Here is a 125,153-nt window from a genome sequence, read left to right on the forward strand (position 1 = left end):
CGGCATTTGTGATTCTCACCAAGCGCATGCAGTGGTCTCTAAATGGCAATGTTAAGTTTAGCAGTTTTATTTTCTGAACTGGCTGTGGTACCAGGAGTAGGAGACAAGACCACAGAGCCATACAAAGCCCAGATTAGAACTTTTTACAGATTAGAACACTGAACAGTATTCAGTCACATAGAGTAGTAAATTCATTATACAGTTTATCAGCACCATTTCAGTTCAGCCACTTCAGAAGAACTCATCTGCATGAAATCACTGAAATCTGCAAATGGGTTTAGGTGCTAGAAGCTGAGATCATATTGAAATTCATGAAATAACCATATACAGCCTTCTCTCATAAATGTGAAAATATGTACTGGTATAAATAAATAAACAAACAAAGAAGGTTATGTAACATTGAAGGCCATCTTGCATCCAGCAGAGTTTTATAACACCTTATAGAATAGTATAGCATTAAGTGTATAAACAGTCATTCTCAGCTCTATACATTCTGCTTGAAGGCCAGAAGTTATAGCACAACAGCGCATTGAACATTTACTCTTAAACCAGGAGTATTCACAGGGAAAACGTTCAGCTCTTCTGGAATGTTTTACACTAGCTGTTGAAACATTGTTGTGAGGATTTGATGGCAAATCGCTTTAAAAATGCCAGTCTGAAATAATAAAGGCAAATTAATTCAAGGGTCCAGTGCTGGGGGGTTGTTATTGCCAACACATGTCTTTGGCTGTGGTAAATATACACTCATGTGCAGCTTCTCCAAAGTGCCTCAGTTTGTTTTTCTACAGAGATTTTACAAGCTGTGTGCACCCAAGTAATCTCTGTAGGATTTTTGCACATTTTATAAATACGGAATTTCTATATTTTATGTACATCTAGGACTACAGCAGTGGCTCTCAAATTTTCTATCATTCCCCACCTCAGACGGAATTTCCGCACCCCACCTGTCCCGTATCACCCTAACATCCTTAACATTATAACACCAGATACAACATTAACATCAATGTTCAAAAATACAGAAAATTGTCCTAATTAAACTGTGCTCCAGGCTCTCACTTTTCAATCTGTGCAAAAATGAGGAAAGGCAGGTGCAGGGCGTAGGATTGAGTTTAATATTTGGGGGGTGGGGGACATATTTGCTGAATCAAAGCCCACCCCATATTCAAAATATTAGATCATTTTAAGCTGAATCCTATGTAGATCAGGCAGTAAAATACTGCATTTATAATTATGTGGAACAGCCTTTCATTAACATTAACGTTAGAGAGTGAGACTGTCCCAAACAACACACTACTGGAACTTTACATACTACACTACAGAAACACTGCTAAGGGTGGTATATATGTATTTTCATACTATTCAGTGCAGCAGTGTGCAGTTTGGGACACTGCCAGAGAATAACGTTAACTTGCTCCATATTTACAGCGCTTTCTCACAGCTTCAACACAGCTAATATTAATGTTAACCAACTCGCAGATCCTTCTGTGTTTCCCTAACAGTTGTATACAAGCCACTTTTATAACAGTAGCAGTCATACTGTGGTTTTACGTTTGGAAGTCACACGTGAGGATAGCTAATATTCCTCCTCTCCCCAAACTAGCATTGCCCATGCATTTCAACCTATACTGCTGTTACTTGTGTGGAGTCCCTAATTTTTATTGTTTGTGCCAGGTAAATAAATCCACTGCATGGTCCCATGTCTCCTTGATCTTTGAGTGAAGACCACAGAACAGTCACACATGAGGGGTTTCACACTGCGAGCCTGTGGTAGCAAATTTTCAACTCCACTTACTTGCTTTTGATTCAAAAAAAATCTTCCCCTGCCTTTTTCTTTTGTAGATCCTAATATTGCATGACAAAAAGAGAATGACTCTTTCAAAACACAACCCCAGGGCCATCACTATAGATTAATGATTAGGGGGGCTAAGCTTTAACTAGGGGGTTCTGGGGTAATTGCCTTATAGCAGCAAATTTCTTTGATGAGGTACAGATTAAGTAAAGTCAAAAGGAGCTGCTGCCTTTACAAAATAAAACATTTCAAATATCCATCTACAGGTAGAAAAACAAAACTGAGTGGTGAACAACTATTAACTGATTATATACATCTAAAATACAAAGTCATAATGTCAGGATATAACATAAACGTTAATTCAGTCTGCCCAAACTACTGCAATGTTTAAAGCATGAACATTTTAATTGGCTTTTGCATCTGGGTTATTTTACATTCATCAATAATCAGGCTTTCTCTGCTGCATAATGCTATTTCAAACAGTGCATCATTTCAATGTGATTAATTAAAGATTGTAACAGGCATTCAATTCATGTTTTTTCTTTATGTTTGTCTTGAAATGACACTCGGTGTCAGGAAACTCACTACACCTTCTCATGTGTGTAAGGCTGCCAACTTTCTGAAATCAATATAAGGACCGCAGAGGCCGGGGGACCAGTATGCACTTGTACATCCTTTTTGACTGTAGTCAATCAGAAAAAAACGTATTTGGTTTCAAACATTAATTAAGGCAACTGTGCCTGTCCGTAGCCTTTTAGAAAAATGGAAAAGCAGAATCTGTCCATGTATTTTGTACACGGTGGCGCAGCAGGTAGTGTCGCAGTCACACAGCTCCAGGGGCCTGGAGGTTGTGGGTTCGATTCCCGCTCCGGGTGACTGTCTGTGAGGAGTTGGTGTGTTCTCCCCGTGTCCGCGTGGGTTTCCTCCGGGTGCCCACAGTCCAAAAAGACACGTTGGTAGGTGGATTGGCGACTCAAAAGTGTCCATAGGTGTGTGTGTGTGTGTGTCTGTGTTGCCCTGTGAAGGACTGGCGCCCCCTCCAGGGTGTATTCCCGCCTTGCGGCCAATGATACCAGGTAGGCTCTGGACCCACCGTGACCCTGACCTGGATAAGTGGTTACAGATAATAAATGAATGAATGAATGTATTACCAGTTTAAAATAACTGTATTATTTTTAAATTGTTCATTAATTACAGTAAGATCTGAAGTTAAATAATCTTATTGGTCTAAGAGTCTCGAAGACAGTCTCATCCTCATTACATTATCAGATGTCCAGTCAAAATGTCATAGAATTATTATTCATTCTTTTATTCAATTATTATTTCTTACTCATATTTGGCTTATACTTTTATTATTCATTCATTGTCTGTAACCGCTTGTCCATGTCAGGGTCACGGTGTGTCCAGAGCCTACCCTGAATCACTGGGCGCAAGGCAGAAAAACACCTTAGAGGGGGCAGTAGTCCTTCACATGGCGACACACACACACTCACATATTCACACCTACAGGTACTTTTTTTGAGTCACCAGTCCCCCTACCAACGTGTGTTGTTTGACTGTTGGAGGAAACCGGAGCACCCGGTCCCTAGGGTTGCTGACCCCTGCGTAGCATATTTTTAGTATCGTTTTAATCTGAAAATACTGGGGGGATGGAATTCTGTTTCAGCAAAAGTGGGGGTGTTGCTACTCCCCTGAGTGGAGCTGAGAAAATGTACAGTTAAAGTAGAAACATAGGTTTTGCTGTGCATTAACATACATGTTTACTTGAATAAAATTTTAAACACCAGAATATAGGCCCCTCTCCCCGCAACTCATGATTACTTTTGTAATAAATGATAAATCTTGTTTAAATCTATTTCCTCAAAATATCTAAATGGGTTAGGCTGCACCAGCTCCTCCCTATGTTACATAATCCTGTATGTCATTTATTATTTAATTATGTAATACATACGAGTAATTATGTAAGGGAAATGGAGCGTACGACAACTGCAGTGTGAAAGCAGATGAGCTCTGTAAGAGCTCCAGGTAGTGATCAAACAGATGTGAAAGCAGGCTATAATCTGAGGCACTGAGGATATAAGCAACGCATAGTGGGCTTCCTTTGTTCTTCTGAAGTGCACTATCCCTCTGACAGTAATTTTAAATCTTTAAAGATACCCCTCTTACTTAGGTTCAGTATATATTTTTTTATCCCTGCTTATAGCACATTTTAAACATTTAACCATTTTTTTTTACTGAAATAACAGTTTCCCTTATACTTCATATTAAATAAATGCATAATAAAAATGAGTCTTATGTTAACCTTTAACGTCTAATCTTAAAATGTTGGTAAATCTCATATTCATATTGTTTTGTAAATGCATTTTTGATGCTTTATATGGCTATAATGTTTAAAAAAAATTATCAACCATTGTTATAATGCATTATATTATTATATCTTATATTTTTTTAATGAATTGATAATAATACTACTAATAAGAAGAAATGTTTAATAATCAATCATTGCCCAAATTACAGTTTTGAGTAAATGGGAAAACATCTATTTCAGCAGCTGTGTAAAAATTGCATGACGAATGGGCTTATAGAAATGCTCCTAAATAATAACTTGGAATAAAATTATTTTTTACATTTACATTTACATGGATAGTTATGAAAGTTTGTTACTTCTCCTGTAAAATTACTGTTTTGGAGATACATGTTACATGCATGATACATGCATTTTTCCTCATATCTGCAAAAAAGCATTTTCCAGATTTAAAGACATATGCTGTAATAAAAATTGAGAGCATTGCTGCGTTAGGACAAAGAGAGCATCTGCACACCATTCTCAGCAGTGCTGAAGTAGGGCAGATGCCTTGCCAGACAGTGTGTCTCATGTATTGACAACACAAACCCACACAGAGTCATAGACAAATGTGTATGTTTATGTGCGTACAGTGACAGAATGCTGGGGCAATACATATGTCATACATGTAAACAGACACACACATATGTCATAATATAATGCCAAGATTCTATATTTGTCTTTACATATATGTAATAAGGGTATAATAATTCTCTAAGCCTTGCCAAAGCTTGATTCAAATCACATACTTAAAAACAACAAAAAATAATAATAAAATTTAGTTCAGGATGGTGATTTTTAGTTTTAAACACAACTTTTCTAAAACAAAGCCTGTGACTTGATTCATTCCTTGGCATTGTACTCTGACCCTGTGTATTACTGATTTATTTTCCCACAAAATCAATATATATGTTCACTCCAGCAGCACTGCTGTGTCTGATCCACTCATACCAGCCCAACACACTTTAACACACCACCAAAACCGCAAGGTCACTTCAGTACTGAAAATGAGCCATCACCCAAATCATACCTGCTCTGTCGTGGCCCTGTGGGGATCTTGATCATAGAAGAGCAGGGTGAAAAGGGCAAACTAATTATGCACAGCAACAACTGGATTGCCATCTGTAATTGTAGAATTTCAAAGTGCTTCTGTGTGGTCAGTGGAGCTGAGAGAATGGACAGTGTGTGTAGAAACAGTGAATGTTATGATGTATATGATGGGGGATGGAATTTTTTTTCCATATTCTACCACAAGAGGGAGACAGCAATGCAGAGAGGATACAATACAAAGGTTTGTATGACTTTATGATGCTCCCATTGTGAACACTGATGTGCAGTTGCATATGCACATCTGTAATCTCCACTGAAAAGCATGAAAATGGGACACTGTGGAACAGCATTAAACAAGCTTATGGTTATGGCTGGAGGGGTATAAAGCAGATTAAAATATCACTAGGTAAATTGTTAAACTTCAAATTACAGCTAAATTATTTCGGTGCTCCACTGAACTGTAGCAGGGAGAATAAATCCTCTGTCAAAGCTACTCTGGGCTCAGAACTGCAGAACATGCACTTTGTAAGTTTTGGAGGAGAGTAGGAAACCACACCACCTTGAGCAATCCCCAAAAATCTATCCTGGTGTTCTTATAAAGATGGGTATGTGGGTTGTGGAACATTGGAACTGTGATTAACTTAATTTAATTCTCGTCTTTTTAGAAAGGTGCCCTGCTGGTGGCATGTAAAGGCACTAGGTGTTACAACAGTAATTTTATAGCTGTTGATGCTATGATTATGAATATTCGTAAATATTACATTGACATAAGCTGGTTAGGAAGATAATATTCATGTTCTTAGCATTCATTTTAGCTTATGCAGAACAAGTTTTGGTTTTTGTGATATTTTCACACTCGCCAGAGAGAAATATATGGGCTTATCCAATTCAGGGTTGGGGTGGGTCCAGAGCCTACTTGGAATCACAGGGTGCAAAGCAGGAACACAACCTGAAGGGTGCGCCAGAACTTCACAGGGCAACACATACACTCACACATTCACACCTCAGACACATTTGAGTCGCCAATCCACCTACCAATGTGTGTTTTTGGACCGTGTGAGGAAACTGGAGCACCCTGAGGAAACCCACACGGACACAGGGAGAACACACCAAACTCCTCACAGACAGTCACCCAGAGTGGGACTCTAACCTACAACCGCCGGGTCCCTGGAGCTGTGTGACTGCGACATTACCTGCTGTGCCACTGTGCCGCCATAAATTCTTATTATTATTATTAAAAAATGTTTTGGAGCAGCTAAAAATGGTGCTAAAGTGTTGCAGTCAAACAGCTCTTGGTTCCTGGATTTGTGGCTTTGAGAAATGCCTCCAGTGACTCTCTGTAAGGTGTTTGATGGGTTTTCCCTGTGTCTGCATGTGTTTCCTCCAGGTGCTTTAGTTTCCTCTCACAGTCCAAAAAACAATTTTAACTGGGTTGCTATCATGGCTGAAACGTGCCTATGCTACTAAAAGACCACGGCATCTAAAACGTACATTTAACTATGTTAAACTTATATTGGAAAACGGCATGCTGAACCAAAGCATTCAAGTAGAAGATTATTCAACATTTTTAGTGGAAAAATGTGTTTAGAAAATTTTTGCAATCAACTGATATGCCACGTGTATATAAACACAAATAAATGCAGTATACAAACACACACACACACACACACATGTATGTATATATATATATATATATATATATATATATATTATATATAGAGAGTGAGGTCTTGGTGTCAAGCAAAATAAAATATCCTACACAGACAGATGTGACTGCCTGTGAGGAGTTGCGCCCAATGATTCCAGATAGGCTCTGGACCCACCGCAACCCTGAATTGGATAAGCGGTTACTGATAATGAATGAATATATATATATATATATCAGTGGCGGATGCTGGTCTTTCAAGGAGGGGAAGCTCAATTTCGGCCTACATCATAAAATGTGTCGGTTTATTTATACGTGAATTCTACCCTCCTTTCCTTTTTAAGAAAATGATCTGTGACCCTGTCGTACCAACAAGGCGTCTTTTCCAGGGACTTGACTAGTGTCCTCTCAATGGCCAGCAGAGCTAGGCTGCTTAAACGGCCCTGGCCCATGTGAAGTGTGTCCACCTGTGCTCCCACGGATCTTTACACCAAAGGATCGCTGATTCGCTCATTTCGCTGTCAATCAAAAAGGGATTCAGCCTCAGACAGATCATCCAATCATCATGCAGAAGCTGAGCGTCCGGGCCAGCCGAGGCCAGCCCACTGCCCCATAGACCCCCAGAGACGCTGAGCGTCCGATGGGCGGGACAAAGCCCAGCATTTATCCAATGACTCGTCTCGTTTCGCTGCACTTCGCTGCTTCGCTAGCGTCCACACTGTTTAAAGCACTGTGAGAATGATTGAGAGGAAAGCCGCGTCTTTACCAGCGATAAGAAGCTGATTCTGAACAAAAGTTGAGCACATTGTAGTGCATATTTATTCAATGACATGTACACACAACAATATATATTTGATCCCTTATTTTTTTAGATTTTAAGGGAAGCTGAGCTTCCCTTGCAGTCTTAGAGCAATCGCCACTGATATATATATATATATATATATATATCTCAGAGGCGATTGCTCTAAGACTGCAATTTTTTCTAATTTTTGTTCAGTTATTGTATATGAATATATATTAGAAACACCTTGTTTGTTGGGTAGTTGGTTTTTATTAACATGTTTATCCACTTGGTGTGCACCCTCTCAGAGGGCACCACTGAACTAGAAGTGTGGTATCTGATTGAAAGTAGTTTATTGTATTTCTACTGAATCAAATTGCAACAAATGATTCATATTGAAGATTCACAAACGTGTTCCGAAGTCTTTTTGGAACCAAGCTCGACTGGACAGTCTGTGCCCTATGCTCTGTGCTCTGCGGGCTGAGGTAGTTGGTTGTATGGTTTTGAATCATAATCAGCCTGGAGTTAACTGTACAACCTTCTAGCTTTCCTCGCGGTGACACCATCTCAACCTCAACTCAGAAAGAAAATAGAATACCTCATCATTCTCCAGTACTCTGAGAAGCAGGGGCAGTGTAGCTTAGTGAAATCAGTGTTCAAGGTTCTGAGTATTGGAAGATTCTCTAATGAGTTTCATTGAATGTGAAAACAGATAGAGACTCTATTTATACATTTTTTTATATTTGTGTGCTTTTTTCAGTGTCTAGGGAGAACATGCTTCCATAAGAGGAGAGAAAGCGGAAAATATAAAGTGAGAGAGCATAAAAGAATGGGAGAGAAAGAGAGAGACCGAGACAAAGAGCATTAGGTTGTGCAGCGGTGTTTCTGACTCAGTATTAAGAATCAATACCTGACTTCATGAACAGTTTTTGTTGCTGAATGCAATCAAATCCTGACAGCAATATTCCAACATTAATCTAAAGGAGCACTCAGACAGATGTGTATGTGCTTCTGCAACTAAAGAGAGACAAACCCTAAACACTAAAAAGAGTACTTATATTGCAAAAAGCCAGACTTCGTAACAATATTAGAACCCTTTTTGGTGCTCATCAGAGAAGGAACCATTTCAGAATGGAAATAGTTCTATATAGAACACATGGTTCTAACTAGAACCATTAACTTAACTAAATGATCTTACAAGAACCATTTTTTAGAGTGTATACTTTGAGGTGTATATTCTACACTGATTTAAAATAAATAAACAAATAAATAAAAAAAACACAAAAGGCAGTTTGAAAGTACTTTTTTTTTTTTTTTTACATCAAAGATTTCATGAAATTAAATCTACATCCAGAGGTATAATTTGGGTAACGTACTCATTCTCAAATTGTATATTTAGATATTAATATTATAATTTAATAGAACCCTATGATGTAAAAAAGGAAATTTGAAGAGACATTTTTTATTGTCCAACATTAATATATATATATATATATATATATATATATATATATATATATATATATATATATATAAAACAAAGGTAACTGAGGTTTTCCATAAACAATATGGCGACTTAAAATAAAATAAAATCAAATTTTTTGTATAGCGCTTTTCACAACTGATGTTGTCACAAAGCAGCTTCACAGAATTCCAGTAAGACAAAGATTTGACATGAAAAAGATGTAAAACCCTCAAGTGAGCAAGCCAGGGGCGACAGTGGCAAGGATAAACTCCCTCAGCTGAGGAAGAAACCTTGGGAGGAACCAAGGCTCACAAGGAGTGACCCATCCTCCTCTAGTCAATCTACTGGTAACTACTTGTACTTAGCAAAGTATTGTTTCTTAGCATTTGTTGTCTCCATATCATGTTAATTTACCTTTCCATTAGACAGAAATGAGTAGTTGGCGGTGGGAGCTGGGAGCCACCCAACTTTCAATAAATGGGATAAGAGTAATGACCTGTCTCTCTCTCTCTCTCTCTCTCTCTCTCTCTCTCTCTCTTTCTCACTCTCTCACTCTCTCTCTCTTACTCTCTCTCTCTCTCTCTCTCTCTCTCTCTCTCACTCTTTCTCACTCACACACACACACAGTCTCATAGCCTGCTGTGATCCGCATTGCGTTGCGAGGGGGTAAAAAGAGCAGATATCAGCAGTCTGCACTTCCCATCAATGCTTATTTATTTATTTACACACCCATGAAAACCCATGCATTTAGACACACTGATGAAATCTCCTTAAAATATCCAGGCAAGAGATACTTTTTATAAGCAGACTAGAACTCAGAACTCCTCCCCCTAGCTGCCTTTCTTTCTCTCAGACACATAAAAACCCTGGCAGGCTTCCTGCAACAAAGACAGACCTTACTGACCTCCGCACACTGCTCCTCTGCCATTTTTTCCACTGTTTACGCATTCACTTCTTCAAGCTGCTTTGCTATTTTGCTATACACAACAAGAAAACCATTCACAAAAAAAAAGACCCTTGAGAATAAAATATGCATGTACACAGAGCGATTACAGGATTACCTACCTTGTATCTAAACTCATTGTCCATTTTGTCAGCTCCATTGACCAGAGGAGCACTTTGTAGTTTTACAATTACTGACTGAAGTTCATCTGTTACTCTGCATACCTTTTTATCCCCATTTCACCCGGCTTTTCAATGGTCTGGACACCCACAGAGTAGGTATGATTTAGGTGGTGGATCATTCTCACTGCTGCAATAACATTGACATGGTGATGGTGAGTTATTGTGTACTCTGCTGATATGTGTGGATGAGACACAGCAGAGCTGCTAGAGTTTGTAAAGCCCTCAGTGTCACTGCTGGACTGAGACTAGTCCCCCAACCAAACATATCCAGCCAACATTGTCCTGTGTCCACAGATGAAGGACTAGACAATGACCAACACAAACAGTGCAGTACTCCTACCATCACAACACATAATAACACACCACCACAACGTCAGCAGTGCTTTTGTTTGTTTGTTTGTTTGTTTCCTATTAACAAGCTGAGTATTTACTCCTAATAATTATCAAACACACAGAACACAGCATCTTTTTCATCATGACTCTATCCATTTATCTCTGGCGCTGAATTTAACCACAGTGATACTTGTTTTAACAGTCCTTTCAAAAGAAGGGTGTTACTGCGCTGCTATTGGGCCGACTCTAGTGGGTAGAAATTGAACTCCAAATAAAATTTATGGCACATTTTATCTTTTTTTTTCTCCCACAGTATATTAAGCTAAGCAAAGAAATAGGCCATATTTAGTTTATAGAAGACATACTGACAGTGTGCCATTTGACCAAAGGTGTTCAAATTTTTGCACTAGCATGTGTAGGACTGAGAATGGATAATACATTTACTAACTTAGATTCTCATACTCATTGGCTGTGACAATCAATGTATGTCTAACTTACTATGAGTCTCTCTCTCTCTCTCTCTCTCTCTCTCTCTCTCGCTCTCTTTCTCTCTCTCTATCTCTCTCTCTCTCTAGTTTGTAGTGAAATCATGTTCATTTTTTATATGCTGTGGGAAAGAAAAATTTTCTTGGTGTCGACAGAAAGCAAAGGAGTGCAGGGGAGAAAGGAAGGGTCTGAAAGAGGAGAAGGGAGGTGAAGAAAGACAGAGAGGAGGAGAGCGAGAGAGAGTGAGAGGGGGAGGTAGGGAGATAGTTTGGAGGAGAATGAAATCAATGCAGTGCTCGGAGCATACCTGTCTCATCTACTGCTGAACACCCATAGAGCACCAGACAACAGTAAGTACAGAGAGAGAGAGAGAGAGAGAGAGAGAGAGAGGAAAAATGGAATGAAAGAGGGAATAGAATGAGAGAAGACGAGAGGTTATAAGCTCCATTTATCTATCATGCAGTGGTGAATTGTAGTACTCTGCTATAAGGACATTTGATAATAGCTCATATAGTAAGCCCAACAGATTCACTAGCATTTATTTGTGAGATTAACAGGGATGGGTTTTGTGTGTGTGTGTGTGTGTTTGCTTTTCCAGACTCTATTATAGGTCTATATAATATAGGTCTAGTGGCATTTTGGTTGTATTTATTCTATTAATTTATGCACCTAAATAATATAGATACATACATTTATTAATACTCTACAAATGTTTTGTAATCATTATTCATGCTTTTCTTTACTGTATGTCCCATTTATTTAGCCCTTGCATCATCTATTTTCATCATCTGTATTATTATAGTATAGCCAAGATAGGGGGCTGGGCTTTTCTGTAGTTTTTCCTTTTAGAAAAGTTTATTTTCCTTAATTTCATCTATTTCCTTTAAGTTATTTTGATCTTTGTGACATTACTGTGCATGCTGCTCTCCTTTCTGAAAGCAGCTTCTAAAACTGGAGCATGAGAGAGAGAGAGAGAGAGAGAGAGAGAGAGAGATGCAGAGAGAAAAAGACAGCCTGGAGATCTGTTTTTTCTCTGAGTCTGTTTGGAAAAGGAGGGCAGCCAGAGTGTGAGGGCAGCTTGTGCATCTCTTTCTCTGAGTTCACTCGGTTCATGAGGCGTGCTGGGGGTCTGCCGCTAGGGGCAGCCAAACTAAACACAGCACAGAACATCTGCATCTGCAGTCCACACGATGAGCCGAATATATCAGGACACTCAGCACATCCAAATTAAAGCACAAAGTTCACTTTCACACTCATTTACTGAAGACAAAGGCCTCGATCAGTCAATATCGCAGTTTGTATTCAGATGTATGCCTTTGAAACATAAGAATGCAGAGCAACATTTCAAGGTATACTTTATTAGGTGAAAAGATCTGATAACTGGTGAATCTGTCTTCTTTGTAAACACAGAACATCAATTATGCAAATACAGCTTTTATGATTTCTATAGAAAAGCACGAAACAAAATGGGACGATCTTGAGCAGCATCTCAACAGCTTAAAGTCACCATGCTCAGTGCTAACTGTCAGCTGTAAGAGTATAAAACCCCCCAGCATTGGGTTATGGAGCAGCAAAACTGTATTCTCTACACTCTTAAAAATTATGGTTCTGTAAGGGTTCTTTGGTAGAGAAAATTATACGATATATAACCATGAACACTTAAAGAGACTTTTGCCTTCTTCATAATTATAGAAAATGTGCTTAACTGTTCTATATTGTCTATATTGCCTTCAGAAGTGTTTGAGAATCAATATTATCACCCACTTCTAAAAGCCTCAGCATACTTCCCTCGAAATGAAATTCGTAAGGGCTGTGCAAACTGAGAGCGCCTTTGTGATCTTTGCAAGGTTGCATACTTTCTGCGGTTTTGTTTTGCGTGTCGTGTACTCTCATCTACTGTAGATGCTCTGAGAATTGCTCCTCAAGGTCTCCATGTTTGTGCTGTGACACGCCTCTTTTGTACTGACCAATGAAAAGGTTTGGTGCAAAACCTCTGTGCACCTGTGACATTGAAATTTGTAGTTGTAGAAAATAGTGTATCAATAAATTTGAAGTCACAGAGAAAATCTCTTCAGGAGTTGCAAACCCTTTTTTGATAAAAATCATTTCCTGTTTTCCATTCCATTTTCTACACAGACCCTCTGTCCTCCATGTTTGTTTTCTGGAGGATTTTCGTAGGAGGTTCTTAGTCACAGAACCAGGAGGCCTCAGCCAATAGCATTTCACACATAACGAGTCCTTTGAACAGTACACACCTGTTCACCACTGCAACTAGAGCAAAACTGTGAGCGTATGATATTTTTGTACTTTTTTTTTACTTATTTTTGTGTGTGTAGTATTTGATTTATGCATCTGTAATAAAAAATTTGTAAAGGTGTAACTGTTAAGTTGTATTTGTGAGAGGGGAAAAAACTCTACAGGTTTGCAACTGCTGAAGAGATTTTCTCTGTGACTTCAAATTTATTGATACACATTTGTGACTATTTTCTACAACTACACATTTCACAGTCACAGTCACAGGTGCTCAGGGGTTTTGCAACAAATATACATCCATAGGGTTTGCCCAGTTTCAGTGTGCAGGTCATGGTGAGTGAAGCTTCCGCACAAGGTATGCGGTTGTTAGTTTTCTCCTAAATTATGTCATATTTTTTTGCCAAAGCCAGGCAAACGTCATCTCTGCAAGAAGTATGCTGAGGCCTTAACTCTATTGTGATATGAAACTGAATTCGGCTATTTTTAGAACCTAATAATAAAGTAATTGTTTCACCATTTAATGTGGAACTGGAAATTAACTAGCTACCTACCAAGACTCAGCATACTACTAGTTATGTACTAGTTATGCTTGTTATGAAAAACAAGTGACATAATATATTAAAACTATATTAAATTAAGATAATACAGTCTATTTCCCAACAAGAACTGAGACCCCCCTCACCCCAAGGCTAAACGAAGAAATGGGATTCACCCTAAATAAGAATTTTTTTACTAGTGGTGTGGAGAAACCAATAGGCCAATGGCTGTTATATTTATTATATAATGTAGTAAACATTCAGAGTTTGTGTTGCCTAAGTCAGGCTATGAATAAAAAAGCCCTGCTTTACACTATCCAATAGGCACTGTCCAATACATTTGGAATGACTTAGACTTGGAATGACTGTGATCCAGAACGAATCACTCGACAGCAGCACTTAACCTCACTAATGTTCTTGTGGTTAAACGGCATTAAAACCTTACAGAAATACTGCAGCATTTAGGGTAAAGCCTTCCCAGAAACTAGAACCTGCTGCAAAGGAAGATAAAATACATACTTCTGATTTCAGGAGAAATGTTGGCTGTTTTCCCAGGTGGTGTTTGATCTTTTGTATGCACTCTCACGCCGAGGGAAAGCATAAAATATTACAAAATGTATGTGAAAGGTATTAATACTTTTAATTCTAATCAGAGCAAGAAAGATATTCTGGAGAAGGAACTTTCTTCGGATTTACAAGCCACCAAGACTGTCACAGAGGTAAGTAATGAATAGGTAAAGATTTTGTATTCTTTATGGTAAGCTTTGAAATTTGAAAATAAACCTAGTGTAGAATTATTTCTAGATTTTTCAGCCTTTACACTTTTAATTGAATTACAAACTGGATTCCAAAAAATTTGGGACACTAAACAAATTGTGAATAAAAACGGAATGCAATGATGTGGAGATGGCAAATGTCAATATTTTATTTGTAACAGAACATAGATGACAGATCAAAAGTTTAATCTGCGTAAATGTAACATTTTAAAGGAAAAATATGTTGATTCAAAATTTCACAGTGTCAACAAATCCCAAACAAGTTGGGACAAGTAGCAATAAGTGGCTGGAAAAAAGAAATTGAGCATATAACGAAAAGCTGGAAGACCAATTAACACTAATTAGGTCAATTGACAACATGATTGGGTATAAAAAGAGCTTCTCAGAGTGTCAGTGTCTCTCTGAAGCCAAGATGGTAAGAGGATCACTAATTCCACCATTGTTGTGCAGAAAGATAGTGCAGCAATACCAGAATGGTGTTACCCAGTGTAAAATAGCAAAGACTTTTAAGTTATCATCATCAACTGTGCATAACATCATCAAAAGATTCAGAGAATCTGTAACAATTGCTGTGCGTAAGGGTCAAGGCCATAAAACTCTACTGGATGCTCGTGATCTCCGGGCCCTTAAACATCACTGCACCTCAAACAGGAATGCCACTGTCAAGGAAATAACATAATGGGCTCAGGAATACTTCGAGAAAGCATTTTCAGTGAACACAATCCACTGTGCCATCCGCCTTTGCCAGCTGAAACTCTACAGTGCAAAGAGGAAGCCATTTCTAAGCAAGCTCCACAAGCTCAGACGTTTGCACTGGGCCAGGGGTCTTTTAAAATGGAATGTGGCTAAATGGAAGACTGTTCTGTGGTCAGATCAGTCACGATTTGAAGTTCTTTATGGAACACTGGGACGCCATGTCATCCGGACCAGAGAGGACAAGGATAACCCAAGTTGTTATCAACGCTCCGTTCAGAAGCCTACATCACTAATGGTATGGGGTTGCATGAATGCTTGTGGCATGGGAAGCTTGCATGTCTGGAAAGGCACCATTAATGCAGAGAACTATATTCAGGTTCTAGAACAACATATGCTCCCATCTAGACATCATCTCTTTCAAGGAAGACCCTGCATTTTTCAACAAGATAATGCCAGACCACATTCTGCAGCAATCACAATATCATGGCTACGTAGGAGAAGGATCCGGGTACTGAAATGGCCAGTCTGCAGTCCAGATCTTTCACCTATAGAGAACATTTGGCACATCATAAAGAGGAAGGTGCAACAAAGAAGGCCCAAGACGATTGAACAGTTAGAGGCCTGTATTAGACATGAATGGGAGAGCATTCCTATTTCTAAACTTGAGAAACTGGTCTCCTCTGGCCCCAGACATCTGTTGAGTGTTGTAAGAAGGGGAGATGCCACATAGTGGTAAAAAATGGCCTTGTCCCAACTTTTTTGGGATTTGTTGACGCCATGAAATATTGAAACAACATATTTTTCCCTTAAAATGATACATTCTCTCAGTTTAAACTTTTGATCTGTGATTTGTGTTCTATTCTGAATATAATACTAGATGTTGGCACCTTCACATCATTGCATTCAGTTTTTATTCACAATTTGTATAGTGTCCCAACTTTTTTGGAATCCGGTTTGTATATTTGGTCCAAAGTTTGCATGAATTAAGTGGTGCTAACGACATACTACCTGGTGCTCACTACATACTAAGTGGTGCTCATGACATAATAAGTAGTGTTTATGACTTAATAAGTGGTGAGCACAAGATTTTTAGCAAAACATATTTCTCAACACACCCCTTCAGGGGCTCTGTAGCTAATAAAGTGAAATGCATCTTGTTCTTCTTTTAATATAATTACAGCCCAGGGGGACAATAAATGTTAATGAAACAAATAAAGACAGTGTTTTGCAGTATGACTCTTTGTCCCTGAGACCCTTAACCTGTGATATTTTTTAAGGTCACAGGTGAGGTCCTTGGGAACATGGAGTATGCAGTCAGCATCACCAAGCCTGTTTCATCTACACAAGCAAGAGTTACACTGTGACTGTGTAATCCACTGGAATCAAGCTACTCATAAATCAAGATATTTTTAAGAGAAGGGAGTCTTAATTACTAGTTGTTATTCAAAACAACAGGAAATATTATGCTTATGATGCATCTGGTACATCTTGAACAGACATACGTCCATCTAAATGTACAATAACAAACAATCTTAGTGGCATATACACTGATCAACCACAATATTATGACCACCTTCTTGTTTCTACACTCACTGTCCATTCCGTCAGCTCCACTGATCATACAGGAGCATTTTTAGTTCTACAATTACAGACTGTAGTCGACTTGTTGCTCTATTTGTTGGTCTACATACATTGTTTGCCTAGATTCACCTTGTTCTTCAGTGGTCAGGACCACCAAAGAACAGGTATGATTTGCGTGGTGGATCATTCTCAGTGATGCAGTGACGTGTTAATGTGTGTTGTGCTGGTACGAGTGGATCAAACACAGCAGTGCTGCTGGAGTTCTTAAACACTCACTTTTATTCACACCTACCTTGTTGGTCCACCTTGTAAATGTAAAGTCAGAGACAGTAGCTTATCTTTTACTGCACAGTTTGTGTTTGTTGTTCTCTAGTCATTCGTCAGTGTACACAGGACGAAGTTAACTGGATATTTTTGTTTGGTGGACTATTCCATTCAGCAGTGACATTTAGGGGATTAACAACTCCAGTAGCACTGCTGTGTCTGATCCACTTTTACCAGCACAACACACAGTAACACGCCACCATCACATCAGTATCACTGTAGCACTGAGAATGATCCACCTCCCAAATCATTCCTTCTCTGTGGTGGTCCTTTTGGGGTACTGACCATTGAAGAAGAGGGTGAAAGTGGGGAAACAAAGTGTGCAGAGCAACAAATAGACTACACTCTGTAATTATAGAACTACGAAGTGCTCCTGTATAGTCAGTGGAGCTGAGAGAATGGACAGTGAGTGTAGAAACAAGGACATAAGATTAAGAGGTCATAATTCTATGCCATATTTGCAGGGGACAGTCCCTGTTTGCTGGCTTTGTTACCTGATTATGCAGGATGTAAAATCAGAAGCCATCTCAGGGTCCTGACCCCTATATATTTCAGACGCTTGTATTTCGTTCTTTTGGTCATTACCTAAAGCTCCTGATCATAGGTGAGGGTTGGGACGTAGATTGAACGGTAAATCGAGAGCTTTGCTTTTCTGCTCAGCTCTCTCTTCACCACAACGGACTGGTACAGAGCCCGCATTACTGCTGACGCTGCACCGATCCACCTGTCACGCTCCATCAAAAGCCTCCCTTGCCCAGAGTAGGGTTACCGGGGCCTCACCCTGGAGCCAGGCCTGGGAGAGGGGCTCCTTGGTGAGCGCCTGGTGGCCGGACTTTCATTCATGGCGTCCAGCCGGACTTAGCCCGAAGGAGTTACATGGGTCCACTCTCCCATGGGCCCACCCCCTGTGGGAGAGGTAGTAATCCCGGTCTGGTGCATTGTGGATTGGGTGGCAGCCGGGGTCGAGGACCCTGGCGTTCTGATCCTCAGTTACTGAAACTGGCTTTTGAAAAACAGTAGTTTTACCCCAATATTCCAAAAAGCTTTTACCCCATATCCTGGACAAATGTTTGGTCCCTGTTGAAAAGTATTTTGAAAAAGCCTTTTTCAGTGGTGTCGCAGAGATGAGAAAAATGTTTTGTTTTTTTTGTGGACATCACACAGCATGCCTGTTTCTGAAGTTGTTAAAATTACTCACTCCCTATTTAGTGAATTACATTTGTTACAAAACTACAACGCAGGGCGGCACGGTGGCGCAGCAGGTAGTGTCGCAGTCACTCCTGGAGGTTGTGGGTTCGATTCCCGCTCCGGGTGACTGTCTGTGAGGTGAGGAGTTGGTGTGTTCTCCCCGTGTCCGCGTGGGTCTCCGGGTGCTCCGGTTTCCTCCCACAGTCCAAAAACACACGTTACAGGTGGATTGGCGACTCGAAAGTGTCCGTGAGTGAATGTGTGTGTGTCTGTGTTGCCCTGTGAAGGACTGGCGTCTCCCTCCAGGGTGTATTCCCGCCTTGCGCCCAATGATTCCAGGTAGGCTCTGGACCCCCCGCGACCCTAAAATTGGATAAGCGGTTACAGATAATGGATGGATGGAAAACTACAACGTATGTGTTCAAATAGCACTTGATTTCAGATTCCCACATATGAAAACATACAAATGATGTTGTATTAGAAATATATAATGCACTGTTAAGGTCTAGATTCAGTAATTTCATGATTTGCGTAGTGCTACATAGGGAGTATGGAGTGATTTGGGGTTAAACCTCTGTTTCTCTTCTTCATAGTCTTAAAGAGGTCCTATGGCCCCCTACTGGACTGGCATGATAATACATCTGTTTTCGTATTCGTCTGGACAGGGATATTTTCAAAAAAGAGGGAGAAATGTTTTTAAAGGCAGCATTCACTTTTTTATACAATTCTGAAGAGGGTACCTCACCATTCGGTAGCTCTCCAGTCTGTTTACAGGCTTGAAACTGGTCTTATGTGTTTACGAAGCGCCGGTGTCAATAAACAAGTAAATAAACAAACGGTCTCAGCCCAGCATGCTAGGTTTTCTCTCTCTCTGCTCAAGGAAAAGAGAAGACATTTGTCATTCTTTTAGACAATGAAGAGAACAAATAACAGTAGTTTTTCTACTGTTTCCACATTAAAAGATGCAGAGCTTTGGAAGGTAAACAAACTATGTTTCCCCATAATCGTAGAAATATTCAGATCCTTGTGGACAAAGCCTTAGTCTTTCATTTTTCTCTCAGCTATTTACTTTGTGCAAAAATGTTCTGATTGTTGAACAAATATAAATTGTCCAAATTTACATAGATAAAAATACTGTTTAATTCATTCCCACTTATGTTTATATTTGTATTATTATGAATTATGTATCTATGTATTATATGAGTGTTTAACCATCACTTTCTTTTTCCAAAATATTACCCATCTTGTCTGTGTGTATATGGTGTCTGAGGAAGTGTGGAAAAAAAGATTGTGAGGTGGCTCAGTAAGAGTGCGAGAACAGGTTCTGTAATTATTTAAGTGCAGAGAACTTGATAATTGGGACCTGTACAGCACAAACACAACACAATAATATTTCCACCATAATATTTTACAAAACTCTGTCAAATTATTAAAAAAATATACCTTAAATGTATTCATTTTCAAGGCAGGATCAATGGGATTGTTGAGCTTGCCTATGAGGCCTGTGAATATCCATAATTGGTGGGAAGAGACAAGGACTCTTAAAGCAGGATCCAGAGTTGACTCGGCTGTGGCAACAACAGCTGCAGATGCACAAATATGTGTTGTTATAATTGGCAAAATAAGCTTCATGGCTTTCAAAGGAAAGAAAGGTGGAGGTAAAGAGGGCTTCCAACTAAAAAGAGGCTAAAGAGGAAGCCAGAGTAAACAACTGTGTAGCTTTTGATTTTCTTACATGTGAATGAGACATTAGGTAAGTGGATGGTATTTGAAGGCAATTTATTGCACACCTCTCTCTATGTTACTTATCAAGCTGTAAAACATTCCTATGTTTTATGGGAGTAGCATTGGGACAAGAGCTTAATTTAGAAAGTGGTAGTTTTGGTTCAGTTTTTCAAAAACTGGCTTATGTTTACTTTCTTTTCAAAATCACTTACTCCAGCTTTAAAGGAGCAAGCTGTAATATTTACACCAAGCATTTAAAATCAGAACTATAATATAGTTTCAAAACAGTGGAGAGGGCTGTCTGCCTCCTCCCCTCCTCCCCAGACATGAAGCTCGAGCAGGTTGTCAGTTTGAGGAAAACTGAACGAACAAGCAAGTAACGAGTTTAAGAAACTTGGGCCGTATTAGATTAGAAGAATGTGCCATAATCAACATATTTACCCAGAAAAGTGTTCTTCATTTCACTAAATCATCTACCTACGCAAAAAAGGTTAACATGCAGTCGCCATTTCCCTGCATTTACAAGCCTTTACTGTCCAAATCCACCTGAAATATTTTGACTAGACAAGGCTGGTGTTGATTATCGATTGTCCCTCCCACCATAAATGTCATTTAGGAGGCAGACCTTATCCACAATTTTCATAGTACATGTCTAAGTACAGTAAATATCCTACATATTGCTCATTTAAGTACTCGTAGTAGGCTCACATCAACACTCCCTCCAGGGTGTGTTCCTGCCTTGCGGCCAATGATTCCGGGTAGGCTCCAGACCCACCGTGACACTGAACTGGATAAGCAGTTACAGACAATGAATGAATGAAGGAATTAATCAATTTATTATTAACTTAATTACTTTATCTTTCCCCTCATACAGGGATTTAGACTGTGAATATCTCCTGCTTATACTTCGATTGAAAGCATTTTCTGATATGCTTCTTTTAGCCTATCCTAATATACTACCTACTGTTTTATTTAGTACACTAAAAAAGTACACTATGGTAGCACATTTCAAGAAGGTAGCACAGCTTTACAGAATACCAGATTATAGTGTGACTCTCACCTGTGTTGTAATTTGTAATCCACAAATTACCATCCACAAATGTTGGCCCAGAATGGGTTTATATGGGTAATAGCTTTATATGTCCCATCTTACGAATCACTAAGGATACAGAATGACCCTGCTATAGAAACTTACAGTGAAAACTGAAGCAGTTATGATTTGTCACAATCGACTTGCATGTTCCTGGAGATTGTCCTTAGTGAACCTGTCTATTGCGATGCCATACAAAGGTACAAAGAAATACGAAAGAGTTATGTGTAACAAAAATGCATTTTGTAATCACATTACAGTTACTAACTTAATAAATACTATGTTATTTACATTTCTCACATTTGTCTATAAAATATAATTTTAATAACATTATGATTTCCTAAGTCTTGTGTGTAATTTCTGCATTCTACCTGCAGTGCCTTGTCACAGCTTAATGCACACCATGTCATTCATTCATTCATTCATTCATTATCTGTAACCGCTTATCCAGTTCAGGGTCGCGGTGGGTCCAGAGCCTACCTGGAATCATTGGACGCAAGGCAGGAATACACACCATGTCATGTGACTGTGAATGTGAGTAGTGCACCACAATCACAGTTAATATACAATGACAAAGGAGAAGAATGCATATTTCCACAAATGTGTGTGTGTGTAAAACCAAATATATATTATCACTATTAAAGAAGTGAATCACCAAATGGCTTTTTCTTCAGCATTGGACTATGTGGAGGTTTTTTCTCAGCATAAATTTACGCAACTCCATATAACTTTAAAAAGATCTCCTTGAAGATTTTGTAACTTATATTTTATGAAGACTTTGCTTTTGTTAATACAGTTATAGTACTTGGGCGCATGCTTTATATATATATATAATATTATTTTTTTGCTTGTTTGCTTTATTTTTTTTTTAACCACTTATGTTTTATTGGACTATTTTATATTTCCTAAATACACATACGCATTTTCAGAGAAAACAGTAATAGTAAAGTATAGTTAAAAGTAATTTAATACATGTCCAATGTTGCTGCTACTGCTATATGTTCCAAAATAAACTATGGAAAGAACTATTGTCTATCAGTTTTTTACTTTCCAGATTTCTTCATTGATTTTATTCAAGTGTGTTTGTATGGGCTTTATAATGTAACTTAATAGTAAAGTAACAAGGTTTGAGACTACACTTTCCAGAATGTAATGAGTAAAGGAATCTCACTACAATTTTAGTTAAGTAGTGTGTAATCAGTAATGGATTTCTTTATTTGAGTAACTACCCCAACACTGCCTACACCTTTGCATGGCTGGAGGTTCAAGTAAGGGGACAGAGACATATTCCAGCAATTTACCAAAATATATAATGTACAGGTTTTCCGGCCACAATAATGAATCTGGATATCTTCAACTGTCTGAATTATGATTTTTTTTTTTTTTAGATCCATTACTTTGTGTACCTAAACTGACATCTTGGATCCCAGAAAAGCAAGTTATATCTGGATCTTATGTTATCTATATAATTAATCATATTAATGTTTTATGCACTTTTTATTTATTTTTGTTAGATTTTAGCTATCTTGTGATTTTGGAATTTTATTTTATTATACAGTTAACACTATTGATACTTGTCAATTTATGTTGACTCTAAAATTTCTAGAATCCAATAGACCTGGAAATTACAAGTAGAAGCAGAAATATTTCTGCTATTTAACACAGTTAAAAGATCCTGATGTCACATTAGCCCTTTGAAATTTTAAAACAGTTCCAGTCAACAGTTGCATAAATATCAGAACAGTAGCACCGATACATTAATTCAGTAGTGTTATTTAACCAGATTTTCTCACAGTATTTACCATTGCCAGTTTGATCCATTATAGGGTTGCTTTTTTAAAATAAAAATAAGGAAAGTGGAGCCTGGGGGCTGAGCCAACCAAAATGTACTTGTATTAAATTAGTTGCCAACGAATTGGCTTGATGTCATTCTCCATGTCCTCTCCAAAGATTTTCTCATATGCTAGATTTTGCTTTGAAACGTACAAAGCTACTGTCATTTTGGACTGCTAGTACCCATACAAGGAATCAGGAGTTTCCCTGAGTCACCCAAGCTTGAAAAGCCTCCTGCTTCTGTTTAACAGCTTCTTGGGTTGCTGCTATAGCAAGCACCAACAAGATTTTTGCTACAGCTATATGCAGCTGCTTCCACAGTGGATGTCTTGAACAGGGTCCTTTCAAACTCCATTTCACTTACCTCCTCTAGAACATTTGAAAACATCTCTCAAAGTTAAGGGTTGAAATCAGCACATTTCCTCACTGTACGTTTGGGTCTGAGGAATGTTTTTTCCTTTTTCCAGGATTTTTCCTTGTTATCTGATCCAACTCACAGATTAGTACAGCTCAGGCCCTCTCTTTACCTGAGTGTCCAAAACATATAAGCTCGGGTCAGAAGACACGACAACAAAGTCTGTCACTGATGTTTGCCCCAAGGTGGCCGGTAAGTGGCACTTATGTGCAACTTTTTGTTTGAATATGGTGTTCAGTGTAGGCAAACAATGAATATCACACAACTCTTTCATACAGGGACTAATTCCAAGGCCATTCAGAGACCTGAACCTCTACAGCCACCTGGTGCCTCTCACCCTGTGCAACTCCTGAGTAGGAGAGAAACCGACCTCTATCAATTCAATGGATTCAGGACTGGGTCCTGGTGACACTATTCAGGACAGTGTTAACGATTCTTACTCCCATTGTGTTTGTCTGACCTGTGCCACAGTTAAATGCAAAGGCAATCTAAATTTACATCCACTTTGGAAGGTTTACACTGTACAAATGATAAAGAATTTCACCATTATTATGCACAAATACGCTGTTCAGAGTATTGGTGTCTGTGTTGGTATAGGCCTTGTTATCAAATTGGAAAGAAAATTAGTTATTGCCCATTCATATGATGGGTCTCAAAAACTTAATTGATGATTCCCCAATTAATTTCTCCTCTCTTTTTTTCTCCCAATTTTAAGGACCTAAGTGTTTAGAAGAGTCAAGGAGAAATTAGGAGTGAGGAAACTCACCTGCATTCTACATGGGACAGACTTTTTTTTTCTTGCTTTGTGTGACAAATGGTTGATGGTGATTTCTCAGACTTCCCTCTTTGTTCTTTATGGACTATTTTTAAATGCAAGGGTAATGTGACAATTTGATGAGTGATGATAAAACTGTTAATGCTTTTGAAATTCAGTTATTGATGTTGCTGTGAATGGTCTGTGATTAATTATATGTTTATTATTGGGAGATGTTATAATAACACTAACTGGGGATAAGTAATGGCTAAGTGAAGGACATTTCTATGATAAACAAGACATACATCTTTTCCTTGCCTCCATTGCATTAATGAGAATGAAACAAATGAGTCTACAACTTGGCTTTAGTTCATTAAATGTAGAGTTATGTATTGTTTTCAGACTCATTATAAAAGCTGTCTCACTTAACAGTCTATGCCTAACTTTGTGCAGCACTTTGTGGGCTTGGCTTGACAGATATAAACATCTAAAGTGTGGATAGAGATTGTATCCTGTTAATACAGTCACTGTGCTGCTGAGAGCAGGAAGCATGGCAAATCACGTCTCTGCTGTGATGTCCCTGTCATCATACTAAAATAAATGTAGAAATCACTCATTCATTATCTGTAACCACTTATCCAGTTCATGGTTACTGGGCGCAAAGTTGGGAACACACCTTGGAGGGCATGCCAGTCATTCACAGGGCGACACACACATTCACACCTATGGACACTTTTGAGCAGCCAGTCCACATACCAACATGTGTTTTTGGACCATGGGAGGAAACCTGAGCACCCAGAGGAAACCCACGCTAACACAGGTAGAACACACCAAACTCCTCACAGACAATCAACCATTTGAGTGAGGCTCAAATCCACAACCCCAGCCCCAGGACCCTGGAGCTGTGTGACAATGACACTATCTGCTGCGCCACCGTGCCAATACAGGAATCAGTTCAAGTCATTTAATTGATTCCCTGATAGCATGGTCCACTGAGGGCAATGTTGAAGGTCCACTGGGCTTGTACAGAGTTTTCTGGGTGGACCACAGGTCATTAAATCTTTTATACTTTAGCACTTGTACTTTCAGTGTCCCAATGATTTTTCCTTCATTAAGATCTTTTTTTATTATTTGTAAATTAGATTAGTAAAAAAAATTTAAATCTTGCACAGTGTAAACATTTTCAGTGTTCAATCATTTTATATCAGGCCTCTTACGCTTTATTGTAGCTCTCACCGTTGTTCTCATTGATGCCTTCATTGACTGTAACCATTTATCCAGTTCAGGGTCGAGGTGAGAGCCCACCTGGATTCACTGGGTGCAATATAGGAACACACGCCGAATGGGGGGCCAGTCCATCATAGGGCAACACACTCATTCCTACGGGTGCTTTTGAATAGCCTATCCACCTACCAATGTGTTTATGTGGACCATGGGCGGAAACCTATGCAGACACAGGGGGAACACTCATAGCTCCTCACAGTCACATGGAGCAAGGCTTAAACCCACAACCCCAGGACCCTGGGGCTGTGTGACAGTGACACCTGTTGCCCCATTTGGAATTGTGCCCATTGGTAAGATTTGTATTAGTTTATTTTTCTAAATAAAAGTCTGTGAATTTAAAATGAATATGATGACATTAAAGTAGATCTTGTACCCAGGACAGTAATCTGAGTAGATTATGGTGGATCAGCAGTGGCCAGCGCCTAACTTTTTAAACCAGTGGACCAATATATGTTCACTGTCTGAGAACTGGCATTTTTTATGAAAAAAAATGTTGCGTATTTATTATTACTAATATCATTATTATTGGTAATTGTATTATTTATGCATAAGGCATCCCTCATAACCATGGTCACTCGTTTCTCTTGCGTTGTTCACACTCCTGAGGTGTAGAGGGCGACATTCATGTCCACACTGAGCAGCGCCGTAAACAGAAACAGACGGGAAAAACAGGCTTTCAAATCATCACAGCTCCAGGGTCTGGCTCTGTTTAAACCAGAATTTCTCTCGAGTGAATGAAAAAAAACCAGCGCTGTGCTCCCACCCACACATACTGAAGTAAGTGGAGTTATTTAAAAAATATTTCGGCTGTTGAATGTGGCGTATATCAGGTGGTTTTCTGCAGTGAAAAGTTGCTTTAGTTCGCTCGCGAAAATGTAGCTGCCTGAGCTAACGTTAGTCCGTTAGCTTCAGCTCTCTATCATCACCTGCAGCGCTGTAGCGGACTGGTCAATGTCTCATGTTGCTGTGCTGAGATACTGCTTTTGTACACGCCCACCACTCTCTAAAATGCTGTCTACCATTTCTCTAGTAATTTGACAAAGGACTGCAAATAAAAATTATAGAAAATAAGCCATGGCGTTCACATTTGATGATTATGATTCTCTAGACTTGTAACAAATAATAGTGAACATTCTCTCTCTCTCTCTCTCTCTCTCTCTCTCTCTCTCTCTCTCTCTCTCTCTCTCTCACGACCACCATGAATCTTTGTAGTTTTTTCTAGACTATAAGTTTCCATAATATTAGGCTAGTAATTAAAAACTACATTTTTTCATCCCATTTTATGTTAGCATACTTTATATTGTCAAGTCATATACTTTGGTCATGTAAGAACTCGTTTTAAAATTACACACTTATTTACACTTTTATTCATTATATCAGGTTTTCAGTTGGCCAGAATTTAACATACAGTAAGTCAACTGTCTGTAAACAGTCTGGGGGATTTCAAAAATCGATGATTGATGTGAAGACAAAAGAGCTACAAAGGAACTACATCAGGTACCAGTGTGTTTCTGTCCTCCGTTGATAGATTGCTACAGTGCCATAGTCAGAAACGCTGTTGTAAAAGAAAGAATTCTCATATTCAAAAAACCAACATAAAAAAGCCAGTGTGATGTTAGCACATGATCACAAAGGCAAAGTCTATTTTGTAATGTGCTGTGGTAAAGTTGAACTGTTTGTGTAATGAATGGAATTATCTGTGGAGAGGAATTAGTGCCAAATTGAAAACCAGTCACTGCAAGAGAACAATGTGAAATGCAATCCACACACGTCATTGCTTTTCCAAACTAACATGAAAAATACGTAACATGAAGCAACATAACAATGTAATAGCAGTTTTGCTTTGAATTTTAGCACATATTCTTCATGTTAGTTTGTAAAAGCAATGATGTGTGTGGATTGCATTTCACATTGTCCTATTGCAGTGATTGCTTTCCAGTTTGGCGCTAATTCCTCTCCATAATTATCACTCAAAAAATTGGGGAGGAAAAAAAATATACTGTCCCATTATCCTATTGCAGCTTGTTTTTTATTACCATAAAACAAGATTGCATTCATTACAAGCAAACCTTACTGTTATTTTAATTTTAATTTTTACACTTCTCAATTTGTTTAATTTAAACCTTGAACATCTACTACCAGCATGTAGCTGAATGTTTTTAATCAGCAGCCAAGCATATTCTAGATCTTCTATAGATAATAGAAGCATATTATCTATAATAATAATAATAATAATAATAATAGCCCCCTCCAGGGTGTATTCCCGCCTTGCGCCCAATGATTCCAGGTAAGCTCTGGACCCACCGTGACCCTGAACTGGATAAGCGGTTACAGATAATGAATGAATGAATGATAATAATTAATAATAATGAAAAAAAAAAACAAATAAAAAAAAACATTTAAACTGAATTCATTGCTAGTTTTAATAAATAATATTTAATATTGATGTTGACCATTTTGACAAACTGCTGAGACACCAACTATTTTGTGGTATTTGTAGGGTTTCTCACAGTGGTTTACAGTTAGGGCGCCTTGACAATGTCGTCCACCCCACCCCCACAATTTGTTTCATGCAATTCAGTTTCTTTTCAAGGCTTCCATTTGTGTGTGGCTTTCTGCTGTGTCCAGTGATCTGTGATTAATCCATCCATTGTAGAAAACACTCAGTAATAAGAGATCCTTCAAAGTTCCAAAGTACTTTCTGTGACTCGTTTAATGCGTTATTCCCTCAGTTTTCAGTCAAAAACACACATTTTTATCCAGTGTTTAAGGTAAGTTGTGTGTCATCTCTGAGTTTCCCCATGGCTGTGTGTACAGGGCATGTGCAGCACATGCTTGTAAAGAATGTTGTGAATCATTGATTTGAATATGCACTCGATTTGTCAATGAATTCAACCCATCATGTATGTTCCTCAAAAGCATCCAAACACCAAACAGAGGATTTAATTCATGAAATATCAGTGAAATTTTATAACACTGAACGATGACTCTGTTCGTTTTTCGAGTTTGATTCTCAATGGGAGTGTGCATGGGGGCGGTTACAAGGTTGTTGCCCTGTTGTCATCGCTCTCCCTTTTAATATTATTCAGTATTGCCTGAAAATTCAAGAGTTATCATTGACTTAAAATATTGACCATTAATTTTTAACCAAGAATGAGCTAGGCTGTATATCTGTTGTGTGTCTTTGGTGATTTATTACCTACAGAAGGTTTTGTTGTAAGGTTCATGTTTGATGGTATTTCAGCTGTTAAATACATTTGGTTTTGAGGGGTGATTACTTGCTTTAAGGCCAGTATGACAGTTCATAATTCATAATGTAATAATTTGCTTTATAGTGATGCAATGCATCATGCTTGGGTTTATATAATGATATCTGCATTCTGTATGTTTTGTTCAAATACGCTGTTTCGCAAGTTCATTAGTTATTAAAATAGTATAAATATACTATTAGTTTAGTGTGTTTTCCACATGGGTTTCTTCCGGGTGCTCTGGTTTCCTCCCACATTTTAAATCCACCTACACATTGGTAGGTGATTGGCAATAGAAGTGTCCATAAATGTGAGTGAACATGCTTGGCTTAATGGTGTCAGCAAAATTTCATGCAGATTAACTGTACTGATGACTTAAAGAATACAGGAATTAATTCTTTCAGAGACAACAATGTGCAGTAAACATTAATAAATGGAAGAAATTCAGTATTATTTGTGCCGGTCATGTGCATTTTTTTAATTTTTTTATTTTATTTTATTTTTATTTTGCTTTTTTAAATATTAGTCTTAGGTACAGTTTATATAGAATTCATACTCAGAAAATGTACTCAAAAAATAGGGTGCCTAAAACTCTTGCAAGGTACAGGGTGGGCCATTTATACGGATACACCTTAATAAAATGGGAATGGTTGGTGATATTAACTTCCTGTTTGTGACACATTAGTATATAAGAGGGGGGAAACTTTTCAAGGTGGGTGGTGACCATGGCGGCCATTTTGGATCCAACTTTTGTTTTTTCAATGGGAAGAGGGTCATGTGACACATCAAACTTATTGGGAATAATTGGGAAAAACATTGTTTTTCTTGTGAAATTTCCAATGAGTTTGATGTGTCACATGACCCTCTTCCCATTGAAAAATCAAAAGTTGGATCCAAAATGGCCAACTTCAAAATGGTCACCACCTATCTTTAAAAGTTTCAGAGACAACTTTAGCATTAGACATACAAGTTTTACTAGAGTAAATTAACATTAAATACTTCCATGTTTCAACAGGATATAAATGGAGGGATTAAGCAATGTTAAAGGTGAAACAGGAGCTCTGTCTGTGTGTGTGTGTGTGTGTGGGAGAGAGAGAGACGAGAAAGAGTGTGTGTTTGAGTTTTAACCATCCTTTATTAAAAATCAGGGGTGAAAATTACAAGTCAAGTGTAATTCTTATTATAAAATGACCTACCATTTATGGTGCAAGGAGCTCAATCATAGTCCCACAAATCTACAAACCTGTCAGGGTTCTGCATCGTCTTATAAAACATAAAGTCTGTTTTGATTGTCTGATCTTACTGAGAGGGAGGGGGAAGGACAAAAGTTAGTGTTGGTATGCTATTTAATACATATTTTAGCATAAATAAAATGTAATCTACCTCCTGAACCGTAGTGACACTGAGTTTACATCTCTAAATAACACCAGTACATCACTAGGCTCTGTAAGAAGAGTGAATTATGGGAGTATGTGGTGGCAAAATTTAGTTTAAGGTTTAATTACTGTTTAAAATAATACTGTTATTAAACTCCCACATGCATTAAGGTGTTAAGATGAACGGTGCTTCATTTTAACAATATTAATTTTACAATATTTTATTATTTTACAATATATATAATTATCTTTTACAATATTAATTGTAATTTTATATATATATATATATAATTTTTTTTTCTTTTTGCGTGTTTCAGCAGAAAAACACAATATTATGCAGGACAAGGGGTATTCAGTACCAGGTTTTGGAACCTCTCCCAAACCTAAGCAAAATGTTTGACAAACATGTTGTGAATGAATAAATATTTAATCCAAAATATTTTTTTCCAGGATCCTTTGATTGGAAGAAGGCTAGTCTGGGTGAACGTCCCAGACACAAGGTAAGCCTGAAATAAAACTGTGATGGAAGTTGAACAGAAGGATGGATCTGATAAGTCTTCGCCCACTGGTAATCCTGCCAAACGTGGTAGGGGTAGACCTAAAGGATCAAAGAAAAAGATAATTCCTGTGACAGAAGTTGCACACAATGCCAGGACAACAAAACAAGTGGATTTTTTTTCACCTGATACAGTTCTAAATGTGAAAGTGAAGAAGCGTGGTCGTCCTAAGAAGATAAGAATGCCAGGACGGCCAAGAAAAATCCCTCTCACTGCAAAAGAGGAAGCAGACAGAATTTTAAGGCTGAGCATGCAAAGGAAAAGAAGGCTTTCTAAGCCTCTTGGGAGACCACGCATTCATCCTCTTGTAGATCTCCCAACAGAGAAAAGGGGAAGAGGGAGACCACGCAAATATGAATCCATGGGAAGAGGTTCTTCACAAAATGGCACTGTCAGTAGAAAACTGAAGAAACATTTAAAAAGGATCTCTGAGTTTGGTGAGGCAACAACTCGAAAGAGGGGAAGGCCACAAGGTTCATTTAAGAAGAAACACAGTCCTCTGTCAGTTTCAGGTCCAGCAAAAATGGCAACTCAAGAAACTCCTGGAAAGAGAGGACGACCACCAGGTTCTGGAACAAAGATATCAGCTAGGCATGAACTGACCGGACCTCCTCGAAAAAGGGGAAGGCCACCAGGTTCTGGAGCAAAACATAAGGTCATAACACAGAAAGCAGATGGAGCTCCTAGAAAGAGAGGACGACCCAGGGGATCTGGGTTGAAGATAAAGTTTGTATCCCGGGAGACAGATGGAATTCCTCGAAAAAGGGGGCGGCCCCCAAGTTCAGTAACTAGGTTGAAAGTGCCAACAAGTGGAACCCCACGAAAGAGGGGACGACCTCCAGGTACTGGAAAGGCCAAGAGTGTAGCAAAGCAGACTGATGACAGTGATCTCAGTGGCAGCAGTGCTATTACTACCAGTAGCCTACCTCGTAAGAGGGGTCGTCCTAGTAAGGCAAGCCTGGCTGAGGCCTCTGCAGTGGTTAAAACCGAGGAAGAACGGGGTGTGGTGATTGAGGCAACCTTACCTAAACGACCCCGTATCTCAAATTCAGGTGAGGAGGCAGGCACAGTGGCAGATGTTGAAGATCAAAAGACCAGTGAGAATGATTTTCAGCAGGCTGAAGGAGTGGGTGGGGTGGAAAAATCTCCAGTTCAAGAGGGTCTTGTTAATGAAAGTAACAACAGAAAGGGTGCTTCATCAAGGGTAGCAGTTAAATCCCAAAAAAAGAAGTAAATCATTGAGTGCAAAAGAGCACAGAATATTTTTCAATGTGATTAAAAAAAATAATTAATGAAATTCTCAACCTGAAGGTTATCTCAAATGTTAACCTTTTCATATTTTTCTTTGTTGCTTGAAATGTGAGCTGTGCCTTTTGCATGTTTTTAAAGATGGTTTGATATTTTGACATTGTTTCATCGGCTCAATGTTTATCCAAAGTTTAAAAAAATACAGTTAAAACTTTTAAAGGTAGGTGTTCCACTCCATTTAGATGAAACACCTGTGATCCAAAAGCTCTTGATTTACTGCCATTTTAAATAAGCTGTTTGCATGACTAGCTTGCCATTTCCCAGAAGCAAGTTTGTGTACATTTGGCATTTTTAATTGATCAGTTTTAACACTGCTAAAATGGTTACCTTCTCTTAATTGTATAATCAAAGTTCATCAACAGTGAACTTTGTTGCATGCAAAGGTGTACTGATTACATCCTTGCTAGGAAAGGTGTAGCATTACTACAAGCTTGGAGACTAGTCTTTTTAGCAGAAATGTTGTTTGGAGGGAAATGGTATTGGAATGGAAGGCATCTTAACCCTTTTAAGCCAAACTTATCAAATATGATACATGATCTTTGGAGGTGGCTCTTTCATCATCTAATGAAGAGAAATATCAATACAAACTTCGATCCTTTTGGGGCAAGTGTTCTGAGTTCTTTACTGAACTATAAATGACGTGGAAGCATTTCCATGCATTTACCAAACCATTACAAAATTGTTCTATCATCATGAAAATTTTAAAGGCTATTTTTTGGTTAAACTGAAGCAATTCCAGGTATTCCATGTATGATTTGAATGATGTTATTTGTAGTAAAACTAAGAATTCTTGCTCCATTTCATAGATGTAGTGTATTCAAATGTAATGTGTCAAATGCTAAATATTCAGAAAATTCCAACTGTTCTTTACAGCAGAAAAACATATTTAGACAATTTTACAAAGTATTTTTATGAAACAAAAAATGTATTTTTAGTTTTTCAAAAGCCTTTGTGTGCAAAATGTGTTGGCTCAATTGCCGACTTTTTGTGAGACAGATTCAAAGGACGACGATGATGATACAGGTGAGTGTGGTCAGTCTGTTGAATGACCACATACCTCAAGCCAAGGTTCAGACAGTAATGGAAACAACTGTAGTTCCTCTAAATATGGAAACACGGTTGCACAGATCAACATAAAAGAGCCTTTCTGGTTTTGGTGTTTTTATTACCACAGTTTATGAAATATAAAAAGGTTAGAATGAAGAACAGAGTACTCGTGGGTTAAGGAGCTCTGGAGCAGTGTTTCTCATCAGCTTAATGTTACGTTTTCCTGAAAAGTTCTAAAGAACAGAGACAAGCATTTGCTACTTATTATTTAATTGAAATCAATCAAAATTAAGAAAAAATTGTAAAGAAGTCTAAAAACTGTTGCAGTGAACTAAATGAAAGACCAATTAAAGAAAAAATTATACTGATAATTTAAAGATTAATTACTTTAGGATTTTTAGTTAAAGGACCACACAATGTGTGATTTTCAAAACAATCTGTTTTATTGTATTATTATTTAATGTGTAAGGCTTTAAAGGGTTAACAGAGCCTTTTTGGGTGAAAAATTAGCCCAGATTTTCTATACATTGCATCACCAGACAGCAAGATGTAAATAAACAGCAATTTCACTACATCTCTACACCAGAATTTGTAGCTTTCTTATTAACAAGTTATTTTAAAAATTCTTGCTAAAAGCTGCTTGTTGCCTTTTGTAGTACATAAGATAATTTTACTTAGTTCCTTCCTAAGCTTGTTTTTTTTCTTTATTTAACCAGTAATGAACATCTACATTCAAGCCAACTGTAACAGCCATAATCACTCTGTTTATGGATTTTATTATGGCTTCCATTAAACCTCAAATAAATAACTGCTACCACATTTGGCTTGTTGCATGGGATGAATTCAGCATTCTGTATGCAGTATATTTCGGTATAACACAATAACTTTTTGTACAAGAGGTTTGCAGAGTCTGCCCACTATTCAAACAGGCAAAAATCAAAAGTTTAAAGGAGTTTCAATAAGAGAATTGTGTCATTCAATTTGTAGCCTTTAAATTTTATTTTAAACAATGCACACATTTGCTAGTTGTGCTCCATTGTACGATGTATATATGTCATGAAATATTTACTATAATCATCAAAGTGGATTTTTTTAATTGAACTTTCTTTTACAACATTTACATTTAAATGAGTGAACATTTATATTTTGTATGTGATTTTTCATGTGTACTGCCCATGATCAGCAGTATTTTTTTCCTGTGTGTGTATATGAAATTTTAGTTTTACAGCTGAGTTTTTGGTATTATTTGTTTGAGAGATGTTGACAATTCATAATGAAAATGTCACATCCTCTTAGCAGGTATTTAATAGGAAATGTGAACATGGGTGTTTAAATTCCTTTTAATTTAGATTAATCCCTGGTTTACAATTTATTGTGCTTCAGGTAAGCTCACTTTTACCTTGTCAACAGTAATGTTATATCCCTCAGTACGATTATGAGCAAATTTACTGCCACCTCAATCAATGACATTTCCGCATAATTACATAACAGCCCAGAACATCAGAGGGCCTCCTGCACCTTTCGGCCACTGTGCACACAGTCTTCATCAATGGCATTTTTGAGGTGTATGATGACCACATCATTCAAAGACAAAAAATGAGGTTCATCAATAACACTTTTCCATTAATGAACAGTCCAACTTTGTCAGCAGAAGTAAGCAAAAACCTCTTTTATGTCACTCTGCACTATATGTTCATGACAAGAAGTTCCCCACAAAGTGTTCCCTCAAAAAATAGTTGTGAAGTACCTGCTGTGACTTACTTAAGCAATTTTAACTCATAAGACCTGCAAAAGTCCAGCAGGCCCTGTTTGTATTTCGGCCACAGTTCTAACGAGAATTTCCTGTAGATTGGGATTTTTTGGCACTGCTGTTTGATTTGTATAATCAAATGCTTCGATACACCAGCAAATTCAGCTACTTCCTTCAAGCTATGGCCTTCAGCATGCCCAAATGCAATCACTCCTTTTTGCCCATTATTAATATCTGATTTGCGACCAAGTTTCTACACCTGGAATTAAACATTCACTGCACTGTACCACCTCTTCTCAGTCTGTAAGACCTGTCACTCACCCCACAGGTATTTATAGCCCAATCATCCTCATGCAATGAGACAGAAGTTACTACTACCCTAAACTAATGTAAAAATGAGGTGACAGATTATTTTGTCTGGTGAGTATATCCTGGAATTTGGCAGTCTGTAAAGATCTTGTGCAGAAAGCTATAGTGTTATACCACCTGAGACACTGAATGTCATTATGCACTATACCACACTCAAAACATGGTTGTAATTAGCCAAATGAAGATTTACGTTTTTGTTGATTGGCGCAATTTTTGTAGGGGGGCCTTGGGGGAACTATGTATGAGTGTTTTTTTTTTTTATTTGTTTATTTTATTTTTTTTTTATTTTTTTTTTTTCCTCTCCTCTCCCCCCCCCCTCTTCACCTAAACAGTTTTCTGTGAATGTGATGGTTCATGTTGTACATCTCCCTTTGAATTTACACATGACAAATGTTGGGTAGATTAATTTTATGTCAGAATCATCCTGTAATTTAGTCACATTTGTGTGTTTTGCCTTATAATACATTTGTTCTCAAGTGAGAATATGCCAGGTTATTGTTTGAATATATAAATATGGTTAGCTGTTATATGTCCTCTGTGTTTTAAATATATTGTGGTGGTGCTACTGGATTTTAATTGGGGTTAATTGCTACAGGCAAAGATGGCTGTCACTTCTTGTATCTTGAAAGAATAGTGCAGTATGCTTATGGAACAAGAATTTCCAGAGAAATATTATTTTTTTTTTATATACATATACTGTCATATTATATTTTATATTAAGGAAATGGCCTTCTATTAAAAGATTTGTAAAATCATCTTATCAAAAGTTAAAAGACATTTGTAGCATGATAAAATTCTTTCCCCTCTTTCCCTTGTCCTCTGATTTTGGTACATTTGCACTTCACTTATTGTGGTTTCTTCCATTGCATTCATTTATGTATAGCTAATTTTATTTTTAATGAACAGCTATTATAATTATGACAGTGATGAGGTAAATTGTCAATGTGCTTTTTAGTAATGCATTGAAATATAATTCCTTGACAGAAACCAAAATTTTAGGCAAGCCACCCAAAACATGAGGAATAAAAAACACAATAAAGAAACCCATAAAATACAGTCTGACAACCATGCTTCCTAAAAGAACTGCCCATTTCTCTTTAAAAGCTGCAGCGGTTGATTCTGCCCTTGAGGATAATAAAATTAATTTTCCATTCCACATTAAAAGGTGCAGCTGGTACACTCTAGCATGTTTTAAAACACTGCACTCTGGCTCTCTTGTTTGCAATTTCACAATTTAAATTCTCAGTTTAAACCATAGGTGTTGCAGGATGTGGCTTTTTAAAAATGGCATCAAACCTGTAATAGTGCTTTAGGCTCTGACCAGAAGAAAAAGTCTCTGCTTTATACAAAGCACTTGTTTTTGAATGTAATGAAAAAGGACTGGTGTTTTAATGCAACACTGTATCACAACACCACCCTTGTCTTTATTCCAAATGAGTTTGAAAACCAGGGTACAAATTTATGATTTAAAAGTATATTAAAACATGAACTGATGTCTCTGGGCCTCTCGCAAACATGCTGAGGACACAAGCAATAATGAGTTTATTATTTCTCTGATCCACATTTAAGCAGTTTCATATCAACATTATGAGAGGCAGGAACCATTTTTGGGACCATTGTGACGATATTTGTTTAAAATGTTGGTGCATCCCTAGGTGTATTGGGACTTTGCATGGTTGAGTAATTGGCCCACAGGCACAGTATCAGTAGAACATTTTGGGATGGTTTCCCGTATAGGTAGTAAGCCTGGAAGACAGGCTTAACACCCCATGAAATTTAAAATGAATTAAAGACCACAATCAGAAGTGGAAATACTCCAACAATAGTAGTTTTTTAAACCAACATGTATGTTAAATTATCATCCTGTATCTGTGATACTTTCTCATGTTGTTCATCTGGTATTGTCCAACCCTTGGCATTTTCAGGATGTGGCCATATGTGCCAAGTAGTTATCTGCAAAGGAAAAGAAAGCTTCTGTCCCTGTGCTCTACCCTTGCAGATTGGGTGGTGCTTGACATACATGGGTAGGGGCTAATAAATTGGTAATTGCTACTTGCAGCTACTTTGGGAAATTGTAAGAGCTCAAGATTTGTGAACTATGTGTGTGTTACAGCCTATACAAACATCAATTCTTTACAAAAAAGTGGTGTTTTCCAATCCGCAGCTTGCACTTGTGGGATATGCTGTTCATTTATTTTGAGTAAATGTTTATGATGCCTTGTTCTTTGAAACATTTTGAGTAGTAAATGTGTACGTCCCTCGGTGAAACAATGTGTATAAAGTAATTGATTTCTTTATTTTAAAAAAATACTGACTCCTTTTCTTTCGAAAAGTACTGACTGTTTCTTACTGTTTTGTCTGTTGAAGTATGACAGAGTGCATAGGCTCATTTTCACTAGCATTGACTCCCTAGATGTTTGAGTTTAGCTATTAATCTGTACTCGTAATGTTTAGATGCTGTTAAATGTGAGACATTGAGATGTTACTTTATCTTAATAAAATACTCAAAAATGTTTGGCCATGTTGTATTGCTTTATTTAACTACATTTCACACTCAGTCTTACTAGTAGTTTAGTGCTTATTTACAGTTAAACTGAATTGGAGAAAAACAGTTGCAAGAAATCAAGAAAAATCCAGTTGCAAGAGTTAACCTCAAATTAATTAATTCAGCCACTTTATGTTCCCATTGTTTACACGGGTGTGGTAAGTGCATGGGCACTGAGTGTGTACTTTTCTTAGAAATAATTACCAAAAATGGTGTGTGCTGGGGCAGCTGCACATGAGCCAATAGGCTCATAATAATAGCCCAATATAAAGCATTGGGCTGTGGAGCGGTGAAAGCAGTTCTCTGATGTGGTGTAGCACCATCAGGTCATGTTGGAGTGGTATTTATGATCCAGAAATTTTAATCCAATATTAGTACCTTACTGAGGAGTGTCAAAAAGTATCTAGGAGTTGTTTCTACAAACGAATGGGCAAAAAGACTCCAAATGAGCTTAAAGTTAAATTTGGGTCTATACTCATATCATACACACGTTATCAATATATGCAACCCCAAAATATCAAGACTGTATGGAGTATGCAAATAAATAAATATATATACTTTACTGACTCAACTTTCTAAATGAAAACACTTTAAAAAGTTGAATCAGTCAAAACATTTACCTCTTTGTAATGTTGCCATTCCTTTTCAGAGCAACTAAAAGTTTAGGAATGGAGGTGAAAAAGAGAAGATGTATTTCAGGTTTAATTTTGTCCCATTCTTCCTAAAGAAAAGTCAGCACACACTCTCTTCTGCAGCTATGCCTTTGCAATGCATGAGGAATGTGGATGTTTCCTTGAACATAGCACATGTTGCTGCATAATCTCTATGTGCTATTCAGCATTGATGATGTCATTATGTAATTTTCCAAGAACACTGACATATAGCCCCTAGCTTTTATTGCTGTATTTTTTGTTTTTATTGCTGGTAACAGTCTGGATGGTCTTTCTTTGGTCAAGAGTACTTGGCATTCAGTTCTTCCAAAAAAGACGGTGGTTCTTGATGCATTGCCACTGAGGGTTCAGAGCTTGCACTCTTGCCATTTATGCACTGAATTCCTTGAGATACTTTAAATTATAATGCATGATAGACTGTTAATTATGAACATGTTTTACAATCTTTTCCTTTTTTTGAGAAACAAACATGTCAATAATTTTTTTCTTACAAATCTGTCGGCGAAGTAGATATTCTCAAATATTTTTCCTCCTAAATCAATTCCGGTAAGATAAAGTTTTGACATGATATGTAAAAATGTAAAGAATGTGTAAATCCCCCAGGTGAGCAAGCTAGGGCGTCAGTGGCAAGGAAAAGCTCCCTCAGAGCTGAAACCTTAGGAGGAACCAAAGCTGAAAAGGGGGTACCTATACTCCTCTGGTCAATCTATTGACAATAATAGTTAGGAGTCTGTGAAAACTTCAATGTAGGGCAACTGGTTTGAAGCGTGGAGCAGGAGCTTGGTCTTTCCTAGATTTGCTAGGAACACATGGCTCTGTTTTTATTTTGTCCTTTGTCTCCGCCTTAGCGCTGCCCTCTCGTCAGTGTCTCCACCTGTGTTTCTTTTATAATCTTGCCCCCTCGTTATCGGTCTCAGGTGTGTTATATACCCCTTTGTTTGCAGTGCTCCCTGGTCTGGTCTTGTGTGTGGTTGGATGTGTGGTTCCTTGTCTCTCATTTTACCCATGTCTACCCTGGTTCACAGCTGTTTCCTGTCTGTCCTTACTTAGTTTTGTCCTGTAACTCTCTTGTTGGAGGCTACCCAGAAAAATTGTTAGGGGTGAGGCCTGCCTGCCATTTATTATATGTTAGGAGAACTAAAACATATAGAAAAACAATAGCAGAACCAGATAAATACAGTGCTCCATTTTTATTTACAATGCATTACACATCCCCTCCCACACCTGGAACTTATTTACTCATTTACAGACTTTTGGGGTTTGCTGGATTCAAATTACTCCTATAGCAAGAGATATATGGTTCAGTCTCACCAACTGTCTTTATTGCCATATTTTGATAAGGAAATCCAGTATGGAGGAACAGTCTTTGTCTTGGCTGTGGAAGACCCAGGAAAAAGTCAAATTCTGGGTTGAGAATATCCAGCCGAAGTATTCCAAAAAAAAACAAAAATAAAAAACTCCTTTGGTAATAATAGTTAGGAGTCTGTGAAAACTTCAATGTCTCAGGCTCCTCATCAGCCTGAGAAAAAATAGTTTCTCTGAGAGGAGCTGAAGTAAACACAAATTCAGTGTGTTTTACAAACACTGCTTGCTTCCTCCATTGAAATTTCTTCTCCCTTTTTATATATGTAGTAGGCTAGCCCATAATGTTTTCCCCCGACTAGAAGAAAACAGTACCACCCCTAAAACTGTACATGTAACCATGTCTGGTTTACATACCCCCTCCTTCAGAAAGAGACCCATCCATGCCATAATATGGTTTAAGATGTTCAATGTGAATGGTGTCAATCTGCTTGGGGTCATTGACATATTCAATCTGATAGTTTACTGGATTAATCGAGTGTATGATCTTTTCCTTTCCATTTTTCAGCTAAATTGGCAGCATAACCTACATTGGACTGAGACAACGGATGAGACCTCACCCATGCTCTATCTCCACACTGGAAAGTGACAGTGCTCCTCCTCCTATGTAATATTTGGCCTGTTTGTCTTGTGCTTTTTTTACATTTCCCCAGACCTTTTGGACAAGGTCTTGTTGCCACTGGATCACCTGATAGGCGTCATGGTCTGGTGTTGCTGGACGGAGGAATCTTTCTAGAGGGCCCATACATTTTCTTCCAAGAGCCACCTCTGCAGAAGTAAAACCTGTATTTTCGTCCCAGGCGGTATTGAGGGCAAAACAAAAGTCAGGTAGCCATTGATCCCACAAGCAGTGTTTATATCACACATAAGAGAACATCATGGTCTTAATGGTTTGGTTCACTCTTTCGGTAAGGTTGATCTGAGGATGGTAGGCAGTAGCCCCCACTGCGGCAAACAGAACAGAGTAAATGTGATGTGAATTGTAGAGGTGGTCAGATTGATCAAATGTTGATAATATCGATACCAAAGCTGGTATTGGTATTGATCAATCACGGTATCGCCCACCTCTAGTGAACTGTGCTGCTCTATCGGACACAAGATAGGCAGGAGTACCCCAGTGAGTGAAAAATTCTTTCACCAAGATGTTGGCTATCTGTGGTGTCGTGGCTGAGGGAACAACTCCGCCCACTTACTGCAGCAACCCACCACCACCAGGAGGTACTCAGTTTGCCTGGGATATTTTGGCAAAGGACCCGTTAAGTCTACACCAAGCATGTACGCAGGTTCCACAACTGCTGTGGGCTGCATTGTCCCTGACAGCTTGGATAACCTTGGCTTGTATTTTTGACAGTGTTTTCACATTGTCGGCCATATGTCCACACGTCCTTCTGCACTGGGAGCCAGTATACAAACTGAAGTAGATGCATGAATGTTTTCATTGGGCCCAAATGTCCACTGAATGTATTGTCATTTACATACTGCTGAAGCATTTGTCTTTGGGATTGAGGAATGACCACATGCAGAAGCTGTCCTTGACTTTTAGGGTCTGAGCAAAACAAAGTTCCATTCTTGAATAAAAATTAATCTGGCCTGTTTGGTTCTTGGACCTTTGCCCTTCCTCTTTCATGGCATCCAAAGAAGGATCTGCTTCCTGTGCTCAAGCTATATCTGACCACTCTATAGGTAAAAGTATTGTTGTAGCCTGGTGAATGGCTAACACACCATCCTCAGGGTCTAACAGTGCTCGTGAGAGGGACTCTTTCCTGTACTGAACAGTAAAGTTGAAACCTTGCAAATGGATAGCCCATCTGAGTCTGAATGTAGGTTTTGGATGACTGAATCCACTTCTCCCCAGCCCAGACCACAGCTAAGCACTCCTTTTCCATGTCCTCCACTTCTTGCAGTAGTACTGCTTCTAACCCTTGATTGCTCGCGTCCACCTGTACCTAGTTGAGCTAGTATTGGTTGCTTAAGGTCTTCAAATGCCCTCTGGTACTCCTCAGTCCCCCGGTACCCAGGTAGCTTGCTTTTTCTTTAGGGCATTCATGACTGCAGCTTGATCAGCAAACCGGGGTGTGAACCTATGGTACCAAACTGCAATACTTCCTTGACTGAATTTGGTTGGGGAAAGTTCTGAATGGCCTTCACTTTGCTGAGTTCTGTCTGAATACCTTCGGCAGATACTACATGGCCTAGGAATGTTAAAGAGTGATGTAGAAGATTGCACTTTTTTAGGTTAAGAGTTAAACCAGCTTCATGCAGACATTGAAATACTTCTTTCAGGTGTCTGAAATGCTGACCTACAGATGAGGTATAAACAATGATGTCATCAATGTTTATTTATTTATTTATCTGGTTCTACTATTATCTTACAATATGTATTTTATTTGTTTTAGTTCTCCTAACATATAATAAGTGGTAGGTAGGCTTCACCCCTACAAATCTGTGTAGCCTCCAACACAGGAATTACATACTGGCACCCAAAGTGGGGCCTATGGTATTTTCATCAGCCTTTGACAAAAGTAGTGCTGTGGAAAATATTAGTTTATTGTTGTTGGAGTTTCAAACCATATATTTTTGTTGTTAACTAAAAATGGCATCTGGCAGTCGACATGAGTCTGCAGATGGGGTCCATTTGTGACTCGATGCTCCGTTAGTGACATTGTACATACTTCAAGCCAAATATGCATAAATTCTGAGGAAGAGGACAAAGCAACCTACCAGGAAGACAATGACAGTCATGGCATTGAGCTACCACCTCCTCCACCTAGTAAATGACCCTGAAATTCAGTTCAGTCCTGTCCGTATTCCGTCTGTCCTGCCTGTGTTTGTTTTCCCTGCCGAGCTGTGACACCTCCACTGATACAAGTGGCATCATATTTGAAAGTATTTTCCCCATTAAGTTTTATTCATGATTTTAATCAAAAAACACTTTTTTATAAAATTCTGAGGACGTTTCCTGAGTCTCTTCTGTGTGTGTGTTCGAAACGGGTCTAATTTTTTTACAAAGCTCCAGTGTCTGTATATGTGTAAAAAAAATAAAAACTAATTAAAAAAATAATAAGTGTCTTGGTCTGGTATGCTAGGCTCGCTCTCTGCTCAGGGCAGAAAAAAGAAATTGAGGCATTTAGACAACCAAAAGCTCTCCAAAACTTTGAAAAGCACGAGATGAGGATATTGCTCTATTCCTTCTCCGTAGGTGGGTAACATTGATTTATTTTTGCTGTAGATGGAACAAAATTAAGGAGACTTTTAACTGCTTGAATGTGCTACAAAAGTAAACATTTTGTTACAAACGAGTTTCTGTGTTGATTCAAAGTGAATAAAAAATTAGGTCTTCAGCCACATACAAATAACAGTCGTTTTTTTCCCCACAAACTACTCCACCTTAAAAAATACTGATTGACCAGAGAGTGTTGTTTTCACAGTGGAATGCAGACCTCCAGCACAAACTAACCATTTGTAAAATCTCAAAGTTACAACAGCAGTCAGATTTGTTTTCATCTAACACTCAATGGCAGCACATAAAATTACGCCATGGTCTCTTGAAGAGGCTCAAACCCTCCTAGGATAGGCCAAAGAAAAGTCAAGCGAGAGCTGGACACTGCAACAAGGAAACTGCTGATATGTGAGAACTGAAGCACAGGCCATGTCCAGTACAAAAAAAAGCTAAACATATATAGGGATCAAACGAGTACAGGTATGTGTATTTTTGTACTTGCCGATACTTACTTAGAATTAAGCAATCAAGAGCATTGTGTAATAGTGTAGTTATTAATTCTATTTTTTTTTTATTAAAAACTTTATTGTTAAGTTCTGGAACTGTCCATCTTTTATTTAGCATTTTCCCACATTACACCAAAAATTTGAATTTCCCTCTGGGATCAATAAAGTATGTATCTATATTCTAGTAACATGATATGCAACAAGCTCTTGATATGCATTTGGGCAGTGTTATGTATCTTTGATAAGGTTTGTTTATTGGCAGTGTCTTAAGAGCCCCAGCCTGATCTACTCTATAATGTTGGATCCAACTCAAAACTCGTGAGCAGAGAAAATAATTTAATTTGAGCAAAAACCACATCAGGCAATGAACAGTGCTCTCACAAATGGGAAAATTTTCGGGGAGGAAAATACACTTTAAGTGGAAAAAAAATCCACTTTGTTTAATGACAGTCAAAACAGTGCGGCATCCTCACTGCTCTTGGGTTCTCCCTGCAGTCTGCTTTGCTTGGGTTGCCATCACTGATTGTGAAATAATTCCAGATCACCGACATTGAGTTGTCTGCTCATTTGTTGTAAGCACAAGGTATCAAATGTTGGTATCAGAGTCTCATTTGCGATTAAGAGTACAAGTAAATGAACGCATTATTGGAAAAATACCTGATACCAGTATCGTTATTCATGCATTTCTAAACACAATACACAACAAGTAAACAGTGCCTAACGTTACTACTATTGTTGTGTTTTTCAAAGCTGGTGTTTCCGTTAGAGAATGGGGTTTGTAACACCATTGGTTACATTTCATGGGGGAGGTGTGTTAGTGAACAAGCGTGTTGAGCCATGTCAAGCTGATGCCATGTCTAAAAATGCCAATATTGCCCTGTCACATTTTCTTTTTTAATTGTTCTTTTTCTTTTCCTAGAAAATGTTAGGAATTGGGCGGCACGGTGGCGCAGCAGGTAGTGTCGCAGTCACACAGCTCCAGGGGCCTGGAGGTTGTGGGTTCGATTCCCGCTCCGGGTGACTGTCTGTGAGGAGTTGGTGTGTTCTCCCCGTGTCCGCGTGGGTTTCCTCCGGGTGCTCCGGTTTCCTCCCACAGTCCAAAAACACACGTTGCAGGTGGATTGGCGACTCAAAAGTGTCCGTAGGTGTGAGTGTGTGAGTGAATGTGTGTGTGTCTGTGTTGCCCTGTGAAGGACTGATGTCCCCTCCAGGGTGTATTCCCGCCTTGCGCCCAATGATTCCAGGTAGGCTCTGGACCCCCCGCGACCCTAAATTGGATAAGCGGTTACAGATAATGGATGGATGGATGTTAGGAATTATGTATATATGAAAGAAATAAAGCAGTGTTCATGCTGTGCAATGAAATGCATGTCAGAGTAAATCTCAAAATACACACCACCTCAGTGTCACCAAAATGTATTTAATTTTAGTTGGTATTAACTATTCTTCTTATATACTAATTATGTCCAAACATTTGCACATGCCTGTATTTGAATTAAGTAAACTGAGATGTTCAAATGTGCTCACACAACTTGTATAATCTCCACAGAAAAGCATTAAATTTAATAGGATGGTATGGAGCAGATGCCCATGAGCTGATTATCACTAGGGTCAGTGCTAAGCATCAAGGTAAAGGGGTATAATTCATTTAAACTGCATTCTCAGGAGAGATTGCGCATCATGCAGTACTCCTGGGATGAGCTGTGGTAGCTTTTATCATCCAGAACTAGTCCTCCAATATCTGTACCTGACTTGATTAATGTGTTGTGACTAAATGTCATCCAAATGTAAAAAAATGTTATAGTGTTTGTAAAGCCAAAATTAGAAGCTGTTGTTATGCCAAAGGGGAGCCAACTAGTTCTTAAAGGTAGCATCTACGATTGTGGGGAACGGTAGTCCTCTCTGGTTTACATTCAAAAGCTCCACCTCTTTTAAGATGGAAAGTATTGTTTGAGGAGAAAATGACTGTGGTTTGTACGTGGCTTGTTTGTTAGTCTAATTGATTAGTTTTGTATCACTAGATGTATTTTGAGCTACACAAAGACCCAGAGTGCAGACAGACTGGACAGCAGAAAATGGTGAGGAAATATCTTCTGGATTTTATAAAAAGTCTTTTTTGAATATAATCATGAATATTGTCTTTGGTACCATTCTTTTAGAAGAAATATTGTATGAGAATATGTGAATATTGTGGACATACAGTGCACATGAAATGGACTACAATTTGTAATTGTAGAACTCAAAAGTGCACTTGTTTGGTACAGAGATTTGATAACTTGATTTACATAATGAAGTATTAGTTGTCAGAATTAATTTCATTCCAAATAATATATGGCATATTTTCTTAGAATATTCTCAAATTACTATAGAAGGCTCCTTGTTCAGCCTCTGTTCTGCAGATAACATCTTTTTTGATTCTTTTTTAGATTCTTTTTTGCCTTATTTTATTTTGGTAACTCCTCCCCAGGCTAAACTAATCACATTATTTGCATGTCACTAATGAAGTATTCGTTAATTTACTGCCTTCATATTTTCAGTCTGCTCCATCACTGAATGATGACTCTTTTGAAGAATATTATTTACAAAACAAACAATTAATATTATCCAAATATAGTTTCTGCCATGTGTACGTACAGCTTAATGCTTATGTTGCTCTAATGAATCATAAGGCAGTTTTTGTTACACCATCACAGCTTTATCACTGACTGACCTACTACATTTGCTAGCTTGAAACATGAACCATTATTCTTCTGAGATGAAAATCTAATCTGGATTCCCGAACCTCAGAAATGCCGGTTACTGTTAGATTCTTAGTCTGTGCCTGCATGATGAATTGTTCTGTTTCTGTAATCAGTTCATCTTGCAGCTGAGTTCTTGATCCACTGCTTTACCTTCAGACACACGTTCGATGTCAGTCTACGAGTTCTTTGGGCTTTGATTAATCATAAAGATGCACCAGCAACATTGCATGCTGCCTACCTGTGTGTACTTCTTAATTTGAAGCTCAGAATTTGAATCCATTTAGGATTTGATTTGAGAATTGATTCAGGAATATATCTGAAAGCTCAGCTCAAAGCAAGGCTCAGGGCTTGAATCCAGACTTAGAACTGGAAAAGGCAATGCTTGAAGAGCTAACACTGGAGGACTTGTGTTGGAGAAGCCTCGCTAGGAGTAAATGGGCCTTCAACAACAGCCTTATATTTGCTTATCTGCTTATATCTGCTGCATATTTGTGATCATGCATTACATTTGTGTTTAGCCTTCTCCGTGTTCACAGACTCTCTGAGCATGTGCTCAGTGAGGTCACTCTGAAATCTTTAAAAAACTTCCCGGCTTGCATTCTCTCATCTATCCTCTGCTGAAAACAGCTTCTGTGGGTATTTTAAGTGCTTCCTTTTGTCTCCTCTGGTCTTTGGACAGGCATAAAGATGGAGGAAGATCAATAGGAAAAAGCAGTAACTTTTAGGGTTTTGGAAGCATACCCAGTTTTGAGGGGAATTTGAAATTCATATATACTTAACTCCAGAAAAACAGGAAATCATGGATTACAGCTTTAAAGTTCCTAGTAATGTGTGGCAGCATGCCAGTAAATAACCAAAATATCATGATAAGAAACTTCTGGATTAGATGTCCTTAACTGGACTTAAAAGCATTGTTTTCTTTTGATGAGCATGAAAAACCATCCAACACTTAGCATTCTGTCTGATTTATGTGTTTTTCCACTTATTCATCTGGATGAGTACTAAGTTTACTAACTACTGATCTCTGGTGTCTGGAGTAAGCACATCAACCAATTTACTACTGTGACCAGAGAGTGAGAGTGAGAATGTCACTAAGTAGACTTCAAACAGATAGATAGGCAGGCAGACCAAGCCTGGAACTCCACCATGCAGTCTCATTTCTGTTCCTGCCACAAGTACTTGCAGGTGTTCCATCTACAAACCGGATTCCAAAAAAGTTGGGACACTAAACAATTTGTGTATAAAAACTGAATGCAATGATGTGGAGATAGCAAATGGCAATATTTTATTTGTAATAGAACATAGATGAAAGATCAAAAGTTTAATCTGAGTAAATGCAACATTTTAAAGGAAAAATATGTTGATTCCAAATTTCACAGTGTCAACAAATCCCAAAAAAGTTGGGACAAGTAGCAATAAGTGGCTGGAAAAAGTAAATTGAGCATATAACGAACAACTGGAAGACCAAATAACACTAATTAGGTCAATTGACAACATGATTGGGTATAAAAAGAGCTTCTCAGAGTGTCAGTGTCTCTCTGAAGCCAAGATGGTAAGAGGATCAACAATTCCACCATTGTTGTGCAGAAAGATAGTGCAGCAATACCAGAATGGTGTTACCCAGTGTAAAATAGCAAAGACTTTTAAGTTAGCATCATCAACCGTGCATAACATCATCAAAAGATTCAGAGAATCTGGAACAATTGCTGTGCGTAAGGGTCAAGGCCGTAAAACTCTACTGGATGCTCGTGATCTCCGTGCCCTTAAACGTCACTGCACCTCAAACAGGAATGCCACTGTCAAGGAAATAACAGAATGGGCTCAGGAATACTTTCAGAAAGCATTTTCAGTGAACACAATCCACCGTGCCATCCGCCGTTGCCAGCTAAAACTCTACAGTGCAAAGAGGAAGCCATTTCTAAGCAAGCTCCACAAGCTCAGACGTTTGCACTGGGCCAGGGGTCTTTTAAAATGGAGTGTGGCAAAATGGAAGACTGTTCTGTGGTCAGATGAGTCACGATTTGAAGTTCTTTATGGAACACCGGGACACCATGTCATCCGGACCAGAGAGGACAAGGATAACCTTGTTAACTTGTTATAAGTTGTTATCAACGCTCTGTTCAGAAGCCTGCATCACTGATGGTATGGGGTTGCATGAGTGCTTGTGGCATGGGCAGCTTGCACTCCACATCACTGCATTCAGCTTTTATTCACCATTTGTTTAGTGTCCCAACTTTTTTTGGAAAAACATTTTGCTTTATTCGCCCAGTACATGTTCCTACAACCCCGTTTACACTCTTTTTGTATTTGTGTCACTTATGAGCAATAAAAACAAAGTTCTTCCCATATAGATGGATTAAGCATTTATGGTGTTATTGCATGAAAGTGAATGTCTAGGATTGGGGGGGAACCCTGTTCTTGGGTGTTGTAATGCATTTATTTTTGTGGCATTCACTGGTAATGTGCATACTTTCAGCTTCTATAAAATCATCATTGTAATTCTAAACATGATTTACCAGGGAGTCTAACTGGATTTGATTCATGACAATATAATTATTAAACTATGAGTAACATCTGATTATTAGTTAATGCACATGGTATAAAATATTTGACGTAACATTTGACGTCACTGTCAAGGAAATAACAGAATGGGCTCAGGAATACTTTCAGAAAGCATTGTCAGTGAACACAATCCACCGTGCCATCCGCCGTAAATTAGATATTATTTGTAATATCTAATTAAGATTGTTTTAATACTGTTCATGTTTGATTTTTTTTTATATTCAGTAATGCATTAATAATCACAGCCTCATTTCTATTATTTTTCATATTTCCACTATAGTCATCAATCTCTATTTATATTGATTTGCCCTCGTGTATGTGAGTCTTTGTGGTCAGTGTTTCTTTCTTTAATTTTCACAGTTGCCTCAAAGTCTCTCTTTGAGATAATTCCCAGAATTTAAAAAAACAAACAAAGAAACAAAACCTTTGTGGCAAAGTTGTCGTATGGTATGGAACCAATGTTAAAAGAGGACATCGGAAATGATCCCGAGTGCAGAGCTAGTCAATAGCTCAAAGGTTAAAACCAAAATTAGGCAGTCGTGTGGAAGACAGATGGGTCCAAACTTGACAGTATCATGAAACTGCAAACATTAAAAGGTGAACTATTCCACATTTTAAACATTAATATAACAGCTAGTGACTACATTAAGTGTAAAGGTGTAGTGGAGTTAACATATCCTGAACAGAGAAAGAAGTCCCAATCTGCTGTTGCTGTTCTCATGGAGTTGCTTTAAACTTTAGGACTGCGATTCATGCACGTTTGTTTGTGCCAACCCCAAAAACACTGGCATTGCCCACAAGATATCTTCTAAACAGGATGGTGTATTGCTGTATAAATATAATATAATATAGTATAATTTTTTTTTTGTTCTGAAAGTTTCCCACTGGTTAATATTTCCCCCAGTGTTTTTCTTTATAATGAATGCCTTTTATAAGAGTTATTTGTTGATATTACAGTTTTCCTCAGTGAATTTGGTACATTTCTCATCATGATTTACACTGGCATCACGACAAATGCATTTCTCAAAACAGTGCAAACAGCAAATCTCAATGGAATACCTGCAAAAGCATGTACCTCGCTCAGAATTCTTTGTTTTTGCCTCGAAAGCAAATATTTGTGTTAATCAAAGTGTCAGTGCCATCCAAATGTCTAGTCTGTGTCATTGCCTATGAACAAGTGAGTCAATATAATTAGTCATGTTGTCAGTGCAAAAGTGTACACTGTAAGTATGTTCTAATGTAAATTAGCTAAGGTTTTGATTAAAGAACGCTGCCCATTTCGTGGCATATCAATTGAAATGATACATGTAACACACAAAATACAAACTTACACAGAACACAAAGTTATACATGACTGTATGTGGAAGACTGACAGCAAGAAATTGGACTAAATTTATTGACAAAATATCAGATAGAAATTCAGGAAAGACAGATGACTGTTTGACAGCACTCTGTAACACAAAGGAAAAACTACAAAATTAGAAACATACTTTAAACATTCAAAACAACCTAAGACAACAACTTAAGGAATTATAGTACTTTCTTTTCTATGCATCCTGATGCTCCTCTCTGTTCAGCCACATGTTTTCATCCATGTCACACTGGATATCTTCTCTTGCAATGCACCATGGAAAGAATCTCCTCGAGTGTCTAATCCAGCCTCTGCAGGCATCTGCTGTGATATCCTCACAAGCTGCATCCATGGCAGTCAGCAGGTTCATCTGGGTGTACGGCTGGTGATCGTACACCTTCCATCTCCAGGCTGAGAAGAGCAACCTCATTTGGGTTCAGAAATGGGGAATACGGTGGGAGGAATTCCATCAGCATTCTGTGATGACTAGCAAACCACTGCCTGATGGTGTTAAAGAGGTGAAAACTCACATTATCCCAAATGACCACATATTTGGGCAAATCCTCTTGCATCACACCTCTCTCATGATCAGATTTGAGGCCCCTGTAGAGGGTGTCCAAGAATGTGACGAGATGATGTGTGTTATAGGGCCCTATAATGGGAATCTGACATAGCAGCACACATTATGATGTTTCCTCCCCATTGGCTTGGCACATCAATGTGCCAATGTGCCTTTGGCCAATAATATTTCGACCACACCTTCTGCATTTTGCAAGGTTGAAGCCAGCCTCGCCCAGGTATATAAAAGTGTGGTGTGGTTCTCTTGATTCTAGCTCCATGATATGCTACAGCACAAAAGGAGTAACGAATTACATATAATGTTCATTTTGGACAAGAAACAGCTACATACATTTCATCCATAGCATATGGGTCAGTATGCATAAGGGTTTTACCTGTACATACTGGTACTGTATCTCTTTCACCCTGTCACCATTTTGTTGAAATGGCATTTTGTACAGCTGTTTCATTGTCATCTGGTATCGTTTCAGAACCTGGTCAATGGTGGCGATGCTTACAGATTATATATTTTCAAAAATGGTATGGTCCTGTATAACAGCTTGTTGGATCTCCTTCAGCCTTATGGCATTATTTGCTATGACCATAGCACATATAGCCTCCTCTTGTGGAGGTGTGAAAATGGGACCTCTGCCGCCCCTTTGAGCTAGTCTTGCAGTCCATCTTGCATATGGTATGTATGTCAATGTGCAGCATTACAGCAGGGCACACTTTTCTGAATTACACACCTGTTCTCTCTATGAAACATTTGAACACTTGAAGTTTTCTTCAGATATTCAGCTGCACCCGGCGGCCAGCCTCACCCATCGTAAGACCATGATTTAAAACATGGTCCACAATTGTTGCCCTTATTTAATCTGGGACAAACCTATGGGCATAGACTCTCCTACCTCTTCCTCTGTCTTATCCCCTCAGCCTTCCACCTTACCTCTCTTGATTGTTCACTCTGTTCACGGCCTTGTCTTTCCATTGTGAGTCTTTGTGACACTGCAGTGTTTGGTGTCTATATGTTTATCAATTGAAAGTACATGAGAGCACCTCTGAACTATTGTTGAGAGCTGTTTGATGATTGGTTGATCTAAACCTTAACAAATTCTCCTTCTTAACTAAAAGCCAAGATTCACCTTAGAACAATTGAATCAATTTAGGATAAATTACCAAAATTTACCAAAAAGGTTTCATAGAAATGTACAAATTATGCTTGAGAGATTATAACATGTTCAGCACTTTTGCATATAATGACCTAGGCACTAACCTAAAGCCTAAATATTTTGGAGGGTAACACAATTCAATCAGACAATCAGTAGAACACATTTTGATGAACATGACATAAACAATTTATAATACAAAAAACTGCTGAAAATTGTACATGACCATTTGCATGAATGTACAAAAGTATTTGCAAAATGTGAAACACAATGAGAAATGCTATTATGATGTGTACAAGTGACAAGGATATGTGAAGATTGAATGAACAGTTTTGAGAATTTCAATTCTGATCTGAGAAATGAACCAAATCGACTGAGAATAAATGTAAAAGAAATGTGGCACTGAGGTGATTGACAGCTATTCACACGCTGACAGACTAATACTGACCGTCTTTAACAGTCTATGTCATGAACACGCAACACAGGCACTTTTGTTGAATCGGTATCTGCTTCACACTAATTATGATATCTGATATTCGTTTTATATTTGACTGTGTTAACTACATTTAGTGTTTTTAATTGATGTCCATGAAACAAAACACTGTCTTCTAAAAGACTCTTGGGGCAATTATTTGCAATTATTTACTGTTTGGCGTTGGCAGAGAGGATTTAGCAAATTTTTCATAGGCACAACCCACATAATCAGCTCTACTGCTCATCCCACAAATGCATGTTCCTTACAAATGTGGCACCATTGAAAAGGGAAATTAACAGGCTCCAACGGTATAAGATTTGTCAAGAAGCATTGTTACAATAAAGAAATAATCTACCAAACACAAATTTCCTTACTTTTTGTGCTATGTTTATTAGTTGATTTCTCTGCCATTCGCTGATGAAAATGTTTCCTTTCTTATTGGCTTATCTCCTGCCAAATACCAGCTTCGGATGTGAGAAATTCTATATGACATGTTTTAGTGTTTGGGCGCTGTTTGTATTTTAGCCGTCATGCATCCAGTTTTTTATATATACGTTGGCTGTTTGTACTTTTGCCGTCATGCGCATTTATATATATATATATAATATATTTGCCGTCATGCGCATTTATATATATATAAATGCGCATGACGGCAAAAGTGCAAACAGCCAACGTTTTGGCCCAGTTCTGCATGGTCAACTCCGACTCTCAACTGAAGCACAGAGCGCAGCCTGTCGCTCCCCACCCCATTCCCCGCTTAGCGCTGCTACTTAGCAAAACAATAGGCACTTCTTCTTCACAGCAGGGGTGCGGGGGATCTTTGCCTTACGAAAAAAATCGTGCCTTTCGCGCTTTTAGTGCTAGAGATGAGAGAATCCACGCTGGACTGACTTTTCCGACATGGGCTTTGTTGTTTCTTTTCCAGTCAGGGTGTTTAACCAGTACAATATTTACCTTTTATCAGTGTTATTCACTAGGGTGATCATATATAAGTTTTCAAAGAAGAGGACACATGGGGCAGGTTGGCAGCACCAATGGTTCCATAACCATGCAACTATGCTGCTGAAATGTAATATATTAACAGATACTTGTTAAAAAACAAATGTCTTTTTAGACAGATTCCTTTCGCTATATTTACATCAATGTGAATGTGCTCTACTAATAATAATATAATGCTCTATGTCTGTGTGGTAACTTGATCATTTAATAAATATGATTCGGAGAAATCACATTTACTATTTTATTCTTGAACTCCACCAAGCATTCCGACAATACAACCAGCTCTCACATGTGCACAGTATATTCTCTTATGCTGTTCTTCTCCTGAATATCCTTTCTCAACACGTGGCTCCACAGTACGTCCTACTGGAGTAAAGTGGCATTGCACTCACTAGGAGGCTTGGAGAATTAGGATGCCACATTCTGTTTTCATGAATGACTAAGTATCTCATAATTATGACTTAGTATTTCATAATTATGAGATCCTGTATGGCCTTTTTTCTTCAAGGGGTGGAAATGGGCTTCCATACCTATTGCGACCTCTGGTGGCAAAATCTCAGATATAGCACCTTTTAACAGAGGGTCAAATAACACAGAATAGAAAGTACAGATTAGTGGACAAGGAGAACTCCACATTACCTCTGTGTCCGAAATGGCTCCCTATTCACTATTCCCTATATAGTATGCTATTATAGGGAACTGAATGCAGAAGGATAGTGAATGATTTCGGACACTGCTTCATGCAGGTTTTAACCAAACAGCTCAGTGGATAATGCACTGTCCACTGTGTTTTTGGACACTACTACAAAATACTGGAACCCTAAAATAGTGCACTATATAGTGAACAGGGTACTGTTTTAGACACAGCATTTTTTATTATTTTTTTTTTGGCTTTAGACTGTTTTAGACAGTACATGAATGAATGATGAAAGCAGCTTGAAAGGCTACTTAAAATTGAGCACTCCAACAATTGAGGAAAGCACCCTCATTGCAATGTCCAACATTTTGTTAAAAAATATCATAATTTGTCATACACAATCATACAAACAGCCTTTCTGATGCCTTTATATTGGTGTCTTTTATTATTTATTTTCTTCATATTACCAATAAATCAATATATGGAGTAAAAAAATATGCAAAACCATAGTCAAAGTCATAGATTTTGTATGTGTATAAACAAAAGTATGTTTTATCTGAACTGAAGTACAAACAAGCAAGTGTGTAAAACTGCTTGCATTAAACTGGATCTCCAGTAGAGCAGCTCTATGTCTGCCCCTGGTGGATAGAGGTGGCCAGCCCCAGTCTGCATGCTTACAAACACTCTATATATTTCTTCATTTGAACTACATTGAATTGAGTAATGGCTGAGACATATAAATTATGCAAACCAAATTTGTTTAGAAAAAAGACAGATGCCAAGCACATTCTCATCACTTTATTAGAATCAGCACAAGATGGGCAAATGACATGCTGATAAACACCAAATGTACTGCGGAATATATCTGATTATATTTTGATATTAGACAAAGTTACATCCTATGCCCTGAACGCAGTGGTGCTTAAAAGTTTGTAAAATCTTTGTGAAATTTTATAATTCTGAGTAAATATGACCTAAACATCATTCGATTTAAAAAACAAAACCTCGACGTACATAAAGAGAACTCTTAAAAAAATAAAACAAAAAAATTATACTTGGTCAAGTATTACAGATACAGATTGCAGTGGCAAAACAAGTGAACCTTGAGGATTAGCAGTTATTTTGAATGTGAAATGAGCGTCTTTATAGTTAAAAAAAAAAGTTTAACTGACTTTTTAAAGAATGGGATAACAATCTAGTGTAATTGGGCCAATTGTTTTTAAAAGACAGATATCTATCAAGGTCTGATCTTTACAACATGTTTTTGGAAGGGAATCATGATGCGAACTAAGTAGATTTCTGAGGACCTCACAAAATGAGTTGTTCATGCTCATCAGACTGAAAAAAGTTACAGAACCATCTCCAAATAGTACTCAATACCCACAAAGATCAGTTTGGGAGCAGTGTGCAATAGTCCATTTCCCCATATAAAATCTCCTCTCACTCTAGTTAAGGTTACTGTTAATGAGTTCACCGTCTGAACACTGAACAGCAACAGTGTGCAGGACTGATGAACTGTTACCAGAAACACTTAGCAGCAGATTTTGCTACACAAGCGGGCCACATCAGATACAGAAACAAAGGTTTACAAAATTTTGGCACTCTCAGATATAAACACTGAAGCATTTTCCTCAATCAGTAAATTACCAAGTATAATGTTTTACTTACTTTGTTTTGTTGGGTTTTTGTCTGTCCCATTTACTTGTTTTAGGACATGTATGAAAATGTGATACTGTTTTAGATCATATTTATGCAGAAATCTAGAAAATTCTAGAGATCACACACTTTTAAACAGCACTGTATGTTTTGCCACCTAAATAAATGCTATGATGTATCTTGAATGAAATTCTGGGGGCAGCATAATGCAGTTATGCTTCTATTGGGTACTAAATGATCCAAATGTTTTTAAAAATGGAGGGATGATAACATTCTCTCCGTTTGGCCCAACTTAAATGTTTTCTTATCTCACCAACTTAGAAAATGCAGTCGTGCGAACAAGGCCTACTACCCAGTAAGTGCTGAATGTTTGCTGGGTACATGGAAGTTGTATATCTAAGCTGTTGTCATAATTGAGCAACTGACTTTAAATTTTACAGCTTCATGAACATTTTCAGATTAGGATTAGTTGTTTTGTTTGTTTATTTTTTCTTCCCCTCAATCCATTTTAATTATATGAGCATCCTGGCCTCTGTGATTGTACTCAAATGTTCATTAGCAAAGAAATAAAAATATCATAAAGAGGCATTAAACACACAAATACAAGAATAAACTCTCAACTAGTTTTTACAAGTCTTGTACAATAATTTCTGCAATGTTTGTTACATTAAAATGCAACCACATCCATAGTTACAAATGTATAAAGTTATGTAACCTTTGTACATTCAACCCATTGCTCATACAGTACTTGGTTTGCATAGCTCCTTCATCCCAAGACCATCATTCACAAAGTAACCCAAAGAGGGTGTGCTGACTTTATAGTGCTGAAAATAAAATATCTTCCCCATCTACAGCCACTTTGAACTAATAGACATTTGTTTTACATTGTTTTCTTCTTGTCAATGTAAATCCATTCATGCTGTAGTAGATTCACAAAATTCAAGAATACAAAATGAGGAAAGGCATCATGTTAGAAACAAAACACAGGTGTATCACTGTGTAACTTTTAATGAGTAAAAGCTGTAGTCTGTTTGATCATAATGAGACTGAATTAAAAACGGCCACTGATTAATGCCACATTCATGTAAGCCTTATATCACATATACATCCATATAACCTTCTATGTCTCTTAGATGATCTCTTCCAATATGAATATCATATTCATTTCTACATTTTAAGGTTATGTAATTAGGACAACTGAGGCAGACCAAAATCACTTACTCTGAAACAGACGTAAAAATGGACAACCCGTTAACAAAGATAAAAGAGTGAGGGGAAAACCCACGAGAACAGACAGACAGCTGGAGAACACAGCAGAAAAGTTAGAAGGAGGATGGCTGCACTGAGAGGAGGAAGAGTGAAAGAGGCACTGCGCTGACGGCTACACGAACTTGGGTTCAGATGAAGGCATCATCTTAGGAAGAGGACTGAGTTTAAACTGGGGACAAGGCATGATGGAAATCACAAAAAGCGTCTGCTTTCTTAGGCAGAATACCTTATGTCCTTATTTACATAGAGACCAAATCAGTAGTAGAAATACACTGTGAAGAAAAGAGACAATAGAAAAAAGAATGAGTACCTAAGAAAATGTGTAATTAATGCAAAATAATAAATGAGAGTACAGTCAGGATATAATACATATACAGTCCCCTCCACAATAGTTGGTTCCACTGGTATAGATGAGTAAAAAAGATGAGTTTTAAAAATATATATATTTTGATGAATTAGCTTAATCACATGCAGACAAGATGTTTAAGCACTCAACTTCAGAGACCCACCACCATAGTTAAAAGAGATGTCTACGATTTAACTTTTTTAACTTGTCTGTAAGTTTAAATGCATGGTTTGAATTGCCACAGAAGCTCGTTTGTAACTCATGTTGTTTAGTTTTGTAGCACTTTCACTTTGTTCAATTTCATTTCAGAAGTCTCCCCAATTTAGAGTGGGCTCCTACCTAATTAATCTGAAACATTCATTCATTCATTCATTATCTGTAACCGCTTATCCAGTTCAGGGTCGCGGTGGGTCCAGAGCCTACCTGGAATCATTGGGCGCAAGGCGGGAATACACCCTGGAGGGGGCGCCAGTCCTTCACAGGGCAACACAGACACACACACATTCACTCACACACACATACCTACGGACACTTTTGAGTCACCAATCCACCTACCAACGTGTGTTTTTGGACTGTGGGAGGAAACCGGAGCACCCGGAGGAAACCCACGCGGACACGGGGAGAACACACCAACTCCTCACAGACAGTCACCCGGAGCGGGAATCGAACCCACAACCTCCAGGTCCCTGGAGCTGTGTGACTGCGACACTACCTGCTGCACCACCGTGCCGCCCATTAATCTGAAACAGCATAAAGAAATAAATATTCCCCACCTAGGCAGCAAGAATAAAAAAAGCAATATCCTAATATCTTATAAAGATTTTCTATGTTTAAAGGAATCTTTGTCATTTTCTGCCGTGAAGAAGCCTAGCATGTCTTTTTTTTTTACTCATTTACTGAAAATAGGGTATTGTAAACACATTAGATTGGAAAACAGCAAATAAGGAAACAACTATTTCTTATAACCATTTCTACTCATGTGGAGAACACATATGGAGTCAAACAAAAATCCCGCTGAAATAGGAATTTTTGAGGGAACCTGCTTGTATATAATTTCCATGTGATGTAGGGCATCACTGTTGGTGCAGTCAGTATGAGAGGAGAGGTGTGTTTGTTAATGTTGATTGCTGCCATTTAATTACAGTGAAAACACTGTGGCTGTTCTGTGTGAACAGAAATATTTAAGCCCACATGAAGTATGGTAAGTACCGCCTTGTGCAGGAGTTGTGGCTTGATGATGTTAGATTCCAGCATTATTTTAAGCTACACAGAGCATTGTTTGACATGCTGCAGGGTGGGACCCTAAATTTCAAAGCTTGATACAAATAAGCCATTTCTCAACAGCTTGCAATCTGTTAAATGTGAGCTTTATCAAGATTTCATATAGATTCAAATTGTACACATCATACAGGACAGGGGAGCTTGGGCCTGCTACAATGAGCTTCTCTTCCATGCTTAGTGGAAAGAAATATCTAGGAACCAAGTAAGGGCCACCATTTCATAGTGGCAGAATAAAGTTGGCTGCTCCATGTTCTGTTCTCATCGGTTATGGACACGTTGCTTCACTCTTTATTTGCAAGTTAAATTCAACTCATGTCAAATTGACCACATTGCTGACTCACTTCACTTTACCAATATTTGCTCTGCCTTTTCTAATTGGGAATCATAGCTCTCTTTGAAAGTGAGTGAGAGTACTGGCTTTTTTGTTGCTTTGCATTGCTGCTGGTGTGAACAGAGGGTAAGAATAGGGGTCCTCCAGTGGCGTATCCAGCTATGCTTTGATTCTATCATCAAAACATTGAGAGTTAATAACTTCATTCTTTCTCTGTGGGTAGTGTGGACCTACGTCTCCACACATCACTCAGTATAATTCTATCCAGTGTGGGCATTTGTTTGCTAACATAGCAGCTGTCGATTTAGGTTGCTTTGGTGGCAATTTGCACTGCCTTTACCCTCTGTCCAAGAAGGCATGTATCATGACTCCTCACAGCTTATTAGTATCATGCGATTGGCAGATATTAAGCTAATAGCTGGAATTATTGGGCGCAAGGCAGGAATACACCCTGGAGGGGCGCCAGTCCTTCACAGGGCGACACACACACATTCACTCACACACTCACACATACGGACACTTTTGAGTCGCCAATCCACCTACCAACGTGTGTTTTTGGACTGTGGGAAGAAACCGAAGCACCCGGAGGAAACTGTGCTGTAGACTTATTAATCACAATTGGAATCACCACGTTTTCAACAAAAAATTTACTAAAAATTAGTTTGTAAATGGCAAGCGAGAAGTGTTTATTCATCACTGCATTCATTATGTTTCATCAAGGAAAAATTGCTGCAAAAGCATGTGCATCAATTTGTTCTGTTCTCTGGATAATATTGTATCCGAATGTATAGGTGAGTTTTGGATTAGACAGTTTAAAGATGGTGATTTTGATGTTAAGCAATCATAAACCTAGCATAATAATATTTTTGCACAAGAAAATGTTACATTTATTTTTTTTTTCAGTTCCCTATTAAGTTAACAAATAAATTATACGTGGGGATAAGCAAAACAATGTTTAAATGAATAGATAAATTACTTTGAGAAAAAAATATATAATTTGACAATTTTCAAATTTCTGGATACCAAATTCTGTATAGACACACATTGTTCACCAGCAGATTAAGCTAATGTCTACAGCTATGCAAACAGTATATACAAATAGTACAACAACGGAGGCATTAAGTTGCGCAGATACAATTCCACAGGAAAGTATTTCCAAAATTATGGAGCAGTCTAAGGTCATCATGCCCAATGCCAAAAAACAGGCCTGGGCTGAAAAACATTGGGACTACATACTCTGGAGTAATGGAGCACAATTCAATACATTTGGGATGGCTGGGCAAACAGCTAGTTAATAGCCTGGATTTTAGTAGAATCAATGAGCAGACCTTTTTGCACAGAGTCTTGAGGGAGGATTCATTCTCCAATCATTTTCACTACGCAAGCCTGATTCAGCTCATTAACTAACTAGCAAACTTTCATGAGTTGAATTTGGAGTGTTCAAACTGTGACAACACTAAAATATTTATTTATATTTTCAATTACAAAGCACTGGCCATGACTGGTTTAATTTGATTAAACAAATGCAGTTAATTTTCTTGTTGTAGCTTGTTTACTACACTATACAGAGGAGCATACTTACTGAAAACAATGCCCATCAGGATGACCCCAATAACTCCCATCATGATCATCATCTAAAGAAAAGAAAGGGGGAAAAAGTCATACACAGAGTGAAATTATTTAATATAACTGATACATATTTATCTATTCCAGATCAATTCAAGACATTGATGTCTGACAGTAAGGCATGAATGAATATGATCTCTGCTTTAATAGTTCTACTAATGTCTAACCTAAGATTTAAAATAATACTGCACATGCTGGCATGACAGGTTCAAGACAAGAAGCTTCAAAACGAAATCACACTGAGAACTACCATACGTTTCTGTCAAAAATACAGGCTATAGTGTAATAAGATGAATGAGCTTTAATTTCTCTCATAAGAAATTAGAATTTTTGAGACTTTAATATTCAGAATTTAGACTGGTCACTGTCAGGGACATCTCCACTTTCCCCAACCCAGATTGACGTCTGAGATAACACCTACATCTGGAACAGAGGGTCGTAAAACAAACACTCCCATGCAAAAGCATGATTCAGAATTCTTAGATACTCATTCAACAGGAGGTTTCCAGGATTTATTCTCCTAAAGTCTTTGTCTTGTCAAATGTTGTAAATCATATGCAATGTCACTACTTAAGGGAGGTTCTATTCTAAAAGAACATCCAATCAGAATTAGAACAAAGGAAGAGATGCTCACATCCAAGCAGCGGCGATTGCTCTAAGACTGCAAGGGAAGCTCAGCTTCCCCTAAAATGTAAAAAAAATAATATATGATCAAATATATACTGTTGTGTGTACATGTCATTGAATAAATATGCACTACAACGCGCACAACTTTTGTTCAGAATCAGCTTCTTATCACTGGTAAAGACGCGACTTTCCTCTGATTTAAACAGTGTGGACGCAATAGCGAGGTGCAGCGAAACGAGCCGAGTCATTGGATAAATGCTGGGCTTTTTCCCGCCCATCGGACACTCTGGGAATCTATGGGGCAGTGGGCTGGCCTTGGCTGTCCCGGACAATCAGCTTCTGCATGATGATTGGATGATCTGTCTGAGGCTGAATCCCTTTTTGTTTGACAGCGAAATGAGTGAATCAACAATCCTTTGGGTAAAGATCTGTGGGAGCACAGGCGGACACACTTCACATGGGCCAAGGCCGTTTAAGCAGCCTAGCTCTGCTGGCCATTGAGAGGACACTAGTCAAATCCCTGGAAAAGACGCCTTGTTGGTACGACAGGGTCAAAGATCATTTTCTTAAAAAGGAACGGAGGGTAGAATTTACGTATAAATAAACCGACACATTTTATGATGTAGGCCGAAATTGATCTTCCCCTCCTTGGAAGACCAGCATCCACCACTGCATCCAAGGCATGGGTCCTGAGGCTCGGCTTTAATCAGTTGGTACTGAAACATTTCTGTTCGTCATGCAGTCTTTGTAGCCTTAGCTGCATGTAGTCTTTTCATGCAGTCTTCGCTGTCAGTCAAGTCAGTTTTTAGTTCATGAAATGAAGTAAAGTTCTGAAGTGCAGCAAAATTGGGATAATTGGTGCAGTTACTCAGAGAACCCAGAACAGAGAAAGAAAATGTAGAGAGATAAGAAAACGCTATGCCAGGGCATGTGAAAGACCCTAAGGGCTACATCAAAAGCAGAGTGCAACCATTTCAAAACTACTACTACTACCACCTAATTAGGCAAATTTGAAAAATGGCACTAATAATGCATATAGTCACTGTCTAATAAAAAATATCTCCAAAATAGTAAATTTACAGAAGAAGAAAAAACCTTCTTAAATTTTAATGCAAGTCAAGATAAAATGATTATGTTCCAAGTAATTTTGGGTCATTTATATTCGTCCATTCATCATAATATTTTCACATGTGAAGGACAGTTGATGGGTTCAGATCACATAGTTAACAAAAAAATAACTGAAATACATGTTTTTCATTGGACAGCAATGATATATAGGCCTACTGCTTAATTCCGTATTTGTAACTTGTCTAAAGATAAAACACTGTTAGACATTTAAATGTTGGTTTTCTTTACCAGATCAGATATTTTCTTCTTAGAAAAACCATAACAATGCAATTAGTAACTGAAGTGATGCCCCCGCCCACCCCCAAATAAACTGTAGCTAAATTCTCAAACGTTTGGCACTTTTTGCAAAAAACAACCAATCAAGAATAAGTAACTAAAAACAATTAATGCCACTTTTTTTGTTGTCTCAAGCACACCTGATGCAACTTATCTTTAGCTTTAGTAGACCAACATGCCTAAACTGGCTAGATGTTTGTTGACTGAGACATTTGATTTCGTTTTAAAAATGTGGATACAAAAAATAAATCACATAAAGCATTGAATGTTCCTAAACATTCAACTGGAAGCAAACTGCAAGTTGAATATTTAAGGAACACTGGTTACATTACCAGGATATGGCAGGAGGAGGAAGCTAACACAGACTGCCACCAGAATCCAGAGGAAGCAGGTGGTGAAAAAAAAACCCTTGAATGCCTGCAAAATACCTGCAGCAAGGTTTGGTGGCAGTAGGCACTGAAGTTTCAGTTTGTACAGTAAACAGCATAATATACACTGAATCTCTTCATGCCTGAACTCAAAGACATACATCTTTACTGATCCAAAAGCACAAGAAAAGTAGGCTCCAATATGCTGAAAACCATAACATGGGATTCTTTTCTGTGTAGCAAAACAAATTATTTAGGCCTATGTATAAGCAGTATGTCTGAAGGAGGAAAAAAGAATTGTATGCTGAAGAAAACCTGTCCACAGTGAAACATGACAGTGGCTTGATGATGTTCTGGGTCTGCTTTATTTCCCCTTGCACTGGAAACCCGCAGCATGTGGAGCATGTAAAGTATCATGACGTCCTAGTAGACAACATCATGCCTTCTGTGAGAAAGCTGAAGCTTGAATGTCATTGGACCTTGCAACCAGACGATGATCTCAAGCGTATACCCCAAAATCCACCAAGGCTTGGTTTCAGAACAAATCATGGAAGATTCTAGAGTGGCCATCAGAGTTGCCTGACTTAAGCCCCATAGAAAATCTGTGGTGGGATATGAAGAAGGCAACTGCAGCACACAAACCAAAGAATATTAGGGAACTGGTGGACCTTGCCTATGGTGAATGGGCTACTAATCCCTTGGAGAGCTGCCAGAAGCTGGCCATAATATCAAAAGAGTTCTCTACTAAGTACTAAATATGCTTGTGAAGAAATGGCTGTAAAATTCTGAGACTGCAGTAGTCAACATAAAGTGGTATTTTGTGTTGAATTGTAGAGAAACCACTAATTATATTAGTTGTGCTGAGCTAATTAAAACCATCTTGTTGGATAGGTTTACTGCAAACAGTTGAAAGATTGCAGATTTTGCTAATAAACCTAATTTGCAATGAAGGTTAAACAATTTTGATTTCAACTTTGTGTATATATAAATGTCTTCATTACAGTGGTGAGAATATCAAAAATAAAAATTTTGTTCAGGCTCAAATTCAGGAAAATAGTGCAGAGAATGACAAGCTAGCTTGAAGTGTGACTACAAGTAAATGTTACTGTTACCCCACAAAGAGATTAAAAAAAATATAAAAATATATATAAATCTTCCATCACAAGTCTGCCTGCAAACAGGGAAGGGTGTCCCTTATTTGTCCACAATGAAGGTGGATACACTGCCAGGCAAGGAATCTTGTCCTGAACCTACAAAATGTTTATGTTGGTCCAGTGACAAGTGCAAAATATATATTTTTAAAAAACCTGCTGTGACTCAGAGAAGCTGCAGCATTTTTATTCATCACACACAGTCATTTGTGACTATTTTAAAGCACACTCTTCTTGCTCTTTCTTTTGTTCTCCAGTGCCAGGGAGACTATCCTGATTTATGACTTCACTTCAATAGGCCCATGAGACCAGGGGAAGTACTGAGTCATTGATTGAAGCTCCATTCATTATGGCTGCAGCCTAAAGTGAGTAAATCACTTTAGGCTGAGCCTGATGGTTTCCGTTGTTTGCAATAAAGCTTCCATGCCAGCATGGAAATAAGGACCTAACCCTATTTCAGTCAATTGCATTTGTTCTAACTTTGTCCTACATTTTCCTAATATTTTCCAGGATACATCACTTAAGATGTTTTTGGTTTTCTGGGCGTATTGTTCTGATGAGTGTTAACCTCCTCTCTGAGTGAGAAATGAAATGACTGAAAAGACTCAATATTTGCTTATTTAACATGAAACAGCTGCAAGGTGGACATTTCCATAAAGCTGCTGATATTCAAAACATACCGTTCAAAAATTTTTGAGAGTTGTGGTATTCTGTAAAATCATATCTTTTGCTAATAATTAATTATATGTTCATGTTAGTGTTTTTAAATATAGTGCTATTAAACCTCTTTTTTCCACATGAACTCCCTCCTACCTCCTTCTATATTTTCCAATAATATTAATTAAAAATATGAAATCTATTTTAGGCTGAAATTAGTGGGGTTGGTGGTTGGTGAGGATCATTGTTATATGTGATTCCAACAGCAGAAGGACAATACATCTATTAATTATCAAATAAAGTCAGCAGTTCCCTAAGTAAGCAATCTTAGTTTATGTACATATTAGCTTATGTCATCTTTCTTGTTACAAGAAAAATATGTTGATTTTCACAGAAATATTTAAAATCCTATTTAATTACAGCATCATCATCATCATATTTCTGAAACAAATACCTAACTCTGCACCAACACCAATGCTTTTGATATTGACGGTGTTGAAGACATTGTAAGTAAATAAAAAAATGGAAAGCAGAAATTAGATTTGGTCAGGGCAAGGTAGCACCTATCACTAGACAAGTTTATTTTAACCATCAAATCAGTGAAAGGGAAGAGAGGTAGGGGGAGATAAAGAGAGAGCATGATAGGAAAGAGATTATTATTAGTGGATGTTACATCACAAGTAATAGCTGTGTTTTAATCCACACATGCCATAATCCAGATTGAGGCTAGAAGCATCCTCCCCCAACCTCTGTCCAGATACATGATTGGATGGGTAGTTACTCTGCCATCTAGGCAAAAAGGCAGTGGTGGTGGAAACAAGACGAGGAAAGAGAGAAAGCTGGGGAAGTGGCGCTATAAATTTATTCTGTAGGATGAACTGTCAGAGTGCTGGACGTAGGGATACAATTTTAATAAATAATGACAGAGTGGAGCTGTGCCAAATACACCATCATCACTGACTTGACACAAAAGGGCCACCAGAGCAATGAGAGCAGCAAGAGATAATTCAGTTAAAAGGATGAGCATTTACGTCAGAGCCTTAAGAAAGTAGAAGTGGAAAATTTAACAGAAGACAACAGCATTACTCACATGAAACCAAAGTTTGTGTTAAAAAATGAGTTTAAAATCTGAAACATTTCCGACATTGAGAAATTGAGAAACTTTATAGTTTTTGAAAAACATTTTTAAAACCTTTAATTTGACAGCAACAACATGGATGGGTCGACAAAGCACTTTAGTTTCCTGTTAAACGGGTTAGATTCAGGGGTGTCCAAACTTTTTTCAAAGGGGCCGAACTGGATCATATCAAAATTCTTCAGGGCCAGTCTCTCTTTCCAAGTATATTATTCATAAATTATTTATAACAGTGTATTCAAAATATGGAAAAAACTAATTTACAAAATGTATATTTATTAATTACTGAGTCTCATTTTAGAGCATTAACTGCTGCAGGATAATAAAAGAATGTAACATTTTACTGCAAATACTTCCCTCTCTTGTGAAATCGCCAGTTCTCACTGTGAACTTTGCTTTTTATTTTGCATCACCAAATGTCGTTCTGTGAATTTCTTCTGGGCCGTTGGCCCAGAGACATGAATAGCGTTTAAGATCAGCTTCGTTTCTGAACACAGAGGTGCAACATCCTATACATTAGCTTTCAAGAGTACAGCAACATGTCTCCTCAGTTCTCAATTATACCTCTCAGTACAACTTAAGTGCACATATAAAGTTTTATACCAAGGATTTTGGATAATTGATTTTGATTTATCAATCGTTATATTTTAACAGGCTGCTTTATTCAAATGGTATCAAAAGATCAAAACATTCAAAACAACATATGGAGAATCTAATATCCCAATGCCACACTAGTGTAGTGTTTTATTGGCCCAGCTGCTTTCAGTTGTTTCTAAATGCAAAATCTCCAGCATCAACATAGCATAGTTAGCAAAGCCCTACACACAAGCTCCAGCAGCAATCATCAGTCACAACAGCAGAATTAATTGCCTGAAACTTTATAATGAAAAAAAAACACTCCTATGATCCTATAACTAGTTTATTTTTTTTATTTTTGCTACCGCTTATGTGACATGCACTCCATATTTCTTTCAACTTGGGAGTTTTAAAGGGGAGTCCATCACAAAAACGTGTTTCTCAAAATGATAAATTATTATAAAAGATACTTAACCTTAACCTTTTTTGTATGTTCATCTAACAAGAGGACAATTATCATTGGTTCATGGACAGCTGACATATTATAATGACATAAAAATGAAAAGAATTTATGATGTTTTCAAATGATTTAATCGTTCAAACAAAGGGGCAATATAATTGGTAGTCTAATACATGTTTACTATAGTCTGTCATTAGATTTCAGTTCTGACATGGCAATTGCCATTCATTATTCTAAAACCACTTTTTCATGCTTAGTGAACACTCCAGAATATTTTGACACAGTACATTTTACAAGCCCTACCTTGCAGTTCTTCCACCAGTATTTGTTTTTCAATTTGGCAGCACTGCTCTCAAACTGCGAGGCTCCAGCCTGCAGAGCATCAGCTCGATCATCCAGTTCCGACAGCTTCTCATCTCTCTTCAGAACCTTGTCCACATTCACACGCATCATATCCACCACCTACAGGGGTTCATTTAATGTGGAAGGTTATGCTCATGTAACATTCTCTTACTGGGTTAATTCCTACTAGTTTTATAGTGTCATTGTTTCACTCTTTCAATGTTTCTAAGTATTTTATTGCTGAAGTCACTGAGTCTTTTTTGCAAGTCACAGTCTGACTTTGCTAATGTATGCTATAAAATACATCTCCCACTTTCAGTTTTTAATTAAATTCAGTTTTCCTAATATATCTATAATTTACAAAAACAAGAAACTCTGATTAAATATGTAAATATAAACACATTTTTATATGATGCCTGCAACACATTGGTGAAAAAATTTAGGAAAGAGGCTAAATAAAACTGAAAAGTTAATATAACATGCAAGTTACAGAGTCTTGAAACATTTGACAATCAGTAATAGATGAAGGTATTATGATTAGGTATAAAAGGAGCATCCACCAAAGGCTCAAAATATTCCAGCAAAAATCAGTAATGTCCCACCATATTGTTACAATCTTCGTGAGAAAATTTCTTCAAAAATGACATTTTATAAGACAACTTGTCAAATGATCCAAAAGACAATGGAATTTATGCTGTGGTGAGTCTAGTCCATGTTTCATCTTGGACATACAAAACCCAATCTGTCCTGTTATGGGGGTTCACCAGTGATGATGGCATGGGTGAATTTCATATACCAATCAGCCATAACAATATAACCACCTTCTCTACACTCACTGTCCATTCCTACAGCTCCACCAAACAAGCAGGAGCATTTCATAGTTCATTTCATAATTACAGGCTGTAGTCCATCCTTTGAACTGCATGCTATGTTTGCCCACTTTCAACCTGTTCTTCAAATGGTCAGGAACCCACAGAAAACCACAGAGCAGGTATGATTTGGCTGGTGGAACATTATCAGCGCTGCAATGACACTGAGAGTGTGTTAGTGTGTGTTGCATTGGTATGAGTAGAAAAGTACCCTCATTGTCCCCTCTGTTAGACACACTTAGCTTGTTGGTTCACCTTGTAGTAAAGTCAGAGACAGCAGTTGATCTATTGCTGCATGGTTTGTTCTTGTCATTCTTATGTCCTTCATCAGCAGCCCACAGGACACTGTTTGCTGGATATTTTTGGTTTTGTGTACTATTTTCAGTCCAGCAGTGACAGGGCAAAAAAATATGCAGTGCAACACAGAGACTACAGTCTGTATACAGACTCCAGAATAATAAACAAAATTTTCACATGCAGAAAAATGCAGCAATGAGAATCCTCAGTTTCCAGATGTTTCAATAATGTAATTTTAAAAAATGGTGATATAACACAGTGGTAAATATGCCTCTATCCCAACTTTGTGTGAAGTGTGTTGCAGGTATCAGATTCTATAATTTTTTATATAGTTACAATATTCAATTAAGTTTGCCAGTAAAATACACTTAATAAATTTATTTGTATTTGGTCACTTAAATAAAGTTTCCAATGAAAAAATCACTTATAATCACAAATATTACATCTTACAAAATGCCCACACTATTTGGAAATGGAGTTTTTGGTGCTTACTTCATCAACTTGGGCTTGTGTCTGCTGGAGACGACGATTGCTGGTGAGGTTTTGGGCAGTAGCTGGTGGTCCGCCTTCACCCTCTGGAGCTCCAGGGGCACCTGGGCTTGCAGCAGCATCTGGAGCAGGGGCTGACCTGATCAGAATAGACCAGAACATATCAGAATGACCTAAGATATGGGTATAGTTTGCCTATACTATATGTGTGTATATTTGCCAATACCAGTAATGGTACCAATGCTTAAAAATTTACAAAAGAAATAAAAATGGAAAAGATCCACCCAGAATAGCTTTACCATCCACACTGAAAATGAATCAAATTTGATTTTTCCACTTTAATTTCCTTGCCCTTGGTGCGTTAATTTTGGCTCAATGTTTTGACTGCTGTGCTTACCATATCCACTTTTATGGTACAGCAAACATGTAATTAAATATTGGTCTGAAATACTGGTCACATCTAGCCCTCAAACCAAAGCTGTTACACGTTTATGCACGGATACCAATTAATACTGAAAAAATTATTTCAGCCTTTCTGTGAATCTCCAGATTATTGCAATATCTAAAGGAAAGTGAGACACTTCTGGATGTTTGCTCACTCTCCTGATTGATTTTTGGATTAATAAGCCTCTGGTCTTGAGCAAGTCTGTTATGAGATGAGATCTCAAACAACAAAAACAATGGAGTTTAGGACACACACATACACACAAACCCTAACCCTTATTTTGGGATGGAATTGAGATCACCTGAGATTCAATGCAATTTGATATTTAATGCAGTAGAGTTACACATAAATAAATAAATAATATTTGAAATTGTAAATATTTGGTTAAACAATGCACGTTCTAACTACAATTGTGTGAAAATGTGAATTTACACACTGCTATAAATTATACTTCTTCCATGTTAAAAATAGTTGAGTGAGTGTTTAATGCTACATCATGATTAATAGAACCTTTATTACAGAAATAAAATGAGTTTCCCTATAAACGAAGGCTACTGTTCCTTTCAAAATCTCGTTCAGTCCTGACGACCGTAGCTATGTACGCTATTTCCGAATGAAACTGCATTTGTTGGGACCTTTTAAGCTTAGTGCATTTAGAAATGAGGGAAAACAAGGCTTACATGTTAAGGTGAAATTAAACTGACACACCAAACTGGCTGAGATCAAGACTATTGGATAATGAACCTTATTGTAGAATACGGTTAGTTTTGTTTTTAGAAAGTCGAAATTAAATCAATAAACCTTCATACTTACATTTCGACGGCAGGTGCTTAGTCGAACGAGATGGGACAGAGACTGAATGGGAGGGTGTGGATGTGTGTGTGTGTGAGAGAGAGAGAGAGAGAGAGAGAGAGAGAGAGATTATAAACCTAAAATCAAGTTGACTTTTTATCATTGTTATTCAATCCTTTAGATTTTCCCCAATATACAGTCAGGGCTAAGTTAAAACACATGCGACACATGTTGTTTATAGAAAAGTGTTGCATTATCTCAGGGCGCTGAGTCCAAACAGCAGCCATGTACCTGGAGGTTTTTCTCTGGCGAGAACTGTGCTTTATTTCCACAGTAACAGTTTAGCCAGAGGTATTGTCAGTTACGCAGTTTTTAAAAAACGCCGTTGGTCAGCTACGCGGTGAAATAGCTGCAGGTCTGGAAGGTGAAGTAAGGCGAATATCCAGAGCCTTAGCATGGAGGAAAAGGTCTGTTATAAAGAGTACTAACGGAAATATCTACACGACAGAGAAGTCTCTCTCTCTCTCTGTCTCTCTCTCTCTCATTAGTCTTTTGGAGTGCAGTCGTGTGTTTTTCTCTTGCTGTAGTACAGGACAGCACTGCGACATAACTTCACTGTCAGGAATTTTTTTCTTTAAATCCTGTACCACCGGTGATGAAAACTAGTGAAACTGAAACTAGTTTTCCCAACATTAATACCTACGTTGTGATGTATCATATTAAATCTAATATAATATTGTAATATTACACAATATTGCTATAAAATCACCTTTATTAGTCTACTGCTATATTGGCATAGCTTACGTTTATAGGGTGTGCCTCAATTCCTGTAGTGTGCTTCCTTGACTACATAGGCATCTTTGTTAAAATCAAATATTGCATAAAAGTGACTAAGTCAGCCCTCAGTTTCATCTCCTGCCAGCATTATTCAAGCAATAATGTTCAGCCTCTCACATTGTGCTGTAATATTTAACCTGTTCAGAAGCTTTCATTATGCACTTTTGACTGGAATACTGGGGATACTAAAATAATAGTAACATTGTGTATATTATTAGTAACAATGAGTCCAGTAAGGGGATGTGTTAATTGAATAAAGGGAAACAGCTGTATGCAGTATGTAGTTTAGCATACTGTTTATCACTCTGTACCAGTCTTCTCTGGTTAATGTAATTTTGGCTGCTGTGTCATTGTAGTCAGTATTCAAGCTCAGCAAAGTCTCACCTCCACTTCTAACTGCTGAGCTCAGGCTAATTGTTTACAGCTAAATCAGGCACAGGGACCAACCAGTCAGCAAAGAGTACTAACGTCTCAACTTTGACTCAGTCAACAAATTAAATCAGTTATACTGAATCAGTTTTACTTTTTGCCAAATGGAAGGACAGATTTGTACATCAACTGGAATTTTACCCATTTCCACAAAACTGGAACAGACACATCACTATATGAGAATGAATGGTCTAGTCTGGGGAGGGGTGGTCTCTAGCTGAATAAATAAATAAATAAAAAGAAACCTTAGCAAACAGGACAGAGACACTTGACACTCTTTAATTTGACACCTAAGAAACACACTTTCTTATTCATCTGATCTCCCTTTCTCTAATCAACACATTCTCATGTCATCTTTTGCTGATGCTCAGATGCAACGTGATGCTCAGTTTTTCATGCAGCATCCACAGCTATTTGAAAATTGGTCTCTTATTTCCGAAACTTCTTATTTATTGCTTCTATAATTTCCATGTAAATTAAATTTTAAATCTCTTTGATAAATTCTATGATCATTCAATGACAAATGGACAGATAAGATATAGCCTCAATAATATTTAATATATTAAAAATCTGATTTAATTGCATCATTCACTCTGCTACACATACCTTACTCTGCACCAGTGCACATGAGAAAATAGCAAGTAAATAAAAAGCAAAAAGCAGAAGAGGTTTTTTTAGTGTGTGTGGTCAGGGCAGGGTAGCACCAATAACAAGACCATTTTATTTTAGCCTTTGGCACAGAGAGATGGGAAATGAGAGGAAAAAACAAAGGTAGAAGAGGTGATAGATTGTTATTAGTGGCAGTTACATCAGCAGTCACAGCTGGGTTTTAATCCAGTCATGCCGTAATCCAGATTGAGGCTAGAAGCATCCTCCCCCAATCTCTATTCAGGAACATGATTGGGTGGGAAGTTAAACAGCCATCTGGGCAAAAAATGCATTGGGGATAGGAACAAGATGAGGAAGGAGAGAAAGCCATGGCAGTGACATTATAAATATATACTGTAGAATGAACTGACAGAGAGCTGGACGTAGGGATAAAATTGTAATGGAGCTGTGCCAAATGCACCATCATCACTGACTCACACAAGATGGCCACCACAGCAATAATATAATAATAATAATACATTTTTATTTGAAAGCGCCTTTCAAGAGACCCAAGGACACTGTACAATAGATAAAAAAGAAAAAAGAAAAAGAAAATAAAAGGTAAATGCACATAGATACATACATAACCATAGAGAGATATACATAATATCATCCATATGCTAGTTTAAAAAGATAAACAAATAAGTTTTGTGAATATTCAGTATAGCTGTTTACAGTATTAAGGCTAAATTTGAGTTTTGAGGCTGGTTTTAAAAACATTTACAGATGAACAAGCTTGCAGTTCATCAGGAAGACTACTGCACAGCTTTGGACCCACAACACAAAATGCTCTTTTTCCAATGATGCTTAGCTTAAAATGTGGGATTTAAACACCAACACAAGCAATTTGTACGGTATACGGTACTGCACTGGAAGCCAATGAAGACAACTTAGGACTGGAAGCCAATGAAGACAACTTAGGACTGGAAGCCAATGAAGACAACTTAGGACTGGAGTAATATGCTCCCAAGATCTTGTATGGGTCAGCACCCTAGCAGCAGAATTCTGCACATACTGCAACCTGCTCAAAAGCCCGAGCAGTAGACGAGTCTGTATGTTACAAATGCATGGACTATGGTCTCAGCAGCAGTGAAAGAGAGAAAAGGGCGAATCCTAGAGATATTTTTAAGATGGCTGTCCTACATGTGTTGTTAATATGTGATTCAAATGATAATGTAGAATCAAAAATTACTCCGAGATTTCTCACTAGTGTTGAGGTAGAGACAACAAAACCAGGGATACAAACAGCAGTGTCACTAAGCCTCCTGACTGTTGCAGGAGAAGCATTTATGATGGCTTCAGATTTTTTATTATTTACCAGTTATGTCAAACATGTTTTTGAGCCGAGTAAGTAAAAGGCTATGACACACTGTATCAAATGCTGCAGTAAGGTCCAATAGTACAAGAAGACTCAACAGTCCTTGGTCAGTTGACATCAGCAAATCATTGACAACCCTAACAAGAGCAGTTTCAGTGCTGTGATTCCTCCTAAATCCTGATTGGAAGACCTCAAACAGATCGCATGATTGAATATGTTCTGTTAACTGAGCAGCTACTGTTCGCTTCAACAGTTAAGCAAGGAAAGGGAGATTAGAGGTGGGCCTATAATTTGCGAGGTTCTCAGGATTCTTGAGAACTGGAGTAATAGCTGCCAGTTTCAAAGAAGCTGGCAACATTCCTGAACTAAGTGAAGCATTGATAATTTTGGTAATAAGAGGACAGATAAATGGAGAACAGGCTTTCACCTGCTGTGATGGAAAAGGGTCTAATTGACATGAAGTTGCCTTTGAGAAATTAATAATCTGTGAAACATGTTGTTGGTTTACAGTATTGAAGGTGGAAAAATAGCTGCTGCTGAACTGAGAAGATAGTTGTGGAATGTTTAGCCTGGTTGCAGTGGGCTGAAACTGTGAGTAAATTGTAAGTATTTTATGATTGAAAAAGTCCATGAACCGAGAGCAGAGTTCAGCTGAAGGAACCATGGGGAAACTTTTCACAGGGCTCAATAGCTTATTAACAGTAGAAAAGAGAGCTCTCGGCTTACCGTGGGCACCATGAATAACATCAGAATAATAGAGTGTTATAGCTTCCTGTAGTTTTTTCTTATAAAACAAGACTTGATCACTGTAAGCAAGGCATGCACAGTCAGGCCAGTTCTGTTAGAAAGCCGTTCAAGCTGACGACCAGCAGCTTTTAGCTTGCACAGCTCAGCAGTATACCAGGGAGCAGGCTGAGAAAATGTAACCAAGCGTGTTCTTAGAGGTGCCAGGTGGTTTAAAATATGTGACAATATTTCGTCATAGTGGGTCACTAGCAAATCAGGATCTAAGCAATCAGGTACCGGGCTCTGACTAAGCATCTCCATAACAGCAGGAGGACTGATATTTTTAACGCTCCGGAATGTAAACTGGCGTGATTGACGCTGCCCTCGCTGTTGACATGATAGCGGAAAATCAAAGAACACATCTTTATGGTCAGATACACACAGATCAATGCCTCTCACATTAAAAGGGGTTTTACCCAGAGAGCAAACAATGTCCAAGGTGTGGCCCTTGTTATGTGTAGGAAAATCGACGTGCTGAGAAATATCAAAGCTCTGTAAAAAATTAAGAAATTCTTTAGCAAACAAACATTTACCAGAATTGATATGAATATTAAAGTCACCAAGCAGCAGCAAATCAGAATAAACAGGAATAAGTGTGGAGATGAGCTCAGATGAGCCATAAAAACAGATGAGGTTTTTGGGGGACGATAGATAAGCAGAACCAATACAGGTTTAACAGCAGAGACCAACAGTGCCAAACACTCAAACGATGACATATTTGGGATTAAAACTGTTTTCACTTTGAGGCCAGGGCTGTAAACCACTGCAAGTCCTCCACCTCGTCCAGTTAAATGAGGTTTATTCATATATTGATAATGTGGAGGCAGAGTCTGATTGAGCGCGAAATACTCATTCGGCCGCTGCCAGGTTTCCGTGAGACAGAGCAGGTCAATGTCATGTTCCTGGATAATATCTGCGATAAACGTTGCCTTATTATAGGAACGAACATTGAACAGAGCACATTTAAGATTATGATCAGTGCTCGGAGCATGTAGAGATGTTGTAGACACGCAACATAGGTTCCGGTTATGTGCGTGATCAGTTGAGCCTGCCGTCGCCTGGGAAGATTTACGGCGACATGATGACCACAGCGAGGGAATATTGTTGGGGTGCTGATAGTAGTTATAAGCCCGACCAAGACCCCAATGACAATATTTAGGTCGTCGCAAAATACCAAGGTGACGATGGATCAATAGAGGAGCAGGAGTTTTACACTGTGCATTTCGGAGCGTAAAAAGTTCACCAAAAGAGTACCTTATCCTCCTTGTCATCATGATAAGGCCACAATGGAAGTTGCAGATGTAACAGCCCAGTAAAAGCCAGAGAAATAAACCCGAAACAATCCACATAGCATGGAAAACAGAGGTACTCTCACGGCAGATGTTAAGCACAGTCACAGACGCTAAACTCTAAGAGAGCTCAGAGCCACAAGGAGAAATCCACACGGCTCATATTACAGTAAATCCAGTACAAAGTTCGATACAGTGCATTGGGTTCCGCAGCACTTTTGCACACAGCGGGTAGAAAAACCGAATACGAACTTTAAAACTTTTAAAAACTTTATCACCGGGGGAGAAGCGGCAGCCAAACGTGCCAGCGTATCTCTCGCAACCCGGAAGTCAGGTAATCAGGTAAGCCAAACCTCCAATTAGAGCGAAAGAGATCATTCAGTTAATAGGATCAGCATTTACGTCAGAGCCTTAAAAATATCTGGTATATGGAAGTGAAAATTTTCACAGAGATGGCATAATTTTCAAAAACAAGAATCTATAAATAAATAAATGTCACATTGTTTTTGTAAATATGTTCCTGCAAAACATTTCAAAAAGGAAAAGAGCAAAAAAAATTATTAAATATCAGGTAAGATTTGGTATTTTTGCTCCTGAGTTACCGCTACAGTTGCAGAGTGTAATTCACTTGTAGAGCTATGGAGTGATATCACTGTCTTTTATGCAAAAGCGCAAAATAAACAACATTAGATCAAGCAAGTCAGACTCAAAGAGCGCACAGAATCAAGAAAGCCGAGAGAAAACAGCGACAGCGAGAGCAGAAAAACAAGCACTATGCAGCACATGTGCTCGCTTCTGTAGCTCTGCAGTCATTTCACTGTTTTCAGTGCGCATTTCAATTTTTTCCTTTCTGAAATTCTAAGACAATTTTGTTTTATGGGTTTATTTTATTTAAATACAGTGGCTGTAATGCACTCACACACAGTTTTAAAAGCTGTAAAAAGTGACATCTGTTCGTTAGATACACAAAGCACCAGATAGCGATGTGCATTATGTCATGAACCTATACTTTTTCAGCCTTCACTCTGTCCCACGTACTGCTGTGGTCCTTTGTCCCATTCAGCATACCACCAAGAAGGACGAAACACATCCAACAGGATTAACTGTGGATGCAAGAGGAAGCTGTCTGAAAGGGATGATCGGGTGCTAACCCGGATTGTATCCAAAAACAAAACCACGGCTGCCCAAATCATGGCAGAATTAAATGTGCACCTCAACTCTCCTGTTTCCACCAGAACTGTCCGTCGGGAGCTCTACAGCGTCAATATACACGGCCAGGCTGCTATAGCCAAACCTTTGGTCACTCATGCTAATGCCAAACGTCGGTTTCAATGGTGCAAGGAGCGCAAATCTTGGGCTGTGGACAATGTGAAACATGTATTGTTCTCTGATGAGTCCACCTTTACTGTTTTCCCAACATCCGGGAGAGTTACGGTGTGGAGAAGCCCCAAAGAAGCGTACCACCCAGACTGTTGCATGCCCAGAGTGAGGAATGGGGGTGGATCGGTGATGGTTTGGGCTGCCATATCATGGCATTCCCTTGGCCCAATACTTGTGCTAGATGGGCAAGTCACTGCCAAGGACTACCGAACCATTCTAGAGGACCATGTGCATCCAATGGTTCAAATATTGTATCCTGAAGGCGGTGCCGTGTATCAGGATGACAACGTTGTAGTCTGGGGGAAAAAATAAAAGCTTTCTAGCTTAACTGTAGTCATGATATGACAGAGACAATGGTTGGAGAATATTTTGGTCAAAATTTGGCTACCAAACAAACAAATAAATACATGTTATAGTATGACACTAAATACATAACATTACAAACTCCCACTGACTGTCCGAACAGCAGACTTTAGTGAGGTCTTCAAACGCAGACTGAAGCCCCATCTCTTTGTTACCCACTTAGGTGAGCACTAATCTAAGTGTTCACCATAACAGACTGTTTTTGCACTTCTACTGCACTTAACTCCTTTCTTTCTGTGTATGAGCAATGACAAGTTTCTCCTTCTAGGTTTGAGCACTGACTAAATTGTATTGTTTATTGCACTTACTATGGTTTGTTATTTCTAGGTACAAGCACTGGCCCTTGTTCTAACAAACGCCTGAGCTCAGAAGTAATTTGGACCATAACCTATTAGTTCTAGCTAGGATACACATTCTGTCTGAACGCTAAGCACTTTTGTGAGTCACTCTGGCTAAGAGCATTTGTTAAATGCTGTAAATGTAAAATGTAATATAATATGTAATAAATGTAATGTTTTATTTGTTTATTTATTTATAATAATACAGACCCTTTCTGATGATGTGTTTGGAGGTGGGAAAGGGCAGATTTTGAAATGTTATCTTTTGCATTAGCTTGCAAATACACAGTGAAATATAGATACTTATGTCAGTTTGAATATTTAAATTTGGAGTATATTTCATGTTTATATAGACTTAAAAAGTCTATATTCTTGTATAATTCAAGTGACACTCCAGCAAAATATAGCCATTAATATAAAAAAAACATGTATACTAACCACCTCTATTCTGATATGGATGAATAGTTTCTAAAGCCAGAATTTTCAAGGTAAATACTATACAAACCACTTCTGGTGATGTCTTAGAGGTGGGAGGGGCATTGTGCCAGATATTGAAACGTTACCTTTTGCGTTAGCTGGCGAATGCACAAGGGATCCAGTTGGCCATGGTCAGATAAGTAGTCAAATATCATGTCTGTATTCATTAGCTTTACTAGCACTCAGGATTGGGACATTTTTTAAATGGGTGTGTAGTTTACTTGCATATTGTATGCTGGAAGATATATATATAATTTTTCATTTTATCTATGTTTAACATCACATGCTAGTTTAAATGTAGGAATGCCATTTTATATAGTATGTGCCAAGGCCAGTGTTTTTACTGCAGTGTATAAATTTGTATTGAAATTCACAGCAACTTTCAAATAAATAATAAAATGGAACTAAATAATTAAATAATAAATAAGAAATCTGGCAAAATATCAGACTAAAAGTAAAGAGATTTAAGTAAATGACAACAGAATGCTGTTGCCTTATAAATTAGTATATAAGCAATTTGGCAACAAAGTCAAAAGACTATAATATCGATATGCAGTACTCTGAGACTAATTTATCACATCACTTCCTTCTAGCACAAACATTCACGCACATCAATTCTTTATTCACTGTGTACAGTTACATTCATACAGACACATTGGTATTTACATTTATGTGCAAATAACTACAGTAAATCACTGGAATATTGTGACAATGGGTTGTTTTAAAATAACTGCTAAATATGCTACACTGTTCTCATGGTGCATGGTCAACTATGATCATCTGACAAAGCTTTTCCATTGTATCTGTTATAACCAGGATCACTAAGGAGATGGAAATTCACAGAAATAAGCATAATCTGGAAATGAAAAAAAACAGCACATGATTACAGAAAGCACCCAAGTGCACTTTTGTGTTATCAGGCAGATGAGTCCATTTCAGAACATTAGAAACATCATCACAGAAGAAACACTTGATTCCTACTAATGTGCATATTATTTACATTTGACTGCAGTCATGAGTGTTGGTGTGTTCTTGGGAAAATAAACTAATCATTCAGTTACATTTATACCAAGATTTTGACTAGTTAATGTGGCCTTTGTGAATTTACAGTGATGTCAGAAATTCAGAAGTAATGATTTAAGATGAATTAAAGGTTTTAATCAAAAAACACTTTACACAATTTTGAGGATGTTTCCTCACTTTTGCAGCTCTCCAGTCTAATGTGTTTGCAAAGCCCCAGTGTCAGTAAATGTTTTTTTTTGGTTTTTTTTTAAATAAATGTCTCCCTCTGATTTGCTAGGTTTTCCCTTTCTCTGCTCATGGTATTTTTTTAGACAATGGAGAGAACTCCAAATTCTGAAAAACCCAAACCGTAATGAGGAATTTTATTCCTGCTCCATTGGTGGGTATTTTTGCTGTTTCAGATTACTTGGTGTAATTCAACAGACAAACTAACTGCATTACCCAATGTGCTACAAAACTAAACTTCAGTTACAAATGAGATTATAAGTGAGTGGTAATTTAAACAGTGAATAAAAGCTTATAGACAATTTGAACTTTAGGCATGTACAAACAAGTAGTTTTTTTTCTCAAACATAACGTTCCACCTTAAAAGATGTGGAGCTTCTGAACGTAAACCAGAGAGAACAGCGATTACCCACAATTGTAGATGTTCCCTTTCATACTTAAATATGTATTTTACTAAAGCTTTTATTGATGTTAGAACAAGTCTAAACCTCCCTTTATATTCCACTCTTGCATTAATACCTTTTTTTCTATATTTACCCAATTTTCTGTCACTTTTAGTTATACCTGTTAGCTAGGTTCCTTCAGTCACAGTGTTACCCAGCTAGAAGGGTAAAGACTTCTTAGACATTTCATGTGAGGCAACACTTATACAATGTCTCTGGAGCTCAACACACTTGGAGGTGAGCACTAAATATCCATAGTTTTTATATTAAAGGGGACATCTATGATTGTGGGAAAAAACTGTTCTCTCTAGTTTGTTTACATTCCATTCAGTTATTTAAGGTGGAAATGTATGTTTGAGGAAATAAATGACTGCTGTTTGTACATGGCTTAAATTAAACTTGCCTGTTAGATTTTATTTGCTGTTTGAACACAAACTCATTTGTAACTTGAATTGTTTAGTTTTGTAGCACTTTTGGTAATGCAGTTAGCTGTCTCCTGAATTTTGAGACATTCCACCTTACAATATCCTCAGCCAGTTCATGTTTTTCCATGTTTACATGTTTGGAATTCTTTTCGTTCTCTAAAAAAAAGTCCAGATGCCTTCTCTCTGCCGTGAGCAGAGTGTGAAAGCCTAAAACACTGGACTGTTTTTTACCCATTTACAGACAACAGGGCTTCGTTACCAAATTAGACCAGTATTGAACACGTAAACAGACTGGAGAGCTTTAAAGTTTTTGTCTGACTTAAATCATGAACGTCATCTTTGAGTAGCAGGGAGCCGTATTGTCTAGTGATAGGGAGAGGAAAGCCCATACACACTCAGAGATTGTGAGGCCAGTTATATTTTTTGGACTCCTAGTCTTGAACAGCATTGGTATCACTGAGGACTGAGCTTATGATCCCCCAATAAGGGTCAACGCTTAAATATTTGGGCCACACAGGAGTCCTACATGAATACATGAGTTTTAAATAAAACCCACACAACTAGTAACTCTACCAAATGTGCTCAGAACCTTATAGTATACAGTACAGCAATACAGACAATGTATGAAATATTAAAATGCCTTAAATATGTCAAAATATACAGTGAGTTGACAGTTTCTAAGCAAACTTACCTTATGTTGAAAATCGTCTGTTTTATCAACTACTCCTACCAGACTGTGAATTTTATGTTTACGGTTACTGAATGTAGTCCATTTGTTGCTGCACAATACACACAATATAAACTTGGAGATTTTATACCCCTCTACCCCATGCTTGGCATTGAGCTGTTTGTTCATCAGCCATGCGGATCTTAATCAAAGCATTGCTTCTATACTGCTGCTACTATTAGTGTCACTGCAGCCAGTAAAATCTGCTCAGTTGTACTGAGCGTGGTTGTTCCTTTCTATTAGAGGATGCAATAGAGCATGGGTGGCCAACCGGCAGCCCTTTTGCTGTACAAGTGCAGCTCTTCCACTCATAATAAAAAATATACCTGTTGGGTTTGTATTATTTGGGCCATTCGAAATTCATTTTTAAATGTAAAACTGGACAACCATCTGTAAACAGAAAATTGCGAGGAAATAAAAGGAAAATGTCTGTTTCTGAAACTGTGGTCAGGGCGATTCAACACGTTTATTTTCACTCATTTTCCTATCATTCTATCTATTCTTCCTATGTTGTTTCTCAGAAGGAAAGCCCTACAACCACTCTCTGAAATCATTTTACATACGGCAAAAGAAGCCCCCGCAATATCTGCCTCTATATTGCAGGAATGTAGAGAAGAACAAAAATTTTCCTTTAGGAGTGTGAAGAGATTGTGGACTAAAATGGCATGTGTTGACACTCTATCTCTGTCTTTAAATCCTTTTTGTTTCCCACAATCCTGCGACATGGGGCAGATGTTACACTGAAATATCCACCATTATATTCAGATCCGGGTTCCAAAGTAGTCGAACTGAGCAGAGTCTCTGTTCACACAGACAGCGGCAGAATAACATTCAAGTGTCTGGAATTGAAACTTTTGGAGTTAACTCAGTCTCTGTGTGTGATTGTCATGATTGCTGCAGTATGTTAGATGTGTGCAGGGATATTTGTGTAAATGTATAGCTTGTAGCTCTTGGTATTGGTCATTTTTTTTCCCTTGGTCGTTGTGTCTAAAAGGTTGGTCACCCTAGCAGTAGAGGGGCTCTGATAAACTGTACAGCAACAGGTGGTCTACAGTCAGCAAATATAAAACAAGAAAAGTTGATAGAGGGTTCCCACGGTATGGTAGATGTTTCCTAAAAATCAACCACAGGTTATGTACAAAGTTAGAGAACCTAACAAACAGACTGACTGAATGAATAGACTCTTATATTAAGAGACACAACTGCAGTGTACACTATAAGAAGTGTTATCAAAGATGTTATAAATACTGCTGGTCCCAAAGTAGCGGCATGGCGGCGCAGCAGGTAGTCTGTTCAAGTCCCACTAAGGGTGACTGTCTGCGAGGAGTTTGGTGTGTTCTCCCTGTGTCCGCGTGGGTTTCCTCTGGGCACGCCGGTTTCCTCCTACGGTCCAAAAACACGCTGGCAGGTGGAAAAAATATCCATAGGTGTGAGTGAGTGTGACGCCCTGTGAAGGACTGGCGCCCCCTCCAGGGTGTGTTTCTGCCTTGCACCCAGTGATTCCGGATTGGTTCCGGACCCACCGTGACCCTGAACTGGATAAGCGGTTATAGACAATAAATGAATGAATGGTCCCAAAGTGAGCCCTATTTATTGATTAAGGAAATATTATACAATCTCCCATTGATATTACTGGAAATTAAGTTATAGGTATAGTTATATAAAGCCGGGTTTATTAAGTCCATTTAGAAATGTGAATTACTGCATAAAAGCTCTTATTCCTCTATGTACCTATGGACTCTATGTTCCTAGAGTTGATGTGCATTTGAATGGTTAAAATACCTTTAATGATTTTATTAGTTGTATTAGTAGCATTGGAGTATTTAGGTGCATTTTGAACATTGTGCAATACAAAGTTTTCTTTTTTTGGAATGAAAAGTGCTAATAGAGTATTTAAACAGTGTAGAAATATTATATGAGCTGTAGGAATCAGTAGTCTCACTAGGTGGCACTAGGGCAATTTGTAAGTTGTGTTGCAGGCGACTGTCCCTTAGAATATGCTGCCTTTGTAAATTTTGGATGTAAAGTGCCAGATCATCAGTTGACCATGAAATGTAAACAGCCTTTCTTTATTACCACAGGGGCAAAGAGACTTAAAGGCTGTTAGGACTTTTTCCAGGTAAGATGAGAGACAGTGAGGTTGTTCTGAATGTCGCAGTAAGGTTCGGTGCTGCCCGAATCTGTCAGAAGAGACGTATTCTTCCTCTCCCGGTCTCCTTCCTCTATATCCTCCACAGTTACAGATATGAGAAGGGGGGACTTCCTGAAAATGGGAAAGTGGAGAAATATCAGAAGCTGGAAAAATATACACTTAATATTTCCTTGTTTACTGTTTACATAATATATTTTGCATCTACTCATTGAACTCATTGTCCATTGTATTTTGTCCGTATTATTTATTCCCTTTTTTAATGGTGTACATTAATTATAAGGAACAGGGGCATTTCTAGATTACATGTTGTACTGGGGCACAATTGCTTAGTGATTTAACACTGAAGTTGGAATTACTCTGCCATGGATGAGAAAGGAAGAACATATTAACACTACATATGTTTTTCTCATTTTCATTATTTTCATAATTGCATGGTTTTTGGTTAAAAACTGTATAAATCTTACAAATCTCTCAACTCTGACAAAACTTGTTTCCTCTGACATACACATGGGGCTCATTGAAAATGTGTGTTACTAATTTTCTACTCCTAATTAAATATGACATTGTCTAGGACTGAAAGATTCTGTTTTTAAAACGTACATTCTCATAGGAAGTTATGTTGGGTGGTGTTACATGCTCTTACATTTATTTTCTGTGGACAGAGAATGTCTGACTGTTTGCTTTAGTGGTATGTTTTTTTGGTAGGTTATACAGGTATAAGTAGCTATAACCAAAATATATCAGTGTGATCTATCATCACCATCTTTTGTCACATAGCTGCCGTTCTTTTAAATATTCATCACCATTATACTGCCTCTGAATGAAAACATTAGCTGCTAACGTTTTTGGAAAACTTGGGGCATTATGGGAAATGTAGTCAAATCAAATTTATTTGTATAGCATGTTTTACAACTGATGTTTTCACAAAGCAGTTTCACAGAATTCCAGTAAGTTTTGACATGAAATCTAAAAATGTAAAGAAAGTAAAAATCCCCATGTGAGCGAGGCCAAGGATGACAGTGGCAAGGAAAATCTCCCTCTGCTGAGGAAGAAACCTTGGGAGGAACCAAGGCTCACAAGGAATGACCTACCCTCTTCTGGTCAATCTACTGGTAATAATAGTTAGGAATCCGTGAGAACTGTAGTGCCTGTAATAAATTTGTGTTATGTGTCCTTTAGGTCTGCTCAGCAATCCAGGATAAACTTGACTTTTTACCGCTGTGACTTTTATTGAGGCACAGCAACATTTTACTGGGGCACATGCCTAGTCTAGTGACACCTTTGATCAGGACCACTATCACAGGACCACCAGTTAGCAGGTATTATGTAGGATGTAGATTATTCTCACTACTACATTGACACTGAAATGATAGTAACATGGCATAGTGTGTTTTAGGATGGGCTGAGAATAGTCCGCTAACCAGTTAGCCCACAGCTTCCATTACGTCACTGTGGTGCTGAGGATGATCCGCCAGCCTGTAATACCTGAGGTGGTCCTGTAGGGGTCTTTGCCATCAACATACAAGATTAGTAGAACATATATATATATATATATATATATATATATATATATATAATCAAATTTCAACAATATTCCCCTTGCAGCTGATAATTATCTGATGATACTATTGTGTATGTCTCTGGCCCTTCCCCTGACCATGTACTATCTATATCACAAGATAGCTTTCTCTGGGTCCAAAATGCCTCCACCACTCTGAGCTCTAAGACAAAGATTATGTGGTTTGGCCGGAAGGACAGTATAAATGTATGGAGAGGTGTAGTGGTTCTACAAAGTGGTTCTTAAAATGTATGGTGCTACAAAATTTCTTACTAAAGAAAATGATTCTATATAGAACCCTGAACACTAGAAGGACGATTTGCATGATTAAAAGATTCTTTGCCTTGTGAAGGGTTTCTTCAGCTTGATGGAGAATGAACTTTTAGAAAAGGTTTTTATGGCACCAAATACAGTTCTTCTCTTGTAACAAGCTTGACAACAAAAGAAAAAACACTTTTTGGTTAATTAAGCCAGCCCATGACAGGCCAATGTTTATTCGATGTAGGCAGCCCACCTGGCAGTCCTCCATTAGGCCATGTATCTACCCACCCTGAGCCCATGTTCAACCTATGTGGACCCCACAAATGTGTGCTGGCCAGGATATCATCCAATATTAGTATCCTCTCTATTTTTCCAAAATCAACAAGGGGATAACTTATAATTACATTTCAAGTGTTCTATCCTTTTATCTATATTTTTCACAGTACTTCATCTATTAATGTCTCTTTCTATCTTAAAATGGATATTCTCAAAAGTCATATGTCTCACAGTCCATCTTTGATGATTTGTGAATTTGTACCTGTCTCCACTCTGTGTGATGAGTCTCCTGCAGGTCTCCATCTGCACGTCCAGACCTCTCTTCATGCTGCACATCTCCATGTATTCATGTAGGTGCCTGTTCATGTCAGATTTGGCAGTTGCCAAATCCAACTGCAGAAGACAGCCAGAGTACATGTTTGAATGTGTGTGTGTGTGTCTCTCTCTGTGTGAAACACACGCATACAGTACTACTAATGGTGTTGCCATCTATGATACCATAATCTATTTTCATATTTACTATATAATATATATATAAATTAGCAAATAATTAGAGGTTACTCTCCTCTTTTAAAATTTACTCCCCAATTTTTAGAACTCCAAAATTGCCATCTCTTGTCGTATACAAGTAGTCTGCTATAAGTGTTCTATAATCTCAATTTTAAAAGATATTTATATAAGAATATATATTTATAATAAGAATTTTTGGTATAACTTTCTATAAAACCCTTATTTTTTTTCTTTTTAAGCGATCATATGTGCAGTTATAACTCTTTGGAATTGCTAATAATGGTTTGTAAGCAAAATATATGTTGCTGCAGAATAAAAAGTACACAATCCTGTATAGATGATATTTTTTGGACAATTAGTCTCAAAATACATGACAAATGTGTAAATATTAATCCACAAATTAAACACAGATATGTTTCACTAATTGCATATGTTTAAATTTACATTGCATGTATTCTTAAATATTTTTTGTAATTTCCTTTCACAGGTTTTTGGATTTTGAGACTTTCCTATGGCATCAGATCCATGTCAAAAATCACGAGCGTATAAAATCACTTAGTTCAAGGAGAAGGCAAATTAACTACGCATGTTTGAGCACTGTTAGCAAAACAAGACGGACAACTTTGTGAGAGTTAAACAGCAGATGATAAGTTTTCTCAAGCCACATCTTCCAAAGGGAAAACAAGAACATATGATGAGGCATATCTCAAAGCAAGCTCATAGCAGTCACTGAAGAGATGAGGGGATTAAACATGTAATTTTTACAGAGCAGGTTTTAGGCTTTTCCCTCAGGAAGCTGTTTTAAATTTTTCTCTTTTTTTTTTTTGTGCAGAGACGCCATTAGGAGCAAATGTATTTAACAATAACTGTTAAGCATGATCACTTTATTTTTGTTTTTTCTATAAGTAGTTCCAGTTTTTTATAAATGAATAAAAATACCAGTGGAGCTTAGAAGTAAAAGATGTGTCAAAATGGTGGAAAATATTCTCATCTACAAAAGGGGGTTCTGGAAGAAAAAGCTTGGGAACCACTGTCCTAGATATATTTTAAGATATCTGAAACTAAATTGTAGATATCTGAACTTAAATTCTAGATATCTTGAATGAAAGTAATGTCCAGTCAAAACTAAATTAAGAGATATCCAAAATTTTATTTATGACTAGTCAGGATTCCTTTTAAAGTATTTTCAAATAAATTACAGATATCTTGAACTTATTCACATTTTGCATTTCTGATACCTTAAATTATAATTCTGACTAGTCAGAGTGTGATTGTAGAAACCTTAAATCATTCTTCTGACAAGTCAAAAGCAAAGCACACAAAACATGTGCTTGAGGAAAAGTACAGATATTCAAGGTAAAATATTACTCCAGAAAAAGCAGAATTCCTTGTTGTAGATTTTCACTTGAGTTAAAGAACAAAAGTATTTACCTTCAAATGTACTTCAGTATCGAAAGTAAATGTTCCATGATTCATTATGGCTCTAATGTCCTATTGTCATTTTTGTAACAAGGCTCATTGCAATGGACATGATGTTTTTCCTTTTTTTATGTTTTGTTGTACATAACACCTCTTGAGACCTGTTGTCTATCAGAATAGATGTTTACCAGCCAACCAAAAAGCAGCATAGCCCCACGCACTGCACTGAAAGAAAAAAATCAGCACACTGAATTAAGTCATGGCAGCACTCCAGTCAAGGAGGAAGAAGGAATTTTAACTAACTTTATCTGATTTAAAACACTTTTTTTCATTATTTTATGAATTATTTTACTGGGATGGATTAAAAAATAAAAAGTTAAATATCTCTTATTACAGAAAATATTAAACTTAGGAATATGTTTAAACTTACTGTCCATTACAGTGGACAATGGGTATTGATGTATATTGTTGAGGCTAGTATTTTAGTGCTGCTGCTAAAATGTTTGCAATCACAGTGTATACACATACATGTAAATGCAGTGTGTAGTAAGATACTACACAGTACACAGTACTTGATGTGCTTCAGTTAATTGCCAGTGTAAACATCTCAGAAATAAAATGCTTGTCTAATGATGATGAGAATTAAGATGTAGAGAGTGCAAGACCCCCATGAGTAGGTGAGTGTAGCTGTGAAAATCCAAAAAAATAAATATATAAACTTAGCACAAAAAGTAAGGAAATTTGTGTTTGGTAGATGAATATTATTATTAAATTATATCATGCATTTGTAGGATGAGCAGTAGAGCTGAGTATATGGGTTGTGCACATGAAACAAAGAAATAATCTACCAAAACACAAATTTCCTTACTTTTTGTGCTATGTTGGGATGCATAGCTATATATTGTCATTGATGAGGAGGGACCCCTTACAGTGCAAGAAGTTGTTGAGACAGTACATGATGAGAAAAAGAACCGGGCAAGGATATGAGGAAGAAACGGTCTTATTTCTAAAGATGATCTTTATGCTAACCTGACAAAAAAGATATCCAGTGGAATCATACTCCTTATACTCCTCTGCGGTTTACTTGGGAAGATCCAATCACAAACAAATTATGACAAATGTCTATGCTGAAAAAAATGCGGTGGCACCGTGGCGCAGCAGGTAGTGTCGCAGTCACACAGCTCCAGGGACCTGGAGGTTGTGGATTCAAGTCCCGCTCTGGGTGACTGTCTGTGAGGAGTTTGGTGTATTCTCCTCCAGGAGATCAATAATCCTTATGCTAAACTGACAAAACCATGCCTGGGTTTCCTCTGGGTGCTCCGGGTTCCTTTGACAAAAAAAACAAAAAACAAAACACACGTTGGTAGGTGGATTGGTGACTCAAAAGTGTCCATAGCTGTGAATGTATGAGTTTGTGTTGCCGTGTTGTTCCTGCCTTGTGCCCAATGATTCCGGGTAGGCTCTGGACCCACCGCGACCCTGAATTGGAAAAGCAGTTAATGCCTGAATATTTCAGGCAATAATATGCTGTGAGGGGGTATAAACATGCACCAAGGCATGAGAAGCTCTTGTAGACTTGGCATTGGGAGTGCTGAAGTTCCCCAGAGTATGAATGTACTAGGAATCAAGTTTAAACCTTGGGCTGTTACAGGATATCTTATCTCGAAACAGATTTTTTCAGCTTTGCTCAGTCTGTGTGTCATAAACAATTATGACAAGTCTCCTGAAAACAAAGACGTGTTTTATAAGGTCAGACCTCTGTACAACACTGTTTGAAAACAGTGTCTTTCACTCTCTGTGGAAGAGGAACTCAGGACCTTGCACTGATTAACAAATTGTCCCATTCAGAGGGAGCCAAAGCCACAAGATCTTCTTTGATAACTTCTTCACTACTTACAATATGCTGGAGTTGTTGTAAGCAAAGAAAATACATGCAGAACAGTTAGGGTGTCCCACTTTGCCAACCCATTGTTGGTGAGTGAGAGTGAGATGTTTAAAAGAGAAAGAAGGAACCATTATGAGGTCAGAAGCAGGGATGGAAAGGTGGTGTTAACCAAGTGGTTTCATAATCATACTGTGGTCTCGACATCCAACTTTTTGGAGCTGGAAATGGAGATGAAGTTGAAAGGTTGAACAAGAAGAAAGGATCTTTTGTGAAAATGAATGATCCCTTAAGAGATATAACCAAGCCATGGGTGGTGCTGAACCTATGGGGGGACTTCTGCTCCTGTGGCTCCCTCTAGTGCAATTAACTTTTACAGCAGTGTACTGAAATTGGTAGGGAGGGGGAGGGAAGGGATGGTTTCCTACCCTCCTCCAAAACATACATAGTGCAGTTTCTGCAGTGCTGAACCAAAAGTTCCTGTTCTCCCTATTACAGGTCAGGGAGGCATCACAGTGATTTTGAAGCTGTAATTTTAAGGTACAAATATTACATAGTGTTCCTTTAAGCTCTCCGTTTTGTCTACATAGTTGCAGAGTATAGATCTATTTCTGCAATTATGAGACATTTGTTTCTAAAATGTTTTGTTTTGATTTTTTCTGACTTTTTGCCTGCTCGTTTCCATCTTTTGGACTTGTTTATCTCTCTGAATAATAGTTTATCTTCTAGATAAATAATAGCTAGTTACTGATGACTAATAAAATACAGCCAAATATTAAACAGTACGAATGATTTTGTTAATTCATAACAGTTCTAAAATTTTTAAATGATTACTTAGAGTCTCAAATTCGCACAGCAGTTTATTTAAAAAGCCTGCCTTTGGTATTGGTTTGGTAATTACTGGTATTATTGTATTATTGGTATTATTTCTTTGGTATTATTGGTTTAAGGCGTAGAAACATTAACTTGTTTTAGCGCAGTGACTGTGTTTATTCATCTCCTAGCAACAGAGCCGCCGTGTATAGCAGGAAGATTTGTTCAGACATGTTACAGTTTTATTCATACATTAACCATCATAATGTAGTGGAGTAAGAAGATATTTGACTTTGAAATTTAGTGAAGTTAAAGTAAAAAGTGGCCCAAAATGGAAAAACTTCAGTAAAGTACAGATACATGAAAAATGTTCTTGGCCAAGTACAAATTACATTTTCGTGCCGTGTAAAAGTTGCCAGGTCTGCATATTATCGGGGACTTTTTAGTAAATTCACAAATATTGGTAGTTGTGGGTTACTTTTGAGCTTGTTTCTAAAATGCATTTGCCTTTTTGTGGGGGCTTGCCCAAAATAGCAACTTTTGTTTTTTGATTAATTTATTTATTTTTGTCTCTTTAAATCTGGTTAAATCTTCACATTCTGTGTTGTATTTTTTCTGTATTTCCCCCAGTAAATGAATAAAACGTAGGAGTCTTCCCCCTATTTCCGGCCACTGTCGTATATGGTGCATTTCTGCTCTCTCTCTTCGACAATCGCAGTGGGTAAAACAATACAACGTAAGTTCCTGCCTTAGTAGGGCAATTAAACACCACTCTTGCAAAAAAATAACATATCTAAACTATATTTAAGTATCTGTAACATTGTTGTAATTTTGCATGTGCAAAACCGCATGTATAACATACTACATTTCCATTTTGCGATGGGTATTTCTCTCTGTGTAAAAGTTAGCTTTCCAGTTAGCTTCCTTCTCTCTGAGGGGAAAAATCTACCGCCCTTGTATCCTTAGGTGTGGATACAAGAGTTACGCATACGTGTTTTTCAACTCTGGTCCTGGATGCCCACTGCCATTCACACTTTGGTGTTTTTTTGTTTAATACATCCAATTTAACTCACCAATGGACCGTTAATCAGCTAATCATAGATAGATAGATCAGATGTGTTGGGAGCAAATAAAATAATCTTCAAGAATAAAATATAATTTATATATATATTTAAAGGGAAAAGAATCACATAAGATAGAAATGCAACTTTTATTTTCACAGAATGGCAATGAGAACAAAAAAAGAAAAACTGGAAATATGAGGACATGGTGCGGGCACTTGAAGTTTCTGCAGGCATGGCAGTATGGCATGCAGCCAGACAATTCAATGTCCCCATAACACCTTGGGGTACCGAGTTAGTGGGCGGGTAAATCATGGCTGTCGTGCAGGCCCAAAGCAGTTACTGGCACCAGAGGAAGAGCGGGCTCTGGTGCAGTACTGCATCTACTGCGCGCACCATGGGTTCCCGCTCAACAAGGCACAGCTGATGGCATACACCAATGCAGTGATGAGGAAGAGGAGCCCCAGTGAAGATGTGCCACCACTTTTTCCGCCGTACCATCCACCCAACCATCCACCCAACGACCCACACCATGACCTTCAGCCCTTCAGGATCATCCCCTGGTGGCAGCAGGATTGATCCAGCCTGAAATTGCAGAGGTCCTTACCTGGGTCTACTACAGGAAAAAGACTATTCGACGCATCCCTGTTGAGGCCTGGGTCATCACTAGAGAGGAGTATGAGAGACTCCTGTGGCAGAAGGAGGACTCAGCCAGGGTGGCTGAAGAGGCAAAGGTTCAGAGGGCACAACAGAAGAGGGCCCAGACCACTGAGGGCCCCACCGGAGCAGCAAACACATGCTCTGACCCCGCCACGGCCTCTAGGACAACCCCAGCTGCACAAGCAGAGCCAGTACCCCCTCCAACTCTGCCAGTGCCTCCTCCTCATCATTCTCTTCCTCCTCACGCCTAGCAGCAGAAACAAGAGGTGATGAGCTAACTATAAATTCATCTGTGTTACTGTTCCTAAAAATTCAAAGGTGAATAGAATAAAATGTGAAATGAATGATTATTTAAATGTTATCAACCCACAGGTGAAAAGAGGAAAGCTCCGACACCAAAGACAGGTGACTTAAACATTCAGTTATAGAGTCAATCACTGTTAAGGGCATTAAGTTGTATCTTACCTTTTTAATGAGGTAATTTTCTATAATCTGGAGGTTTTCAGGATCTAAAGATTATTTCTTACAGGCAGAAAGAAAGTTAGAAAGGCTAGGCAGCCAGACGAGGGAGGGGACAGAGATGCACCCATGACACAAACCCAAGGTTCTATCCAGTAAATAGAAGAGTTCTTAAAGTCATTTAAAAGGCACAGTTGATTGCAAATTAAATGTGATTACAGTGAACAAATTATCTTAATTGACAATATTGTGTCAGCAAGTGAGATAGCGTGAGGGTGTTTCTTTTGTGTCAAATCTTTTTGGCAGGTGTGGAGCCGCAAATCCACCAGGGGACTCCACGAAGGCAGGAATACACCCTGGAGGGGACTATTTGCCATTTAAATAAATATAATTTATGTAACAAGTTCAAATATTAAACTTCTTGTTTATTTTTTTCTTTTGTTTAAAATGCATTTGAATTTTTTATTTTTAATCTAATGTACTGTCTTTAATTATAGTAAATCTGACCTATAAAAAAAATTATAGTAAATCTGGCCAATAATCTTAGCAGTATTGGTGTCTACATAAAAACGTCTTTAAATAAAAACATATTTACTGTCAAAGTCAAACAGGTCTTAAACATTATTCTACAGATATATGTCTCCTGAAAAACACTTATTTGAGTGAGTAAAGTTCTTTTTATTTACAGTTAGCTAGGATTCCTGATATTTCATTTTCAAGTGGCCAGATCTAGAGGTACTAACGCTATGTCTCATTCTCATTGATGGAGCATCGGCTTGTATTATTATGATTAGGTCTGATGTGTGTGGGGAAGGGTAGGAGGGAAAACTCAACCTGCAACTAATATTTGTAATTTGGCATTGTGGAGCTTAGCAACTAAAACTGGTTCTTGGCATGTGGAACGTAACATCATGAGGGGGAAGGAGCTGGAGCTGGTGCTGGAGGTTGAGAGATACCAGCTAGGTATAGTTGGGCTCACCTCTACACACAGTGTGGACTCCGGATCCAAACTCCTCGACAGGGGTTGGTCTCTCTCCTACACACAAGTTGCACAGGGTGAGAGGCGCCGGGCAGGTGTGGGGATACACACAAGTCCCTAGCTGGTGGCTGTCCAGTTTGTCCCAGTAAACGAGAGGGTCCTCTCAATGCAACTCCGTGTTGCAGAGAGGAAAACTTTGACTGTTGTGTGAGCATATGCACTCAATAGCAGCTCAGAGTATTCAGCGTTCTTGGAGGCAATGAGTGGAAATCTAGAGAGGATTCCATGCACTGACTCTGTGGTTTTGCTGGGGATTTAAATGTTCACGCTGGCAATGACTGGGAAACCTGGAGAGGAGTTATTAGGAGGAACAGCCTGCCTGATCTGAACAAGAGTGGCATGATGTTATTGGACTTCTGTTCTAGTCATGGTTTGTCCATAACAAACACCATGTTGGAACACAATGTGGCTCCTAAGTGTACTTTGTACCAGAGCACCTTGGGCCAAAGGTCAATGATTGACTTTGTGGTGGTGTCTTCTGATTTGAGGCTATGTGTTTTGGACACTCGGGTAAAGAGAGGGGCTGAGCTGTCAACTGATCACCATCTGGTGGTGAGTTGGATCAGATGTTGGAGAAAGCTGCCGAACAGACTTAGTAGGCGCCAAGCGTATAGTGAGGGTGTGCTGGGAAAAGCTGGCAGAGGACTCTGTCTGGATGTTCCAGAGGAGGTAGGAGGAATGGAGTCTGAATGGACCCTGTTCCGTACTTTCATCGTGGATGAACAGCTGCATATAGCTGTGGTCAAATGCTTGTCTGTGCCTGTTATGGTGGAAACCCAAGAACCCGTTGGTGGACATCAGGGGTGAGGGAAGCTGTCAAGCAGAAGAAGAAGGCTTTTCGGGCTTGGCTGACTTGGGGGAACTCTGCGAAAAAGGCTGCAGCTGTGGCAGTTGCAGAAGCAAAATGGAGAATGACCTCAAAGAGGTTCTGGAAAACACTCCAACAGCTCAGGAGGGGTAGGGGGAACACTGTCCAAGCTGTGCTCAGTAAGGATGGTGAAACTCTGAACTTGATGGAGCGTATTGTTGGACTTTGGAAGGATCACTTTGAGGAACTCCTAAAACTTTGAGGTGGTGAAAAAGCTTCGCAGTGGCAAAGCCCCAGGAGTGGATGAGATTCGCCCAGAGTTACAGATGCCGTGCTTCCTTCAGGTAGGGGGTGAGTTCTACCTGAAATGAAGATTTCAAGTTGTTCACAAGTGATGGGAAGAGGGATCGTGAGGTTGACCGTAGGTTAGACCTATGGTCATGAGCTCTGGGTAATGACCGAAAGAACGAGATTGTGGATACAAGTGGCCGAAATGAGCTTTCTCCGACGGGTTGCTGGGCATACTCTCCATGATCAGGGGCAGAGCTCAGTTACTAGGGAGGAGCTCTAAGTAGAGTTGCTGCTCCTTCGCGTTGAGAGAAGTCATTTGAAGTGGTTCCGGCATCTGATGAGGATGCCTCCTGGATGCCTCCCACTGGAGGTATACCAGGCACGTCCAACTTTAAGGAGGCTCTGGGGTAGACCCAGGACACGCTGCAGGATTATATCTCCCGGCTCGCCTGAGAACACCTGGGGATCCCCCAGGAGGAATCTGGTGGAAGTTGTGGGGGATACAGATGTCTGGCCTTCTTAGCTCGCCCTGTTGCCACTGCAACCCTGAAATGAATCTGTGCACATTTGCTGTTGCTTTAGAAAAGAGCATGCAGTGTGTTTACATTTGATTTACTATAACTGTATATTGTCCGGAAAAAAGTACATGTAACTCATAAAAAAACTCATTCTGGATAATGAACCTAACCGTCTGTGATATGAAGCTGAATTCAGCAGCTTATTCGTCACCATTTTGTTTGAACATCAACATTAAATGTTGCGCAATTGCATCTCCATTTATGTTGGCTCCACATCTTCTAAAACGACAGTGCCACCTAGCGGTGACTTGTTCACCTGCTGCCAACATTTGTGGATGAGACTGCATTTGTGCATGGCTCGAGTGAAATGCAAAGGAAAGTCTTAAAATCCAAAAACCAGGGAGAAGAATATATATCTATATATTTATTTATTTTTTTTACAAATGTAAGTAATTTTGACTGTTTTTAACTGTTATTAAATATAACTGCAGAGACAGACTGGGATGTATTCATTTGTGAATAGTGAATAATATTTGTGACATTTACGCATTTGTCAAGTATTTTGAAACTATTCTGTCTCCATAATTCTTACATTAATTAAACTGAGTATTACAGGTTAAAAATAGAGAAAATCAGACAGGGATACACTGTGACACTACTAGTACACACACGTTACCACCCATTACCATTAGTTTTGGTCATACCTGACCTTGCTAATATTCTCATGGCTGAAGGCAACAACATAGTAGTAGTAATGCTCTCTCTCTCTCTCTCTCTCTCTCACACACACACACACGGCTCATACCTCAATCTGGTCTATAGTCTCTTGGTATTCCTTCTCACGGGACTTAAACAGAGACTCTGTGTCCTTTATCACCTTCTCTATGGACTCCTCCTGCTGTGAGTGTACACAACAATAAACACTGATGATGGGCCTGAAGATAATTTCTTAAAAGAGCACAATTCTTTACAAAGTATGTGACAAAACATATTCTAAATTAAAAAAATTAAAATAAGTTTTATTATTAAAGTTACATTAAAAATTATATAATGTAATATAATATTATAATAAAAATTAAATAATGACCCATACACAAAAGCAATCCAGAGTACCTGTTACCACCTTTTACTGGATTAATGGCAGCTGTAACATGATTGAACTTTAAAGTGATAAATAAAACCTTTTAAAGTGTTAGGAATTTGGAATTCGGGATATTATCTTAAATTAGTTTAAAACAAAATTGTGAAAAATGTTTAACCGTATCCAAAATGTTCCAACTCTTTGTAAAGGTAAACAATAGATTTGTTCTATAATAAAGAAAGGCACTGAAAAAAAAAAAAAAACACACAATTGCTTGAGAGCAAAGTCATTACATTCAAGATACATTCATTTCGGTTTTCAGTTGACCCAGTGCTTTCTCTTCTGGGAATACAAACTATACTAACTCTAATCTCAGAAGTGGATTATGCTATATGATTATACAGAATTATTTATTCATTATATTTAAAAACTTGTCAAACAGCTTGATTGTTAAATCATTATTATTTACTTTGTCTTTTTTGTCTCTACATTTTTATTTTTATATATCCTTGTGCCATTTGTAATACGTTTTGTCTTATTCTGTTATAAAAAAAGAACAAGAAGACAAAGGATACACATAGCAGAATGCATTACCTCCCCCTGAGTGTCCACACCCAGAGTGTATCCCGGGAAATCCTCCCACAGCAGCAGAGTCTCCTCCGTCTCCTCCCATGCCAGACTATCACAGTCATCCTCAAACTCACACTCACGCCTGTAAAACACACACACACACACACACACACACAGAGAGAGAGAGAGAGAGAGAGAACAGACATAGCAGCTTTAAACAGGCCATTAAAGTCTCTTAAGCAGTATTAACAGGTCAAGAAAGCCTCAAATATCCTCACAGTGAATCATGTACTTTTCTGTTTTCTCAGCTGCCAAATACAAAGCTAAATTAAAGTCGGGTTCAGAATATGATGCAGAGCTGCTATCACAATATTCTTCAAAATCACATCAAAAAAGCTGCAGGTCAGATATTCATTCATTCATTTCCTGTAACTACTTGTAACTCCAGTTCAGGGTCATGGTGGGTCCGGAGCCTACCCGGAATCGCTAGGTGCAAGGTGGGAACACACTTATCAGTGCGAAACACACTTACATATTCACGTACACTTACACCTATGGACACTTTTGAGTAACTGTTGACCATGGGAGCCCCCTCCAGGGTGTATTCCTGCCTTGCGCCCAGTGATTCCAGGTAGGCTCTGGACCCACCGCGACCCTGAACTGGATAAGCGGTTACAGATAATGAATGAAGGAAGGAATGAATGTTGACCATGGAAGGAAACTGGAGCACCCAGAGGAAACCCACACGGACACAGGGAGAACACACCAAACTCCTCACTGACAGTCAGGCGGAGCGGGTCTCAAACCCCAAAGCTCAGATCCCTGGAGCTGTGTGACAGAAACACTGTGTGTTGCGACACCATGCCACCCAGGATATTATTAGGGCTGTCCGGAAATACCATATTTTTGGGCTTTGGAGCTTCGGCCGGGATTTTCAGCGAATATTCGAATACTCAGACAATGGGGTGATGCATATTGTTGTCATTAACAATATCCGCTTCTGACCCCTGCTTTAGTATCCCTCTCTCCAGGCTGCGCGAGAAGGGTATCTCTGCAGGCCGGAGGCAGCTCCAAGTGGGTGGTACAGCTCCAAGTGGGAGGTACAGCTCCAATTGGGCCGTACAGCTCCAATTGGGTGGTACAACTCCAAGTGGGCCGTACAGCTCCAAGTGAGCACGGAAGAACATTTTAAGCACGACTCAAGCACGTCACTGGCTTCGAGATATGTAGTTGTCGTAAAGGCTCTGGAGACGACCCAGAGGCTAAAGAACCTTTTTTATTTGTTTTTAAAAACAGGGCTGATATAGAGCTGTTTCTAAAATCTTGTGTTGATGAGCAGGGTCTCAGGGTCAATGCGATGTCTGTGGTTACGCCATGCCCCTCACCCCAGAATTTTCTTAAGGCAAGTAAACTGGACTGTAGGGTCCTCACCTCAATTCTTAAGGCACAGATACTAGACTGCAGGGCCCCTTATACACCACAGTTCAGACAGTGTGTATAGTCTTATACTTTTAGAAACCTAGGCTGTCTGGTTAACTGTGACGTCCTGCTTTGCGTAAAATGCCCTGCACAAATAGGTATCCTTGTTATTTTCTTTCTTCTAACAATTTTCCATAACTAATGCAGCTGAGATTGCTCTGTTTGAGCATTGTTTGGAAGTTTAAGAGAATGTCAGTGAGTTCTTTGGGACATTGTTTTAGATTATTGTGTATTTTGTAGTACAGCTCTATGCCTGGTGACCATGTAATAACTGTTTTGTTTTCAGTGTTAATATTGTACCTTGTAAACACCGAGTACATTATATGGAGTACATTTTCAGCATTGTGTGGCTTACAGACTTGTTTGGATGGGCTTAATATGTGAAATTCTTGCAATAAAAAGAGAATAACCATTTAACTGACACCACATGTACTGAGAATGATAATGTTTGCTTACATATAGGATACTACTCACTTCCTGACAAGAGACATGACAGTAAATATGGGTTCATCAGCACAGCTCAGTGCTGGGGTGCTATATATTCCTCGCCTGGCATTAGGTTCATGTTTCTCTACTTCAAAGAATCCAGTTCTATTGTCAGTGTTTCTCTACAGGGATCAGAGAGGCAGTGTGTGCACATCTGTGTTAGTAACGGTTGCAACTTAATGTAGAATATATTCAATACAAATTTGTCCTCAAATATTTGTACATATGCTGTATTTCTGAAATAAATTAAACTGAATAAATGAACTATATTAAAATAAATTGATAGCCCTTCGGGCGGCACGGTAGTGAGGTGTTGCAGTCATACAGCTCCAGGTTGTGGGTTTGAGCCACACTCCATGTGACGGTCTGTGAGGAGTTGAATTAGATAAGTAGTTTCAGACAATGAATGAATGTCCTTCTACAAATTCACATGCACAATCCAGGTAATAATAAAAGGGAGGCTTTCTGACAGTCTAAGCCAGTGTTATCTAATTCTGATCCTATTCTACCTGTTCAAACAAACTTGATTCAACTAATTTTGTGAGTAGGGTGTTCCAGGACCTGGTTCTGATGCCAAATCAAAGCATGTGTGATTATCTGAACACAAAGAGTAATACATAATACTCTACAACAAGGATATACTTCTATAAAGAATCATTTAAAATCATGCAAAGGAACTAGATGAAGTACAGTGAACTTCTCTGAATGTCTGTTTATATTCTTAATTGAGCCAAATTTCCTGAAAGGGTGCACCACTATCTTGGAATTCATTAAACCATAACTACATTACAGTGAATTTCCATCTTATTAAGTTCACCTCACTTGTAGCTACATGCACTGACTATATTGTCATAAACACCCACCATGACTGATTATTTGCAAATTATTAGCACCATTTCTCCCATGTCCATTAATGGAAAGGAGCTGCTTTAAATATTTATTTCAATAGTGGGCCATAAGTGTTACTTAAGGGTTTACACATTTATACTGATTATAATCCAATACTGTGCTGAGTACAAAACAAATAATACAGTCCTATAATCCTGTAATCAAATCAAAATAATGATTGTAGACATGAGAAACCTAATGGATTTCATAAGTTTGCAGTTCACCCCATAATCAGATTACCAAAAATATATCATTAAAATATCAGAAATGCTATGTATTTCGTTTTCACTGAAACGTAATATTTTAAACTACAACTAGTAGAGGGTACCTAGTTCTGTTGGAGATAAACTATGCCCTTTTTTCAAAACACAAAGGCTGCATTTCCTACATTCGCCTTCCCACAAAACATCTAAGGCCCCCACTTTCTGGTTTCTACCCACTTGCTGCGTACGCCCCTCCCACTTGCTGGTTTCCGCCCACTTATATTTACATTTATGCATTTGGCAGACGCTTTTATCCAAAGCGACTTACAAAAGTGGATCTAACATTCGAACTACAGCACAAATTATACAAAATACCTTACATTAAGTGCAATATGCCAGGAAGTAATAAGTGCATTAAATAAAGACATTCAGTGCAAAAGATACTCTCTGAAGAGTTGGGTTTTCAAGGATTTCTTGAATGCGGAGAGGGTTTCTGTTGCTCTGATAGAGCTTGGAAGCTCGTTCCACCAGCGTGGTACCAGAGATGAGAATAGCCTCGACTGACCTGTACGGGGGGTTGTCCGTGTTAGTTGGCGCTCCTTTGAGGAACGGAGAGGGCGGGCGCTAACGTATGGTTTTAAGAGTCTATTGAGGTAGATGGGAGCAGCACTTGCGACTGGAGTCAAGCTATCCGCACTTTGGAAACTGACGGTCAAGCCATCCGCGCTTCAAATCCGAATGCACGTATAGGCGCGTCATTACGGTTTTTCATTGCGGAGAACACCACGTCCGCTTTGGGACAGACCCGCGTTTGAGCAGCGATGTCTCTGTTACTAAATAAATGCACGCAATGCTAAAATGGACTAAATGGGCTAAAATTAACAAGCCATTAGGAATATATTTCGTTTTAAATCACTTTAAAGAGGCAAAACACGCTTTGATTTTATTATTTCATACATTTACGTATTTTTTTTTACTTTTCTATAAACACTTAACTGGCTTTGAATAGTAATCCTGGTGGACATGTAGAAATACAGATTACATTTTACTGTCATTAAACAGAGGTAGCTCACTGTATAATATTCTCAAGGATTTATACTGAATACCTACCAATATGGATTTCTCAAATATTACCCATAATGCCTAAACCATTCCACTGTCATTAAACACAGGGGCCTCTTGGCTATTAACTGTATGATTTTGGTAGAATTTCACTGTGTACGTTTCGTCGTGTGTGTGTTTTTTTAGCATGATGTGCTGTTTTATATGACTGACTTTTAGTATACATACCCAATGAACAAATATCTGAATACTTGGAGCCAGCCCTGTTGTTCAGAAAATCAGCTCTCAGTGCCCGCAGTAAAATTAGAGTTGCACTTTGGACTAAGGGCTCAGAGTGTACACAAATAAACCAGAGCTTCTTGGCAGTGTTCTAATTTTAGGTGTAAAGCTGACAAAATGAACTGTAGCTTTGCCATGCTTCATTGTAAGTAAGTTGCGGTAACATGTTGGACTGTTTTAGGCTTCGTTCAAGACTTTTATGGTGACAAGGCTGAATACATGTAGGATGACCAGACGTCCTCTTTTACCCAGACATGTCTTCTTTTTTAGACTTAAAAAAATGTCCGGGATTTTGTTTTTCTACAGCTTACATAGAAACGAGAAGTGTTTCGTTCACAGACTAGTCCTGCCCTCCCCTACTCCGTTTGGTTGGCTTGAGTGAGAAGGGGGAGTGGTGAAGTAGTCTAAAATCTTCTGATTGGACGGTCTGATCAGTAGTCGTCTCCCCCGGAGACGTGTCCTCTTTTTCACCATCTCAGATCTGGTCACCCTAAATACATGTGGAGTGGAGGGTTGCCTTTGTCGCCACATTTATCAAAATATCCAAATATTCTGATATTTGGGGCCAGCCATAGATATTAGGTAATTAAGGTTATATTGTCGTGTCCAATGGATATCCTGTATCTCCAAAAATAGTAACTTTACAGGAGAAATTTTCTGAGTATTTCTATATTTTGGAGCATTTCTATTGGTTCATTCATCATGAAATGTTCGGACAATTTAAAGGACAGCCGCTGTGTTCACATGATGTAAAACTATGTAGTAAGTTTAGTAAACATAAAATTGACACAAATGGAGACACATTTTTCACTGAACAGTGACGGTATGCGAAATAAAAACACTTACAACTGGTTGAGCATCTTCTGCATTTCCTCATTGACTTGATTGGAGGACGAGCCACACAGCTCCACATCTTTATTTCCAGCCTCCTCACTCTCAGAGATGCTAGTTGGTTCCTCTGTGTCATTGCTCTTTGCAGACTGAGGGATGTGTTTCCGTGGTCGGCGGGTTAGAGTTGAAGGGGGTGTGGCAACCTGCTAAAATGAGATAATACTAGAAGATTTGATATCATAATGATAAGCAGTTGCAATCCATGACTTTTAGAGTTAAGCCCTAAAAGACGTGGTGCTTCTGAACGTAAACCACCCAGAAAGAACCGCAGTTCCCCACAGTTTTGGACGTTCCCTTTAAGGAAAGGCCCTGCCATAGTACTTCTGCTGTTTGCCATTTCTAAAATCAGACCCAAATATTTACTCAATTGCAGTCAGAGAGCTTCCAGCCTAAAGTAACACATTTTTCCTTTGCAAATTTGGTTTCTTTTCTTGGAACTCAAAACCTGTAAGGTTGATTCACCTGTCATTCAAATATTGCCTTCAACCTTCAGATCAGCTCTTGACATCCTAGCTAATGGTTAACTATGATCAACAACTTAACAATGAAATAAGAGAATTACTTGCAGAGACTACAAGCAACACAAATTATAGTTGCATTTTTAAAATACACAACTGTAAAGAAAAGCTTTGTTGTACTGTCCAACATTTCATGACAAAGGAATTAGTCTGTCATGTGTAGAACCATGTAAATTTTTTCTGTAAAGGTTGTTCCTCTGATGCAATCTTTAGTTGCCAAGTCACCAAGCTAATTAAAGAACAAGTCCTTTTCCTGCTTAAGCTGCGTGTTGACTACCAGCTTCTAAATCTGAGCTGGATTGAGCCCTGCAAAGATTACAACGATCCAGACAAAAGCTGAGGTAGAAAATAATTTTACAGTTTTATAGATATATAAAGGCATGAATAGACCAAGTGAATGTATGTGTACAATAAATTCAATGTGAAATTTTGATTAGATGCATAATTTGTGTTTGTCAAAGTATTCAGTAATAAAAATATTCATTATAGGTATCAAAGATATCAAGATATCAAATAGCCAAAGCTTGTAACTTCTCATCCAACATTTTTATCTGAAATGATTTTTTTTCAAAGTGAGTATTTCCTGCTTTTGCTGCAGTAACAGTTTCTGGGAAACACTAAATGCTAGATCATTTTTGCAAGTATTTTATGGCACTGGGCCACATAATACATCCGGTCAGTTACTGATGTTAGATGATTATTTTCTGGATCACAAATGCCACTGCAGCCCTTCTCAAAACTATTAGATGGTGCAGTATAATTACAATGAATAATGCTGTGGGTGATTTATTACTGTCTAGGAAAAGCCTGGAATTGGACATGGTAGGCTCATGGTCAGCTGCTCCAGAGCATTCCATTTTATGTCATGCAATTCTATAAAGATAATATTACCTATGTGCCCAATTAAAGGTGACTTTCATGATCGTTGTCACTTTTTATAAAGTCTGGTCTGGTATGCTAGGATTTCTCATGACAGAAAAATGGCATTGCAGGTTTATAGACAGCAAAGAATCATTGAAACATTAAAAGCCTCGATGTTACATTTAATGTCTTTGTCCACAATGGGTGGTCCCTAAATTCACAGTGTACAACACAAACTTTTCTTTATGCATTTGTCAGTTAAACAGATCTTCCAGAAAATTAACAAACCACAGTTCACTTTTTTTATTGCATTTTTACAAAAAAACAACTTTTGCCGAATCAGGTTTGTATGAAGGCTGTCGGGTTACAAATTAATGCATGGTGTATTTGCTAACTTTTTAGCTAGGATATAGTATTGCAATGCAAAGGCACGGAATGTTCCCAAGTCTACCGTGAAGCCTGCCTACAGGATTAGAGGCTATTACTGCATCAAGGGTGGACAAACAACCCTATAGAGCCTAATGAAGCTTAAGCTAAATTCTAAGGAGGCCTAAAGGATAAACTTTAATTCAGTGTGTTCAAATGTTGGATGAGTAGGGGTCCACAGACATTTGGTCTTGTTCTGATATAATTTAAGCCTAGAGAACACACCTGGAAGATCTGAATCATATCCTCGCAGTTCCTCTGCTGAGCCACATCACACAGCCGTGCAGTGATATCAATCCGTCTGCAGATGTCCATGTCCACCTTCATGGCTTTCTCCTGGATCTTACTGTCCAGCTCTGTAAGATTCTGAAAAGAGACATGGAAACCATGTGGGAGTTAGAGAGAGAGAAAGCAAAAGAAAAAAAGGAAATAAATAAGAGTTACAGCATAAAACAAGTTTGTTAGAACTCAGTATGCTATTAATCTAAAACTCAGTTTCACCAATGTTTGCAAAAATACAAACACACTTATTATGAGATTATAAGATTAAAAAAGCAATTTATCTGAGCAGTAAGTGTTTATTTGGTAAAAACAAACAAACAAACAACATCTAACACCCAACACTAGAATAAAACCAAATAACATTATTCCAGTAAGTGTGATACTCTGTGTGTGAATGTGTTGGTTTAACTTTTTCCAAATCTCACCTTGTGGCAGTCTGTATTATTTGAGGTTATCATCCAATACCAATTTTTACAGGATGATAAATAATGATTTTAAATAATGTGTGCTACTGATTTAACAAATTCATGCAATCAAGGAGAATATGAACAAAATATTGTTCTTCAAACTCTTCTTCAGATACCTACTGCTTTATAGAAAACAAAATATATTTCCTATTTGTTTTATATTATTATTTGTTTGTATGTACTGTGATGATATATAATTTTATACAAGCACCACGCTTACTGACAAGGCATTAGTTTAAATGTATATAATTATCTTAGGTGCCTAAGACTACTGCACAGTACTGTATGACCCCTCCCTAACCTACGGTCACAAGCTATGGGTAATGACCAAAAGAACAAGATTTTGAATATAAACAGGGGAAATTAGTTTTTTTTTTTTTTTTTACTGCATACTGTATTTCAGAAGGGCTTCATGTCAAACACTCATTTGTAGACTGTCACAAAAAAGATGGGCTTTGTCCTAAACTATATTCTGTCATATCACCATCATTAAAAATACATTCTTTAGATTCACATATAGACAGTTTCTCAAAGCCTGGGCTGCAAACTTAGAAAGCTGGGTACTCAATATACACAAAGGATCCTTCTAATTGGAACTGCTTTCAGTGATAGCTGAGAAATGAAGCCCAGCTCAGCTGCAGCTTGGACTTCTGAATCTGATCTTTAATGTTATGCTGCTTTTCCTTTTGGCTTTGAATATTTAATTAAATTTATGGAGTAGTATTCTACACTCCTGTAGCCTGCTTACTGGTTTATTGATCTGGATTCCTCTATTGTGAATTAATAATACATTTGTGTCCAGCCTCTTTCATTTAAGATTTATATTCTATGTAGTTCTATTTCTTTACAGTGGTGATGATAGGAAACAGACATTTGAAGTTTTTCATAATGCATAGTACATATAAAAACAGAAGGAATGTGTATGTTCCCTTTTGATTGTGAAACGTAAATGAAATTCCTGCATTGTAGACATTGCAAACCACCACTGTAAGAAAATATAAGGTAAAAAAGTCTGTATTATCCCTGAGTGATTCTCTACTATCACTGGATCAAGCTGAAATTTTGGAAAATCTGCTTGAAAAGGGGACAAAAGCCCAAGATGCTTAATGTGTTGTTGGCTATATGCCAGGTAAAGATAAAATTATATAATGAATGACTCACATTGCTCATTAGGCCTTTGAAGAGGACCAACTCAGCCTTCAGCTGCTTTACTCTAAGAGCCAGTTCATCTTGACAAACCTCACTCTCCTGCAGGTCCTACAGAAACACAAGCACACATGCACACACATATATTTTAATGCAAAGCAGTGCTTTATAAACATGCCTGAGGTGCCCAGAACAAGCTATATATATATATATATATTGTGGAATTACTTAATAAATCTAACATCTGCTATTTGCACAGCTATCTGTTCTCATGATTGATCTAGATAGGTCTCAAATGTAATGACAAATTTCAAAAGGCAATGGTTTGATCAGCCACAGAGTAGCACAAAACAGAACAAAATTTAAAAAAAATTGTAACTAAACATTGCTAGCTAAAATCTAACATATATAACTCAGTACATTTAAAATAAATAAAATAGTATGATTTGAAAATAATCAGCAAAATGCAAATATCAATACATCAGTTGTACTTAGGTACAAATAACTAGCTACTACCCACTTCAGATTACCTTATCATTCATGAAGTTTGGCAGACACATTTACCCAGAGCAACTTATCATTTAAATCATGTTTCAGAGCAATTGTAATGTCAACGGACCCACGGGTATATTATGGTGTTTATGCCTAAATTATGAACTGAACCCTAGTCTGTTGTGTGGAGGGCAACAATGTTATGTACTAAACTACACTACTCAAATGATTTCTCTGGTTTCCTAAACTTTAGACAGTACTGTAACTACTACAGTGAAGGAAGATGAATGTATGAATGGAGGCTAAACTGTGATACTGATAGAGAGTTTGTTTGTTCATATCCTACCTCTTCAAGCTCTGCAATCTTCTCCTGGAGGTCCACTCTTATGGTATATTCTTCCTCCCACCTGGTAGAAAAAATTCCCTTGTTTTATAAACATATTTAAACATAATTATGAATGAAATCCAAACAGTGGATATTATATTATCCCTTTGACTGCCTTTATATGCTCTACTTTTTACAGTTTCATCATACACTCTTAAAAATAATGGTACCACAAACGGTCCTTGTATTTAGGTACAAAAATAAGGATTCTGAGTGATACTGCGAAGAACCACTTTTGGTTCCATAAAGAACCATTTTTGTTAAAGAGATACATGAGTGCAAAGGCCCTTTTAAAGGTTTAAAGAAACTCCCCTTAATGTTAAGGTTCTTTACCAATTTAAAAATGGTTCTTTCTGGAAATATTGTAATTGTTCTATGGCTTCACTCTTCCCCACTGTTGCACCTTAATTTTTATGAGTGTATGCTCCTGCAGTTTAAATTAATTATGATCAATGATTATTGTAAGTTATCTATTGTAAAATATTAATATTTTTAATGGTCACACTTTTAAAACTCCTATAAACAGGAGTAATTTGTCTAAAATAATGTAAGTAACCTAGTAGTTGGTGTTTTAGTATTATTAGTAATACTTTATATTATTATACTGTTATTTACTTTTATAGTTTTGATGTTTTGTGTTAGCATTCACTAGTTTACCCTGTATTACCCCCACACTCATAAACAGAAGATGCTTTATATTGTGTTCCTTAGTGGCATCAATTCCAAGAAACAAGATATTAATTGTAAGCATGCTATAGATTATAGTTTCACCAACAGCACAGGTAAAAGCCATCAACAAACACATTTAACTGTTAGGTTCTACATTCTACTTAGTTATTGTGGCAGAATGCAGACTTATTGTAATGATCCAGCATGACGTATAAATCCTTCAGTATCCTTCAATAGAAAAACTGCTACTCATGCAGATGATGGACCAAACTTCTTATTAACACCCATACGTTTCAAGGTATTTTTGTATACATAGGTGTCTTCAGACTTCTGGACATAAAGAATAAGTCCAAATGTTTGTAAAAGAACTTTCTAACTTGCGAATGCTACTATATGGTGCAGTCATTGTGGACACAAGTTGTATAATCTCCATAGGAAGCTCTGAAGCAGTTGCACATGAGCCTAAGGTATCTATGCCCAATCAACTCATACCAGCACAACACACACACTATCATCACGTCACTGTCACTGAAATACTGAGAGTGACCCATCAGTAAAAATCATAACTGCTCTGTGTTGGTCCTGTGGGGGTTACACGTATATTAAGCTGGAGTGGTGGATGTTTAGTTTTGGATCACAAACAACATCAGTGCCTGTCCTCATTAATGTGCTAATGGCTTAATGCAATCAAATCTTCATAGCAATGTTCCAAAATCTGGCAAACTGTAGCAGTGGGGGACAAACTCTCTACTAATAACATTTTTAGAAGAAATGCTGGATGACCTGGTGTTGAGAAACACTTGGGTGTACAGAGTAAATATAGATATAAATAAAGACACATCATCATATTTCTTAAATATTACAATAAAACCTAATTATGGCACTCTGCACTGAATTGTGGATATTAGAGAAGCTCATTCTGGTTTCAGAGTACTTCTGAAACCAGAAGTTCCAATTTCATTACCACACAGTGTCCTATGTATGTCATGAAGAGAGTTATGTAATGTCTAAGGACAATGTAAGTCTTATAAGTGGAGGCACCTTGAAATAAAACACAATGCAGGAGAGGGTGCCACACTATTTAATCACTGTGGAGGACACTGGATGTGAACAACCTGCTCATCTGAAATGGAGTGTATTATTATCTATTTCGTAGTTTTCTATGCAGTAATAGCTTAGGCTTTAGATTAGATTCTGTGCAATTTCTGTGAAGATTTGATTGCATTAACCCACAGGGGCATTAATGAGGTCAGCTGATGATGTTGGATGATTAAATCCATCCCTCCAAAGGATACAGTTCCATAGTAGAGCTGGAGGGTATGGCCAAAATTTATTCAGCAATATATTTCTTAATTTGGATTAATAGGATATAATTCCAATATCCATAAGAACAATAAAAAAGCCACATAAAACTCAATATTAACATTTTTTATTTAAATTTGTGTGCAGTTAACTGATGGCAGCACCTTTTAATGAATATCAATAAGTTGGGGATACTGTTAATAATGCATATTGAAATATTGAAAATGTGTTTAAAAATGTTATATTGCGATATACACCAATCAACCATAACATTACAAGCACACCCTTGTTTGTACACCCACAGTCTGTTCTCTCAGCTCCGCTGACCAGACAAGAGCACTATTATGTTCTACAATTACAGACTGGACCCTGTAAGTAGTTCTGCCTACGTTGTAACCCCCAGGGTGACCCCTCAGGACACTCTACAGGACCAGCACAGGGCAGGTATGATTTGGGTGATGGATCATTCTCAGCGCTGCAGTGTCACTGACGATAGTGGTGGTGTGTCTTAGTGTGTCTTGCTCTGGTATGAGTGGATCAGACACAGCAGTGGTGCTGGAGTCCACTCACTGTCCACTCTTTTAGACACACCTGCCTAGTTTTCCACCAGAGAGAGTAGCTCATCTGTTACTGCAAAGTTTGAAGTATTTGTCCACTTTTCCTACATCAGTGGCACAGGACGCCATCCACAAGACACTGTTGGCTTGATATTTTTGGTTTGTGGACTATTCTCAGTCCAGCAGTGACACTAAGGGGTTTAAAAACTCCAGAAGCACTGCTGTGTCTGATCCATTCATACTAGCACAACACACACTAACTCTCCACAATCAGTGTCACTGCAGCGCTGAGAATGATCCACCACTCATATCACACCTGCTCTGTGGGGGTCTTGTGAGGCTCCTAATCATTGAAAACAGGGTGAAACTAGTCTAGCAAAATATGCAGAGCAGCTTACGGAGTCCAGTTTGAAACTGTAGAACTACAAAGTGCTCCTGTTGAAAGTGGAGCTGAGAGAAATGACAGTGAGTGTAGAAAAAATGTGATTATAATATTGTGGTTGGTTGTTGTATATTGATATTGAGTTATTGTCCAACCTTATTCCATATCCCAATGCCTGTGTATTCTATACTGTTCTTGTTTTATTTCCTGACATTGAGCAATGTGACCTAAGCTCATACATATCATCTGTAATGTTAATGCTGTTTTAAGGAGATTATATTGTGATTGCATCCCTGTGTCAATAACTGGCACACCTAGCGGTGTCTAAACTGCAAAGTAATGGCATATTGTATCATTTGAAGAAAAAAACGTGTGTGTGTGTGTGTGTGTGAGAGAGAGAGAGGGAGAGAGAGAGAATGAATGAATAATCATTCACTGGTGTGCTGCATTGCAGATACTGAGGCACAGGGAGAGGATGTGGAAAAGAGGTGTGTGCGTGTGTGTGTGTGGGGGGGGGGGGGGGGGGCTGCTCTTCTGTGCAAAGTGACTATACTTCAGCCATTACAGATCAGTGTAGCAGAACTGAGACCCAGGCCAGAGGGCAAATCAAAGTCATGAGGTCACATAATATGAAAAAAAAAAAAAAAACAATTACAAAAATTATAAGGGATTTAAATGAAACCTGGATTCAAACATTTTCTTCAGTGATTTGATTGAGATTTTTTTGTGATTACACTTACTCATATAACCATCGAGGGCACTTAGATCCACTGATCAGCTCCTTCTGGCAGTCCCTAGATCAAGGCTAAAGCACAGGGGTGATCGTGCCTTTGCAGTCATAGCCCCTAAACTATGGAATGTTGCTACTATATGTTAGGCAAGCCCCTTCATTGCTGGTTTTTAAATATATATTTTGGATTTTTTTGGCTTTAATGTAGTTGAGAGTTATGTTGGGTTCTTGTTTTTGGTTGTTTTTATGTACGCTTTGCCTGTATATTACTGGACAGCACTTTGGTCAACATTTGTTGTTTTAAAAAATGTGATTTATAAATAAAATTGACATTGACCAGAGAGTAGCCTAAACACAGGGTCACTTTTTCAGACAAGGATTAAATCTAATGTAGTCATAATAATTAAATTTTTGACTTAAAGTACAATATTCCTAATATCAAGTTCATTGCTCTTTAAAAGGTATGTGATTGCATTATTATGCTGTGGAATAAAATGGTTTTCAAATGACAATAATATTATTTATCACAATTATTTCTGGAACAATATTAATCAGAAAATTGCCTAATGTGATAGGCCTGTCTCCAGTCAGATGGAGTAGTTGCATTAAAGTCCAGGACTAGGATTGAGCCCTACCTGCAGAAATCACATGGGGGAAGTTTCTTAAACCCAGGCTAGGCTTAAACATACAGAGCTGGTTTCCCAGACAGGGATTAAGCTTAGTCCTGGACTATATCCTCCTTTCAATGGATAATTGAGAGTCACAATCTGTGCAGTCACCCCACAACGCTACTCTTGCCAAACACAGCTCTATATAGAAACCAAAATGGTGGAAATTTTTTTTGTGCAATACAGATCCTTTTTTTCCTCCAAAGATTATTTTAAAGAACCATAATATGTTGGAACTTAATCATAATGAATAACAAATTAAGAATTAGATTTTTAAGTTGTCCTACTTGATATCTACTGCCTTTACATTTACAGAACTCTATTTTTTAGGTGTAAGCATAATGCAACTCTAAGTGGGATTTTTTTTCCTGGGCTCCCCTTATAGCCCCTAAAATCAAGGTGTAAGGGGAGGGAAAGACATGCTTTCCTACCCTCTTCCAAAATGTACATTGTGCAGTGCTGAGCCAGCAGTAGCAAAGACAAAGGCTCTATTCTCCATGTATAAGGTCAGTGAATCATCTCAGTGATTTTGAATCTGTAATTCTAAAGTAAAAATATAACATAGTGTTGCTTTAATCTGTGTCTATTCAAGCACAAAACATCAAAACAGGCTTAAATTAGCTCCTTCAGCATGAGTAAAGCTTAAATGAACACTGGTTTAGGTTAATGTATTTAGACCCTTTGTCATCATCCCTACTTCTGGAGATCTCTTCCAAGAACTTTCAAGTCCTTAACCTAATCCATCTAATCTGAAGAAAATTTGAAGGGCCATGTATGGTGGATTAGTGTTTGCTTAACCCTTCAAGGCAGCTAAACATGCACAAAACACAGACCTTCGTTTATACTCATCTCGCTCCCGTTTCACCTTGGCCAGCACGTTATAGAGGGCCCGGATCTCTGGGGTGATGGTGTCAATTTGAACCCCTACCCCATCCGGGTGCATCCATGACACGCCAGGCCCCGACACCCTCAGATCTCGACCAGCACTGAATCTCCGAGTAGGGTTATAAGACCAAAGAGTGCCAGGAAGGAACCGAGGCGGGAGGTTTGTGGATGTCCCAATGCTGGTCCCGGTGCCAAAATACTTCTCGTTAATGTTGGTAATGCTCTTGGAAGCAGGATCACCAGGTGACAAAGGGCTGGTGGGAAAACTGAGAGCCACGTTGAAGTTGGGGTCTGGGGTTAAGAGACAGGTTCGAGATTTTCCGAGATTGGTCTTGTTGAGGTGCCCAAGCGGGGGGACTATGTTGTCCAGTGTCGGCGATGATGCCAGGCTTCCAGGCAAACAATTGGCATTCGGTATGGGGATCAGGTCCGGCCTGGCCACCACTGTTTCCAAGAACCCTGTTTGGACCCCTACGTCCCGTGTAGGCACCTTTTCAGTTTGTGCTTCCAGGGCGTTCTGCAGCTGCTTTTCCAGTGCCTTGTTGCGGCGCTCCAGCTCATGTACCTTAGCCAGGAAGCAACGAAATCGGAGGTTAAGGGCCTTCAGGACGCTGATGTTGGAACCCAGGTCATTTCTCAATGCTGCAGCAGCTGGAGGAGCAGGAGGGCACCGGTGCAGGTACGGATGTGCACCATGAGGCCAGGTGCCTAAATCCAACCCAGAAAGGCCTAAAGTGTCTTGACCGGGGATGAACATATGCTCACCAATGATGAAGGGTGGCTCAGATGCGCCGTATAGAGACTCCCCGAAAAGGCCAGTATCCTGCAGACCGGTCACTTGATGCTGCTGCTGCTGCTGGACCGGGATCGCACTCTCACCCAAGACGGGATTCATTCTAGAGGGAGAAAAGCTGAAGTGCTCGAAATCCGGCATTTACCTCTGAATGAAGCAGAGCTTTCACTCCCGTAATGCTTTGAGCAGGTAGGCTCCTTAAGGTGAGGAAATCTTCAGCCTCAGACACAATCCGATTAGTAGACGGGGAAAATTAGACGTTGACAAAGCACATGCGGAAAGGACACGAGTTTGTATCCCTTTTCTTCTGCAGTTATTAGTATTGTTATTGCTTTTTAAAGCTGGCTTTTTATTCTGTGCTGCTTAGACGGACAAACGACAAGAGTAACTGTAGCGCACTGACCAAGCTCTCAGATACACAAACGTCAACTGCGGCTTCGGTTACCGTACGTCATGAAATATGTGCGCCAATAAATTCATATTTCCCCACAGTAAAACTTGAGACTGTAAAAGGATGATAATAGCACAGTGACGCTGAGTATTGACCAACATGGGGTTTTGTCGTATTTTTGTGACTGGCCTCATGCAGAGAACTGTTTTTTGGGAATGTACGCGTACTTGATGGTTTACGGTAGCAACAGCATAATACTGACGTCAGCGACCACAATAAACAACGCAGTGGCTGGCAGCGAGAGCCGGTTCGGAGATAATCATGCACGTGCATGGTGGGCGGATTATTTTGTTGAAGACCAAATGTTATTTGTGTTTTCAGTAGGTGTAGGTATTTTCTGCCATCATCTCGAAATAATATTATTACAAATGCCCAGTGTTTTACATGCGTCTTTCATTTAGAGACACCCTGTTTTTTATTTATTTATTCATTCATTCACTCATTCATATAGTCATATACACAAATTGCACACGGTAGTAGTGTTTTTATGCTGGAAAATGCACTATTAAAAATAATAATAATTATTATAATAATCTTGTCCATGTTCGAGTGTCTCTACATGGTATGGGTGTTCATCATAGTAGTAGCACACTGCTATAACAATAATCACTGCTATAATCATTACTGTCTCATAGTGTCACAAATATTTTATTTTTTCAGACAAAATAAACCACTCTGTTAAAGTCGATAAAATATACCTCTAAGGCATGGTAGAGGTACATTATAGGTCACTAAAAGTACCAGCTGTGTAAATACAGGCACAGCAGTGCTTTTAAAGTCCAGTTGTGTTCCCTAAAGGTAAATTACATTCTCTTCTCCAGAAAAAAAAGGAGGATATTTGTAATCTTTTCTTATACAACTACGTAAAATAAAATAAAATTTTATAAGTCACGGAGATGACAATTTTAAAATCTACATTTATAATAGAATAAGATACAATTATGTTTCCTAATTAAAAGGTACGAATATGTACCCTTGATGATACCACCACAGTTACAATTATTCTAACAGTGTTTGGACAGTTTTCGAAGTCTCTGAGAAAATAATTAGGCCTAGGAATACAAATTGTAAAAGAAAAAAACTTCTTAGCTTTCAGTTGAATTCAGTGTAAAAAGACTTTATTCCAGATATGTTTGGAGCATTTCTGTTGATCCATTCATCATGAATTTTTCACACAATGTGAAGGAAAAGCTGTTGTAAACAAAAATATCCACTAAAAAGATGCAGATACATGTTTCTGCCATATTTCATTTAGCTACCTCATTTTAAAACACCAGACACTCTATCCACTCTGTGAAAGTGTTGGGACTAATGGATCAATAGAAAATAGCGATTTTTTTTTGAATGATGGCTTTGTGAAGACTTTGCTGTGCTCTCCCTGTGTCTGCATGGGTATCCTCCAGGTGCTCAAGGTTCTTCCAAAAATCCAGTACTGGCAGGTGGATTGGCTATTCAAAAGTGTCCATAGGTGTGAATGTGTGGTATCCTGGGATGGACTGCCATGGATGTGTTCCTGCGCAATGGTGTGGTTACAGAAAATGAATGAATGAAAGAATGTATGACCAAAACATATAACCTTGTAAACTGCCAGCACATATCACAGAAATTTGACTATTTTTGTATTTAAAAATAGAAAATGATCATGCATTAAGAAGTTAGAGCTTCCCATAATATTTATTTTTATTCATTTATTTATTGTTATATAGCACCTTCCTTATATAGCACCCAAGGATGCTTTTACAATCAACCTTGCTCAGACGCCATACCATGCAACACTCGGTCCACACAAACACTGGGGATAAGATCCCTTTGAACCTTAGCTTGGATTCTTATTGAGGCAAAATACAAATCTAGCTGAAGGCTGGAGTATATCATTGTTTTTAGTAACTAGGAAATAAAAACTAGTTTTGAAAAATGTCCAACCAAAATATACACTCTACCTTTAGTCCTGCTTCCAGTTCCACCCTCAGAAACAACTGTTCACTGCCTGACAATAGAGAGAGAGCATTGGGTGAATGAATGTAATACATTGTTGTCTACTTCTGTATTTCTTTGCTTAGTAGTAAACCCCAGGACCCTGTAGTTGTGTGAGAATGACACTACCTGTTGTGCCAAATTAATACATTAGTGAGTGAGAAAGTTAGTTATTTACATAATGAACATGCTAGCCCTCCATACCACTCAATTTCCTGGTCGCTTTTACGGAATAGATTAGGTTTTCAGTGTAATTAACAAACACGGCTTTTGTGTGTGTAGTGGCGTGTTTTTATGTTTGCGAGGACCAGATATCCTCGCAAGGATAGGACTATCTCACATTTTGTTGTACTGTCAGGACACTTTATTGAAAACTGGTACTTTCATGTAAAAGACTGAACAGGTTTATTTTTGGTTAAGATAGTTGCCAGACCGCTTACCGTGCTGGCCTAGAAGAGGCATTTTCTCTTACTGACTGATTGACTAACTCCTGATGTTGAAACACATATGTGCAAGTAGGAACTGTTAATTCAGTTGTGTTTCACAGAGAGAACTTAAAGGCTAAGCACCACCTAATGGATCTCCATGAATATGTCACATTATTTTAGTTACTGAAAATATATAATTATGAATTAAAATGAAAATAGCATGCTTAATTTGCTTTAAAACTGATGATTTTATTAAATTGACGGAAAAACCCGAGCTCGCTACAGAAATTCTTGAACGCAACTGTGTGATGTCACTGGTGGACAACAGCTGAACAACGCCACATTAAAGCACCGTTATGACTGACTTGGACTGCGAATTTTCTAGTGCTGGTTCTTCAGATTCCGATGATACTTCTGAGTTTGTTGAAGAAGATTAACCTGAAGTGAGAGTGGGGGTGAGTGGGTTTTATAACAACGAAATTAAACTATTTAGATTTGAGCCACAGGGAGAAGAATTTGCACCTGAGAGCAACAAACAACCAGACCCAGTCGTCAGGGAATTAAATATTTTGAGATCTTTGGGCCATTTGTGCACAGGTGTCCCACTGTACATTGAATTATTGCAGCCAAAAACACACCTTTTCATCATTTTGCATTAAATTAAGTGCTACTTCTAGAGTTGTTGTCCACAATCTACGTCACATGCAAGACGCCTATTAGAGTTTCCGAACACCGTTGGGGGTGGACCAACTGTCTTTTAAACCGTATTCCTTGAATTAGTAAAAAATAACATGTTTTCTGACTATCAATAAACACAAGTTAGAAACTCAAATTCCACTGTATTTATTTCTTTGACACTTTCATATAGCTGGTGCTTGGCTGTGTTTGGCGCAATACCATGCACATTGGTTAGTTCAGAAGCTCAGCAGGACAGTTCGGAAATTATCAACCTTTACACACGTATTATATCTCACAGAGAGAGGAAGACTATGGCGTTATTTTAGTGTCACAATTCTACATGAGTTTGTGTGTGGATATTTTGAGCTATTAAGAAAGTTTCTGCGCACACACAGGGATATTGCAGCATGCACGTGGATATTTTGAGTGAGCAACGTTTCTTGAACGCACACTCCAACTTACACCATCTTTCTCTCCTGTCCTGTGCACTAGATGTGCTCCACACTTATAGCTATTACAAAGTGCCTACGTTTCAGCCAATCAGAAAGGACAAATGATAAGGGTAATTTCTGACAGCATGGCTTGACCTCCAATCAGAGCCTGAAGCATGGTAGTTTGAAAAAGATGGCTTTTGAATGGCCGCCACAAAGCAGCTTTTCATAGCCACGCGTAAGTAATTAGTCCTTGATTACAAAACAATTTCAATTTGTTTACTACTTTAATTAATTCATATTTCAGTCTGTAACTAATTAGCTTGCTAGCTAGCTGTGTACATCAAGAGTTAGATATGGTAGTTAGACATATAGTACGAAATGTGTCTTCCCCATTTAACCATTGAACACACACACATGCATGCACTAGTGCACTAGAGGCTGTGAACACACGCACACACAACTCCCACCGCCCCAATTTTCCTGCAGGTCGTGGTAATTTCAGCCTTTTTCTACAGCGACCATGGCTGCCCACACTATACCAGTATATTATAGTATAGTTTATAGTACACAATACTATATTCTTGAATGGGCATTTAATAGTACTGTTTTTGACATATGTTAATAAATGTTTGATGGCTGCCAGCACACCAGATCTAATTTATTCACTCTTTATGATGTAAACAAAGTTTTTAGAGTGTTTTGACATGAAATGTAGAGAAACATAGACTAAGATTTATTTACAGTTGTGGTGATAGGAACCAGGAATCACAATGTCTGCAATGAAAATAAAGCCATTTTATTTACAATCCAAAACCACCAGTGAACCTACACATATCGTCATATATGGAAGATGCTTGAGTACAGAACATTATACACCAAACCAGTCTGAATGATTAAATGCTGATAATTAAATGCAAAAGCTTTTAAAATGGTGTAATTCACCTTAATTTGATGTCTGTCCATCTGACCAGATATGCTGAGACAGCAGCGTATGGAGGGACATCTGTCCAAATTACAGTCTGCCTTAAGCCAGCAACCACTGAACCTTGACAACCTGGAGTTCCTGAGCTGTCACAAGCTTATACTATTTGAATCATTTTCTGATCAGATATTATAGAAGGACTACAAAACCTTTATCATCTGGTCAAATCTGAAATTGATGCCAGCTCTATGCCCAGGGTAGGACTGGAAACAGAAGTCAATCCAGGTGCTGGTCATCCAAAAATTTGTTTAAGAAAGAAAGATTGAAGATTTTGCTTGACACACATCTGCCAATCTCCTGCATGGCCAAGTGCCTTGGTGTTTCAAGAACGATAGTTCATAGAAGGATGGAAGAATTGGATTTGTCTGTGAGGGGATCATACAGCGCAATAGGTGACCAAGAGCTTGACAGCATGATTTCATCTGTCAAAACTCAGATGCCACATGCTGGATATTGCATGGTTCAAGGGCAGTTAACTTCAATGGGCCACCATATTCAGTGGTGGAGAATGATGCCATCCACACATCGGGTTGATGCAGCAGGGATCTTGTGACAGATCACACAATTAGTATGTGTTGTGCTATTCTGTGACAGGCCCCCTTTCCTTTGTCCATGTTGATACCAATCATAAATTGATAAGGTATAGTATAATACTCTGCTGATACAGTTGTCTGTTTGAATAGGAGTGTCAATTTGTGTTGTGTTTAGAAGTTAAGTATGTTTGAAAGAGTAAATTTTGGGGGTGAGGTTTTAATGTTTAGAGAAATTAAAATAGGAAGCCAGGTGGATTCATTTTTCCTAAACAGGCACAACATTGTCATATTTGGTGGAGTAGATGGCTATTCAAGAAAAGTAATTTATTTTTCTGGCTAATTTGACTGGCACATTTGAGCAGCTAAATGTAGGTTCACAAGAATGTAGGAATTCTTAATTGAAACATAATATTTAATTTCATTATAAAATATAGATTTTTCATTTTAGATAAAGATGTCAAATATTTCATGGTGTAATATTTCATTTAATTGTAGATCATGTAATTGGGTGCTGCAAATAATAACAGAGCATTATCTAATATAATAACATAATGACAGCAAGAATAAAGTTACACCATTGTTTTTCTTGTGAAAGTTTGATGTGTCACATGACCCTCTTCCCATTGAAAAAACAATGGTTGGATCCAAAATGACCGACTTCAAAATGGCCGTCATGGTCACCACCCATCTTGAAAAGTTTCCCATATACTAATGTGCCACAAACAGAAAGTTAATATCACCAACCATTCCCATTTTATTAATGTGTATCAATATAAATGGCCCACCCTGTAGATGAAGGGGAGAGACTTGAGGTACACCTAGATTAAGTTTATTCTCCATCACTCTGGGATTTAGTCATCCATTAAAATAGATTTTAACAGATAACCCTTAACAAGGACCAGAATAAACATGCTAAAGCTTTCAAGAGTTTGAGGTAGGACTGCTTAATAAGACGTTGTGTCACGACTGGACAGAGAGTTTATTAACACAAGTCCAAAATAGTAGTCCAATACAAGCGGGGTTCAATCACAGAGAGCAAAACAGAACTTTAGGGACGTACCCAAAATCGAAGTCACAAAACTGACAGAGTCCAAAACCAGAGAAGATAAACAATACCAAAGGAAAAGGCAAGACACAGAAAACGTGAAGACGAGCAAAGGGTAGGCAACGAGATATCAGAATAGACAGGTTTTAGAGAACGCTTTGTATGCAAGGATAAACCACGACAATACTCGGCAAGGGGCTAGATAGTGGATGGAGTTTATATAGGAGTAAAACAGGTGTGCATGATTTTGAGTTCTGGTGAATCTGACTGTGTAGTGTCATGTGATTGTGTGGTGCATTCTGGGATATAGATTTTTGAGATAAGTCCTTTTTGAGAAGCAGGATTAGGCAAAGCTGTATTAATAGGAGTAGCAGGCGTGACACGTTGACAGATCTGGGATTTATTTATTTATTTATTTTTTTTTGGGGATCAAATTATTGGTGGGGACAATTCAATAATCTTTGGATATTGGTGGGGACACGTCACTTTCGTCCATGCTAATTCTACACCCTTGTGTCTTCAACTATCCATAAATCCATTGATGTCGCTATAAGTTTTAATAAATATTTATGCTTTTCCTGGCACACAATATTCACTGGCACAAAATTCAAACAAACACACAAAAAACTTTATGCTCTCACCTGATCCTCATCCTCAGTCTCATCAGAAGACAGTTTTCCTTTGCATGGCTTGATATGCATTGCCAGCATCTGTAAAGGCAATACTTCATTACACTGATAACGTAGGAGGTAAATTCTGGCAAAATTAAAATTGAAATGAAAACAATAAAATGAAAATGCAAATAGCGTTTTGCCATTTATTTTTCCAAACATGTGCACAAATATCATGACAAAAGTAAAAATTAAATGAAATAACTTCATTAGCAATTTTCACTCGAGCATGGGTTGGAGCTGACAAAAATAATTTTAAAATTAAAAAAGCTTTTTGTCATTTCATTTTCAAAACTATGCTGGTATTTTATGGTCAAATCTAAAATGAAAAAGTTAATGAATAAAAGAAAATTCAAACATCACTTTGGCTTTGTATTTTCTTCATGAACTGGATAATAAGACTTCAAATTAAAATTAAATATGTATTTAGCTTTTCATTTTCAACTGTAGTATGCAACAAATATGACAAAAAGAAAATGTAAAAATAAATGTCAGAATGATGCTTTAATGCGATGCACTCTGGGATCTGCAGTTTTTTACCTACATCCACCAACAATTTCCAATCTTGTGCTTTGCCCCATCTACCAATATTTATAGCCTGTGCACACACTCAAATACATTCATCCCTCACGCACAAACCTAATCACTTTAGTACTACAACCACTCATTAATGCATTTACGTCTCAGTCTTTGCTGTCCAACAAACATGCTAAAACCCTTAGCACCTGATTATGTCTCCATGTATACCTCCCCTGAGACAAACTAACCTTACAAGTTGATAGAATATGTTTCAGCATGCCAACCCCTGTACATAATCTAAAACTAGGGTGTTCACCTATACGCTGTCCAAGATTTTGTGGAGTTGGAAGGACATCATAAGTTGTTCCAAGCAAAAACTTAATACGACTTGCCTCCATCGCCCACAACGCTTGCCATGTGATCTTCCGCTTCTCTAGTTTCTCCCAGCTTAGCTACTGGCCTTGTTTTGCCTGTTATGCTGCTGCCGCGCACTGTGCCATCCTTCCTGATCGCAAATAAATCTAGTCATCATTTGCCTTCTCTCTGGTGATGTAGCTTTACTAAATGCTTTCCACTCATCCGCTTGCACTTGGCCAATCACACCCCTTAGCTCTAATGAGCTCCTGGCTACCTGCACTGTCACTCGTGGGTTCCAATTCCTTCCTGCTTTTGTGACTGGCGCTGCTGCTTTAACCACCGCATCCTTCAACCCTGACAAAATCATCTCGTGACTCACCTTTGCACATTTAAATTCCTCAACTAAACTTGTGAGTGGTAGCTCCAGTACCACTCTCCAACACCATGCCACACTACTTAAACACTGTGGCACCCCTAGCCACTTCCTTATAGCCTTGTTCATAACCCTTTCCATTCTCTCTGTGTTCAAAACGTCATAAACTGTCAACAGCCATCTAATATGAGGCAATAAGCCAAAGTGCAGACACCACAATTTCAATTTCCCTGGCAGACATGATCTATCAATGTTATTAATAGCCTTCACCAGTTTGGCCTGTATCCCACAACTTGGTCAGTATCATTTAGCATTGCACTATACCATCTGCATAAACTATTCACTGGTCTCTCCAGTACTGTAGGGATCATTTCTCCTTCCATCCAAAAATTTTATTGTACAAATTTTCCTTTGACAATCGACAGACTTCTAGACTTGCTCGGTTCAACTTTCAGCCTAGCCAACCTTAGATTATCATTTAACTTCCCCCAGCAACCGCCGAGTGCAAGGCACAGTAGTTGTCAGAGTAGTCATATTGTCCATATAAGCCCTGATTGGGGGAAGACGAGTACCATCATGCAACCTTTCCCTGCCTACGACCCACTTAGAGGCCTTGATTACTACCTCCATCACCATGCTTAAATGCTAATGGTGAAATCATACATCCAGCCATTATATCTATTTCTAACCACTGCCATGACATAAATTCCACAAAAGCAAAGTTGACTGACTAACAAGCCTAATAACCTTATCTGGCACCTGGAAAAATTCAAAAGCTTCCATACCGTGGAAATATTACACGTTTGGCTTATTTTCGTGTACATTATCTCTATGATCATTATCTCTGTGTCATTTACACTAGTCAAAATGTAATTAAAGATATCTCAAATTGTTATTTCGGCTAGTCCAAATATAATTAGAAATATCTTAATTTAGAATTTTGCCATAAATGAATTGCAGATGTCTATAATGAAAAATCCAGTCACACGATTTAATGTTAATGGCTTGCCGTACTACTTCGCGTTGTCCCTTCTCTGAGAGAATCACGGAGGACGTACATTGCAGGAGAGAGAGTGTATTGTTTTGCACTAGGGACATTCCGAAACACTTAACGTGGCTCGATGGATGAAGCAGACGCCCCATGGCTTGGTGAGGCAGACCATCGAGACTGACTGTGTATGGCGATCGCATGAGAAGCAGGGAGGGTAGCCACGCCCACTCCACCCCACTGCTAATCAGCATATATTTGCATTTTGTTCAGCCTGAAAATGAAAAGCAGACAGTGAAAAGGCAAAGTGGAAAATAAAAAAGAAATCAGCAGTAGGTGGCACTTTTCGTTTTCATATTCGATTAGATAGTGAAAAAGCCTACAGAGAGGAAAACGGAATCTTAACTACACTAAGGCCAGATATGGTGCTGTACTCTGAAAGTAAATTAATAGTTCATTTCATAGAGTTAACATTTGAAGATGCAGTAGACAAAGCATTTCAAAGGAAGAAGCTGAAGTCACGGACTTGACCGCCGAGGTGAGGGAACCTAGGTGGCAGGCACATGTAAGACTGGTGGAGACAGATGTTAGGGGATTTGTAGCCAAGTCTGCCACATCCCTGCTTGTGCAGTTCGACATCAGGGGCTGGAAAATAAGGGCAGCTGTGAAGGTGTTATCAGAAACCGCTGAACGGTCTAATCAGTGGTTGTGGATAAGGAGAACACAGATTAGTTGGGGAAATGCATTGTAGAGGTGCTGTTGTTGTAGTGGGGTTAGGTACAGCCTTAGTCACCAGGGAGTCCAGTGTGGATTTACGGTTGTCAATGCTTAAGGGTAAGGTAGGACTGTAAAACTAGCTTGGAGGGGGTGGGTCTGGGACACTAGACTTCACCTTTGAGCCTTCTGGAAGCTTAATTCAGCGAAACACTGTTGAGGGGATGTGCCTACCTGATGACCCTGTGAAGAGCTAGTGATGCAGTGGTTGGTTTGGGTACTCATGTGATGGGCTCAATGATTAACCGTAGATGTTAAGGGTAGCACCAACCATAGGGTGTAGCTGTAGGATTGGAACAATAGAAATTATGTGGCTGCCGGTAGGAAGAGAATGGCGTGGGCCCTATGTGAAGCTCTAATGGATTGGCATAGGATATTTTACATCTTATCTTGTGTATGGTTATAATTATATTTCCAAGAAGCAATGTTACAACAAAGAAATAATCTACCAAACACAAATTTCCTTACTTTTTGTGCTACATTTATATGTATACACTCACACAATGGTATTATAACACCCTCACTGCAAAACAGTGTTGTTGTTTTTTTGAGATTTTTGTTCAATTCCATGTTCAATAAGGTTTAATGTTTCAGGTTTTTAATGCAGATATAGAAGTAGATATAAATAAATTAATGTGTGTTTGCACACATCCTGCATTTTTTCAGAAAGAAATCTCATTTCACCATGGTTATGTGTTGGCAGTGTATTTTTTAGATATTGTGTCATTAAAACTATGTCCATCATTTATCAATGTGAATAGGTTATGCCTCAGTGTGTGTCACACCCATAATGCTTTAGAACATTTTATCAAGTTAAATAATTATATGAATGTTTACAAATTTTAAGGTATTAAACGCCAACAAACCTTTTATTGTGAAAAATAAACTTCCAGTTCCCATGGGGATCAGCTCGCTAGTGTTGCTGTTTTCAAACTGCTCAGGTAAAGATCAACGTAGGTCAGCGCTATATATTATAATTATTATTAATAATTAATGTGAAATGTAGGAGGTACGTTCACATAGGCTTAATGTTTAATTGTCTATGGAAGGCCGTTGGGCTCAAAACATGTTGACACTTTCACGTTAAGATATAAAACCTTTTAGCAGTAACGTGACCAAAAATGACACATTTACATGCTTCTTAAGGTTTTCACCAATAGGAGGCCACAAATCTGGGCATACTTACATATTCATAATGGGACTTTCATCACACATTGTAACTGACAATGAAACATAAATCCTCTGTGAACATAGACCCTATGTTTTATCTTAATTACTCATAGTGAGCTAAGCGCTGACCTATGGCTACGCTACGTGTTAACACTGAGAACCCAATACGTTTTGAGCCCAACTGCATTCCATAAGTTGTCAGCTGTAACATGTGATGTAAGCAGGGACGTCTCTAGGTTTAGGGTTAGCATCCGTTTAACCAAATGAAAAAAAGTGAGAAAACACTGTGCACATGTTAAACACATTTTGTAAATCGAGCTGTGATTCTGAGACATGCAAAAAAACAAATATATGGTTTGCGTACGTGAAGAGGTTAAGTGAATGTCATTATGCCCTATATGCTCACTATGCACGCTGCATAGGGCTCCACAAATTAACAAAGGCCTCCTCATCTCCACCTCACATCAAGTTTGGGAGAGTTAGTGTATCATAAGATGAAGCAAATCTATTCTTAAGGATATGAAAAGAGGAAAAAAATACTCCACTGGATATAAGTCCTATTATGAATATGTAAGTATGCCCGGATTTGAGGCCTCCCTTTGGTGGAGACCTTAAAAAGCGTGTGAACATGTTATTTTTGGTGTTAATGTGCAAAATATTAATAACGTGTTAATGTGCATTTGTTAACGTTTAGAGCCCAATGGCCTTCAATACTAACACACACCTCTCCGGAAATGTAAGGAGGTGCCGCAGGATGTTAGCTTTTAGCTCAAGAAACTGACTGAGTAGCATTGGTTTAACCGAGCACTGTATTGTCTCCTGATTTCACACTTTTGTTTGATAATTGAACATAACAGTGAAATTGAACTTCCGTTTTCAGTTCATAAATCACATATGTGAGTAGTATTAACCATTCTTTCACTAATGTAAACTCTGGTAGCAAAGTAGTCTAACATGAAAAGATAGACACTAAACACCCACTTAATGATTAGGACTGCTGTTTATATTAATTTAATTAACTGCTAACCCACTGAATATATCAGTTTCAAATTTTATATGCTGCACACTAGCTTACTACCAAGGTTTAGAATAGTGGCGCATTAATATGGAATTCAGATGTTATGAGGCGGTCATAGGTGTGCGTCTGTTGTGTATTTTACAGTGGCTTCGAACACTACATGGGCTTCTTTTAGTGATGCCATAGAATAACCACTGTTGGGTCCATAAAGAACCATATTTGCTAATTATGCTGTCACACAGCGCCTGGGACCTGGGGTTGTGGGTTCAAGTATTTGCTCCAGGTGACTGATGTGAGGTGTTTGGTGTGTTCTCCCAGGTCCATGTAGGTTTCCTGAACTGGATAAGCGGTTACAGAAAATGTATGGTAAAGATTTTGGTAAAGGTTCTTCACACTCACATATCTCTTAAACAAACATGGTTCTTTATTGAAGCAAATTGGTTCTTGTTCACTGTCAGAAAAACTCACCATCAAGGGAACATTTACTGTTTTAGGAGACGCATGTTTTTCAGTGGACAGTGAAAATATATTAAATATGCCGATAAATGTCCTGTGTGTCATGGAATTTCCAAAGCCTAAATTTCTGAGTAATCGTTATGGCTTATGAGGCAGATGTTATTGGATTCATTGTATTCATAGGCCATTTTAGCGCTCCTAGTGATATGTTCAGAATTTCTCAGAGACTGGTCTACACACTGTTAGAAAAATTGTCACTGTAGTGGTACCAACAAGAGTACATATTCAAACCTTTAATAAGATAACAAATTTGTAGCTTATTCTATTATAAATGTAGATTTTA

At 38.2% G+C, this 125,153-nt stretch overlaps 3 protein-coding genes and 1 long non-coding RNA gene across 9 annotated transcripts; 1 reads left to right on the plus strand and 3 right to left on the minus strand.

Moving 5' to 3' along the window:
* The first annotated feature begins 26,049 nt into the window (after window positions 1-26,049).
* On the plus strand, window positions 26,050-33,411 carry si:ch211-288g17.3 (chromosomal protein D1). Of its 2 annotated transcripts, none has more exons than XM_066675024.1 (2): window positions 26,050-26,250; window positions 30,548-33,411. In XM_066675024.1, exon 2 carries the CDS (start codon window positions 30,620-30,622, stop codon window positions 31,886-31,888), a length of 1,269 nt encoding a protein of 422 aa, XP_066531121.1. In that variant the 5' UTR covers window positions 26,050-26,250; window positions 30,548-30,619; the 3' UTR covers window positions 31,889-33,411. The 2 variants fall into 2 exon arrangements, with proteins under 2 accessions (XP_066531121.1, XP_066531122.1); XM_066675025.1 differs by lacking the exon at window positions 26,050-26,250 and adding an exon at window positions 26,910-26,970.
* vamp1a (vesicle associated membrane protein 1a) lies at window positions 26,967-70,482 on the minus strand. 3 transcript variants are annotated; one of them, XM_066675029.1, is made up of 6 exons: window positions 70,334-70,482; window positions 70,064-70,105; window positions 68,809-68,944; window positions 67,112-67,270; window positions 60,387-60,438; window positions 26,967-27,028 (listed from the first exon to the last, which is right to left on the minus strand). In XM_066675029.1, coding segments are annotated over exons 2-6 (372 nt in total). In that variant the 5' UTR covers window positions 70,066-70,105; window positions 70,334-70,482; the 3' UTR covers window positions 26,967-27,005. The 3 variants fall into 3 exon arrangements, with proteins under 3 accessions (XP_066531126.1, XP_066531125.1, XP_066531127.1); XM_066675028.1 differs by lacking the exon at window positions 26,967-27,028 and adding an exon at window positions 54,722-57,080; XM_066675030.1 differs by lacking the exon at window positions 26,967-27,028 and adding an exon at window positions 56,946-57,118.
* An 8,040-nt stretch (window positions 70,483-78,522) lies between these two features.
* iffo1a (intermediate filament family orphan 1a) lies at window positions 78,523-112,435 on the minus strand. Of its 3 annotated transcripts, none has more exons than XM_066675022.1 (9): window positions 111,115-112,435; window positions 105,935-105,995; window positions 105,112-105,207; window positions 103,427-103,567; window positions 101,352-101,539; window positions 96,133-96,250; window positions 95,263-95,355; window positions 85,260-85,390; window positions 78,523-83,013 (listed from the first exon to the last, which is right to left on the minus strand). In XM_066675022.1, the coding sequence occupies exons 1-9, from the start codon at window positions 112,098-112,100 to the stop codon at window positions 82,854-82,856; spliced, it is 1,974 nt and encodes a 657-aa protein (XP_066531119.1). In that variant the 5' UTR covers window positions 112,101-112,435; the 3' UTR covers window positions 78,523-82,853. The 3 variants fall into 3 exon arrangements, with proteins under 3 accessions (XP_066531119.1, XP_066531118.1, XP_066531120.1); XM_066675021.1 differs by having other exon boundaries at window positions 101,352-101,542; window positions 111,115-112,432; XM_066675023.1 differs by lacking the exons at window positions 78,523-83,013; window positions 85,260-85,390 and adding an exon at window positions 87,748-88,253 and having other exon boundaries at window positions 101,352-101,542; window positions 111,115-112,434.
* Window positions 112,436-113,084: 649 nt separating this feature from the next.
* On the minus strand, window positions 113,085-121,069 carry LOC136700341 (uncharacterized). The gene is made up of 3 exons (XR_010803723.1): window positions 119,126-121,069; window positions 114,351-114,397; window positions 113,085-113,923 (listed from the first exon to the last, which is right to left on the minus strand). It is a non-coding gene; the product is annotated as an uncharacterized lncRNA (long non-coding RNA).
* Between the last annotated feature and the right edge of the window lie 4,084 nt (window positions 121,070-125,153).

This window comes from Hoplias malabaricus, chromosome 6 (genome assembly GCF_029633855.1).
Source record: "Hoplias malabaricus isolate fHopMal1 chromosome 6, fHopMal1.hap1, whole genome shotgun sequence".
Classification (NCBI taxonomy): Eukaryota; Metazoa; Chordata; class Actinopteri; order Characiformes; family Erythrinidae; genus Hoplias; species Hoplias malabaricus.

Excerpts from the sequence above, each read along its gene's own strand:
- iffo1a (XM_066675021.1), bottom strand. The coding sequence starts at position 112,100 with ATGCCGGATTTCGAGCACTTCAGCTTTTCTCCCTCTAGAATGAATCCC. Across the intron at positions 103,568-105,111 it reads TCAAAGGCCTAATGAGCAAT|AATCTTACAGAGCTGGACAG; the intron begins GTGAGTCATTCA and ends GTCTCTTTTCAG. Across the intron at positions 83,014-85,259 it reads ATCACACAGAGTGGAGACAG|GAAGTCCCCCCTTCTCATAT; the intron begins GTACAAATTCAC and ends TCCCATTTTCAG.
- si:ch211-288g17.3 (XM_066675024.1), top strand. The coding sequence starts at position 30,620 with ATGGAAGTTGAACAGAAGGATGGATCTGATAAGTCTTCGCCCACTGGT.
- vamp1a (XM_066675028.1), bottom strand. Across the intron at positions 67,271-68,808 it reads CACAAGCCCAAGTTGATGAA|GTGGTGGATATGATGCGTGT; the intron begins GTAAGCACCAAA and ends GAACCCCTGTAG. Across the intron at positions 57,081-60,386 it reads CCTGATGGGCATTGTTTTCA|GACATAAGGTATTCTGCCTA; the intron begins GTAAGTATGCTC and ends TATGTAAATAAG.